The following is a 114,071-nucleotide window of genomic DNA, read 5'->3' as shown; positions in this document are numbered from 1 at the left end:
GACTGATTGGGTGTTGGGAAGAGTCAAGCAGGAAAGAGACAGGAATAATCAATAGATAGGGGTTCTTGAGGGCTGTTTTCTGCTCAGAGAGGAGGATGGGGGTGGTGGGAGGTGAGGTGGAGCTGAAGCAGAGTGAGATGGGTGGACACTGGGTGCAGAAAGACCGAGCTGGTGATATCTTTTCCCTTGGCAGGTTAGTGTTGCTGGGATGTTACAGCATCCTGTACAAGGGGAGGTAAAGCCATCTGCTTTAGAGTTTGAAAATAGCTCTGGGAGAGAGCTGTGAGTGACAAAACCCAGGCTACGGGTAGCACAGTTCACACAAACCACCAGCTGGGCGGGGATGGAGAAAGGGCTCTGGTTCAGTGTTTCAAGCAGAAATCTATCCCTGGAGTCATTCTACATATTTCACATCAGTCATTTCTTACTACATCTCAAAATTCTCCAGGGGATGGAGCATGGACTTTCTGTGTCTTAACATGGATTGATGGATTCCATCCTACCTTCAGGGTCTGAGCTATCTGCCATGGTGTTTGTGTTTTAAAGCCATCACCAGTGTTGAAAGCAAAGGACTGACTCAGTAATTCTGTTTGTTTGTGGAGACACAGTGTCCTTGGATCAGATAAAAGCACCTTCCCACTGCTGCTTTTATGCACCTCATTAATTGCAAGTGTTAATGGCTGTCTTGTCTTCTGCCACCCAGCAGAAGTGGCACACAAGTGACTTCATCTCCAAAATTACCTGCTGCAGGCTCCGTGCAGGACATCACAGCTCTGTGTGTGTTTGTGTCTCACTTGTTCCCTGAGACTGCTGCAACTGGCCTGGCCTGGAGGCTGGATCAAGGGACAGCTCCTGTGAGTGCCATGTGGGGGTGGAAAGGGGAGAGCCACGTGCCTCTGAACACTCAACTGCAACTGGCAGTGCCAACCCATGGAATATTATAAAAAAAAGGAGTTAGACATGCCTTAAGAGTCCAAGGTAAAAAGAAAGAAGGGGTGAAGCTAGAAGAGGCTGTGACCCACAATTTCAGGCCTTTTCCACCTTCTGAAGACCACTCTGTTCACAAAAGGAGGCAATCCTTGATGCCACTTGCTCTCAAGGTCTTGCTTGTCTTTGAGGTTTTGCCTCCCTCCCGAGTGAAGCAACAATCCCTGACAGTCCCTACAACCACACTGTGCCTTTCCTCAGCCCACCCATGGCTTGGGAAGGGTCAGATCCCACCCCTTGCCCTTCCCACTCCCCATTTCTGGTGGTCTCAGAGATGCAGAGTACCCAAAGCTGTGCTGCACTGTGACACTGCAAATGACCAACTAATTAGGCAAAGAGGAGTGAGTTGAATTTAGATTCTTCTTTAGGGCTCACAGACTATTTGTAATCTTGAATTTGTTAATTGAAAATTGCTTCCTTTGTTTGTTGTTGGCCTTTTTGTGGAGGGGGATATTTCCTGCTTTGGGACTGCGTCACTGGATCTATAATAATGCACTTTGTACATTAGTGCCAGGCACATTCGTAATTGGCCACCCTATTAAAGAACACTAATGATCTTACAAGTGTTCTCAAATAATGAATAGAATGCCCCCTCATTGAATTGAGCAATTTATTTGCTGACATACTTGCAGATCTGTTTTTCCCAGTATTTAACCCAGCTTTAGTTTTCTGCCTGCCTTGCAGAGATGGCTTCTCTTTCAGCCATGTGTTGGAGAGAATATGGGTCACAGGAAACGTTCTGTTCATAAAAAATGTAGGGCTGCTCCACGCTTGCTCTTCTCTCAATGTGCATGACAGGATTTGGGGAGTGAGAGGCAGCAGCTTTAATCTCAGTGCTCCTCTTATCCATTAGTTCTCACTGGGATCCTCCCGAGAAATTAGGAGAGGACCAGAAAGCCAGGACTTGGGAAGTGCACTCTGAAAAGTTATGTTGATTTTCTCATTTAAATATGAATTTCAGGAAAAGCTGGTTTTCCAATGAAACCCAATCCTGGGTGGCTCCTGCAGCCATAAAACTCGGGGCCACCATTTTGCTGCTTCCCTACTAACATTGTGTCTAGGTATTTATGATGAAAGGAGCAGTTTACCCGAGCTTGCAATTTAATTTACATACAAAAACCTTTGTCCTAAAGCCTTGTTTTACTTACAAAGAACATACAGAGGTTTACAGTTCACAGATCACCGGTGATTTTTTTGGGTTGTAAGGGATAGAAATGTCACTGGGAAGGAGTTGATGATTTGGGCTTGATTTTATTTGATTGCAGGTCTTCCCATTGCACTGCAAAGAACCCTTTCCATGGAGGATAATTATGAGGGGCAGGCATCTCTGTCCTACCTTCTGCAGTCTGCCTGTCTTCTCCTGAGTCCAGCGAAGGTGTGTCAGGAGGAAATACTCCTTGGGGCAGAATCCAGCCATGGTGTAAGAGGGGAAAATGCTACTGCTGCTATAAATAGTGGGGTGTTAAAGAGCTGGTTTGGGCCAGCACAGCTCGAGATGGACTTTCTGCTCTGGGAGTTTGGCTTCTGAACAGCTTGGTGTCCATGCCATGGTGCAGTTTCAGCATGAAAGCTGAGTTTGGGCTTCCAAGATGATAGCTCGGGCCTTTGGGAAGCGTGGAGGAAAGGAATGACTTTGCACCCTGGGATTCTTGGAGAGGTCGAGGAGCTCTGTTGCCGAGTGGGCTCCTGGAGGTGGGGCATGGGCTGGGTCCCTCCTGTGACACTTCTGCACCCGCAGCCAGGGGGACCGCGGGGATGGGCGCCCCAAGGCAGGGCACGGCCCAGCCCTTGCCGGGGGCGCAGAAGGAGCCCCCGCGGGGGTTCTGAGGGGGTGCCAGAGCCTGGTTTGGGGAGCAGACACTGGGTTGGGGGCAAGGGGAAGATGTTGCCTCTTGATCTGAGTGCGGGATGTCAGACCCTGCTTTAGGGGGGACCGACATTCGGGGCAACAACGCCAGACACTGCTTTCCTTGGGGGGAGGAGGCACGGCTGGAGCCGCTTTTTTAAAATTTTGAGGTGGGGGGCGTGAGGAATGTCAAACCCGGATTTTTGGGAGTGGGGGCAGTGCGAGAGGCTCCGCCGGCGGGGGATGCCAAGGGTTAAGGGGGCGGGCGGCGGCGGGGCGGCGCTGGCGGAGCCGATTGCAGCGGCTCCTGCGGCTTCGGCTGCGCCGGGCGCGGAGCAGCGGCGGGGAGCGCGGGCGGAGCCCCCGCCGGAGCCCCCGCCGCCCCCCGCCGCCCCCCGCCGCCACCATGGTGCAGAAATCCCGCAACGGAGGCGTCTACCCCGGGCCCGCCGCGGAGAAAAAGCTCAAGGTGGGCTTCGTGGGGCTGGACCCGGGCGCCCCGGACTCCAGCCGGGACGGAGCGCTCCTCATCGCCGGTTCCGAGAGCTCCAAGCGGGGCAGCATCCTCAGCAAGCCCCGCTCCGGGGTGTCGGGCAGCGGGAAGCCCCCCAAAAGGAATGCTTTTTACCGCAAGCTGCAGAATTTCCTCTACAATGTGCTGGAGAGACCGCGGGGATGGGCTTTCATTTACCACGCATACGTGTGAGTAAAAGGGTGGGGGGCAAACCTGATGGCGGAGACCCCCCCAGCTCGGGGTGCCCTCCTGCAGCCCCTCAGCGCCCCAAATGCGCCGGAGAGGAAGGATGCTCCAGCTGCAGAGCGGGTGCGGGGAGGGGATGCCGGGTGCCAGGGCTGGTTGGGGAGCCCCGGGGGATGCTGCGGGGGGCGGCGGCTGAGCCGCTCCCCCCCATCCTCTCCGAGAGCAGCCGGGCCGCCCGGCCGGGCCGGCGCTGCATCCCGCATCCCGCATCCCGCATCCCGCATCCCTCGCCCCAGCCCAGGCGGTGCCCGGGGACGGGGCGGTGATGGCCATCCGGGGAAGGGGGCGGGGGGGAAGGAGCAGCCCCTGCAGAGCTGGGGGGTGGCTCCCAGCAGAGGTGCGATGCACCGAGCCCCTGTCTCCCCCTGCCCGCTCCTGCTTGCGGGGGAAGGGGGCTGCTCATGCGGTCGGTGCAGGGGGCTGGAGCAGCGGGAGTGATGGGTAGCAACTGTTCCTCCGTCTTGCTTGAAATCACCATAGCAATGCTGTGAGCAGAGGAACAAAAAGCTCTGCTCAGGCACCGTCTCTCCTCCCCCCCACCCCCCAGCATCCTTCCCTCCCCGGCCCCATCTTTGCCTGCTGGGTGCCTGCAGTCGCTTTGGGGCCGGGCTTGGTTCTGGGGCTCTGCTCAGGGTTCTGGAGGTATTTCTTGTCCCCCGTGGGAAGCGTCTGAATGGGAGATGTGTCTAGAAGGAAATGCTAATCAGTGTCTGGGGCTCCCTGCCTGTACAGCCGAGCGGTAAACAAAGGAGCATCCCCGGGTGCACATCTCCCCCTGGTACCCGGGGTTTGGGCAGAAATGGCCCGGCTGAGCCGCGTTTGGCACAAGGATCCCCTGGATCTCTGAAGCGTTGCTGCATAGGAGCGCAGATGACTTCCCGTTGTTCCCAGGATTGCGAAGGGAGGGTCAAGATAAATCTCGGTGTTACTGCAACTCCCTTCCCTCTGGGACTTTCCACAGTCCCACCGGGCTCTTCCGCAGGCCTGGGCTCAGGCTGAGCTGTTCCTACCCTTGGTGCCAATGGTTTTGTTTTGTTTTCTTTGTATTTTTCGTCAAGGCCAGGACCTCTATCAGCCACGGCAAAAGGATTTTTGGGGCCTTTTCGGGTTTTTCCCCCTCTCTATCCTTTTGCTGTTATGCTGCTGTAAGATCAGGGATTGGGATGTGCTTTCTGCTCCTCAGCCATTTTGTACATTGAGGCCTTCCTTGGAGGTGTTGGTGGGACCGGTCGCAGAGGGGAGATCCTGGCTGAGGGGAGGGGGGGATTTGCCGAGCACTGCAGCAGGTTGGGGTCCTTGGGGAAGCTCATCTCCCCAGGGAAATGGGAGAGGAGAAGACAGAGCATCTGTGGAGCTCAGCTGCAGCTACCATGAGGAGTGTGAAGTCCAGCACTGGGCATCCTGAGCACCTTTTGTGCTCCTGTCCATCCTCTGGAGTTGTGGGTGGTTTGTGAATCTCCCAGAACCGTGTGGAGGGGCCAAGTGTTCACGCTGTGAGCTGGGTTATTGCCTGTGTGTGCGCTGAGGGAGGGGATGCTGTGAGCACTGTGGGCTCTTAAACACAGGTGAGACCCCAGCTGGGGGACACTGGGGTGACCGTGACAGAGATGGAAAGGGCTGAAAGCCAAATGACAAACAGCAGGGGTGGCTCTGGCTGTGAGGGCTTTACAAACACCTTTGGCTTCTTCAGCTGCTCTCTCTTAACTTCTGACCTGTTTGTCTCCCTGTGGTGGCATTTGCTTGGGCAGCCAGGAGTGCTGCCAGGGTCACCCCAGCGTGCCCCGTTCCTGTGCCAGGCTGTTCCCAGTGCCCCTTGGCTCTCACCACGGAGCTGCATCGCCCCCAGCCCCAGCAGCTGCGTTTGTTCTGGGCTTGTGACTCCACTTAGATCTGCTGTGGCACCACGGGGAGCCCTGCAGAACCAGCCTCTGCCCCCACCCCTCCTGCACCTGCTGGGAAATGGAGGCTGAATTCAGGGCTGAAGTGGTAATTGAACCAATGTCTGTGAAGAGTTGGTAATATCATTATTTTTTTAGGGTATTGGGAAGTTCTGTGGACTCTAGTTTTCTATACTACATGCATGATAGGTTTAGCCTTGGCAGTTCACTGTTACAGTGTTTGCAGAGCTGAAGGATGTGGGAATCTACCCACAAAGTTATCAGGGTCAGCTCATGCATCAGTTATCCCCCCTTTGCTGCCCGGGTGAGCCTGGAATGGCCTGTGCCAGGTCTGTGAGTGTTGGAATGGGTTCTGTAGCTGGGAGTCAGTAATGCAGACAGACAGGACAGATGAAAAGCTTATTCAAGGTGTGGGAGGATGACAAGACCGCCTCAAGGTCACAAAGTTTGTATGGAAGAGCTGGAGCCATTCCCATGTCCCGCAGGCCAGTGCAGTGCCCCACCTGTGCTGTCGGGGTCCCTTTGTCTCCTCGTGTCCCAAACCTCATTTTGTGCCAAAGCCTGGAGCACAAAAGCACTTTTAGGAACCTTTAGCACCTTTAGCACCCTTCCTGCATCCTGCAGGAATGGAAGTCCTGAAGTCTGTGGATGAGGATGCCCTGTCCTGCTGCTGTCCTGGGTTCAGTCAGCCCTCTCTGCTGCCAGCACCCCTATTTCCCTGCCCCTGCTGCTCACAGGGACTTTCTTGCAGGGAGATTTATTTCCAGTGTGAGTGAGTTTGTGATGCAAGGCTGGGTTTTATCTCGTAGAGCTGCTCACAGACCCAGCTGCCTTTCCAGGCACAGAGCTGCTCAGACAGCTCCCTGCACCCAAAGCCAAGACAAAAACTGTTGGGACTCTCCCAGCATGGAGATATTTTAATAAATATGAGAGGTGCCTCTGGGTAAGTACCTCTGCTAAATTCCTGCCTGCAGAGGCCCAGGCTGATTCTGCACGGGGCCACTGATGCTCTGCCTGTGCAGGTTGCATTTATTTCCAGTGCTGCATCCTAGATCCAATCCCTCTGATTTCATTCCCCACCTCTTCCTGCTGTCGATCACTCCCTTTCACAGCATTTCATGCATAAGAAATCAGGGAAATTCAAACCAGGGAATCTCTCACTCCCCCAGCCTGGTCTCATCTCAGATGTTGCCTCTCTAAAAGCGCCGCTACCTCTGTGAGCAGAAGCAGAGCTTTATATTTCTGTGTTATGATTCATTTTTGTATTTAATAGCTCTTCCTACACTGACACAACTGGGTGACCTGCTCTTGGGAGCTGTGTGTGTGATATATATGATATATTACATATGTTTTGCACAACCCCATGGACAGCTGAGCCTGCTGGGCCCCATTTTTAAGTGTAGCTAGAGATAATCTCTAGCTCCCAGAAGTCTGAGCCTCCTTTATCTCTCACCTTCTCCCAGTACTTCTCTCAACATCTTTCTTTTCTATTCCCACCCCCTTTTTTTAATTTTTTTTTTTTTTTTTTTTTGGCAGATCCTTAACAGTGCAGCACATGGCTTCATTCTGTTCAAAGCTGAGCTGAAACTGGAAAAGTTGAGCTGTGTCTAAATAGCAGGTCAGGCTTTTTGAGGGGTGCAGCAGCACTTAGATCTCAGTTCAGTTCTCTGTACAGGTGGGCAGTTGGCTTCCAAATTTTTTCCATTTTATTATTCTGAATTAATCTTTTTTTTTTTTCTTCTAGTCCTTTTGGCTTGGTTTCTGTAACCTGTCCTGTGCTCAGGAAGGGCTGTAACACTTGAAAGTGATTTTTTATCTGATTTTGGGAGGGATCACTGTGTTCTGTGCCAGCCTAAGCAAGGTGCTCGCACTGGGCACCCCCAAGGTCTGAGGTATCACATTTGCTGCTCCCTGAGTGACCTGCTCAGGTTTGGTCCCTGAGCTGAAGAAGGGGCTGCATTTGGAACAGTGGTAAGAAAACAGCCTGGATTCAGGCACTTTTAAAGCTGTGTGCTCAGGAACCAACATAATTCTTGCATTTCCTACTTAGAATTTACAACCCTAATGCATCTCTTTAACTGTGTTAAAAATAGTTTGGGTGCATTTTTCATCTGCATACTGTGCACCACACATTTAGTTAATTAAGCAAGTGCATGGACTTAAATTATAATAAGAAGGAACATTTCCTCCCTGCCTAATTCTATTAAAATTTCCTTGTACCATTCCCATCCCATTTGTTCTTCCCTTTCCACCCAGACAAGCCACCTCTCTCTCCAGTGTCCTGCCTGCACTGCATGGCTGTGCTGGCATGGGGGGAGCACAGAGAGTGGATGAGGGGCTTCCCTGGATTCCAGGGTTTCTCCTTGCAGAAGTGCCTCTTCTGTGACTCCTTTCACTCCTCAGAACTGAGGAAAGCAGGGTTATTTCACACAGATCCATTCCCAGATGATCTCTTACACCAGAATTTGGGGTAAATGTGGTCGGACAGTCTCGACTGTCCATCTCCAAACCCTGAGGAGTGGTGGTTCATGGCAAGCCCTCACCTTCACACAGGGTTGTTGTGGCAGGTGGGATGCCACCAAATCCTGCCCATCCACCAGAGACGTACAGGGACCTCTCCTGGACCCACGTTGAGTGGGGTGAAGGGGCCAGCACGGATCTCCCACAGGGGCTGAGCTCCTGCCCTCCTCTGTGGGGTGGTGTCCACCCCAGGGAGCAGGGGACCTTCCTGGTGGGATGCTCACGAGCTCCTCTCCAGCTGCTTAGTCAGAGCTTGGTGGGAGCAGCCTGATTTCTTTAATGTGTCACGTTCCAGCCGTCACACTCACCCCACACTGACATTAGGGAAATGAAAAACAAGCAGATCCCCGGGGTGACCTCCTTTTGGTGCTGCAACACACCTCAGCCAGATGAGTCTTGCTATGGTTCGATGTGTTAAAAAAGGAGCAGCCCAAAATGTGAGCCCCAAATCCTGTACTAAAGGGAAGACGGGCATAGCTCAAAGAGATATACTTATAAAAATCAGATTCCTTGATTTTTTTTCTTTTTTTTTTGCATTGCAGCAGAAGGAAGGGATGACAGGGTGAGGCACCGTGTCCAGGGTGAGCAGGGCACAGGGTTAGCCTGCCAGGCATCAGTGGTGCTCACAAGAATAAAAAAACATGTAAATTTAGTGTTCAGCTTCTGGGAGTTAAGTAGCAAACACATAGCCCTGCATAACCCTTTTTAAGGTAGCCCAAATGCTCACTGGTTTCCTAGTTCCTGAGGAACAGATTGTTCTTTAAATTGTGGTGACAGGGAGATGTGCCAGTCCCTTTTCTTGCCGTGTAATCTCCTGTGGAACAGATATGGTAGAGCTGAGAGAGGTGGAGAGTGGTTCCTGCAAAGGATTAATGGCCTGTCCCTGTTGGTGTGATGTCCCTGTACATCAAAGACAGGAGTGTCCAGCACTGAGATGCACATTTCTTTAGAATAATGCAATGATTTTTAGCCCCTGATGGTCCTAAAGGAACCACATTGCAAAACCAGATTGTTGTGGTGGTCTGGACTGAGTTTCATGCATGTATTTAGGATGCATTTAGAGCGTATTTAGATGTACTTGACTGGTGAACACATGATGGCAAAACCAGGTGGTGCAGAAGGGCAGTGGGTGCAGGGCCCTTCTCCACCATGTATTTAATTGGCTCCTAATCAGGTTGCAAGACAAAAAGATTTGGGCTCTTCTGGCAGCCTCCTGTGATGAAAGATGGTGCCACCAGGACTGCAAGAGTAGGTATTTCAATGCAAATTTTATTTTCCAGTAAAAGCAATCGGTGTGGTGAGCAGGCTGGGTGAACTTGCTCAGCTCCCTGAAGCTGTGGTGACCTCGGCTCCCCACGTGGCTCTGGTGGCCTTATCCTGGCTGAGCTGCAGGTGCAGCCTCCTGTGGCACTGACAGCAGAGGTGTGCATTTATTGTGAGGCTCTGAGGTAATTACTTGTGGTGTTTGTTGGGGAGTACCTTGCACAAGGCACGGGCTGGGATGGCAGGAGCTGCTCCGTGACAGCCTCGGGGCTTCTTGGCTGTGCAGCTGCCAATAAAGGAGGGAAAGCAGAGAGTTCCTGCAGAACTCTCTGGTCTCTCTTTGGCATCACTCCAGCCTTTTAATGTGCTTTTTAGATGTGTGGAAAAGTTTTGGTGTTGGTAAGCATCCATCCAGTGATTTTTTTTTAAGAGTGGATTGGATGTCAAAGAGCTGCCTCTTCCAAGAGGGGAAGCAGAAGACCTCTGGAATCTTGTCACCTCCTCTCTCTTGCTGCTGTAGGGAGGTGATTTAAAGCTACATCAGAGTCACTGGGGTTGCTGGGTGCAAGCCCTTGTGACTGAGCAGTCACTCGATTTGTCTTGGGACCTATAATATCCAGATGTTTAAGGTGCAGTGAGCTTTCATGGTGAATTTGGGGATGCTTGGATACGTGCAGGATTCCTCGTGGAAATCCCACAGCAGCCTCAGTGCAGGCTTAGGGCAGGCTTGCCTTCTGGAGGTGCCCATTTCTATCTCTTGGTGGCAGAGGGAGCCTAAATTCCCTTGCACATCTTAGTGAGAGCTGGGTGGGACCAGTCCAGGCAAGGAGACAGAGCCTGGCATGATTTCAAACTGGAAACCAGGAGTGAGTGGAGGCATCTCCCACCTCCTGCCACAGCCTGTGGGAACTGGGGTGTTCAAAGCCAGAACTGCACTGTGGACACCCCAGCAGGTGGAGGGGAGAGATGAGGCCGATCCACACTGAAATGGGATGACCTGGATCTGAGATCCACCTTTGAGAAGAGGTTTTGAGGAAGGAATCTTTGTGGCAAACCCTGATCAGCTCTTGCGATCTGCAAGGCAAGACTGGAAAAAGTCAGAAGCAGTCAAGCCTCCTTGATACTGGGTGTGATTCCTAAGCAGCTCCAGTTGTGTTTCAGAGTGAACTGCCCAGTTACCAGATTGTCCTTTTTTTACTGCCTCCCCCAGGAGGGTGGGACAAGGAAAAGAAACAAGAGGACAGGCAAAGGCAGAGGGAATGGCTGGGTTAGGAGGGAGCTGCTCTCCATCTGAGCTTCCTGGCAGTCCGTCGTGGCTGGTGCTTGGTCTCTTCAGGACAGGTTTTGCCTTCCGGAGGGTCTTTCCCAGGCATTCACAAATCCCTCATTTGTAAACAAACCCTGATCTGCCTGGCAGTCCTGCTCTCTCGTTTAGAGCTCTGCCAGCCCTGGGGAGGTGACAGTGTGGGAGCAAATTAGGGCTGGGGTGGCAGCAGAGCTGCTGTCACGCACTGCAAGGGATGAGCACGGCAGGGCAGGCACTCCTAATGCAGCTTCCACAGCGAGCCTGTCACTCTCCATGGAGTTATCATGATGCTCAGGAAAAAAAAATAAGCTATCAGCAATCCTGACTCAAGAGTGCCCTGTGTGCACCTCGTGTGTCTCCTGTGGGAGGGCAGTAGGTTTTGTCTGGGTACCTGCTGTGTCTGTTTCCTGCAGCTTTGGCTTGGTGTGGTGGAAAAAACTAATATGGGGTGCAAAGGAAAAAGAAAAAAAAATCAGTCAAAGAAAAGTTAAAATGAATAGAAAGGGGAAAATATTATTCTGTTAATATTATGGCAATGTGCAGGCATCCCTAATGGGAGTAGAAGTCTACAAGTTTCTGTTCTGCCCATCAAGTCAAAAAGAGCCAGTCCCTGCTGGAAGACTTGGTGCATTGAGCATTCAAGACACAGAAAAGGCATAAAATAGTTGTTGAGGCACTGCTCAATGTTGTCTTTGCTCCACTTTTCTATTTACTAGCATTTCCTGTCACCTGATTTGATTTTGGATTGGTGGTTTGGTTTCTGTCTGTGCTCCTTGGGTTTGCAAGGGCAGATGGGGTTGGCTTTGGCCAGCCTGGAGAACCTCAGCAGGGCAAAGGTTGGGCTGGGAGGATGAAGGTGGCATCTTCCCAGTGACATGGATCACCCACAGAGGGACAGTTTGCTGTGATCTCACTGTTCATTACAGATGCAGCACGTGGAGGGCTGTGAATGGGTCTTATTGACTCTCTCCTGTTGGAGTGTTATATGTGGCAGCGAAATGACAGCTCTGGGAGATGTTCTCCTGCATGTTTATGGGTTTGTGCTCAACTCAGAGTCTCAAAGTGGCCATTAATTGAGTTTATGCTTGCTGGGAGATTCGTTACCTGATCTGAAGAACATAATAAGGGATGTGAGAGCACTCTTTCACTCAAGAGGAAAGGAAAATAGGTAAATATAAATATCTGTATATTATTGCTGGACAAACAGGGAGTGAGGCTGTTTCCTCCTGCCACTTCAAGCCATATGGTGGTTAAGCCCGAGTGCTTCCAGGAGGGGCAGTGAAAAACAAAACCTCTCCCCTAGCAAGGACTACTCAATTGTCTTGAGGTAGGTAGACTGCAGGAAGGGCTTAGGCTGGTGTGACCATTGCCTCAATGTTGGACATTGTTATTTCTCAGTGGTTATTCATCCTTCCTCTTCCTTTATGCCTGGCAAAGCTGGAAATGCCAAGTCTTGCCCAGTTGACCTCTTGCTAGGCCTTCCTCCAAGCTTTCTGGGGTTTATTAGCAGTGATTTGTGCCTTAAGGACTAGTGAGATTCCTGAGTCATCCCCTTAGGCAGGGAGCTATTTATTTCAGTGTGTGTGTTACACTCCCTGGGAGTGGGTGTCTCTCTTCCGCTTTTGGATCCTGCCCTGACACTATATAAAGACTCCAGGCTTGAATGAGCAACAAAACCAACCCTCAAAGTGGCTCCATCCTTTGGAAGATGCGTGCTGCTGGTCCCATCTCTCGTGGCTGCAGGAGCATGGCTGTTTGGAGCATGGGTAGGAGCTTGCATGGGATGTTTGTCCATCTCGGGCTGTGGTGCTGCTGGCGCAGCTCGTGGGGACCTGAGCGTGCTGTGTGTCCTTGAGGAGCAGCTCTTGCTCTTCAGTGGCTCATGGCTGAGGGGGAGGTGGGATTTGTACCCTCTTTTACCCCCAGGGGTTGCTCTGCTGATCCTGTTGGGTTTTTGATTAGAGGGGTTTTAATTATTTAGAAGAGATGAGGCATTGAGTGGCTGTAAGTCCCCATTGGTGTCAGAGCAGGGACTGGAGGTGCCATGGGCAAACGTGGGTGGGCTCCTCTGAGACACTGCCAGTGGGGGAATTTTATTGTGTCCTTTTCCCCGGGATGAGCCTTTCCAGACACACCCCATGCCTGCAGAAGGCTGCCCTGCCATGAATTTGGGGGGTAAGGAGTAGCACCTCTCCGGGAGCTGCACAGAAGCCAGTGTGCTAATGGCAGTGTTCATCCAAAAGCTGGCTTCACACCCAATTAAGCATCACCCTGAGCCAGAGGGACAAGTCCTCATGTCATTATGTCTTGAACTCAATTGCTGGCACTTCATGAGGGCTGTGTCTCCATAGCCTGGGGGAACGGAGCATTTAATCCGTATCAGCACGAAAGGAACTTGGTTAATGTGATCTCTGGTTTGGTTCTTGTGGGTAGGGGATGCACATCTCTGTCATGCTCTTTTTCTTAGCTATGCCTATTCATGTAAGGAAGGGAAAAGACTTAGGAGTGAAGGAGAATTTCCTGAGCTCTTTGTCTGTAATTTACCAGAATTTTGAGTTGAATCTTTCTCCTCCACATTTTTGTCTTTTAACATCTAGATGTTTTTAATGCTATTCTTAATTAGCAGCTTCTCACTTATCGTGCCAGCTAATGAGGGATAGGAAGAATTTCTGCACTGACCTTTTGTAGCTGATGTTGTTTTTCTTTTCTGCAATAGAAAACAGATGTAATTTTAAACCTTCTCTGAGCTACCCCTCCAGACCCAGAGCCTGCACCCTCCCCCTCCCGATGCAGTTGTGGGTGGTGGGAGCACCTCAAGTCATATTAAATGACACAGAGAGAGCTGCTGAGGCTTGGTATGAGGATCAGTAGATAATTGGGATAAATAGAATTAGAGAATTACATGAGAGGATATCTTAAAGCTCATCTTGTTCCACCCCCCTGCCATGGGCAGGGACACCTTCCACTGTCCCAGGTTGCTCCAAGTCCTGTCCAGCCTGGCCTTGGACACTCCCAGGGAAGGGGCAGCCACAGCTTCTCTGGGCAGCCTGAGCCAGGGCCTCAGCACCCTCACAGGGAACAATTCCTTCCTAATATCCAACCTAATCCTGTTCTCTGTCAGTTTAGATAACATCGTGTAGGTATGAAACTTGGCTTTAAATTGGCAATGTTTTTAAACAATCTTAGTATGGGGAGAATGATTTGGGGTTGTAAGTACAGGAAAAGGTAATGGAAGTGTCTGAATAAGACGAATGAATAGGACTCTGAAGTTGTTTCTATCCTACTGTTTTTTACCAGGAGGTGGGGATGTAAACATCTGTAAGTAGGTGGGGCATATCCCAACCTCAGGTCTCCACCCAAGATTTGAAATAGCCAAACCTAGGACACCTACTGATAATTCAGGGCTTGATCCTGCCTGGGCTTGGCCTATCCATCTGCAAGAACTTGTGCACCTGGGCAGTACCTCGATCAAACCTGCCATTTTTGCTTCCCCTCTTTGCAGACAGCCTTCTGTGTGTGTGTGTTTGGTAGAGAGCACCTGCCCAAACCCCAGCCTGCTGTAGATAAACGGGCTGAACCTCCAAGAAGAGTTCAGTCCTCTCTGGCCATGCTCTTCCCCCCTTGGGAGCTGATGGCTACTGAAAATCACAGAGAAATTAATGAAGGTAATGAATTGCCTCCTCATCTGGTTCTGGGGAAGCCCATCTGTCCTGCAGCCACATCCCTGTGGGATGTGTTGGGAAGAGTGGCTGGAGTCAAGCCTGAGCTGCGATGGCATTCCCTGCTGGCTGCCGTGGCCTGGTGGGATGTACATCCCCTCTGGGAAACACACGGGCTGCTGGAGCCCAGAGCAGCAGCACAGGCCTTGCTCACTTATTTTCCATTTGCTAAAAGACAGCAGAAATTAAACAAAGATTAATTAAACTTTTTTTTTTTCCCTCTCTCCTTCCTGCTTCCTCTTGCTCTTTGCTGTTTCTAGGGAAGACTGGAAATATGTGCTGGAGAGGAAGCTCAGCTCTGAGCATCCTTTCAGAGCACAGCTCACGGCCCCCGTGGGACTGCAGAGAAAGGCCCTGTAATTATGGGGAAGGTCCTGCGAGGCCGGGTTACACAAGCAGGATGGGGCTGCTCCTGCTTTGGTTCAGCAGCAGGCTGAGGACTGGATTTGGATTCCTCCTTTGGTTCAGCAGCAGCCTGAGGATGCTGTGACTCCCCATACTCTGTGGCTGTTCTCCGTTCATTGCTCTGTGTCCCTGCCGGTGTCCGAGCGCGCACACGGCTCCGAGCCAGGCAGGCAGTGAAAGGAAATGCAGGAGCACAAAAGGGCCACTGGATACTGACAGTGCCCGCTGACACAATCCCCAGACAGCCCGAGCACATCTCGGGCCAGCTGCCAGGGTGATGTGGCTCTGGTGGCAGCAGTGAAGGTGACTCCTGCCCGGCTCCGGGGTGCCCCGGTGGGGGATCCGCGCTGCGGCGGCTGCTGGCGGGCTGCACTGCTGGAGCCAGGCCAGCCTCCAGGAGAGGCACTGAAGGCTGTTGCAAACACCTCCAGCTGTTACCTGGGGGTGGACCAACCCCTTGGCTGTGGTGCTGGGCATGGCCTGGGGTCGTGTGCTGGAGGATGTTTCTCCTGGGAGCTCCCGCGTGGCTTCGTGCTGTGGTTTAAGATGCTGTGTTGGCTCTGGTCCACGTGAGCCCTGGTTGCTGGTGTGCTTTGCAGTGGTTTTGTGCCAGGCTTTGTGCTACTCCAGAAGGACTTACTGCTTGCTGAGGGCCATGGACATGTCTTGAGCTAGACCTGGGCTTAACCTCAGCTGTGCCCCTGTGTGCTTGGGGGGAATCATCACCACGTTTTCCAGCTGGGAGCTGAGGTACAGAGGAATTCAGTGACACAGGATGCCTGCAGCATAAAAATCCATGCTCCCGAGGCTGTAACTCTAGCTTCTCCCTCCTCCAGCTTCAATAACCATTTCCCATACAGACTAGGAGCCTTCAGGATGTATCCTTGTCCCATCATGACTTCCTAGGTTTTGAATTATTAAATGTTGTCTGTGATCTCCATTATAAATGTTTTTAAGGCATAGTTACTTATCAGAATAGAAAATGTTTTGGCATCATCTGCTTGTGGGATTTACAATAAATGAGAACAGTTTGAAAAGAAGGGGCTGGAAGTGTCCTAGGCCAGGTTGGATAGGGCATGGAGCAACGAGGTCTAGTGGAAGATGTCCCTGCCCATGGCCAGAGGGTTGGAACAAGGTGATCTTGCAGGTCCCCTTCAACCTGAACCTGTAATTCTACTAAAAAAAAAAAATCATGAGAGGCTTCAGTGGCAGGTAAACACAGAGAAGTAAAATCTTTACCAAATGATGTCTAGTTCTGTTCCAGTGGGCACTGGTTTGTATCTTCTGTTTAAAACAAAATCCCATGCAAATTCATTTGTGTTAATAGGCTGAAGAGTGTTTGTTGCTGTGACTTCCACAGTGCCACGATATAAATTGTGCTCTGGAAGTGCTCCTTCCCACATCCCCATCACCTCCTCCTGCAGCTGCCAGTGACCCCAGCAAACCAGCCTGGCCCTGTTAGACCCAGGGCTGTACCTCTGGCTTAGAGGGAGCAAGGAGAAGGTGCAGATGCAGAGCAGGAGACCCAGGGCCAGCTGCAGATCCAGCTGAGCTCAGTGCTGGTTTCCTGTGGCTCCTGGAGCCTGCAGTGCTGGCTGTGGATTGCCGAAATTCCCAAGGTCAGATTTGTGCTGGCTGCCTGTGAGGAATGGGTGGTACCTGCAGCTCTGCAGGGGATGGTTTGAGCAGCACAAACCCAGCTGTGGTCCTGCTCTTGGTCCTTCCTTGCTGCAGCAGGGTCTTGCCCCACAGCTGGGCACATCTGTGTGTGTCTGTACCAGGCACCTGCAGCATCCCTGAGTGGAGCTGCTGGATGTGACCCAGGACAGGGATTCCCTGTTTTTCCAGAGGAATGAACCGTGGAAGCTGCCCTGGGAGTAAGCTGGGAATTTGATATGGGATCTCACTGCTGCCAGGCTGGCTCTGATTTCCTCTGGAGCCCAGGGGAGAAGCACCATCTCCTTCTGCTGTTCCCAGGCTAAGCTGCAGCAGCTCTCCCAGGCAGCAGTGCAGCGATGCCGCAGGGCTGGGGGAGCTGCTGGGGGACTTGGATCATGCCTGAGAAAAGGGGGTTAAAAGCAGGTTTTTGCAAGCCTTTGCCTGCCATTTTAAACGGGAAGGATGTTTCCCTGGCAACGAGATGGATGCTTCCCAGCAGAGCATATGGCTTCCATCGACTTTGATTTACCAGCGTGTTGAAATGGCAGCTAGATAATCTCTCTTCAGCATTACTGTGTCCATGCCCTGTGTCCCTGTTCCTTAGGAGTTTTTGTAGGGTCCAGCCCCTGCAGTGCTGCTTTTGCTCCTGTCCCAGGGCTGGGACTGCTGGGGCCTGTGCCAGGGGTGGGTTTGGGGACCTTTGCAAAGAGACACCTGCACAGAAGACCTGAGCATCACTCAGAGCAAGGAGCTGGAGGGTGGGAAGGAAAACTTTCCCTGCTTCTGCTGCATTTCCCCAGCCCAGCAGCTCCTCCTCCTCAGAGATTATAATCCACAGCCCTTTCTTCCTATTCTCCTCCTTGCTTTAAATCATTTTTAGATGTTTTCCACCTTTCACCACACAATCATCTGCCTCCTGCAGCTTGCTATTTATTGTTGTGTTTACTGGCACAGGGAAATAAGCAGAGGGAACAAACCTGTCATTTTCTGTGTGGGGGAACGTGGGGGAGCTGCTCTCTGGGAGCTCGTGGCTTTCCCAGGCTGGCTGCTGTGTGCCAGCCCCATGGAGCTCACGTGGCAGCCTCCTCTGGGAACAGAAACAGGGGAAGAGGTTCTTATCCTCACTGCTGCCCATCACTTTGGCAAACTTGGTGAAAATCAGCCAACAGATCCAAGTTTTAGGTAGAGACAGGGAGGCAGCCAGACAGGGCAGTCGTGTGAGGCTCATCCATTGCCTCAGGAGTCAGGAGATCCACAGAGGTTTGGTCACCACCTGGCTGGTGCTGTCTGAGCCTGATTTCCATCTGCCCATCTCTGAGTGGTCCACAGGAATGAGCAGCAGTGAGGGACAGGCGTGGGGTTTGGGAGCTGGCTGGGTGATGTAGCCTCAGCTGAAGAGGTTGTGCTGACCTGTGAACTGCTGCATTGCAGGGACTGCTGGGGAGGACATGCATTCCTCCCCTCTTCCACTGATGGGGGTTTTGGGGGAGCTTTGGGTGAGGTAATGTCACCTTTTTTGCAACTATCCAGGTGAGCACAAGAGCCCTGAGCAGAACGTGCTGGGTCTGAACCCCAGCCCTGCCCCCAAAGCTGCCCAGTTCAAACGAGGCTCCCTCATTAACTGAGGTTACCCTGATTTCCTGTGGCAGGGCCATGGCTTTCCTCCACTTTCTGCAGGGTTCTGCTCTCTGGGCAGCCTCTCCCTCTGTAAAAGGTTCTTGATGTGTGAGCTGTGCTCACCTGCTCCCATCCACACCTGGCCACCCACCTGCAGAATTTGGGTTATGCCAGGGAAGAAGTGAGAGGTGACAGCAGTGATTAATTGTCCTTTGGTGCTGGGGATTAACGTGTCAGGTGCAAAGAGAGGCTGTGCCCTGGCAGACCTGGCACTGTCCATGCAGGTGTCACGAGCTGGCCGTTCTCTGCCAAGGAGGTGACAGTGTGGGTGGTGGCAGGATGATGTCCCCATCGCTCCTGGGGAGCACAAATCTGGCTGCTGATGGAGAGGAGAAGGTGGAAAAAGACTTTTAAATTCAGAGCTGTGGCTCCTGAGAGACTCAAAATAGTTCTGTTAGTGGTGAAGTTAAGCAGGGATTGACTGGCAGCTGGTGTGATGTTGTCCCTTCCCTGCAGCATAACTGGGCTGGTTCAGCAGTTTTTTAGGGCTAAAGAGCACTGTCTTCTAAATGCTGAGCTCTCCAGAGATCTGAGTTTGTTTTGCATCCCTTCACCCTGGGCAGCTCCTCTGGGCTGCCTGTCTGCATGGCCCAGATGCTGCTCCTGCAAAAAGTGTTCCCATCCTGACAGGAGCAGCTCCACAGGCATGGAAAGCACCAGGGCCGTGCTCTGCCACCTCTGTTGTGGAGGATCATGATACCCTGCCAACGTGGGGAAGGATGCAGAGCTCCAGAACTGACCACTGGCCTTTTATTTCTGGTGCTGCACCTGATCTTGCATTTTCTCATGTGCCAAACTCAGGTGTCTCTCAGGTATTGCAGGGTTTGGACCCAGCTGAGCTGGAGCCTCTCCTGTGGCAGTGCAGCCCCCTTGGCTTCAGAGGATTATTCCTGATTTGTGCTGGAGTGGGTGAGAGGGAACATCAATCCTCATTATTGTGGCATTCCTGTTACTCCTCGGGTTACTTTTTTTTTTTTTTTTTTTTTTTTTTTTTTTTTTTTTTTTTTTTTTTTTTACCCAACTTGGGGATCATAATCTTTTGGAGACTGAAATCAAAAGGCTCTAAACCAATTCTTCTGCACCTTGGTTGTGAGATCCTGCTCACTACCTGGGACAAGAGAGGTAAAATTAAACAGGTACTGAAATTACCAACTCTCAGGCATATTACATGGGCAGTTTGAAAATGCCTCTTTATTTTCCCCAAGATTCTGTTTATTAAACGAATGAACAAATGAAATTAACAGGGCTTTGGTAATCCTTGCATTTTCCACTTTGGTGTTGTCCATTAGCCTCTGGTTCTTAGAAACCACATCCTTGTCTTCTAATTATCAAGCAATGAAGCTGGGGATGGACCCTAGAAGTGACTGGGGCATCTGAGTGCCTTCAAAATTGCCAATGTCTCATCCATCCTCCCTCACTCTTAGCTGGGAGGGAGCCCAAGAGCAGCAGTTCTGGGGTCCTGCTTTTACAGGAGCACAAGCCAAGGGCCTCACTCATGGGGAAACTGAGGTTTTGAAAGGCAGCACAAGGATTTTGAGGCATTTAGCTGCCTTCTGTGGCTGCTGGGAGCTGCCAAGCCCCTGTGGCATCAGCTCACTGAGGATGCTCTGAGCAAGGAATTTTGTTTCTGAGGTGCTGTAATTCGTGGTGCTACAGAACTCGTGCAAAGTCAGAGATGGGGAGGTGAAGCTAGGGGGGATGGAGCTTGTCCTTTGTGGGCAGGAAACCTCAGGCTGCAGCTGAATTGCTGCTTTTGGGACAGACCTTTGTAAAACCAGCAACTATTCCTGTCTGCCGCGGAAACCAGCCCTATTGGAGACAATCTTCCTATCTGCAATTAGACCAGAGCCTATTTTTGTATATCACATTCCCTCGAGGAATGTTTAGATGAGATGCAGCATCACATTTTATAGGGACAGCTTTCTTTTAACCCAGTTTTGGAGCTTGCTTAAGTCAGATCGAGTGACTTGCCCAGGTCAGTCAGAGGAGTTTGACCTCAGCAAGAGGGATTTTAATTCCTGCATGCTCCAACCATGCAGCATTTCCTCAGCTTGTAAAATTTATTTTTCTTGAGGTGTTGGAGAAAAGCAAGGCTTAAGAAACAGAAAGAACTTGATCTTCAAATAGGGATAAAGGTTGGATCAGGAAGGTTTGTATTCCTGTGCTCACTAGCAATGATTCCTCCAGGGTGGGGAGGAAGCAGAGGCTCTTTTGAGGGAATACCCTGTGGGATGAAAGAGAGGCAGTGCTCAGATTTCAATCTGAATAATACGGGTATTGCATGAGACAGCAACTTTCCCTCACATTAAAATCAATGAACATGATCTGAATAAATGCCTGCACAGACATTTTAAGAATTACTTAAATGTCCAATATTTTATACTCTTAATTTACCTCCCAATGCACTGTAATTGCACCGTGGGCTTTAGGATTCTCTCCCATGAACCATTTCTGCAGCTGCATGAATATATTGCTCCCCACCAAATTTTTTGAAAGGAAGCCTCAGCCCGGCAGAGCTGGATCCCAGCAGGAACAGACTCTTCTGGCAGGTGCACGGGCTTGATTAATACTTTGGGTTTTCCTCCAGACATCTGGCTCCTCTGAGGCTGCGTGTGCAGGGCGAGGAGAATACGCAGACAAGCATTTCCAAGTGATTCATTCTGGGTGAGGACAAAGCGGAACATTGGAGCTAGAACTTTGCATGCAGTCATTATTATTAATAAGGCTTTTATTCAGCCTAAGTTAAATGATTAGAGCCAGCCTGTAAAAAACCCAAGCAATTCCTTACTTTTAACTCCTTTTCCCACTGTAAGTGTTCAGGTCTTGATCTCCATTCCCTGGCATTTCCAGACGGCTTTTGTTCTTTGAGGCTTCAGTCCAGAAAAGCTCTTAAGCTCACTCTTGCTCCTAAGTGTGAAGATGCACAATCCTTTGCTGGACTAGGGACAAGGCATTTCATGGAAACCCAATTTCAGCTCAAATTCCTGCACTCCACGGGTTTGGATCAGGACTTTGGCACTCCTGTAAAAGCAAGGGCAAAAGGCTGGAGGAGCTTTTGGAGTAGAAACTGATTTCAGAAGTGGTAGATATTGAAGGAAATATTTCTGAAATCCTGCTTTTATTTCTAAGAAATAGAGAAATCTTCCTGAACAGAAGGCAGGCAGGGCAAGATGATTTGTGTTTTGTGACTTGGTTGTGCCACTTTGCTGTTCTCATACAGAGGAATTTCACAGATGTGTAGACGGGACACTTGGGGACAGGATTTAGTGGTGGCCTTGGCAGTGCTGGGGAAGGGATGGACTCAAAGATCCTGGAGAGTTTTTCCAACTTAAATTCTGTGATTTTCTTTCCCATCTCAGAGCCAGCCCTTTAGCATGGATCTCTAAGAACTATTTCCCTGTAGCCTGATGAATTCTCACCTCCCAGCACGCCATCCAAAGCCTCACTGTGTGCACCACAGCCTTCCCTGGAACGCTGCTTTGGTCCTCTGGAGATGCTCCAGTGGAAGGTGTCAGCCCCAAGGCAGGGGTTTGGAATTAGATGATCTTTAAGGTCCTTTTCAACCCAAACCATTCCACAGTTCACACCACAGTCCTCAGTGCTCTTTATGGCTTTGTACAAGGAAGGGGATTCTTATCAGGGCTGCTCAGGCCTCCCCTGAGTGCACTGAGCATGCACAGGAGCTGTAAATGTTGTCCCAGACAGGCCTTTGATAATGATTTATTAAAAAGTTTATAAACCATAACAATCCCTGCCTTGGAGCCAGCCAGTGTGCTCACCACAAACAATGGTTCCTACCCTCATGGATGCTCAGGGATCCTCCAGGCTCATCCAAAAAGAGCAAAGTCTCAGGATGGAGGATGGGGCTGGGCATGGCCAAACCTGAGGGGATTGAGATGCCATCAGGAGTTATTTTTGGGCAGGAGAGCATTCATTAAGGCACAGCACCAAAAGGCAGGGCTCTCCACTTCTATTTCCAGCTCTTCTAGTGACAGAATTTGCCTTGGGAGATGATTTTGGCTGAGACCAAGGGATGTGGGAACCCGGAGTGAGGTATTTAGGCTTCTATTCAGCCTTGGAAATGAGCAGCCAGGTTGCAAGTCACAGCAGGATTGCTTACATGAATAAAGATGATGGATGCTCCTGGCTAAGGGTAGGAGCCATACGACAAAGTCTTTATCCCTGGAAAAGTCACGGCTTTCTCAGCGTTTTGCTTCTGACTCAGTGGAGGTTTAAAGTGAGCTGCAAATACTCCCATTCTGATTTCGAGGCCCTCTGAGCACTAAAAGGGGTTTGCCAATCTCTGTTTCTCTTTGCTGTGGATGCTCTTTCACCTTCACTCACTGTCATCTCTGTATTTTCCTGGCCTTTGATTTACATCAAAGTTTTAGGTACTTGAACTGCAGCCTTTCACAGAGCCCTCAGCAAATGGATTTGCTGGGATTGCAGCTGGATTGCACATAAGCACGTCAGTTTTATCTGAGCAAAATTATCAATGCCCCCTTTACATCCCCAAAGTAATTTTCAAGTGTTTGAAATGTTTTAAGTTGCTTTTCATTGTGCAGCTCTTGAATGCCTGCAGTGAAATACTCCTTCCTTTCCAGCTTTGCCCCTTCTAATTAAACAAATCATTAATGGCCTTCCTCAATTCCAGGGAAAGCCATCAAAGTGGGCAGCAAGCACAGTGGCTTCTCTACAAGCTTCTGTCACCTCCTTGTGTTGTCTCCATCTCCATCACATCCAGTTGCTAATTAGTGGTGCTCCATCAGAGGAACCCCAACATTTCTGAATGTCAGTGAATGTTACTTGAATATGAGTATTTCAGGAATAAATTTAGAGGCCTTTTAAAATTGTTATGTAAATGGGCATGTGGATTCCAAGGGGGTTTCTTTTGGAAGGCAAATTAGATGATTAACCTGAGAAGCTTTATGATGATTCCATCATGTGCTTTCACTGAGGAACAAAAAAAAAAAAAGAGAAGGACAATCTTTCGTGTTTCGTGCCATTTAAAGTATTTTTATTTCCAAGGAGGAGTTCAGTCATTCCTTTTTCTGTTGCTAACCTGAAGCACAGTGGATATGAAATCTGGATATGCAGATTTTGTGCTGGGATTTAAAAATTGTAATAAGAAGCTTGCACGGGTGTTTTAAGTCAACATAACCTTTGGATGTACAGTCAGACTTTGGAGGTCTTTGGATTTACTGGTATTAGCAGCAGTCAGATTTGCACAGCTGAGTCTTGGCTGAGCTGAAAGGTCTCAGCAACAGGTGAGGGGGATGTCAGAGAAGCAGAAGGTGCTGGGGGCCTGCAGGGATAAGTGGGGGGTGGGAAAATGCAATGAGGTGTCTTTCTCCAACAGGCTGGAGCCAGATTTCTCTTTTCTATCAGTCTGGAGAGGAGTCAGCAGTCCCCAACCACTCTGAATCCTGCCCAGAGTTTTGGGGATGCTGGGTGCTGACTCCAGCCATGCATCAGGCAGGACCTGTCTGCTCAGGAGGAGGATATTGTCTTCTCCAATGTTCCAAGCAGAATTGGCATCTTTAATGTAAAAATCATTAGATGGGACCTGATTAATGTTCCTTATTGCACACGAACGTTTCCCAGAGTCAGGCTGCAGACATAATTTGCTTTCATTAGATATGTAGCTTTAAAAATTAGATTCATCCCAACTGCTGCACTATTTATTGGCTTGTTTCCCTTTCCTTAGCTATCCATTATTATCTGAAGCCCTTTCCTGATCTGTCTGGGTAGATTAGGTGGAATTAAAGCAGAGTCCAGCTTCCTGTTCCCCTCTGTGGCAGCTCAGAGGATCCATGCCCTGATGTGCACGTACCTCTTCCACTCCTCTGTCCAAAGGGGATCTGCAGATCCCTCAAAGCCTCCCAGGAGCCAGACAGACCTGGATCCCCCAAATGCAGTTTTCCATGCAGAAAGGTGCCATTCTCTGACTCTCCTTTCCCAGCTCCCTGAGGCTGTGGGCCCCACGGCCAGGCAGAGAAGCTGTGCATCCCCATGGAGCTGTTCTGGGATGTGTGTGCAGCTCCTCCTGTGCTGAGCCAGAGCCTGCATCCCTTGCTGGCAGCCTGCTCCTTACCTGGTGCCTGGGACAGGGAGATTCCTTACCTGTTGGGGCTGAGCCAGGGTAGGGTTTTGTCCCTGTGGGATTTGGCCATGGATCTCCTGCTCCGCTGGAGGAGCTGGTGCATTCCCTGCTGCCTCCCGTGCTCAGCAGAGCTGTAATTAATGCTGGCCCTGCCAGCCTGATCTGCATCAGGTCTCCCTGGCAATGGAAGCCCTGGGGAGCCCAGAGTGGAAATTGCAGCAGCTCTGAGCTGGCCCTGGGGAGCTGAGGAGCACGGGGAGGCCGGGGTGGGGCTGCAGGGATGTGCTGGAAGGGGGAGAAGCAGCACCCAGGTGTCCAACTGCTCCAGCAGCACCTGCAGCTGCCCCAGCTCTCCCCATAACCACAGCTTGCACAATCCATCCTTGAGATTTGAGGTGATAAAGCAATTTCTATTTATTTTTTCCCCCATCCCATCAATATCTGTCTAGTGACAACTTAACATACAGGAATTCTGTTTTTTTGTGGCATGTGTCCCTGCCAGGACTCATGAACTGATAGTGGCTTCATTCTGGATCCATCCAAGGTGATCATCTGAGCAAACACAGTGTGTGAGCCTGCTCTGATATTGGCACTTTGCTTTCAGCCCTTCCTCAGGCACTTTGCAATGATGTTTGGTCAGAAAGATAAATACAACTCACATTCTACTTCTTTAATCAGAAAATGTAGAATTCTCTTTTCCCTTGATCTCTTTCCATTATCTTTTTTTTTTGTCTGTTTTTTTTGTTTTGTTTTGTTTTGGTTTGGTTTTTTTCCCTTTCTTCTCTCATTGATTATTCATTTGTTTCTCACTTCAACATAGAAGCTTCCAGCAAAATCTGGGCCATTCCAGGAGTTCAGCAACCTAGCTGCAGCTCCTTCTCTGCTGGGTATGGGATCCTGCTCCCCCTGCCATGGTGTGGGCAGCAGTGGGGGCCCTTCTCCAGCTCCCAGGACATGGCCCCAGCAGTCTGGAGGATGTGGGGATGGATGGAGCCCATCTGCCTGCAGGGCAGGTGGTGGTGGGATTGTTTATGGCAAGGGTTTTAAAAGACCAGCTTGGGGAGAAAAGGTATTGAAGTGGGACCTGGACAAGATGTTGAGTGGCATCATGAGTGGGATTGCAGGTGAGGTTTTCTTACTCTCCTGAGGTTGTTTCAAGTGTCTGCACACCAAATCCAATGTGAGAAGGAGGAGTTTGCAGTGAAAAATCAGGCAATTTTCTGCTGGATGTTGGATTCATCTTGTGGCTGATAAAGCTCAGCCTTGGCTCAGATGGCTCTGAAGGTCCCTTACCTTCAGCACCACGTTTCAGCCTGTGGTTCGAATAAATACTGCAAATCTCCCTATTTTTACTTGTTACTGTGACATTAATGGTCACTACAAAGCCACAAGCACGACCTGGTGGTGTGAAACTCCTTTTCGTTATTCACCAAAAAGCAACAGCCCCCACCAGCAGAACCAAACCTTATAAATATTCACGATGCAGCTCGTAGGAATGTGAGACAAAGTCAGACAGATGAATTATTTAATGCTCCTAAAGAATGCAGCTTTTAGTTTCTCCTTGCGCTGGCCCACTTTATTGTATTAGTAAATCGATCCCGAGTAAATTAATTTCCCTGCTTTTGCTGGAGCAAGCAGTGGGCAGGGGAGGGAGCCTCCATCCTTGAGCAGATGCCAGGACACCTCGGCAGCTGCGGATTGAGGCGCTGAGTGTCACAAGAGAGTCGAGCTCCTGTCACTCATTCTGAGCCCTTGGATTTGCATCAGGACATCCAGCACTGGTGGGGGCAGGCAGTGAGTGACAGGCTGGGGGCTCTGCCCAGGCTGCTTTTGGGAGCCTGCCCGTGGATGTAGATGTCAGTGAGGTCTGGATGTGTGCTGGGGTTTGAGCATCTCCCCAGTTTTGTGGTAAATTAGAGGCTGGAAGGGTTGATATCAAGGTTGTATCCCCACAGCTTATGGCAGGATGAGGCTTCTTTTGTCCCCAAAAAGCTGGGACAGAGACTAGCCCAGCTCATTCCCCAGTGCCAACAGCACCAAAATCACATTCCCTTGGGCTGGATCAAACTCCTCTTCTGTCCCATGTCTGGCCACAGAAGAGCAGGGTAACAACCACCCACCTCCCAGTGATGCTCCAACAAGCCCAAAAAGTCAACAGTCTTTCCAGGCAGCGGGGAGTTAATGTGGAGTACCTGCCTGAGAAAGGAACATTAAATCCACCCAAAAATGTCCTACTCTGGCAAGAATTGCAGCACCACTTCTGTGTGAGCTTTTGTGGATGTAAATGTATAAGTAGAGCATGAGTGGAGCTCATGCTCAGCCCATGTTCCTGCTCCTCTGCCAGTCTGCTCCCCTCTTATCCCTGTTAGAAATATCCCTGCTCATTTGGATGCTTTTGGAGGCGTGCTGCTGAAAGAGCTGACACTTCCTTGGGGAAAAAATGTCAGAAGTGATCAGAGCTGCCAGCTGGAAAGGGAACTGGATTGGCACTGGCCAAACTGGGGATAGTCCATTGGGTCCATCCACACATAACCCTTCCAGTTAGCAAAACTGGGCACTTTACTTACCCTTTTTTACATGGTGATGTAGCAGCTGTGCAGTAAATACTCTGAGAGAAATATACCCAAAATTGCTCTCTGAGTTCATTGGATGAACATGAAAATTTACTGCCATTAAGACTGACCTTCTTTCTCTCTCTCTTCTTCTGTTCTTTAGTTTTCTACTAGTGTTCTCCTGCCTGGTGCTGTCTGTCTTTTCAACCATTGATGAGTACCAGAACAGCTCAGAAGGAGCCCTTTACATCCTGGTGAGTGGGGGCTGACAGTGAAGTATTAAAATAAAGTCAAAACCACACGGACCCCTGAGACTGGGGGTGTTTGAGGCAAGAATTTAAGCTGTGCCTTGTGAGAAGGGGACCACTCAGGCCTGTGGGTCAGAAAGGGGAAAAATTTTTTAAAAATCCAGGGCTGCTGGATTCTCCTGTTTCCTCTTCTTTTGTCTTTTTTCCCCATTCTTGCCCTACATCAAATCAAAAGGTGCTGCAGACTTAATTAGGGCTTTGCTGTGTTTGACACATGAGAAAGGTGAGACAAGATCTCAGAGGGGAGGGAGCATGCATGGGATACTCAGGTGGAGATGGAAAGAGCTGGAAAGAGCTCACGTGGCATCGAGGGATGGAGGATCTACAGCATGCCTGCACCAGATCTCCCAGCACACACAGGCAGCCAGGCCAGTTTCCTGGGGAAAAACCTGGAATCCTCTTTTGTCAACCTCTAGGATTATTCCTGCTCAGTGATTCCCATCTCTGCTCTTCCCTCAGCATTAACTGAGTTGAGTCCTGGAGACTGATGGCAGGGAGACACCGAGGTGCTGATCAGTCCTGTGATGGGGGAACAAGCACAATATGAGGAGGTGTAAAACTCCAGTTCATGACTGCAACGTGCAGCACCTCTCACCATGCTGGGGAGGGGGAGGGAAGACACAGCAGCAGAGATCTGATGATCTTTCCAGCCTGGGCTCTCTGCTCAGCGGTGCAAATGTATTTTCTGTATGCAGCTCAGCCATGTATTTTCTGAGGTGTGTTTTCCCAAGGTCGTGGGTTTGTCCTGGATTTGTCAGCGTGCTCTCCATCATCCTTGTCCCCCACTAATGGCACTGTCCTCCTCTCAGGAAATCGTCACCATCGTGGTGTTTGGGGTGGAGTACTTTGTGCGGATCTGGGCCGCCGGCTGCTGCTGCCGCTACCGGGGCTGGCGGGGGCGGTTGAAGTTTGCCCGCAAACCTTTCTGTGTCATCGGTAAGAGCTGAGCCCCTGCATGAGATTGCCCAATCCACGCCACTCCCAGCTCTTGCTGGCGTGGTGCTCCAGTGTCTTGCATGTGTTTTGGGGGTTAAACTTCAGCTGCTTCGTGGTCACCTTGAGAAAGGACAAAAAAGCCAAAGGCAGAAGTCCTAAACCATGGCCATGCTTTCTGTTATTCATCACAGGGCTCTGTGGGCCTGATATTTTTGGGTCTTGGAGATTTTAGCCTGCTGGTAGCTGCTAACTCCTTTCCCAAGGGAAAAGTTTCTTAGGAAAGCTTCTTCCCAAAAGAATCTTGGTAAAACAACTGTCCTTTCCCAAAACAATCTTTCTGGTTCTCAGAGAAAAACATTTTGGCTGTTTCTCTAGTTTGACCAGTGGGATTGGAGACGTATCAGTCCTGTTCACCAGTCGTGTTAAGTCTGTATTGGAACACCTTACAAAATTCGACAATTAAAGGTTTTTTATGCCTTTTGCCCTCTGAAATATTTGGAGTCTTTTGTCTTTTGTTTGTGTCCTGTAGTGACAGGGCTCTCCCTGTTTTCTGCTGACCTGGGAGCCATCCCAGTGCCCTGCACACTTCAAGAGTCACTGACAGCTGTCCACACCCACAGAAACAGGGTTTAGCCAGGAGAAAGTGAGCACAGGAACTGGAATCCTGCAATCCTGCGTCCAACCCCCACACCAAATTGTTCCCAAGTCATTGAGACTCCGTGTCTCACTTTGCCTTCCCTGGTGCTGCTGAGCTGCCCCACAAGGGAGCTGTGAGACTGAATTAATTATTGTTTGTAAAGCACTCAGTGACTCTCCTGTGAGAGGGGCCATCTGGGCACAGCAGTGATGTTTTCTGGGATTAGAAATGGGCAGAGTGGCCATGCCCTTTGCTATGGAGGCTGCCTTTGACTGTCTGGGGGCTGGCAGTGGTCATATGCAGGATTTCAGTTTATTCTGCAGAAAAATGGTCCTATAAAATTTGTGTAGCAAATCAGGGAAGGAGATTTATGGGACCTTTGGAATGTATTAAACAAGACTTTTTTTCTTGGCCTATTTCTTGGACTTTGTTTGTCCTTAAGCACCTTAGGATTACTATGGAGGATGTATAGATTTTCATTCCCAGTTGAGATGGGGAATTCCCTGCTCTGTGTAACAGGCAGCCATAGCTGATAAAAGAAGGCACCTTTGGCAAGGATTTAATCCGATATTAACACTGAATCAGACCAAAATTCAGGCTTTGCAGCATTCGACCCATTTCCTATGGGAACGAGGAGCGTGGAGAAAGAAACCAGGATGTCTCCACAAGGTGTGCAGCGAGCAGCTCCCTTCACCCACTCTCAGATCAGTGCTTTGTCCTTCCAGCAGGGGACACGAGTGTGGGAGCCCCGTGTCACGCACGGCCTGAGGCAGCGGCAGTGCCCTCCCTTTGGTGGGGTCTCAGGGCTCCCCCTCACCTCCCCCTGCCCTGTGTCCCCGCAGACATCATGGTGCTGATCGCGTCCATCGCCGTGCTGGCCGCGGGCTCCCAGGGGAACGTCTTTGCCACCTCTGCTCTACGGAGTCTGAGGTTCCTGCAGATCCTGCGCATGATCCGCATGGACCGGCGTGGCGGCACCTGGAAGCTCCTGGGCTCCGTGGTCTACGCGCACAGCAAGGTGAGCAAGGCCTGAGTGAGGATGTCGGGCTGCTCTTCGTGTTCTCCTCGCCTGGGACACTGCTTTGGTTCAGCTCTCCGTCACAAAGTTCTTCCAGGCACGGGGACATTGGAAGGACACCGTAGGTAACACAGGGGAGCAGCACAGACAGAGACACAAGGTCTCATGGAGTGCTCCACCAGTGCTCCACCAGTCCAGAAGGGAAGAGAGAGAGAGATTCCAGTCATGGAACCAATCCCTGGTGTACAGGGATCAGTTTGGGACGAGGGTGTTGTTAATTTTTTGTTTTCTGATGCTGTATTTATGATTTTAACATTTCTCCTGCATCCTTCACTTTCTTTTCCCCATAGAAGCTTAGCCAGCTTCTCCAGCACTGGACAGAAATGTAAAAAACAGGAAATTTGTGGGTCTCCTTTGTCCACACTTGCACTAACCTAATCCAAAAATAATCACTCCTGTGAGTTCCGAATTAACACTTTCCTGCAATTGGGGGATAGTCCATCCAGACCCCAAACTCACAGCTCCTCCTCCTTTAGGGGATTGGATTTGCCCTAAGTAGAATATCTAAAGATCTGGGCATTTCTATTCCAGTTTCAACTCCACTTCCCTGTGTTAACTGGGAAAATACCAGAGTTTTTAAAGTCTCAGTTCCAGTTCTTGCAATAATGGAGCTCTTAACACTCCCTTCTCCATTTGCTCTGTGGGTTTGGATAATTTGGTCTTCAGGCCTGGCAGAACCATGGCCCCATCTCAGAAAGTGCCATCGCTGATCTCCAGCCAAAGCCCCAAAACCTAAACAAGTGCAGGGAAAGTTCAGATCCAGCAGCAAGCAAGAAACTCAGCGTTTGGAGATGCACACCAGGACTGCAATTATTCTCTTCTTTCTTTTAATGATCTCGCAGGAGCTGATTACTGCCTGGTATATTGGCTTCCTGTGCCTCATCCTGGCCTCTTTCCTGGTGTACTTGGCCGAGAAGGGAGAAAATGAGCACTTTGATACATACGCAGATGCACTCTGGTGGGGTCTGGTAAGTAATTTCCATAGAGCAGCTGCTGGTTATTAAAATAAAATGTCCATTAACCCTCCATCTTCTATCACTTACGTGAGGTATCGACTTGGAGAGTGCTTAGTTAACATTTTTATTAAATGGCTTCGGGCTGCTCCATTTAGCTCTTTTTCTTACATAAACCTCATAGAAATTGTTAGGGGATCACATTTCTGAATTAGCTGGAGCTGCAGAGGAACCCAGAACTTGTCTGCTCCCAGTCATGGGATTGAGCTCTGTCGTGACAGAGTCAGAGAGATCCCTCACCATGGGGTGCTTTGATCATTGTTTTGACAAGCATTGCTGTCCTTTAATTATTTAAACTGCACTTGGGCAAGGCGCTGCTGAATGTGCTGGAATAAATTTTATAAAATTAATAGGGCTAAGTAACAGAGAGACTCCAGTGGGGCGAGCACTCCCTGTCACATCTCTGCTGAAAGGGCAATACTTGTGGTTTGCTGTGTGTGTGCATGTGAATTATTGGATTACTCGATTAACAAAGAGGGAATTAATGACGTTCTAATCTCCTTGCGTTATTGTTCTTCTGCTCCATCACTAGTTTGGCCTTGATTACAAAGCATGTAATGAAAATCCCCGATCTGATCAAATCCCAATAACAGGCTTGGGGAGGAATCGGCTGATCAAGCAGCTCCTCCATTCCAACAAAGGGAAAGAGGCAGTAAATTGCTTTTCAAGCCCCTTAGTTAGGAGAGAAAAATAAAAACAAAGCCCAATTTGACATAACGAGAAAATAAACAATGAGAGAAAAGTGACAGCCCAGATTAGAGCTCAGTCTGGGGAGGACCGTGGCCAGATTTATCCCTTCTGCTTCTGAGACTGTTTTGCCACTGAGAAGTTCAGAAAAAAATGAGCTTCATTAAAATAAACAGTTTTTGTCAGAGTCCAGCTCATGGGTCCAATATGGGCAGATGTTGAGAGATGGGATAAATCAAATTTCAGGTTCAGAAGCTCATCCCTTGGTTGATCTTAGTTGATCCAACACTTGCTGTCTATAGAATTTACAAAAATATTGCAAACCAGCTTTGCAATGATTATGGAGAGAGCCTTGCTCCAACTCTGTGTTTCAGTAAGGATTAGCCATGTGGATGCATTTTTTAACCACTTGGTCAAAATATCATCTAATTGATAAGGCTTTTAGTGGGCCCAATTAAAAGGCACTTTGGGATCCTACTTCCATTTGTGTAGAAGTGATTTTTTATTCTAAATGGAATGCGTGTTTCCAATGCCACACCAGCATGGTGTCAGCTCCCATCCCTGGGGCCAGCTCTGTCCGTGGAGGCCGTGTGACAGGGAAAGCCTTTGGGATCAGAACCTTTGGGATCAGAAGTCTCAAAGGTGTTTCTAATCTGACCATCCCTCTCTGCCTTGCCCTGCCAGTCCCAGGCTCTCCAAATCCTCTTGGAAGCCTTGGAGGAATAGCCAGCATTTTCCACTAGTGATGTCCAAGGAATGAAGTGGGAAAAAGTGATTTCCCCTGCAGCTGGAAATTCAGGGGACTCTGGTTCCAACAAAACTCTCAGGTCGTTCCCCAAATACAGACAGCAGCTTGCCAGCTCTCCCTTGGTGCATTGCAATAGCACAAAACCCATCCCTAAATGAGGTGGTGTGAAGGAGCCTTAATTCATCCTCTCAGCCTAACAGGCTGGTTTTAAATAGGGGAGTAGAGACCAGCTGATGGGCACTGCTGGGAAGATTGGGAATAAACAGCAGCAGATCTTTGTGCAATGCAAATAGCTTTCCTGAGCTGCCGAAAGGGAGCTGGGGGGAGCGGAGCCGGTTCGCTTCCCCTGCCGAAGGCACAGCCCCTCCTGGGGGAGGCTCCGAGCTGCCGCCAGCCTCTGCACCAGATGGCAGCTCTCTCTGTGACAGCAAAGGCACCAAAACGCTCCCAACGGGTGTCAAAGCCAGCAGGTGAGCAGGGCGGGTGTTGGGGTGTCCGTGCATCCCGTGGGGCTGCCCCTCCCTGCCGGTGCCCCGGGTCCCCGAGCTGCAGCTCAGGGCACGCGGTGACCCGGCTGCTCCATGTGCCACTCTGCTGCTGGGTGAGTTCTGGGTGGGTTGTTTCAGTGTTTAGGCTGTCTGACCAAGGGCTGGGCGCTGATCTCCTCCCTGCAGATCACTCTCACCACCATTGGCTACGGGGACAAGTATCCACAGACCTGGAACGGGCGGCTGCTGGCGGCGACCTTCACACTCATCGGCGTCTCCTTCTTCGCCCTTCCTGCTGTAAGTGTGGGGTGCTGAGCTCACCTGGACCTCGTCCCCAGCCCCTGGAGCTGGTGGCTCTCTAACAGCCACAACAGACACCTCCTGACTGGGATGCTTTGTGGCTTGTGAATCAAAAAAATGAGGGAGAAAAAGGGAAATCTGTTTGAATATCCACAACTTGGGCATCGTGTGCATGAGCAAATGGGATGGGAACTTTCAGTTTGGCTCTGCACAAATGTTTATGGAAGCAATAAAAATCGCCTTTTCCCCCAGAAGGTTGTTCCTTGGGGTAATTTAAGATGAAAGAGAGTTTAAAGTGGATATTAAGAAGAAATCCTTTCCTGTGATGGTGGTGAGGCCCTGGTACAGGTTGCCCAGAGAAGTTGTGGCTGCCCCATCCTTGGAAGTGCTCAAGGCTGGGTTGGACAGGGCTTGGAGCAGCCTGGGATAGTGGGAGGTGTCCCTGCCCATGGCAGAGGGTTGGAATGAGATGAGCTTTAAGGTCCCTTACAACCCAATTCAGTCTGTTGTTCTGCAATTACATCATTTCAGCAAATTCCTCATCCCTTTGGTAGTGCATTTCAATGTGTTGCAGGATCTGGATTCCTGTGGGGATAATCTGCTGAATGCCAGCATGATGGGGTTCTTTTGTATTTTATCAGTTGGCTGGAGGTAGTTTGGGAAAATTTGCAGTTCCAGTGAGTGTCAGCAAAGTCTGTTGCCCCTTGGAGAGTGTCAGCCATGGCTGCCGGGATGGAGGCTCCTTCATTCCTCTATGTTTGAATCAAAAAATGAGCCAGGAAAAAACCTTTGGAGGGAAAGCTGGCCACGATTTTTAAGTGGAAGCTTAACTAAACCCCTGCTAGTTGCAAACTGTTGTTCTCTTCCCCAGGGCATCTTGGGTTCGGGATTTGCTCTGAAGGTGCAAGAGCAGCATCGACAAAAACACTTTGAGAAGAGGCGAAACCCAGCAGCGGGCCTGATCCAGGTGAGGGTCACATCCAAGGAGCCTTGTGGTTACATCATCCTGGTTTTGGGGAGCTTCACAGACTTTTAGAAGATGGGGAGGAGACAAATGGAGCCGTGTGTGTAAGGTGTGAGACAGCAGCTGGTGACTGGTTTTGTCTGGGAATAAATGCCAGGAAATCAACCATGGGAAAACAACATATGTGGTAGGGTATCTAGAGAGAAAAGGGATGGAATTCAGCAAACAGCCAGCTCAGCAAGACAAATGCATTAGGACAGTCTGTTTTCACCCTTTTTTTCTCCCCAAGAAGAATATTTATCCTGATATAGAGGTACAGTTGGGAGCATTTTCTTCACGAGAACAGATGTCCGTGCAGAAGGCTGGCCTTGCTGTATGTCTTGGAGAATTGAAATTAGTCATTTTACATTCCCCTGCTCCTCTCTCTCCACATTTTTCACTTCTTAATGAGCAGCAACACCCATCCTGACCTCAGCCTGGCAGTGAGTGCCTGGGACCTGCAGCATTTTTAACTGGGCTCACATGTCAGGAGTGTCATGGTACCACCCCAAGTCTGTCTCCCACCAAATCAAGAAGGCAGAATGCTGGATCCATCCCATAGGACTCGGTGCTGGTTGAGGTTTATAAACCCAGGGGTGGTTCTGGCCGTGCCTGGGTGCACAATCTCACTGAGTTTTCTCCTGCACAGGCGGCTTGGAGATTTTATGCCACCAACCTGTCCCGGACAGACCTGCACTCCACCTGGCAGTACTACGAACGCACCGTCACCGTCCCCATGTACAGGTACCTCCTCCTCCAGCTTCCTCCTCCACTGCCTTCCTCGTGATGCCACTGTCTCCATAGTTATTTTTGTTATCTGAATATATAATTTTGCTTATTTATTTACTTTTTCTTTTTGTTGAAAGAGTTAATTTTGAGCTCCTAAGGGCTGGTATATGCATTTACTTTTGGAGGTTTTTTGCTTTGTATTTTTTCATTGTTTTTTCTTTTTTACTTGATTTTAATTTCCGTGTTGCTTTGTGTTTTTGTTTGTTTTTTTTCTTCCCATGTCTTTGTGTGTGTACATGCTCTTCTTTTCACCTTTATTTTTCCACGCCTGCTGGTAGTTGCATTGTGTTGTGACAGTTGCCGTGCCCAGGTGTGAAGACCTCCCTCCAAGCTGCCCTGGATCATAGGTAAACACCACCCTCACCCTACCTGCAGCTCCTCCTCCTCGTGCCCTCTCAGGCTCTCCTTGCTGGTCCAACTGGTCTCTAATGGTCCTTCTGCCTTTCAGCAAACTTCTCTCCCACCCTTGACCAGCCTGGCACTTTCCCAAGTGCATTTTCCCTGGGTCCTCCTTTCCTTTCTTTTCCTTTTTTATCTCTAAGAGGAGGAGAACTAACTCGGGATTCAGGGAGCGTTTTCCCATTTCTTGTATCTCATTTATCCATCCCAGGGTGTTGACACAAGCAGGGAATGACGTTGGAGCCGTGATGGATGAGGCTGCTGAACACCAGAGTGTTTTAGCAGCTCCCACCTGCCTTGCTCTACCTGCAGTAAAACCTGGCAGGTTTTTAAGGTGAAACCACACAGGTTAGAGCAGTGCTGTGGAAATTCACAGTGCCCTGGCGTTTGGAGCTTCATGGAGCTGGGGACAGAGTCCCTTGCCATGGCTCCCAGCCCTCCAGGACATGGGGAAGCACCACGTTCTTCATGTCCCCTTTGGGCCTGGTGGCTTCCTCAGAAGCTAAAATGCACAGTGTTCTATTAATTTCCACCCCACACCTCCCTGTATCCTGGGCAGGGCCCTGTGCCCCTTCCTGGTGTATTTTTAGAGGTTATCCATGACTCTCTGGGTTTGTAGAATGGTTGGATGTGTTTGTTAGATATTCCTGTAGCTCTATGGGGTTTTCTTGGGTGTGATGGGGCTCCCCTGTGCCCCATTTCCCCACTCCCATGCAGGGCTGTGGCCCAGCACTGGGCTGTGCCATTGCAGGAATAATCCCTTCCTGTTTTCCATATTACTGGTGCCTTCTAGCCCTCAGGCAGACAGCCTGGATGTATTTCCTGGGGTAAGCTTTAGCCTGTATTTCAAACACAGCAGCCAGCCTCTTAAGCCATCATAAAAACCTGTGGGAAGTCCCATTGTTGTGGTCAGTAAATTCTCATTGGATTCATTCCCAGTGTGTGTCTGATTGGTTGCTTTTTCCCTACAAATTTATGAACTGACTTGAAGATTTTGTCTAAAAAACCCAAAACATCAACAACAACCCAACAGAACAGAACAAAGCTGTTTCCCCATAGCATTAAACCCACCCATTGAAGCTCTCCCTCCCAGTACCTGACCCTCTGGCTGTACCTTTGCACCACGGCCTGGGGTCAGCTACTGGAGAGGATGAGGATGGAGCTTGGCCCAAAATCCACTGCAAAATGCAGGCACTCAGGGCTTGTTTTCAGTGGACTTTGCCAGATTTTACTGCTCTTTGAAATACTGAACTTACCATGCAGCCAGACACGCAGTGACACCCTTTTGATTACCTGCTACACAACCCCCTTGTTAAAACCTGCATTTCCACAGAGATAATATGCAGGAAGAAATCAGAGCTAAAGATCTCCAGAAAAGGCTAAATAGAAACTCTGGGGAGGAGGAAAAAAAAAAAAAAAGTAGTTTGGAGAGCCTGCTTATCTTGTGTAAAAAGCCAGGACAGATTTGTAGCAGGCCTGTAGCAGTTTTGCTGGCTGCTGCTGTGGGTGCTGCTCAGCCCCACACAGCAGTGTCACCCTGGGCTACCTTAGGAATGGATTTCTCTGGACTCTCAGCTTCTGCCTTAAATCCCAGCTCCTGTTTGTGCACAGATCAAGTGAACATCACCTGGGCGAATGAGCTGCGGGTGCACCAATGGATTCAGCCCTCAATTAATTCACTTTTTTTTTTCCAAAAACGCAGTGAACCCCTTCTGACTATATTTTGAATGCTGTCAAATAAATTAAGTAGATTTTTTTTTTTAAAAAAAGGGAGTAACTGTATGTTCTGGCTGCAGCTTGCATCACTCACACTGACCATCTCTCCTTGCCTCCCCACTTCTCCAAGCCAGCTGGCAGGCACTGGCAGCCCTGTGCTGCTGCTGGTGCTGCTGCAGCCATAGCAGCACGTCAAGCCCAGCATCCCTTAAGGCCATGGCTGCTGACATGTGGCTGCAATGCACAGTGTGGTTTGGAAGTGGGCTGGAGAACACAAAATCCCTCTCTCTGGTGCCCAGGGATGATCTGCAGTCACTACTACCTCGGCATCCTTTCTGCTCAACACTGAGCTGCTTATTCCTCATAGCAGGAGCCTGTGCCTTTAGCTCATCTCTCTTCCCAAGGCATCTCTGGAAAGGCTTGGCTGCTTGATATGAGAAAATTGTTACACATGCCTTGGAGGAGCTCACGTGGCTCCAGAGCATCACTCCAATCACTGCAGTAGAGCTACTCTGATTTGTTTGGGGGAAAATATGGGGGCCTCCGAGAGAATCCCAGATTTCATCTTTAAATCCAGAATGTGGCAGAACCAAATTCTGAAATACGCACAAGGCTTCTGTGTGTGCAGGTGTGGTTTGGGTTGTGATGCACGAGTTGGCTTGGTGCACCCAGACACCATAAATAACCTGTTCTGCATCAGCCACTGGATTTACTGGGAAAAAATCTGTTCTTATTGTCACTCATGAGAGCAGGGCCTTGATCTGAACTGCTGTCATATGTTGGTCTTCACTGAAAATCCAAACCCAGGGGCACGTCCTGCCCATTCAGCGTCCCAGCCCAGGGAATGCCTGGCTGGTGGGGCCGAGGGCTGTGGATGTCCCATGGAAAGTCTCTGGGAGGCCCCCACACTTTCCCTGCCCCGTGGTGCCCATTTGCTCTCGGAGCAAGGTGCCAGCTGCCTGTCCCCGAGGGTGACACGGGCGTGCCACAGCGGGAGCCAGCTCAGCCCACGCTCCTGTGCTCACCCGCGAGCCTGGCCACAGCATCTGCTCCCGGGGACACACCTCGTTCATATGCTAATTTTCTTTATTCTGTTTCTTTCCCCCTCTCCTCCACCCCAACTTCCCCCCTTGTTTTTCTTTCTCTTGCCCCTTTGGTTTTCTTTGGTGAAAACACTTGAAAAGCACGCAAACGCAAACGCAAACGTATGGTGCCTCCAGGTATGACGTGCATGTGACTCTGAAAGTGTGTGTCATGTCACTCCTTGTTCTTCATTTGGGATTGTAACATGCAAAGCCTTGAATTAAAAACAAAACAAAACAGACAAAAAAGACAGAAACCTTTGAAGATGAGTTTTTCCCAAGGAATGAGTGAAAGCCCAAAGCAGACGCGCCCTCCTGCTGCTACAGACTATCCCCCTGCACCTCCATGTACATTTTAGCTATTGGTACACACAAGTGTTGGGACACTGCCAAAAGATGATGTAAGGAAGGAGAATGGGAGCGTGCTTGATAAGCTTGCTTTGTTAAGGATGATTTCTTGATGGTCTTTCCAACCTCCCCCGATCCATGCAATGCTTAACGAGAAAACATCCCCATGCATCTTCCATTCCCCTCTGCCCTCACTCCCGTGTGTTCCCTCTCTCCAGCCCTCTTCTCCCGTCCTTCATTGTGTCATTTATCTGAGCTGCAGGAGTTGTGCCCACCTGGTAATGCTGGCTTTGAGTTTGCTGGTGCGGTGGCACCACAGGGCACATCAGTGGTAGCACAGGATAAAACCTCCAGAGCAGCTGTGCCTGCTTTGGAGGGTAAAACCTGGAGAAGAGAAAGGTCTGGGATTGATATGACCATTCATTTCTTCGAGTAATCCAATCTGATTTTTTGGTGAAAGAATGCTTCATCTCAGCAGGACTTTTCTATTTCAGTTTTTTGTTCCAAGACCCACCTAGAGCTAAGCAGTTATTAGCCACAGTTATTCAATCTGGGACTTAACCTTTTGGGATCATTCCAAATGCAAAGTCCTGGATATGGCTGTGTAAGATTTATGATAAATAATATTATCTCAGGTACTGCAGAAGGGAGTAGATTTGCAAATCACAGGCGTATTTTATATGAGATGGGTATCTGAAGGTGTAGTCAAGTTAATATTTTAGGATGGGGAATAAATGACTTGCATTTCAAGATTGCAGGCCAAGCTCTTTTCTTAGAGCTGTTTAAATCCTCACTAGATGCAGTAATGCCACTAGAGCTGATGTGATTTAGTGTCTGATTTCGAAACCCGGTTCCAGTTTTCACAGATGCAAGTTTTACAGCCTTAGTAAATCACACTTACTGCGCTCTGTGCTTAATTTATAGCAAATTGCATCAATGAACTGCAAGTATAATATTAAGAATATATTTTCCTGTTGTGCTGAACAACAGCCTGTTTTGAGAATCAGACATTTTTCTACTACTGGGAGAGGAATAAGAATGTGCCACTTCCATTCCATTTGTTGTAATGAAGTATTTTATAAGCTCCATAAATGTTCTCAGTCATGAAAAATAGCTTCAGTTGGAGACATAAAGTCATGGTTAGGGGAAAAATTGGCTGCTCATAGGAACTCCAGCACTGCATGGAGGCTCATTTAGATTCCCATCCCATTCCAGCACCCATCTCCTTGTCACTGTCTCCTTAATTGTTCATCCTGGGACTGTTCAAAAAAATCATCGTGGCGTGTCGTGGTGTGTCTGCACAGCTCCCAGTGTGTCGTGTGCTGCTGCCCTCCTCGTGTTGTGGGGTTCTGGTGGTGTCCTGGCCCCAGGCATGACCTCCCTCCTGTCCCCTAACGCTTGAGAAGTTGTCTGTGCTCCCAGGAACAGCGGATCCGCCTTTCCCTGTGGATATGGGAGCCAGCACCTGGAGTCAGCGTGGCCTTTCTCTGTGCTGTACTGGGAGGGGTGGTGGAGGCAGCTGGGGGGCCCTGCAGCAGCTCAGAAGCGTTGCTGTGGTGGGTGGCATGAGCTGTGTGTGTCCCGTGGTGTGCAGATCCCTCAGCCAGCCCCCCTTAACGCGCTTCCCTCGCTAACCAGTGACACACGGACCAGGAGGAGAGAGAGAAAACGTGAGGAGCCCCAGCCAGAGGTTCCTTCTGCACCTGGCATGGTGGCACCTGTGTCCCCTGTGCCCTGGGCACACAGCAGGGCAGGGTGCTGTGCATCCAGCATTCCACAGCAAAGCTCAGCTCAAGAGCTGTGCAGAGTTCTGCCTTTTTTTTTGTTTTTTAGGGTTCTGGAGAAATGGTGTGGTGCAGTAGCTGTTCCCCAAGCTGCCCTTGCAGTGACAGGTTAGGCTGAGCACTTAGTTGAGATTAAATTTCAGGTCAAGTATAGGTGTAAGTTTTCACCCATTTTTAATAATAATTATTTCAGTAAAATACTGGTTATTTCCACGTATGTTGTACCAGGCCCATGAACCAGCCACAGAAATGGTGAATCTCTGTGTTTGTTGTGTGTCTGTACTTCCAAATGGAAGCATCTGTGATGGCCCAAGAGGTGGCCACCTTCAGCACACTGCAGACCATGGGCTGATGCAAAAGAAATAATTCCTTTTGGAATCCTGAATCCTCCATTTTTTTGAGCTCCTCAGCTGAGACCAGCACCAGTGAGAGCCCAGGATTTGCAATCCCAGCTGGAGAAAGTGGGGAATTTTCCTCTGTTCTGCTGGGTCTGGACCTCCCTGAAGAGTTAATTCCCCAAAGAAGAGTTGTGCACCCTTCATTACCTGCTGAGTACACCCTGTGCTGGATTTTATGCACCACCTCTCCCAACCTGGAGTGCATCTCCAAACCCTACGGTGTGTTTGAAGGGAGGTGACAGCCCAGCACTCATGCACAGCTCCACTGCATCAAGGTCAGCTTCTTCCTGATGTCTGGAATGAAGAGGATCATTAATTCAGCAGATCAGGATGTGCTTTTCTCTGGATGGAAGCGACTGGGGAGTGGAGCCAAAATTTTTCAGGCCTATTTTTATTCTTTTCTCCATACTTAGAATTGGAAAATTTTCTGATTGCCTCAATCTTGTGAACACAAAATCTCTGCTGAACCACTGTGGTTTTGAGGATAAGTTTTGTGCCTGCAGAGAAGAGTCTTTTCCAGTTGAGTTGGTTTTTATTTTTAGTTAAAGTGTGAAACTATTGGTCTCATCATGGCTGAAAAAATGTGGGCATGAATATCTCTCCCTTTATTTTTTTAGAAGCTTCATTTCTTACAGTCTCCTCCTGACACCTCCAGCTTATGTTTCTCTTGGTTGAAAACCTGGCTGGGAATATCAATATCAAATATTTATGGAGCAAGCCCTGTTCTCCCAGGATCTCAGGGAAGAACCCAAAAAGTGCATGTGTAGCTGATTCCTTGGTTTTTAAGCACAAAACCAGGATAGGCCACAGGATATTTGTTCACTGAATTTTTAATTCTTACCAGAATTCCCCTTTTTTTTTTTTTTTTTTTTACTGGGAAGGGAAGGAAGGCCTGTGGTTTCTGGAAGGCAGTGACACAAGATCTTGTGTCATTTTGGGGCAAAACCTGACATGGAGAGTAGGGAATTGGTTAAACTTGACCCTGGAGCACAGTGCTGTTTCTCCTGGGATGCTCCCAACCCCAGGTCCTTGTTTTCTCTGCTCCACAAGCTGCTCTTTCCCATGCCTTCCCACATTCCCAAGAGCAGCAGGGTTGAGTTTTCCAATTTTCCCCCAAATCTGGAGTTTCTCACCATTGAGCAAAGCCAACCTGCCAGACTACAGCTCTGCCAAAACACCACCGGGCTGCCCAGGAACCCTGGCAGCTGCTTGGTTTTGGGGAGGTTCAAAATCCAGTGGTGCAGACAAGTTTCTCTCTCTCTCTTGCTGTCACTTTCTCTCTCTTACCCCAGTGCTCTGCCTTAGGACTCTGTTGGAAGTAGCAGCCAAACCCCTCTCCATCCTTCCTGAGCTGTCCCCCAGCTGCAGTTGGTGGCACAAAGCTGGTTCTGGTTGAAAGGATGGGGCAGCAGGGGAAGTTGCCGAGACAGGAGGCTCTGGGATCAGCTCTGTCTGCATATTAATGCTCTTTGTTTTCTCCCTCTAGACTCATCCCTCCTCTGAACCAGCTGGAGCTCCTGAGGAACCTGAAGAGCAAGTCGGGACTGACATTCAGGTTAGCAGCAGAGTTAAGAGAGTTTGGAACGCACACATTTTGCAATATTTTTCCTTTTTTTTTCTTCCTTTTTTCTTATTTCCTTCCTGCCTTTTGCATATGGACATCCTTGAAGATGAAAGAGGTTTGACAGCTGGTCCCACATGGGTCACTCAGTGACCTCCTCCCTGCCCCTGTCCCATGCTCTACATGAATTCCTTCAGCCTAACTTGGCTCTGGAGCAATGTCAAAGTGCTTGACTGACAACTCACAGTCTCAAAGGGGCTGATGGAGGCAGTGATCCCAGTTTTCCTCTGACCTTTCTGCTCCTCACCACACTCAGAGGACACTCAGGCCCATGATGTGTTAATCCATTCTCTGTTCCCTCCAGTGACAGCAGGCAAGGTTGCAGCAGTGAGACATTTTGCAGAATTGGCTGTGGCAAGGTTTACATAAATCCCCCAGAAGGGCAGGAGTCCTGCACCTTCACCCTGTGCTCAGGAGGGATAATTCTTGGGGTTTTTGAGTGGTCAGGGCTGCCCAGTTGGTGAATGGGAATGTGCAGGCCCTGGGAGGGATGGAGAGGTGCCAGTGGGCATCAGGGCCAGCTGGGAGGTGTTGGATGGGGTCTGCCCGGGGCTGTGTGTCTCCATAACGAATACACCCCTGGGGCAGCCTGAAAATAATAAAATGTGAGTATTTCAGCTAGTGACTGAGGCTGGGTGTCCAAGCTTTTCTGAGCAAGAAGCAGAGGGGGAAAAAGAGATTTTTATTAGTCTCTCCAGGCTGCTGCCTTCAGCTGAGGGAGAGGGCTCAGGCTCTGTGCAGGTCTCAGTGGTCACTGCTGAGCAGTGGCAGGGCCAGGGCTGGTGCAGCATCACACTCACAGGGCACTGTGTGAGGGGAGGCAGAGCTGTGTCTGCTGAGAAACACGCTCTGCTCCTCTCTGGGGGGCTGCAGGGGCAGGGCTGGGCGAGGCCCCCACTAAACACCATTCCCAGTGCAGGAGTTGTGAATCAGAGCAGCTGAAGGCAGAGCAGGTTTTCCTCATTGCTGGAGGGAAATACCACCACAACGCCTGATCAGTGAAGGTGAGGGGTATTTGTCAGTGTGGCCGTAGCATGGCTTGCAGTCCTGGCTGCCCTTTTGTAGGCATTCAGCTCACTTTGTCCTCAGTGGTTTTTTCAGGGCAGTCCAGTTTCTGATCTCAATATGAAACTGCAAATGCAGATTGTGGTGTCCCACTCCCTCCATGCCACCTTTGCCAACTGCTTTGTTAAAGTAGCTCCCAAAGGCTCTGGAGCCATAAACCCCAGCTGAGGTGTCAGGGTGCCAGGGAAGGTTTCCATGCTCCTTCCCACCCATGTCCAACCCCAGCACCTGGCATGAATCCATGCATTCAGAGATCTGACATGAGCTCTGTCCCAGTGGCCAGGGAGGAAAAGCGAATGCACCGAGGTCATGGGAGCCATTCAAACCCTTCCCCATGTGCAGAAACACGAGGGCAGTGCGTTTCCAAAGGAAGGGGGCCGCTCTCTGAGCCCACAGAAGTCCTCCTGTGCTCACACAAATCACACCACCCTCAGGTGTCTCGGTGGTGCACAGCCACAAGGACGGGTTGGGGTGAAATCTTCAACCCTGTGCGTTGTATGTGTCTTCTCTGAGGTTGTGTGAGTCTCCAGTGATCTTCTGTCCGGGCCAGAAACTCCAGGAATTAAGTGCTCCTTTCCCTTTCTTCTGTCCACAACTTCCACTTAGTTGTACTGTTTGGTATTGTCGTTTCGTTATGTTTTAACAGTGAAGCAGCAACATCTTTTGCCACCTGACACCATGCTAATGTACTATTGCTTCTGTTTAAAGGAAAGAGCAGCAGCCCGAACCATCGCCAAGGTCTGTATCACTGCCAACACGCCATGCCCATGCATTCCCTGTAGATTTCTGTGTGTGTGCGTGTGTGTACCATGTCGTGGCACCATCGAGGGAAGCATTCCTAGGTACTACCGTGCTTTTCCTGTGCTGTGCAGTCCGATGTACCTACGTGTATGCTGGACCTTAAATCATACCTTCCTTCCAGCCTGCCTCGGGCTGGAGCTGCAGGGTAGCCAGGCTCGGGGGGCACGGAGAGCGGTGGCAGCACAGGCAGAGCTGGCAGACACTCACGGGGGTGACAGCAGGGCTTTGGTTTATGCTTCTTTATTTTATTTCCTCGCTGGGGTGGTAGCTGAGTGACTCGGTGTAGGCTCAAGGCGTGCCCAGGGGCAGGTGACGCTTTGCCTGCGTCTCTGTCCCTCCTGCTGGGCAGAGGTGACGTGGGGAACACGAAGCCATGGCCACGTCACTGTGTCAGCAGCTTCTCCTGAGCTCTCCTGGCTGCGGGGCACGGCGTGCTGCTCCGTGGGACACAGGAGGGCTCCCTGGCACGGCACGAGGTGGCAGAGACACCCTCTGTCCGCCCCTTTCCCGGGGGAGGAAGCGCTTTCCCTGCTCCATCTTCCCTCCACGCCTCGAGCCCACGGTGCAGAGCCTGCTCTGGGTCGTGGCGAGCACCTTCCAAGGGCAGCTGTAAATCTCACCTGTGGCAGAGCTTTTCTCCCTTCACAGCTCCCAGGGAGAGCGACAGGGCTGGTGTTTGGGATCCTTCTGGGATGTTCTTCATCCACTTACAAGTATTTAATCCTGGGACTTATTTATTTATTTTTTGTCCTATATTTTCCAGTTCTTTTAAAAAACAGTTCTGGAACTGAGTCACTTTTTTTTTTTTTTCTTGGCTGATGAGACACAAACTCACTGGTGATCAGTGGAGATCATCTGCTTGGCTTTCAGATCTTCCATCTCATTCCTCAAAACACAGCTTACAGCCTAAATTTTGTAAACAATGAATACATTTTTCAGAAGTACAGAAAGAGCCTGGCATTCTGCAGATGTACCTCTCTGCCATGCCTCTTAGCTTATAAGAGGCCAGAAACTAATTTTTCCTTGGCATAAGAGCCAACCAAAGATATCTGGGTAGATATACTGCTGACTAAAGGGTGGAAAATTTCATCTTTCCTTCCTTCTTTCTCCCTCTCCCCCCACTTTTTTTTCCTGTCATTCATTTGAGCTTTACTTTGCAAGCAGAACCTTTGTAGCACTCCATCTATTTTCCTGCCAAATTACCCAAATCTCCAAGATCATGTTTCAACTATCCAGATTTTTTTTTTTTTTGCTTGAGGTCTTAAGTGTAGCTCGAGTGAAGGCAGCCTCCACCCAGCATTATTAAAGCAGGGAGTGTTACTTGGGAATGGCTCTCTGGGAGCAGACCAAGGCTGAAATCTTGCCCACCTGCCTGTGACATCAGGAGGGTCAGAATTTCATCCCGGGGTCTGGCTGCTCTGCCTCAGCCAACAATAAACTTTGGATGCATCAAAGGGTAAATCCACATTTCTTACAGTGGAATGAGAAAAAAAAAATCCCTGTTCATCCCCATCAGCTCCCAAGGAAATTTGATGTCTGACAGGCCCTTACAGGGTTACACCAGCCACCATCCCTCCAATCTAATAAGACTGGATTGTCTTATTTCTGAGTCACTAGCCTTATATCTAGTTTTGAATCTTGGTCCTGTCTTGCAGGGTTCATATTTATTTACTTGAAACCTGAAGTTGTGCACAATATTTCTTTGTAGAGGTTGCAGGTTTTTCCCTGATCATTTTCTACTTTCTCAACCTTATGTCACAGAAAGAAGTAAAAATAGTCTTTCCCTGTCCTTTTTCAGAGTATTTTTTACTATTTATAGGTGCTTCATCAGAGTCATTTCCAGGTGCTGTTTCCTGCTCCTGTGGTGCATCTGTCTCTTGTGACACTGATGGGTTTTGTTGCAAAACCCCAGCCCAAGGAGGGTTTAAGCTGAGGGTCTGCAGCTGCTGTGCAGAGCTTGAGAGTTTATTCCATATCGTTCATTTGTGCTGCCATGGCAGCACCAAAGCTCCTTCCTTCTGTTCTGTTAGGACAATACCAATTCTACCTGTTCCCACGTCCTTTTCCTTCCATCTGATAATGCCTCAGACCTCAGGAAGGAATTTTGCATTCGGGGGGGCCCCAAATTGCTTATTTTCCCCAATAAAATTTTCTGGGTCTTTTACATTCACATCCCAAATCTTCCACCCACTCGAATTTCCAGCAGCCTCCCGGTGATGCTCAGTGTGTCATCCTGCCCTCAGCAAAGAGAACTCATCCTGTTTCTCTGCCCACCTGACAGTTAATCACCCACTTGCTGGTGATGTTTCACTCAGGAAGCTCCTGGGGATGAATTGTCTCTCTTAGCAGACCTCAGCTCCACACTTTTACTGCTTCAGCTGGGAAAGGATTTTCCACTTTGCATTTCCACTGCTGTAAAGCAGTCTTACACCTGAAGACAGCTGGATCTTCCTCCTGTTTTACTGACGTGTAGGGAGTGGCTGATTTCCTGTATCCTTCTTTCCATAACTGATACATCACAAACCCCCTGCAGCAAATGGAACAGAGAGAGCTTTTTCATTATTTTTCACCTTATTATATTTCAGTCTAGAGGAGGGATGCTGGCATGGCACATGGGATTATGCTATGCAGGAAGTCATTGTCTTGTGAGGTCAGGGAGCATCCCAAGCATTCTGCCAGTGCACAGGGTGGCTGTTGGGGTCCTGCCCCCTGACCCCAGTGCTGCTGTGGCCATGCTGATTTGTGCCCACACAGCTCTGGGAGAGCTGCTGCCCGGGCTGGGAGGACATGAGGAGGTGATGGGGTCAGTGTGGCAGAGGCTCGGGGTCACCTGGAATTTCTCTTGGGTGGTTTTTGATTTAGTCTTGGCTTAAAATGGGACAGCTGATCTGAGAGACAGGTTACATCCTTTCTCTGTGGTTTCTGCTTTTTTTTTTCCACCAAGAGCTTGCCTGCATCCACATCCAAGTGCTGGGAATGCTCTGTGCTGACTTGCTTGGGGGCCAGGAGCTCACCTCCCCCAGAGGTGGAGCTTAGGCTGTGATGAGCAGAAGAGATGCTGGCCTTTTTCTATGTGCTATGTACCCCTTTCTCCCCTTTTTATTTTCCTCCCTTTAAAAAACAAACGCTTTCAGATCCTCCTGTTGCCCATCACTTTGGGTGTTGTGTCCCCCCTGCCCCTCCCCAGGCTGGCTGTGCTGCCAGGGCCCTGGGACCCATCTGTATTTCTGAGACCACACTGCTGCCACGCAGGGTCCAAGTCCACTCTCCCTCACATCCCCAGGGGATCTGCTCTGTGCTAGGGCTTTTCTCTCCCCTCCTGCTGCAGAAAGCCAGCAGATCAGAGTGGTAATGAGGGGTGATTAGTCTTCTGTTAATCGGGCTGAAAATTAGCTGTGGCATCTCGTTTCTGTTTGTTTTGCTTTGATTGTAATGTCAAAAAGACAGACACATGGTTCTCGGGGCTGTGGAGGCTCCTGTATGAAATGTGGGCTTCAGATGCTCTTGAACAGATGGTTTGAGAAGCATCTGAAGGCATCCACGACCACATTTCTTCCTCTTGCATTTTCCAAAGTACAATTGGGTGAAAAGCTAAAAATTAATGAACCAAATGATGGCAATAACACATTAATATCAGAGAAAAAGAAACAGAAGGATTCCAGGGAAGAGGGAAGCTAAAACTCAGATTACTTTGTCCAGCATGAGTTCAGTGCTGCAGGTAATGAGAGGAACCTCTTTGGAAGGTTGTTCTCAGCTGTGGTTTGTCCTTGACCCCAGGGAGCCCAGCAGGACCTTGGCTGTGTCCTGGGTGAATGCTGGGCTGGGTCCCTTGTACTGTGTGTGTATATCTGTGTGTATTCTCTCTCTCAGTGTGTGTATATGTCTGTCTGAGATACACACAACCCCAAGATCTCTCTTCAGGGGTGTGATTAAGCCTTTTGTACGCACTGGAGGATGCCTTTGGTTGACTCAGTGGGCCCCTGCTCATCCAGCCAAGGATGTCCAAGGTGTTCCAAACCTCTACTGCCCATGGAAACCAGACTCAGTCATGGGAACCCCATGGCCACATGAGCCTGGGCTGGTGTTTGGCCTTCTAACCAATTAAACTGGTGTCAGAGACTCATGCTGGGACTGACAGTAATCTGGAAATAATCAGTTGCCTTTAGGGGAGCGGATTATTTGCCCGGAAGGAACTGCATCTTTCTAGAGGGACTGCAGAGGAGACTGAGAGGACAGAAACCCACGCGTCTCCCCGAGGCTCTGCATGCTCCATATCCCCCTCCCACGCCAGCTCCAGGACAGCCCTGGGAGCACCACTGGCCCCTGGGGCTACCTGGGCACGCAGGGTCCCATGGTGAACACCTGAGGAGTCCCCAGGATGCCGAGGCTGGTGTCGGCTGAGCTTGCATGGGATGCTGTGCCCGTGAGCTCCTCTGATTACCCAAGTCAAATGTAAAATAAGATTAGGATTCGATGCCCTTCAGCCTTTCCAGTCTGCCCATGAATTTGGGAAGAGCTGCCTGCTGGTGGTTGGTGGCCTGGTGGGGTGATGGGGCCACGTCATTCCCCTTCCACAGGTAGAGGGCTGCTCCATGGCGTGGAGGACCCTGGTGCTGGTGGGGATCTCCTGGCAGGGCAGTGCCTGAGCAGCTGTTTTGGGATGGAGCTGTGGTGGTGCCTCCTCAAAGTCAGCAACTCCCCCGGAGTGGTAGGGCCTGTCTGAAAATCATTACGAAAACCAGATATGTGAACACAGATGTTCAACTCCCATCCCGTAAGGGACTGCACCACACCCTGTTTTTATCTATTTTTGGGTTTTTTTTCAATGCCAGGCTTAATATAATGGTATTTCCAATACAAAAAGTGCAGATAAGTCACAGATTAACTAGCTCACTTTTGAGTGGGTTTTTTTTCTGGGAAGAAAAAAAGAAGAAATTGGAGCTTTTTGGATATTATTTGACAAAACAAGTTAAAGTTTTGGCTTTCCATGGTTTACACAATTTGAAAAAACTTATGATTTTTTAATGTATTTAGAGGAAGAACATGTATTAGAGGAAGTATTTTTTTGTTTCCAATACAAATGAAAAATCTTCCTGCAGTTAATTGTAGATAAACTGACGCCACCAACTGAATGAGCAGAATGCCTCATGTCTATTAATTAAATTTACTGACCACAGCGAAACAAATTTCAGAAACCCTCTGGATTTTTGATTTGCTTTTTGGTTTTTTTCACTGAACACTTGAGCAGAACAATCCTGTCATGAACCCGGCCCTCAAAACACCTGTCTTTTAAACCTAGAGTCAGTAATCAAAGTTTCCTGTCTGGCATTTGCTTCCAGGTCTAATTTTTACTCTCCCCTCATTTCCAGTAAAAGCAAACCGTGCAGAGAGTCACTATGCGGATGCTGCTCAGGAAACTCTAGGTACCACGGGAAATGCGTCGCACGAAACTAATCAAAAGCTGCACGGCTCATTCTCCCTCTACCCTGCTACCACCCGTTCTGATTACTTCTCTGCTTAATAGAGGTACTAGATGAGTAAAAAACAAAACAAAAAAAGGTGGAAGAGCCTCCCCACTGCCCGCCCCGAAATTAGAGCCTTCCCTGGCTGCCAGTTGTGCAGAGCACATGAAGCGAAGGGATGAGGATGGGGAATTTGGGCTGGGCTAGCCAAGGCAGTGTCTGCTCAGCAAGGGAGGAGGCCAGGAAATGAAGTTTAACAAATAATGGAAAATGTAAAAAAAAAAAAGGAAAAAAAAAGGCAAAATGGAAAAATTTAATTTCTTTTTTAAAAAGACCCCTTCCTCCCTATCACTCCATCCCTCCTCAAGGTCCAGGGGATCCTTCCAAATTGACTTGCACTGTACAGAAATGTCCAGTTAGCAGCATGAGAAATACCAGCTTCCTGCCTCTGCTCAGCCACCATTCCTTTGGCTCTCTGACCGTGACAAATTGACCTTTCCTAGCCTGGTGGCCTTTGGAAGCCACAGCTTGCCTATCTAGCACCTCTACTACGCAGCTAGAGAAGGACTAATCTCAGCCTGTCCCGCCAGACTAGGGGACACGGGCGCCCCTGAGCGTTGACATTGGCCTTGTGAATGATTCTGTTTCTAGACCCCGAGGGGGACAGACAGCTTTAGCTCAGGGCTTTGTACCAGCAGGGTTTGCATCTTTTTCATCCAGCTGACAACTGCTAGGTGTTTTCAGGGACTTCCCAACGAGCATCCCTTAGCGCGCCCACGGCCACACACACAGACACACGGATCTTACCTTACCTGTGAGTGAATACTTCCACACCTGCACACTGGAAGGGTCTGTGCCCCCACCCCTGCTCCTCAGCAGCAAACAAACATGCACCTTCTTGATCTCCCACTGCCCGGAGTTTGCATGCTGTGAATGCTGGCAGGGGACCCCCAGCTCGCCGCCCCGCAGCCAGGCAGGTGGACAGCCCAGGAGTGGCAGGGCACTGAGTGATGCCGCATGTTTGTGAACTCGGATTTCTGCATGCTCTCTTTTTGGAGTCCGTTTGAATTCTCAAAATCACCAGTCTCTGTATCCCTCAGAAAGCCAACAAACTACAGCTCTGAAAGTGTAAAACTGCAGCTCTAACAGTATATGTATCTCTGATTTTCTTCATTAATTGTTTCAACCTGTATCTTTTCTTTTCTTGCTATTTTTTGACCTGCTGGCTCTTTTTATTCTCTGTCAGTCTAGAGGCTAGGACTCACGGCTGAGGTTTGCGTGTGCCAGGTGCTCAGAAGTAGAGTGGTAAATCCCATCTCTGAATGGGTAACAAAGAGGAAGGGGGCATGATCTAGGGTTCATAAAAAAGTTTCTCCATGGTAGGAATTCCTTTACATCTGGATAAATAGCCTGAACCTCTGAATCAGCCTCCTGCTACATATTTGGTGGTGGTGTGGCCTTCCTTGAAGGTTAGCCTTGAAAAATACTGGGTGATCATCAGTTCCGCAGGCAGCATTTCAAGATAAATGGCAAAGATTTGGTCAATATTCTAACTGAAAAAATGATCCCGACTTCTGTGGTGTTTCCATTTGCCAGGTGAGGTTGTTTTATGTGTGGAGGTGTAGTGTGAGCTGGGACTCCTCCCCAGAGGAAGCCTCCTCTCAGTTGCTTAACACTGAAGTTGTTTTTGGCAGAGATGAAAACGAGCAGTGCTATTTGTGATCTGTCCTCTCATCTGTTCATGTCTAGTTCTGTTTTCTGGAAAATCAGCCACTCTGATCTCAATATCTTCCTTGCATGTCTTCCTAGGCATGGATTTTGATTGCTAAAGCCAGTGTAATTTTTTTGTTTTCTGTTGAATTCCTTCCCACTGTGGTCCTCATTTCATCTCCCCCGTCTTGAGTTCTGCAAGGGAAAGGGAGGATGAAACAAAGTGTTACCTCAATGTCTTCTTAATCTATTGGAGAGTCTGAAAAGGAGGATGACAGACTGGTTCTTCCAGTCAAAAAGGAGCCTTGAACTTTGGAGTAGCTACAAGAGCATCTTTGTTCCCCTCATCCATCCTGAATGTGGTGTTATACACCCTGTGCTTTGGTAAAACTGTGGGTTAACTGCAAAGGGATGTAAAAATAATTCAGATGTCTTGTTTCTCTGGACCCTTGGGTGTCTGCCAGCAATCCCTACTGCACAAACTCTTGGGGCAGATGCCAGCACTTTGATGCAGCTGAGGCTGAGTGCTAAAAGCCTTCATCTAGGATGCACATAACAAAATAACAGCGCAGAATGAAGCAATCATGGAAAACTCAATGCAGGTAAATTAATAGGAAACTCCTTAGAAGCTGTGGTTTCTTAATGTACTAAACCAATGATCTTTAGTCAATAAATGCAATAACACATTCATTTTTAGACAGTAATGTAACTACACCAAGCCAGATTATCAGCTCTATCACATTCTGCTCTGTAAGAGACTTTCCCGGCACACTCAGAGATGAGGGCACCTCACAGTGGGAGGAGGTGGCAGCCAGGGCAGTGAAGGAAAGGTGTTTGCAGAGCACCTGACTGGCCTGTGGCTCTGGGTGGAGCAGGTTCCTTAAAGGCTGGTTTGGGAATGATCAGCCAGCTCGGAGGGGCTGCCTGGCTGCTTTGCTTCGCTCCCCAAATGCAGAACAGCCGGGCTGGAGAAGGGCAGGGTGTGGCTGATGTGGTGTCTGACAGCACTCAGCATCAGTCTGGGAGAAGAGGGCTGGGAATTAGGAAGAGATGGGTGATTCTAACAGGGTGCTGCAGGACAGCAAAGGTTACAGACAGGAGTTTGGCTGTGGCGTCCCTTCACTCCTGCGAGGCCCTGTGCTCGTGTGGTGGCTGCAGGGGTGGTGCAGCTCCAGCCTTTGCCATCACAGCAGCAGTGGCTCCCACCCAAGTCTGGCACCGTGGCTGTGGATGAGGAAAAGGAGAGGGATTACTCACCATGACACGATCACTGGCTGATGTTTCATTTCCCTTACACCCAGGTTTCTCTGCTTCTAGAAACTGCATCCTCTAGGCTGAATTCACCTTTTAGCAGTGTTGTTTTTGGAATCACTGGAGGCAAACCAGGCTTGAGCCGGGCCCTCTCTTGGTTTCTGTTTTAGTCATGCCAAATTTTGCCTGCACAGTTTTATTTTCCTTTCCTTCATGTCTCCAGTAATTGGTTTCTGCCTCTTACTCACACCAGCAAGCAGACAGGAGCCCAGTGACAGTCACAAAGGCCATCATTCACTCCTGGCACTCCTGCCTGGTTTTAATGAGTTGTTCTCATATGCCACGAGCTCAGCACAAACTCTTGATTTAAAGAAAGCCCCTCATTTACCAACAGGAGACAACCTTTTTCTCCTGGCCACAGCTTCTCAGAAGAATGAGCACTGATACTGGTTGAGTTTGGATGCAGAGATGGGTCTGAGTCTGTGCTAGTCCGACTCATTCTGGCTAGCTGAGAAGAAAATGAAGTAGTGGCTCAAGCAGAGTTTTAAAATCAATGACAAGACCTTACAACTGATACCTTTTATTGATCTAAAATTACTGCTAATGTAATGAGTCCACATTTTTTTTAAAGTGCTGACTTAATACTATAGAGAACTGGAATGAACCCCAAACCAGAGCTTTTCAAATAGGAGCTTAAACCCCTGGCATCCTAAGGAGGCTGATGGCAGCTCATTTTGAAGGTCAGTACTAGTGCATTTCTCTGCTGAGTGCTGGGCAGTTGTACTTAAACAAAATGCAAAGCCCACTGAAGCAGTGAACATCATCCAGTTTCTCCAGAATGGACTCATTTTTTGACTGGCAACAGAGAAACATCAGCTCAGTTTCTATCCTTTGTTAAATTCAAGTCAAAACCTGAATATTTATAAACTTTCCCCACAGTCAGCCTGGAAAGGTAATTTTTTCCCTCAAATCTGTTTTCATAGATACCACTTGGAGTGGTTATGAGGACCTAGAATTAGATCACACACTATGAGGCTGTTGTGGCTTCCCCTACCTGTGCCTCTGGTTGCAAATCCACATTTCCCTTTCCCTTCCTTCCCCTGGCACGAGCAGAGCTCCTGGCCCGTGCTTGTGCCTCTGTCACGACTGTGAGCGTCCATCTGTCCCTGCTGTCCTCACCTACATGTCACCAACACTCCCCACCCAACTGAGGCTCATTTACCATCCTGGAGTGACATCCAAGCACCCCCTCTCTGAGACACTCGGCGTCCCTCTGCATGACATTCTGGTTGAGTGAGAACATGATCTTGGATTAGCTGACAACATATGTCCCTATGTATGTCTGTGTTTCTTTGGGATTTTTTCCTCCCAGCTCCTGCAGACCCCAACAGCATCCTCCTCTGCAGGGATTGTACTTGCATGTGATTCCAGGTGTCGTTTCCAATGAGGGAATTGCATGGAAGAAGGAAAAATTCAATTAATTGTTCATGGTGTCTCGTGTCGTCTGTGTTAAAACAAAGAAGTTACATCAAGTGTTGGGTTTTTTTCCTTAGTGAGTACTTGGGAAGAAAACCCACCCAGATCTTATTTGTTCATCAGATTTCTGTGAGATTTTTTAATGTATTGCTCCTCATGCTCTCACACTTGAAACTCTTTGCTCGAATCCCTCACCAAGTTCAACCCTTTCTTTTTCACTTTTTGTGATTCCTGCAAACATTTGTAGCATGTTTATTGTGGAAATGGAAAAGGGGCTCCAAGGAAAAGGCCCTGCCATACTCAGTGAAAGGCAAGTGGGTTTGTGCTGGGATTGGTGATGGGAGAAACTCAGCAGAGGATAAGTCACAAAGAGATCACTTTGAATCCTGAAAATTGCTGTGTTGCTAAAGCATTTTTATAACACTTCTTTTTAAAAAGGTAATTCAAAGTAATACTACTACTAAAACACAGTGGATTCAAGAAATATTATTCTGTAAAATCAACAAAAATAAAGAAAAAAGATCCAGTTGGCCTATTTAGAATCAAATGACAAAATTTCAATCTGGTTTCTAATCCAAGAAACTCAGAGTGAGAATGTCTTTTAAATTTTAGGCTCATTATGTACAATGGTTTTGGTAGCATTAATAATGAAGGCTTACATCCAGAAAAGTGTTTAGGCACGTGCTTGTCCCCAGATTCCTGTGTGGATTTGTACCTCTGACCTGGATTTCAGCTCTGCTGATCCCATGGCTTTCAGACAGACCCTGCAGATGGTCAACACACACTGGAAATTCAATCCCCAGCACTTACCTGAATTAAAATTCATCTCTAATTGGAATAATTCTGCCTTTTTTTTTTTTAATTTGGTCATGAGCAAATTTTATTTTCTCCCTGATCTGTCTTTCAATGTGAAATTGCTGCTGAGCTTGTGGCCGCAGCCAACCCTTCCCTGCAGCCCAGGGGATGCCCTCCCCACACGACTCCGCAAAATGCTGCCTAAGCACCTTTCTCTCCCTGTAAATGTTTGTTGTCTCACAATGTAAAGTGACTTTGTAAAAATAGCACCTTCTTACTCGACAAATCTGCTCCCTGAGTGTCCTCGAGTCACATCTTCTTCCTTCGCTGGCCAGAGCTGGTGTCTGCTCCTGTCAGCAGGGAACCGCCGGCGGCTGGGAAAGGGGAGCAGCGCTTTGCTTTGCTTCAAAACCAGCAGCCAAGTTTTGAAGGCAAAGAAGGGCTGTGTGGCTCTGACTTTTCACTTGGTGTTGCTGAAAGACACACCAAAAAAAAAAAAAGAAAAGCAGGTCTTTGGTTGGTGATGTGGAAATTAAAATTTCTGAAGTGTTCTTCCCGCAAATTGCGGCAGAGAGTTGGCAGCGGAATGATGAGTGGCTGCTGCAAGGGTACAGAGTGTTGGGAATTAAACCCTGTCTTCACTCAGTTTTGATATACCTATTTATAAAATATTGGCTGTTTGTGCAAGTGTCTTGCACTGGTTTCCAACCTCTAATCAGTGAAGTTTAATCATTGATTGCTATTAAGAGAATATGAAATTATCCAAAACTATTTGCAGTCTGCTTTCCCCAGTGCTGTCTCTATAAAGCTTGTTGTTTCCTAAGAAATCTCTCTGTTCTTAAATTTTCACATGAAAATTCAACATCTTCATTTGGGTGAAGGGCTTTAAATGCAAATTTCAGAATTTGGAAACTAGTTAGAGCTGGGTGGTCACTGTTTCCCAGTGAGATCACCTCTGTTTCTGGAGAGACCTTCTTTTCCTACCATAATTGCAAGGATTTTAGTAGGAAAAAAGGCATTAATGTGCCATATTCTGGAGTTCTAAAACTTTGCTTTCCGTGTTTATGACACCCATAGGAGACCTCCAGGGAGATGGCAGATAGCTTTTAGATGGGATTTTTATAGGATACAAAGGAGTTGCACAGTGTTTGTATTTATGTGTTTCAATATGTAACTGGATAAAGAGGAACTCCTTGGAATATACAAAGGGGGTAGATCATGTTTTAAGAAGGAGGAAATACAGGAGCTGAAGAAAGGGAAAGGACATATCTGAGCACCAGAAGTGCAGTGTTTGCACAAGAGTTTTAAAATAATGGTTTGGACTTTTTTTTTAATTGGTGTTTTCTTATTAGCCATAGTGTTTTGGAAGGCAGTTGAGAAAGAAAAGCTTCCTAACTCGTGATCGGAGTCGATCAGTGATTTAAGGAATCATAACCTCATTGTTAATGTCATTCTGTCCCGCCAGCCCTGGCATCCCATGAGGGGCTTCTGTTTAAGTCCTCATTATTTTCTCTCTCTTACAAACCATTCCCATTTCACTCATGATGACGGAAACATTTCTACAATGCTTTCTTTAAAACAAAAATAAAAATAAAAAAATACATATTGGAAAAAAAAAAAAGAAAAGCCAACAGCAAAGCTACGTGTCACTGCTGCTTGGAAGTGCTCTTGGTTTCTAATGGCTGGTGGGGAAGGACTGCGTGGTTTCCAGAATGACTCCTCCTGCTGTCTCCTTTTTGTCTTTGTTTCAACGTGTTTCTCTGAACAGTCAGAAGGTCAGTTTGAAAGATCGTGTCTTCTCCAGTCCCCGCGGTGCTGGCACCAAAGGGAAAGGCTCTCCACAGGCTCAGGGCATCAGGAGGTCCCCCAGCGCTGACCAGAGCATCGAGGACAGCCCGAGCAAGGTGCCCAAGAGCTGGAGCTTCGGAGACCGCAGCCGGGCCCGGCAGGCGTTCCGCATCAAGGGAGCGGCGTCGCGGCAGAACTCGGAAGGTGAGGGCTCGGGGTGCTGGACCCCAAATTCCCAGCTGGCCCCAACATCCTCTCCTTCCCCACCTAAGATGGGCAGAGCCGCCAGCCAAGGTGTTGGGGCTCCTTCCCCTCCCAGTCTTTTAGCTTGGAGTAGCCTGAGCAGCCTGATCGAGTTGAAGATGTCCCTGCCTGTTGCAGGGGGTTGGGCTAGAGGGCCTTTAAAAGGTCCCTTCCAACCCAAACTTGTCAATAGTGATTAGAAGAGGCAAGGAAACCCCTTCTGATACCCATGATAATGTTTATATTTCTGTATATAAGGATGGGGAAAGGAGGAAGAGTCAGGCATTGGCACAAGAGGAAATGACCTCAAGGTGTGCTGGGGAGGGTTAGGTTGGATGTTAGAAAAAATTTCTTCACTGAAAGGGTGGTCAAGTCCTGGAACAGGCTGCACAGGGCAGTCGTGGAGTCACCTTCTTGGAGGGATTTAAAACACATCTAGATGTGGTATTTGTGGGACATGGTTTAGTGGTGGGCTTGGCCATGCTGGGGGAATGGTTGGACTCAATGATCTTACAGGGCTTTTCCAGCCCAAATGACACTGGGATTCACTGGTGTAGGGATGGGTGAGAGCTGCAGTTGGCACTGCTGAATGTCACCTAAGCACATCCTTGGAAACGCTCTCATCTGGATGCTCAGCAAAGGCTTCTCTGCTGCTTCCCCTGGGGCTGCTGTTTGTGATCTGCCTCATCTTTCCTTGTGCAGCACTGGCACAGGAAACAGTAACGTGCTGTGTTTCTCCTTCCCTGTCCCAAACCCAGAAGCAAGCCTCCCGGGAGAAGACATTCCTGATGAGAACAAAAGCTGCAACTGCGAGTTTGTGACAGAAGATTTGACCCCGGGGCTGAAAGTCAGCATCAGGGCAGTGTGGTAAGAGAGGGAGAGGGGGGGAAGGGTCCAAAAAATAAATTATAGAGAAAAACAAGAAGTGTAAAGCCCAAGAAGTGCTGGCAAATGCTGACGTGTGTGCTGCAGGCTGTTTTTCCCCTGGGTGGCCTGCCCTGCTTTACAGACAATTTTGCCAGGAAGGGCAATTTTTGCTTAGGGAAGGAATAAATGGAGAAACAGGAAAATCCCCCGCAGGGATGCATCCAAATGACGGTTCTCACCAGCTCTGAGATGTAATGCTGACATTTCTAAAAGTGGTGAAGAGACCAAATGCACAGATGACAGTCCAAAGGGCATCGGGGACCCCCTGGTGCAGACAGGGCTGCAGCCACCAACCCCCGCAATCCCCTTCCTCTCTCCTATCTCCCTCCTGCATCCTCTCCCAGGCCCACAGGGTTGGGATTTAATCCATTTTCCTTCCCTGCAGTGTTTTTTATCCGCCATGAAGCCGGTCAGGCCGCACCCAGGGGCTGTGCTGTGATTTTGCTCTCTGTCTCCTGCAGCATTATGAGGTTTCTGGTCTCCAAGCGCAAGTTCAAGGAGAGCCTTCGTCCCTATGACGTGATGGATGTCATCGAGCAGTACTCGGCTGGCCACCTGGACATGCTCTCCCGGATTAAAAACCTTCAGGCCAGGCAAGAGACCCCTCTCTTTGTTTCGTTTCCCACTGCTTTTTGTTCACTGTGGAGGTGTTGCCAGGACAGAGACACTTCCCTTTGCAGCTGCAGCTTATTTCTTTTCCTTTTCAAGACAAATCCCCAAGGAGGACATCAGTGCTTATGGCTGGAACCCCCAGGGATAAGCAGGACAGGGAATGCCCTAAAATTCCCTTACTGCCCATCTCAGGACATAAAAATATCATGGCTCATCCTCCTGCTTTATTTTGGGAGCTGTTGGCAGTATGGTATGTTCCATAGGATAGGCAGGTGGGTATCTCCATGATCCTCCTGGCAGGGTGCAGAGGTTTGGTGCCCCAGTGTTAAGGCTCATTTGGCACCTTACTGGGAGTGAAATAAGACAAAATTTGGTGTCCTGGCTGTGGCCCTGCTGCCACAGACACGGGGAGCAGTGAGGAGGCAGCAGCTCCCTCCCACCATTGGGATGCTGAGCCACTTGAGGAGGGATCCCTGCTCGGATGGCACAGTCTGCTGAAATTCCATGCAGATGGGAGTTTCTCATCCAAGCCCACCAACGTAGGTGGGGTTTAGCTGAGCTGCGTTTCAGCTTCTGTGCTCAGATTTTAGGGCGAGATGTGTTCATTTTAATAGGAGAGGGAGTGTGGAAAAGGAACAAATGGAACCGAGAAGGTTCCATGTTTTTCATGTTTCTCCTGGAAGAGAAAAAAAAAAAAAAACCAAAAAAGAACCAAAATAAACCCAAACACATACATTTGATTCATTGAACAGAGGACTGGAGTTTAATCTTTTAGTCTGACCACTCCTCCCTCAGCCCTGATGGGAAAAGAAGACCCCAGGCCTCCAACACCCCCCCTTGTGTTGGCTCAGCAGAAGTAGCTCCAGTTCTGTGGAGCTTCAAGGACACCCAGAACTGTGGCAGGGCTTGGCCATGGGCAATCTCCAGTCAGAAAAATACACCATTTGCTTTTACACTTGGAGAATGAAATTGTTTCCCTTGATGGCTGTGGCAGCCCAATTTCCCCTATAAGCCATTGAGGAAGTTTTCCTTTAATTTCAGACCCATCTAAGTCCCTGATAGAGTCAGCAAATGTGGAGAAAAAAGAAATGTTTGTGTATGCAAACAGCTGACATGAACCTCAGGAATGAAGTCGGAAAATGGTCTTGGGAAAAAGAGGAATCTCTGTTCTGCCATGAATCTCTCAGAGACCATTTTAACTCTGCTATTTCTGATGTTCAAGATGCAGAGGTAACTTTTTCAGCCCTGCTGCACACTGTGCTTTTCCCAGAAGGAACATTCTCCCTTGCAATGGAGACCAAAATATCCTGGAGAATTTCCTCTGTGTGAGCCTCTCACTCCTGTTCAGTACAGATTCAGTGATCATAGATCCAAGATGTGTAGCTGAATATAGAGGGGGAAGAGGAGGGGGAGTGGATTGAGATTTTCTAACTTTAGTAACCTGAAACAAGAGGCCTCAAGGCCACCTCCACAGTGGGTACTGGGCATCAGGGTTGTCACCTCTGCTGGCTCCAGGAGGGATGTGTGAGCCTCCAGCACCCTGAGGGCTGTGGCAGGTTGCCTCACCACCCATCCAGGTGTCCCAGTCCTTCAGGGCCATGTGCTGCTGAGACAAAGCAGTTTGTTTGTGTGCTTTTTGGGGGAGGTTGGGGTAAGGAATTGCAGCTTTCAAGGACCAAACTGGATCCTCCTCTTAGCTGTGGCTCTGGGACTATGAGCATGAGGATCTGGGGCTGGACAGGGCCACCACCCAGCCTCTCACAGGGAAGCCAGGAGGACCAGGAGCTGCTTCAAAAGCATGAAACACCTGGATTTGGGAGCCAAGACTACCAATGTCCCTCTCCTCCATCAGTCAAAGCCCCGTGTTCTGTCTGCCAGCTCAGCTCAGCAGGGCAGGCTCTGACCTCCCCTGGCCAGGGCTTTGGTGGATTAAAGCTGCATCCAAGCACATCTCTGGGGTGTTTACATGCACTTTCCTCTTTAACCAGTAAAGCCTCTGTCACTGTGTCTGCAATGTGCTCTTTTCAGTGTTGTGTTCACATTGTCTCGTGTTCCATCCTGACTCCTTGCCAACCATGGATGTCTCCCATTCATTGAGTTGTCCAGTCCTGCAGCGTTCCTCGCCGACTCCCAGCAGCTCATGCTTCCCTGAACTAGCTGAGGATGTGTTCTCTAGCACTGGAACTGAAAGGAGGATGAATATATGTTGTTTCATATCCAGCCACCACAATGGGATATTACCACACATATGCAAATATATTCCAGAGGGTAAAGCATGGTGCCTGTTATGTCTGGGGAGGGGGGAACTCCTGATGATGTTGCAGTGGTGCCTAAATCTCCAAATCTTACCCTGAGGTGGGTAAGACTGGTTTTTCACCAACAACCAGGTGGTAGGAGAGAGCCCTCTGTTTCCAGCGGAGTATATTTTCAAATTCTCTCTCTTTCTCTCCCTTTCATTCTGTTTGTCAGTTGTTTCTTTCTGCGACTTTTCTCTGACCAACTTTTCTCTGCCTGTTGCTTCATTATGCATTTTGCTGGTGTCTTTTTTCTTATTTACTTTGCCAGGATAGATATGATTGTGGGTCCCCCACCCCCTTCAACTCCCCGGCATAAGAAGTATCCAACCAAAGGACCCATGTATTCTTCCAAAGAGTCTCCCCAATACTCGCCTAGGTTAGGATTCACCAAAATGCCGCTTTCTACGGAATTTTTTTCATTTGCTTAATGTCAAACCCCCTTCATGCCAGTTATATGACGGCATTTCTCACTTAGCAGTGCAGCCTGCTGAATCGTGACTCACAAGGGTTTGCTGCTCTGGGTGTGCTCTGATTTGCCTTCAAGCCAGAGGGGAATAAAAAAGGGGATGTTCATTCAGTCATCAATAACCATCAGTTCCTTCAGCGAGCCTATTTCCTGTTTTCAGTCTTCTTCGAGGTGTTAGAAAGCTAAATTATATCTTTTGAAAAGATCTCATATTTTATCTGGCTGTCTTCAGACGTAAAAGGTGGAATATTTACCCACAAAGCCAATAAAAAGTGAACAATCCACTTCCTAAAGGATGACACTGTCCACACACAGGCAAAGGAGCCTCTGCAGCTCTTTGGACAATGAAGTGAGATTATTTCAGTGAGCAAAGTAAGAATGAAGTGTTTTGTAGCTGATGAACACAGTGGTCTCTATTTCTTCCTGCTGCCACTCATGGAGGAAAAAATTGTGTTAAAATACTACAACTGTGGGACTCATATTCCAAAAAATAATAAAATATCCTGATTTTCCAAGCAAAAGGAGCAGGAGTCAAACCCAGCCCTCAGTCACACAGTGAGATAGTTTTCATTAAGTTCTGTCCCTCAGTAAAACCGTATCTGAAACTCATGCAATGAGGAATATTTTTCCACAAAAATTCCCATTTTAGGGCATTTTGAGGTGTGGGCAGCAAGGCCATGAGTTGGGCTGCATTTTCTCCTTGCGCTGAGACCACCCAATATTGATAGCCAAGGCAGGTATAATTATTTGCCAGAAAGTCATTTTCCATGCAGAAATAGTTGGTGGTTTTTAAATGCAGTAAGCTTAGCTTCAAATATTTTTTTTCCTAAATATATTTGCCTCCCTAAGAGCTAATATGTGACAAATCTCTTGATTTTTATTTAAGCTGCTCTGAGTAATCTTCACTAGAGAGATGTAAGTAAAAGGAATATTGAAAGCTTACCTTTTCCCACTCAGCTAGCTCAAATACTAAAAAAATAGAATTTTCTAGAAGCCCAAAGCTTTATGCTTGAAAAAACATGCTTTCAGAAAAGTATTTTTCCCATTCCTCCTCCCTGCCAAAAAAAGTCTTTGAAAATGAAATAACTTTGTTATCTGCAGAAGCATTTATATTTAAAAATAAAAATACATATTCAAAGGGATTTTGTTGTATTTAACTTTTAAGATGATATGTCCAACAAGCCTTCACTAAAAGCAAGATTTTCATGTGGAAACTTGAAAGTTAACTTTAAAACTGATTTAGCCTGATTAGAAATAGGTGCAATTTCAGCTGTAGTTTTTAGACAACAACAACAAAATCTGTCCAGAGCAAGTTTTATTGCCAAATGAAGGGGTAAGTGGCCAGTCCTGTGACATGGATGAAGGGGGTTTGGCTTCAATGCCTGGATTGTTTACAAAAATTTATAAGATATAAAGAAACAAAAAAAGAAAAGACTTGACTATCTATTCCCAAACACTTCATTTTTATCTCATTTGAGCCTTTTGATGTCTGCTTCTGGCCCGAGGGTGATATATTACACCTCTCTGCATGCACTGTTAGCATGAAGCATAATGAAGCATGAGAAAACCTGCACTGTGGCTGATGCAAGAATATACTTTTTTTTTGTGTCATTAGAAAGAAGGAAAGACAGTAAAGTCCACTTTAAAGAGCAATCCCCTCTTCTCTCTCCCTCCCAAACTGAGGCCCAGCAGAGCCGACCAAGGACAGCAGATGGCACAGTTTGTCGTGCATCCCCAGAAATCTCTGAGTCCTCTTCTGCCAGGAAAGGAAGAGCATGGGGCTGGCTCTTCCACTGCTTCAGCTGAATTCTTCCCTGCACACGTGCATTTGGCACAGCAAAAATAAGTATTGAGGAGACACAAATCTCCCCATGGGCTGTAGTGTGGAAGTGGGATGGGCACCTCAGAAGATTCTTGGTCCTTTGTCATGCAGTAAGAACATAAATTATCCCCTTCTGCTTGCTAAAGTGGAATATGTTCCTTCTTCTTCATCTTCTGAACTTTGTTGCCCAGTTTGGACAAAATCTCAAAGTCTTGTAATGGCTAAAAGGAGCTCCTGCTCTTGATGGTCCCCAGCTAGGTGCAGGTGGGTTGGGAGCGCATAAGGAATTTCCTTTTTTTCTCTTGTATCAGATACAAATGAAATCTCTGTGCTTTGCTGAGGGTAGGAGCACTCTCCTGTGCTCCAGCTTGTGCCATGGGAAGCAAAGGGATGGAGACCTTGAGACTGGTTTCTCCCAAAAAGAGAAAAGGACTTAGTTCCCCTTCTCTCCCCACTCTGCACTGAAGCCAGAGGCCCAGAGCTGTCCCTCTGCACCATCCTTGGTGCTGCCCTGCTTCCAAGGAGAGATGTGGCTCTGCTTCCTCAGAGCTGTGGAAGACAACCTCCCCAGGAGTCAGGACTGCGTTCAGGTATAGACAGAAAGGGAATGAATCAAGCAGGAGCTGTGTCAGTTCCATAATGACAAAGGGCTTCTGAGTGCTTTTGGGGTGAGCTCTGTGAAGGGCTTCAGCCCTGCTCCTAAATCCCAGCAGGTCTAAAGGCAATTCGTGTCCTCAAAGGTGAACACAACTTAGTGCTCTTCTCGGTGATCCCTCCATCTGTGAAGTGCCAGCTGGCCCCTGAAATGGGCCATGTGAGGTTCACTCACTGGATAGCTCTTCTTTTCGAATATGAAAGACAGCAGAAGTCCTGCCTCAATTTCTGCAGGTTTAGAATTAGGGTACACAAGACTCTCTCTGTTATTACAGTGCAATGTTGGGTTCTCCTCTCTGTGTCACAGTCTGTCCTGCCTCCCTGCTCTACTCCACAGCTGCTGAGGGACATCTCATTTCCATTAGTGGACACATTTCAGTGTCAGTGTGGTACTGGATGGGACAGGAGGACGAAGCACCCTGATTGTTCTCAGCCTTCTGCAATATTCAATAACATTTAGACTTTGGGCCTCTTTAAACTCATGTTCATTGTTTTACCAGTCTACTTGCTTGTGCATACAGGAGAGGAGTTCATACAGTGGCTGTACCACGCCTTGACTTGTGATTCCCCACCAAGGTAGCCCGAGGTATCCAATTTAACAGCTCTTTGCTTTCATGGTAACAACATTGTCCTAGGATTTCTTGTGCTGTATGTCCTGTCAGTAATTGCATCCCTCGTGGGGAGTTCCTGTAAATGTCAGTGATTTCCTTCTCCCATTACAAGAGAGAAATAAGGCATGCATATTCCTCACCCTTGTAATTCCAGCACTTGGTGCTCCTTGTACTCCTGTGCTTATATTGCTAAGCAAAGGATCAAACACGGCTTTTAAAGCAGAACAGAATTCTGTCACATCCCTGCCCAAATCAAGTAGCTTCTGGGATCAAAGCTAAACTCTGAAACGATTGTTGGCTTATATTTTCTGTCTTTGGTGTGATGTGCTCATCCACTTCATCTCTTTGAGCCAGATCTGGTGCTGTGAAGTGCTGTTGCTCTAATATAAGCTAAGGGAGCCACGCTGGTCCATTCCCACTGGTACCTGTCCCTCAGTGTCAACAGCCAACGTCCGTATGAAGTCCCTGTCCAATGTGAAGAAAACAGATGGCTCTTGTGTTGGAAATAGCCTCGCATCTCATTCCTTTCCTTGGTTTCTGTTTGTTCATTTTCCCCTGTCTGTCTGTGTTCAGCTCCTTCCTTTTCCTCCTCCTGGTGCATGGACCCATGGCCCACACGGCAGAACTGCGTAAGAAGCATTTTGAGTTTTCGCTCAAGATACCTCAACTTGGTTTCAGTCAGATTAATTAACCCTTCTTTCCCCCTGCCACCCTTACGTTTGGTGCATTATGCAAGAGTAAAGTTTGCCCAGCACAGAATTAATCTGTAAACCTGGCTGCCATTAAGAAGTTATTCCAAAAATGAATTGCTCCCCAGACTGGAGGGATCAAGAAGCTCCAGTGTTTACTCTCCAGAAATTTATATTTGATGCCTCTAATAAAATTAAGTTCCATCTTCCAGGTTTTGCCCTCCTCCTTCCTCTGCATATGGAGCTGTTAATCAACCCAGGTGTTTGCATACTGGAAATAAGGAAGTGCAAATGTGATGTGTGTAAAGAAGTCAGTACCAAATTATGTGCCTGGTAACCCTTCCCAGCTGATTTGGCAGGAGCCTCCTCTGCTTCTCCCAGCTGGGAGCCCTGTTAATAAAAAACATCTAACAGTACAAGTGAGAACTGCATTGAGATGAAAACAATTTGGAAATGTTTGGTGAGTTCTGGCCAAATTCAGCCTTGATGTAATTCCACTAAAACAGTTATCACTGCACCTGTTTGTCTGGATCTTAGAACAAGCAGCTCATTTTCATGGACATGAGAATTACACATGGACATTTGCATTGAGGAGAGGAAACTGCTGCAAAGACTGAAAAAGATCCCACTGATATTTGCTAGACAGAAAACTTGATCTTCCCCCAAAATAATAATTTCTCAGTGCAAATAAGAAGTTAATCGATTTGGAAGAAAGCCAGTTAAAGAAATTCTTTGCAGTGGGTAAATTTACTGTGCATAATGTGCCAGGTTTTATCTGTATAAACAGAAATGGATAATTTCAAACTCTGCTAATACCGCTCTGAATTTTGCATCTGAATTAACACTTCAGTGCCACTGCGTGTCTGTGAGTAATTTGGAGTGTTAGTTGGGAGAGAGAGGCTGTTGCTTTGTCCCGTGGAGGCACAACAAGCAGTGCCCTCCTCACCTGCTGCCTCCAACTGACTCCAGGTCCTTTTCCGGGGGCGGGGGGATTTTCTGATCCCGGTAGAGTTGACCAGATCGTTGGGAGAGGATCCTCCATGACCGACAAGGACCGGACCAAGGGGCCCGCAGAAGGAGAGCTGCCTGAAGACCCCAGCATGATGGGCAGGCTTGGAAAAGTTGAAAAACAGGTATCTTGGGTCAGGAAGGGGTTCTACCCAGAGGGTGTTGCATGCATTGTGTTGGTTTTTCCTTGGCTTTTTCTCTCAGTGGAACATTGCCTTTTAGTGAAAAAAAAAAAAAGTGAGAGCCCAGAAAAAGAAGCAAGGTGGATGTTATGAAAGGGCACTAAATGCCTTGGAAGCCTAAGTGCTGCTTTCAAACCAGGCACTTTGAGTCTAGTTTGGTGAGTTTGTCAAAAGCCTGCATTATTTTTGAAAACAGTACTTTGGTTTCTTTGCCACCACGTTGGACATGTTTCAAATGAGTCCCTGAACCTGGCTGCTGGAGCTGCTGGCCTTACTGAGATTTAAAATCTTCCTAGGGCGTAAGGCTAAGAAATCCTGATGGCCGTCTGAGCCCAGAAAAGTGCAAAGTGCAGGAAGGAGCTGGAAGAAGCAAGTGTGCTCCAGCTTTTCTAGAACTTGGTGCCTGCCATAAAGATTAGAGGAGCATAAGGAAAATCCTGTAACGAGGGAAACTGTTAAAAGTTGGAGAATTAATACCTTCAGAACAGAATAATTAAATATTCACTAAAAGTAGGAGATGCTGTGGGTCTGTAGGCAGGGGTTATCTACGAAGCCCAGCCCACACTTGTGCCTCAATGGAAGCTGCTCATACTCAGGATGTCAATGTGCTTCAGCCTGCGTGTATTGCTGGAACTATGGTGTTTTTGCAGGTCCAGTCCATGGAGAAGAAGCTGGACTTCCTGGTGAACATTTACATGCAGCGCATGGGCATCCCACCAACGGAGACAGAGGCTTACTTTGGGTCCAAGGAGCCAGACCCAGCCCCTCCCTACCACAGCCCCGAAGACAGCAGGGAGCACATCGACAAGAACGGCTGCATCATCAAGATCATCCGCTCCACCAGCTCCATGGGCCAGAAGAACTTCTCCGCCCCGCCGGCCCCCAGCAACGCGTGCCCGCCCTCCACGTCGTGCCAGCGGCAGAGCCACGGCTCCTCTCCCGTGGGGGACCCCGGCTCGCTGGTGCGGATCCCGCCGCCGCCCTCCCACGAGCGCTCCCTGTCCGCCTACAGCGGCGGGCACCGCGCCAGCGCCGAGTACCTGAGGAACGAAGACGTTGCAACCAAACACCACGAGAGTGCCATGAGAGACAGCGACACGTCCATCTCCATCCCCTCGGTGGACCACGAGGAGCTGGAGCGCTCTTTCAGCGGCTTTAGCATCTCCCAGTCCAAAGAGAACTTGGACATCCTTAACAACGGTTGCTATGCAGCCGTGGCCAAAATCAGACCCTACATTGCAGAAGGGGAGTCAGACACCGACTCTGACCTCTGCACGCCCTGCGGTCCCCCCCCGAGGTCGGCCACGGGCGAGGGACCCTTCAGTGACATGGGCTGGTCAACCCCCCGGCAGTGAAGCCTCCCCGCAGCTGCCGAGCCCCGTCCGAGCGCTGGCAGCTGCCCGCTCCAGCTGTCCGCCTGTGGAACTTCTCAAGGAGATCGACAGCTAAGGTTTTCCTCTTTCTAGGACACCCTTAGCTGGCAGATACTTTCTTGCAGCTTACTCTGGGGGGGGAACGGGCAGGTCCGAGCCTGCATTTGTGGAAGAGGTCACGGTGATGAGCGAACTGGAGCCGTGAAGTCCAGATTTCTTTCATACTCTTTCTAAGATCATTAGGTGAAACTTCCATGGCGCAGAGTAGGCAATTTGCATTTCTTGGGAATCTTCAGAAGCGCGGGGCAGGAATAAATCACCCAGCCAGGGCTTTTGTAGATCACATTAACTGGTGGCTGACAAGTGTTAGGTGGGAATTGCTGTGTCATGGCAGGAGGTGGTCGCACCTTTAGGGGTTGTGGAGTCACAGACAGAACATGTTTCTGTTTCTGGCTTAGGTTTCAGGGCACGTGTAATAATGAGGGGTTGTTACTCCTCATTAGCTATCAGGAAGGTGACATAATTCCAATATAATACATGGAAAATCCCTGGAGGAGAGGGATGTTGGCTGGGATATTTGCACGAGCAGAAGTCGTGGCCTTAAGTGGGACTTGCTGGGGTACTGCTCGGAACCAGAGCAGTTTGGAAATGATCCCATCTTAGGAAAAACTCAGAAATAAGAGCTTGAGTGCAAGAAGAGGGACAATCAAGAGGGCAGAGAAATGAGACAGAGAAGGAGGACAGACATTACAGGGATGGAATTTTATATTTTAAACCATGTATTATATTTAATTATTTCTCCTTCTGCTGACCAGGGACCTGAGGGTGCTTTGAAAGCAAAGACAAACCAAAGGCAACCCCTCTGGAGGGCTGCCATGATCCCAAGCCATTCTGGTGGCCAACAGCCCTCTTGGGGAGGCACAGCCACCAGGCAAAGGGAGAGGGTGGACGTGCAGGATGCTGTGGTCCCTGCCTTGCTGCGAGTTAAGTGCTGAGCTCCATCCTCTGGAAGCCCTGTTGGTCAGAGTGGGCACTTTTCTTACAGTTTGCATTGTGCCTGAACACTTTTGCACATACTATGCCCGTGAAAATCTTTCCTTTCTTCTTCTGCCCTGCCAAGAATCTCACCCCCACATTCTCGGGACATCCTTTGGTTTGCTTGGATCCCTCAAGCTGAGTTAAGAGGCGCTGCTTTGTTTCTTCATGGTCTTTCAGAAGCCTCTTGCCCGTGCTTGCCCGCGAGTTGTGCCAATCCCAGTCTGCCCCGTTTCGTTGTTGTGGAAGCACTTCCTCTTGGAAAGGTCATCATGTCATTTCCAGGAACCTCAGCAGCTCCTTCAGCTGGGGGAAGGCGAGGGGAAAAGTGATGCTCAGAGTTCCTGTTGGGATCAAAACAAAGCCAGAAAGGGATCCTTCACATGGATAAGTTGGTGGGGGTTTTATTTGCAAAGGGGTGGATCAGGCGAAGTTTGGTTTGGGGTCTGTTTCCAGGGCTGGGACACCATGGTGGCTCTGAACCTTGCTGTGCATGCCCAGCCCAAATCCCACATGTGTTTTCTGCTGTGATTTCAAACCCTGTCTTTCCACATTTCCCCTGTGTCATATCAACAGCCCGTTAAGGATTTTTAGGTGACAACTTCATTTCGGTGTGGCCTTTGAGAGGCTGAACATTGATTTGCTTGGGGTGAAGGGAGACTCACAGCCTTTTTCTCTCTGCCTGTTTGCTTGACCAAACAGAACAACCAGGGGAGACCCAGGATAATTTTGGCCTTAGGGAAGATGTGGGTGCAGTCTGACACTTGCAGACAGTGAATAAAACCATCCTTTTGCTGGTGCCCAGGGCCAGCACACAGGAATGAGGAAGGAGGAAGTATTGCACAACCTTTCCTGCCATTTCTCACCATTCAGAAGGGGAAAACATTGTTCTTAGGGAGAAACTGGGCTTCCAGCCATGCTAGTTCCTTTCTTTCCCCTCTTGAGCCATGTTTTTGTTAACTTCTGCAGTTTTTTCCTCTCTGTTTGTGCTCCAAAACTCCTTCTGGCTCCGGATTTCTTTGTGCAGAGTTAACGCAGCGATGCCCTTGACTTCCACACAGAGACAGCTTTGAATGCCAAATGGCTGTAAATCGTGCAGATTTGCCTCTAGTGTGTTCCAAAATGAGATCCTTTCTGCTAGAACAAGAAGTGTCAGCAAGTCCTAAATCAAATGTAGTGGCCTGGGCTTTCTACCGACCACAAGAATGGAAATTGCATTTGGTGAGGCAAAAATCAACAGTGCTTCAGTCAGCTGCTCGCTGCAGATTTTGTCCAAGTCAGAGATAACAAAGATTTATTCTCTTATTTGTTTGCAAATGCTTTTCAAGGCCTGCTGGAGATTTGGCACAGAGGGTATGATACAGAGGCAGGAATGCCAGATGAGGATGAGGATAAGGATGATGTCGTGCAGTCCTATTGCAGCACAGGTACATGCCTGGTCTTTAGTAACAGAATCACAGAATCCTCTATTCACTGAACCACAGAACGGTTTGGGTGGAAAGGAACCTTGAAGCTCATCTTCAGGGGTTGCTGAAGGAAAAATTGAGATCTTTTGGCTTGTATCTTGAAAAGTTGTTGGATTTGTCCTGTAATCAGTGATTGCAGAAAACTGTTTTTATACACATTTCACATAGAATTTTTTTGAAGGTATGAGATACAATTTTCTGTGGCTTCATATCAAAGAAATTCTGACACACCTCCATGCACATCCATGCCATAAATCATCATTTCTGATTTATCCAGGCAAAATCCCATAGATTTTGGAGTTAATTTACACTAGAATTAGCTACAAATAACGCTCATAATTTCCATGAAATTATTTAACCCTGCATAAACAACGACAGGTCCTGCTTGTTGCTTATTGACATGAATAATTTCATTCTTCTCCTAAGTCATAGTCCAATATTCTCTAAAACTCTTCTCTTCTAATTGCTCAGCTCCCCTGTGTCTGTACCACCATTCTTATGGCAATCTCCCATAAGAAGTCTTAACCACCAGTGTACAAGAAAATAAACCAGTTTGGGGTTGTTGATTAGGCAGTCCTGATGAGAAGGACCTTTAAAAGGGTAGACAGGCAAAGTTTGTCCCTCTGCTGAGCCTCTCTTGGGCTGCTCTTTGCTCCCCTCTTCCTCCCAAATCTTATTCTATATTTTTTGGAGGACAGAAAGAAGTTCTAGGCAACGCCAAGTGTGGACAGAGGAGTTGAAAGAGAGCTGAAGATGTGAAGGCCAAATTTCCAGCAGACCATCTTGACCTGCTCCAGGGCTGCCCATGCCCACAGTCGGTTCTGTGCCCAGAGCCTGGCCCCAGGTGTGTCTGTGCTGAACGTGAAGCCAGGACCTGGAGGCTGAGCTCTGGGCTCCAAGAAACTTCTGGGCATTTTTTCCCCCAATATCTGGGTCTAGGTGTGGAAAGAAATCCTGCAGTTGGCCCACCCACAGGATAGAGCAACGCCTGGGGCTGGGACAGGAACCCACAATAAGTTTTTGGGTCCTTCAGGTCCAAGTGTGAGTTCAGGTGGTCAGAGGAGTTCTCAGAACAGGAGATGTGGCTGGAGATGTTGCAAGGTAGCCTTTCATAATGTGACCCTGAGACAGAGGAACAGCCACAAGTCAAATTTCCCAATATTTGGGAAGGGACTTCAATGTTACTCAAGTGCAGATTTTGTATGTGAATTTCCTTGTTGACCCATTTTTCTTAATAACAATTCTTAAAGCAAAAAATGTCAAGGAGCTTACCAAAACCAAACCTCTCATCCAGCTCAGAAAGCCATTCTATTTCTTTACATACACTATGTGATAGATCAGATTTTCTAAAAATGCATTTTGTTTCAAATGCTGCTTAATAGGTCTAAATAAACTTTGCAGGGTCATTGCTACTTATGGATAAATAGGTATATTTTTACATTTTTATTGATTTTTAAAATTTTAAATTATGTAAATTTTTAGAAAAAGTTTGTATAATCTACCTGAGAAGCCAGAGCATCACCTCAGATACAAATGCTCCCCTTCCAGATAATTGCCCAAATGAAAAGAAAAACACCTTCACTCATACTTTTCCCAAGAGGGACCTAGTGGAAACCTCATTTTCCTGATATCCTCAGACCACCGTGGTCACAGCAACATCATTGTTAAGACTAAAATTTAAGTATTAAAAGAGAAACTGAAATTCCTGAGGATTTTACCTAAAGTTGTCCCAAACAAAGACCCTTAGCATTGAGTATTTTATTTGGAATGTTAAAAAGCCCAGGAGCAGGATAAGGATTCTGCTTCTCCATCATGTGAACGCTCAGGGTGAGCGAGCCCTGAGCCTCCAGCCCTTTCTTCCCAACCCACAGCTGCACGTCTGCATCCTCTCCATCCTCTCTCCATCACAGATCAGCCTCTTCTGTTCTCATCAGCTTCCTTTCCCTGAGCCAGAAACAAGGAAATCAGATACAAAAGCTCCTTCAGCTGCAGGTAGCATTGAGGAGAAGGCTGTGGGGAGGGCTGAGGGCAGCAGCCCCTCCGAGCCCCACGGGGTCACTGCTGCTCAGAGGTGTAAAAGCAAATCCTTGCTTTTAGCACATAAACACCCCGACTTTTCTGCCTCACAGAGCAAAACCTGCTCAGAGCAGGGGTGTGGGATCACTGTTTGTTTTTTTTACAATAGGGTGGGTTTTTAATAATATGGATAATAACACTGCATAGGAATCTTCTTTAGTATAACTTAGTGTTTGATGCCCCAGTGACACAATACTGCTTGCCTTACCTTAGTGTCTAGAGGGAGAGGGATCACACACTTTTGATACACTATTAATCACGCTTTGAATTTAGGTAGGAGCGGGGTCCTTTTTAACTTATGAATGTGCTTTCTGGACTATCTCACTGACTGTACTCTCAATTTTGCCTGCTACTGCATGCAGCCTGAGATGAGTAGACAGCAATATGCTCCAGCTGTATCTGCACTCCCAGATTGCTGTAGTACCTGACAAGGTGACATTGCCAAAAGCATCACTCTGGGGTGAGAGGCAGCCCTGCCCTGAGGCACCTCTCAGGGTGCTGCGGTGCTTCTGTAGGTAACACTGATGTACCAAGTGTCTTTCATGCTGCAGCTGGTCATCCCTCCATCCCTCTGATGCGGCATGCACAGACTCCATTTCTACTGCTTGTGACTACGGGGTAGGAAAACCATGTTTGTACCTGTGGTTCCTTCAAACGTGTAAATGGGGAGGAAAAAAAATACGGATTGTGTTGGCTGTGTGTCACAACCTCCTTTCCATCAGGATGCCTTTGAAAAAGAGCATCTGTGGGTTTGGAGGAGCAGGCAGTGCCAAGGATGGAGGCCTGGTCTTCGTTTCAAAGATGCCATTTGAACCCACATGTGTGGGACCTGCCATGTGTCTGGTTTAATTCCCATAGGATTCTCTCACCTGCGTCCAGCCCTGGGGTGCCATGTGCTGTTGTGCCTGCAGCACAGCCCGAGGCTGTGACAGCCCGAGGGGGGAATGTGACTTCCAGACCTTGGGAACCACTCTTTGGGAGTTCACCCACCCTCCTCTCCAGCCTTGGTTGTCTCAGGCACCCTGCAGCTGTGCCATAACCATTACTCATGGAAGCATCTCTCACTCTCCTTACAGAGTGCCACTGAGCTACATTTTCATCTCCAGAAATATTTTGCCAGTGTTCTGCCACTGCAATACCAGGCTGTCATGGGGCCTCCAGGGTTTGCCCACCTTGCTGGTGTTTGCAGTCTCTCATGTCTCTTGGCACTGCTGCCATGACCTAGTTTGATCCCCATATCCTCCTCTTCCATGCCCAGACCATTTACCAGGGAAGCTGTAATGCCAGAACTCTGCTCTGAGACTTGGCCTGGCATCACCAGATGCACCAGAGAGCCTTTGTGTTTTGTTAGCATGACAGTTCTGCTTTTTATTGGCAATTTATTTGCTTCCTCATTGAGCCACCGTGGCCTCAGCACATCCCTGGCTTGTTCTGCTGGAGCTTTTCCATACAGGGATGGGGTCTGTGTTGTCTCTCTGTGCCCTATGAGGATTTGTCCCTGTGGCTTTAGCTGATTGAAGTGAAACAGGGATAAGGGTCTGGCTCAGGTTTTCTTGTCCAGGTGAACATCTCAGAGAAGAGCTCACAGGCTCCACCAGTGTAGATATTTTTGCTCCCTGAAGCAAGAGCTGTTTTCAAGACCCTCGTCCTCTTTTGGCAACCCACAAATGTGGCTGTGCATGCCAGGCCCCAGCTTGGTCGTGGAAAGCAGCTGGTCCAAGCTGTGCTGTTTCCAAAGCTGCCAGTGAGCCTGGAAGCATTTTGCCCTCTCCTGATTCCTGTAAATACAGCTGCAGGTGAATTGTTCAAGCAGCATCTGCTTGCCTGGTTCTGAGAAACCTGAGATCACCACAAAGCTTTCCAAAGCTCAGTGCCAAGCTCAGGCTGGATTTCACATGCAGCTATGCCTATAATTTTAGGGCAGGGTTAATGATTTCAGGTAGAAGCCATGCCAGAACCTCCAGTTTGGATGGTTCTGACCCCAAAACAAGGCTGAATGTCACGCTGCCAGCAAAGCCTCTGCTGGAATTCCAGCTCCATTTGACACTGATGACTGTGGACGTGAGGAGATGCTTTCTCCTTCCCACTCCACACAAGAAAAGGTCAGCACAAGCCTTGCAAGCCACAATGGGAAAATACCTCCTTAATTTAACATGCCATGGGCACCTCCCATCAAAGCAGAAGCAACATTTCACAGTAATCCCTTACCCTTGACCAACACAGTGGCCATGACCCCGGTGTTTTCCATATGCAGTGATGCTCATGAAAAGGATTGATCACAGATGTGGATGTGGAGGTCTCAGTTCTTCAGCATCTCCACAGACACCGTGTTCAGCCTTGCTGAGAACCTGAGGGCAAGTCATCAAGGCTGGGGACAGGTCTTTTCTGTCCTGCCTGGTTATTCACACTGGTCCAGCATCTTCCCTGGAGCTGGAGTCACCCCATGCTCCTGTCAGCAGGCAGGATGGAGACCTTTCTTTGTTGGTTACTCTGCCTTCCCCCCAAACCCTTAAAATTTCAAGTTTCTTCACTTTTTCTCAAAAAATTCACGCACAGTGTAGAGTACCTGAGACTTTCAGGAACACCAAGGCAAAACAAGATATAGTTGATAAATGACAGAGATTTTGTTATTTTAAATCAAGAGCAGATTTCAAACATAGTTGCAGTTGCTGCGTGGTGTATCAAATGCTTTAGGAGAGTCAGTAAATTATTCTTATAAATGTTTTATTCTTTTATCAGTAATTCATATAGGTGGGTGCCACTGTTCTTATACAGCAACAACACTCCACACACTGAAACTGTATTCCTGTTTCTCCAATATAGACACTGTATTTATGAAATTTATCTTGCTTGGTGTCACTTGGGCACATATTCCACATGTACTGCACACAGATTGCACATTACATGCCACGTGCTGATAGGTATCTCTACATGTAATCAACATATGTGCATTGAATGGACACCAAAGTGTCACTGCCTGGTTTGTGATGTGACTCAACATAACTGGGAAAAGGGAAAAAACATCCTGTTTTGTTAACAAATTCACTGCATTTGAATGCTTCTTTAAACAGATTTTTATCAGGAAGCTAAAACACGAGATTGCCTCTGTGATGTTAATTTAAAAAAAAACCTGAACAAAATGAACACACACAGCCCATAAATACTTAACAGCTACTGTATTCCTATATATTCTTCATTGCTATTCATCTGAACTGTAAATTCTGTACAGATTGAGTGAAGCTCACAGTTTATCTTTGTCATAAGCTGCAAGATAAAAGGACAACACAACTTTGGCTGCAGAAACGTGTGCATGTGGTTCAGGTACATGCACCCACGTGTGGCTGTATGTGCATGTGGGTATGAACACGTGTGCACACGTGTTCTTTATCAAAGCAGATAAAGCTGCATCTGAGATGCACAGGGGGAAGAAAAATTCTGTTTTGGAGGTGAGACAGTGGGTAAAATAAAACCAAATTACTTTTTCAGTAATTAGTTTAGTTCAAAAAGGAAGATTTGCAGGGGGGATTGGTGTGTGACTGCCACCCCAAGGAGAAATCCCACTTCTGAAGGCAGCACAGGCCATGCAGCAGAGCAATGCAGTTCTCTGAGTGATAATTTCTTTGGCTACCTTTCAAACAAACAAATGTAATAGAGTGGCCAGTGCCAACTTGAAGTCCAAAAAGCCCATTCCTAAAATGTGTGGCCAAGCAGTTGTCCTGTGCCTTTGGAGATCCAAGGGCGAAGTCTTTATGTGCTGTGCCAGGTTGTCCCACAGCAGTGGTGCTGCCTGGGGGCAGTGCCAGGGTCTCCCACAAACCCACTGCCCAAGCAGAGGACCCCAGTGCTCCATGGGTCTTACCTTTAAAAAAAACCCTAGGTAAGAGATATTTAAGAAAAGAAACATTAAAAGCCCATCTTTGATCTTAGAGTTATGGAAGAAAGGACCATATGATAACCAATAAATCTGATTTTTCAAGCAGGTCAGCCCACAGATTCCAATAGCCCCTATGCAGAGATTTCACCAGCCTCACCAAATGAACCATCCTCTAGGTTTGAACTTTGCCAATGTTTTCACAGATACAAGATTTCTATTGGCTAGAGCTTACCCTTCAGTGTTTAACCTAAACAAACAAAGGCATGAAGAGCTAACTTTTCTGGTTTAATACTGCCAGATGCCTCCAATAAATAGCAATCAATTTTTTTGCATTGGCCTGAAGTTCCTCTCTGGGTCCAAAGCTCTCAGCTGTGAGAGCTGCTTCAGCCCTAAGCAGGTTACTGAGCAGAGGGTACATCCACTGCCGGAGCGTGTTCCCAATTCCCTGAGATTCCTTGACACTCCTACAATGTCTGGCTCATTTGGCCTTGCCTGGGCTGGCCGTGGTTGGTGTTTCTGTCCTGGCACTGAGAGCTGAGGGGTGAATTTCCCACCGGGGTGGGCGTGGGACCGCGTCCCCCCTGCGGGAAGCTCCGGGGCTGGGCCCAGCCGGGAAGTTTGGTTGTCCTTTAGAAAGCAAAGACAGCTGCTGCTTTGCTTCCTTTCATTTGCTCTGTTGCCTTGGCTTTCTTGCACTTTCGTTTCATCTCCAAAGAATCTCTCATAATGCCTTTGGTACTTATGTACAATTTGAAAACGTTTTGTATGTATGGAATGAGACACACTTTTCTCTTGTAAAATAGCGATCGGATTTTCTTTTCTCTCTTTTTTGTTTTTCTTTTTCTTTTTTTTTTTTTTTTTCCTGTTGGTGAATGTGTAATTTCCTCTGTACATTTCAACCATGACTTTGTGCAATGTACATTTTATAGGGACAGGTGCCAAGGGAATGACCTGTATTTTTCCTAAGGGACTGGCTAGAAGCCGACAGACACAGTCATACATGGTTTTACATGAGCACCGTGGAAAAGCAACGTAGCCCAGACTTTCACACTGAAGCACTGAGCGTGGGTCAGCTTGTACCTTCACAGGAATGACTGTGGCAGCTGCAAAACTCTTTATGTGTGGTGTGAAAACCAACAGCGACGGTTGCAGCCGGAAGGGAAATGGAGGAAAAATTAAATAATCACAATCATTAATTTAAGCCTCGAAGCATCAGAATGGAAAATTTGCATTCAGTAAAAATACCAGAGATTTAACCTTCATGAGATGAAATACACATTTATTTTTCTTTGCACTTCTTCTGTTCTCTTTGTTTCTTTATTTCTGGGGATTTCTTGGTACTTTGGGGATGTATTTAATGGCTGATGAAGAGAAGAGAAATGGGGACCTGACTTCCTGACGTTAAACCTCCACACATTTTTATTTCCGATGTTAGAATATATTTTTCTTCCTGATGCATAAAATCAAGCTCATAAATCTCAAATGCCCTTAGTTACAAGGACACTGCCCCTTCAGAGTCCTTTAACAATATTGAATCTCTTAAGGTTCAACATCAACCACATCCTGACAGATAAAAGATGGTTACTGAAGCTTTTCACCCCCTGTGCCAGCTCCTGTTAAAATGGAGGTTGGTGGCATCGATGTGGGCTCAGAGCCAAGAACTGGCAAGGGAGTTGCCCGTGAGTTACTTTGCTTACCAGGCAAATCCAATCCTAAATTAGGCAAGCTGGATTTTAGAGCACTGTCAAGGAGTGAAGTGGATTGACGGACACTATTTCCTGTAGTGATCTTGTTTGGAGAAACAGCAGCTCCATTTTGTAAAAGAAAAAGTAAAATCCCTTCCTCCATGCTGGTATGTTTTCTTTCCAGAAAGATGTAGCATGAGAATGTGGATGATGCAGGGTCTGGGTTTTGCAAAGCCTGCCAGTCATTTGGGCAAGGCAGTGAGAGAGGCTTGGCAGGATGCACAGCAGCCCCTGCCTGTGCCAGAGCCTGCAGCAGCTCCATCCTCCCCAGAGCTGCTGGAGAACTCCAGGTGTGAGCATTTCCCAATGGATACAGCACATTCAGTAACACCATCATGTTTTATCTCATTAGGTTTCACACCAGTGAGATAAACAGGAGAATCCTCACTTTGCTGAGGCACGTTCCCCAGTGTCTGCACAGGATTAGGAGCTGCATCCAAGCCCTGTCCTGCTGCATCCCACAGGGATGCTGCTGGGGCCAGACGTGGCACCTGCTGTGCCAGAGCAGAGCTGCCAAGCAGGCCTGCAGCCTTTTCTCACACGTCTGCCAAGCCAAGAGAGGAGACCAGCAGGAGGAGGCATTGCTTTTCCTTGGGTATTGGCCTCCTGATAGTCTGGAAAAATCAGCAAGGCCCTTTCCCTGCATCAGAAGTAAATATTGGAGTCTTAGATAAAAATTTATATAAAAACAAACTATTTATATCCCTTAGGAGAGCAGTTGCTATCATAGGAACACACCTACCTGGTCTTCTCACAGATAAAGCTCCTCAAGGGGAACTGATTTTATCTGAACTCTTTGCCCTCAGTGCTGTTTAGCTCTTGGCCCATCAGGATGCCAGGAGCAGGGTCCCAGGGGGCTGTGATAACAACCTTCAATAACTCAGTCATGATCCCCTGCAAGTTCACACCCCCCTGCCTCTTAAATTTCAGAATTTAAGTAAAAGTGGTTTTCCCAAAATAGCCCAGTTATTTGGGATTGCACATGCAGTCTGAAGTTCTGCAGGAGGAACTCATTGCCAAAAATTCTTCTGTTCCTAAGCAGAATCCCAGTCTGGTTTTGTTTTGGTTTTTTTTGGTGTGTTTTTTTTTTTCCTTGCTGACTAATTAAACATTTACTCTCCTTGAAAATTAAAGGAACATTTCTTCCTTACTAGAGGAATAAGCAAGTGTTGCAAGATTAAGATGCAATTTGTAAAACCTCAGTCCTGCTTTTGGGCACTGTGTTCAAGACACCCAACGCTGTCTCTTCTCAGTCCAAGGTAAAAAACCCAACTTTTGCTGCTGATATCACCTGATTCCAGCATTTTGATTTCGAGCTCTGGGTGGGCAGAAACCTTTTCCTTTAAGAAGCTGTGCAATAACTCAGTGGCAGAACAGTGAATGAAATCTCTCTGGTCCATTAAATGCTACTCCAGCTCTGCTCTGGGGTGTAATTTACCCTTATTGCTTTCTTGGCAGCTGTTTCCTGTTTCCTGATGAAACCCTGTTTCCATCAATAGTAACTTAATGGTGGTTTGGGGCATAAAGTGTCTTTCTGGAAAGAGAAACCAATTCCAGCAAGGTGGTCACTCTCTTTATATAAGGAACTTAATAATACATAGTGAGAGAGAAAGGCAGACAAACTGAAGTGGAAGGAAGAGGGCATGGGACACACTTTAAAGGATTATGTAATTTGGCATGAATAAGTGATTCAGTGAATAATGGAACATGAGACTTTTCATACAAAACTCATGAGCAAATTTTTTTATCTCTTTGCCCTTGAAGAACTGTTAGCATGAGACGAGTCAGAGATGAAGAGAGGAGATTTTGGACACACCTAAAAAGCTGGTAAGATTACTCTTAACACCATGGTTGTTAAATAAAGCAAACAAATGTCCCTGAGCTCCTCTTTCCACTCTGGATTTCAGAGATTTCTTAGCTTCAGTTGAGCCATCCCCAGAAATTCCCCCATCACCAGACCTATAAATTACACATTTCTCAATGATTTATTGAACAAATGTTTTAAGATGCACTGACACACTTTATCTCCCCAACTTTCTAGTACCCAAAATCAGTGGAAATCCTTGCTGTTTCTTTTTCTCCCTCTGTCGCTACTCAGCACTGGTATGAGGGTTTTGTTATACTGGAATATCTTTATTTTTTGTAGCTTTCTGCTCAGTTCTTTTTTGAGCACAAAAGATTGGTCCCAGGACAGATGGACAGGGATTTGTCTATAACACAGGGCAGGGTCAGGGGAGAGATGGACAGCTGACCAAAGCTTCCAGGGACAGGCCAGGGGTAGGAGAGGTGGACAAAGAGGGGAACATGCCTGGGCAGCACCTGACCCTTCGAGCAGGGGAAACAGGGAGGAACCACTGAAATACAGAACTCCAAACAGCCTAACCAAAACCCACCACCACAATTCCTCCTTCCAAAACCAAAACCCACCACCACAATTCCTCTTTCCAAAACCCACCACCACAATTCCTCCTTCCAAAACCAAAACCCACCACCACAATTCCTCCTTCCAAAACCCACCGCCACAATTCCTCCTTCCAAAACCCACCGCCACAATTCCTCCTTCCAAAACCCACCACCACAATTCCTCCTTCCAAACCCCACCACCACAATTCCTCCTTCCAAAACCAAAACCCACCACCCCAATTCCTCCTTCCAAAGCCCATCACCACAATTCCTCCTTCCAAAACCAAAACCCACCACCCCAATTCCTCCTTCCAAAGCCCACCACCACAATTCCTCCTTCCAAAGCCCATCACCACAATTCCTCCTTCCAACACCCACCACCACAATTCCTCCTTCCAAAACCCACCACCACAATTCCTCCTTCCAAAGCCCACCACCACAATTCCTCCTTCCAAAGCCCATCACCACAATTCCTCCTTCCAAACCCCACCACCACAATTCCTCCTTCCAAAACCCACCACCACAATTCCTCCTTCCAAAACCCACCACCACAATTCCTCCTTCCAAAACCCACCACCACAATTCCTCCTTCCAAAACCAAAACCCACAGCCACAATTCCTCCTTCCAAAACCAAAACCCACCACCACAATTCCTCCTTCCAAAGCCCACTGCCACAATTCCTCCTTCCAAACCCCACCGCCACAATTCCTCCTTCCAAAGCCCACCGCCACAATTCCTCCTTCCAAAGCCCACTGCCACAATTCCTCCTTCCAAAACCCACAGCCACAATTCCTCCTTCCAAAGCCCACCACCACAATTCCTCCTTCCAAAACCAAAACCCACCACCACAATCCCTCCTTCCAAAACCAAAACCCACCACCACAATTCCTCCTTCCAAACCCCACCGCCACAATTCCTCCTTCCAAAACCCACCACCACAATTCCTCCTTCCAAAGCCCACCACCACAATTCCTCCTTCCAAACCCCACCGCCACAATTCCTCCTTCCAAAACCCACCACCACAATTCCTCCTTCCAAAGCACACCACCACAATTCCTCCTTCCAAAACCAAACCCCACCACCACAATTCCTCCTTCCAAACCCCACCGCCACAATTCCTCCTTCCAAAACCCACCACCACAATTCCTCCTTCCAAAACCAAACCCCACCACCACAATTCCTCCTTTCAAAACCCACCACCACAATTCCTCCTTCCAAACCCCACCACCACCACCAGCCCTCCACGGACCGGACCCTAGAGGGCAGAGCGAACTTGCTGCTGAGCTGGAAACCCGCCCGCGGCTGCTCAGCATCACCTCGATGGAAGGAGCACCCTCCTCCCCTCCCTGGTCCACCTGAACTCCTGCAGGAGTGCAGGAAAACACATTCCTGATCACAGCTAAGCACCAACCGGAAAAGCACAGTGAGGATTTCCAGGGAAGCATCACAGTCCTGGAGCTGTTTTTTCTGGGGAGGAGATTGCTCCCAGAACTGGGCATACACACAGGCTGTGCCCCGACCCACCTCGGTAGCTAAAAGCATCTGGATTTGATTTCTCCTAAATAAGGGGAGAAAGCAGAAAAATTTGGGGTCTTCTCTGATTTAACAAATCTCCCTTAGGATGTCTCGCCCTTGGTTTTTTCAGAGTGGAAACAACGCTGTTAGGAAAAATAAAGGCATTCAGTCAAACTGGGTTCCTAAATGGGGAAAAACATGTTTTCTTGAAAGGAATGGAGTATTCTGATCCTACTGTGTGGGAAGAACCAGAGACAGGAATATTAATGTTTTCTGGCCTCTTGCTCTTCAAGCTCAGGATGGGAGGAGAAGAAACATTATTTAGGTTTTATTACATGATTTATTGATAGCATTGAATATATTATTCAAGGCTTCCTTCTCATCTGAGGTCTGCAGGCTTCTTGTTCAGCATGGCAGGAAGGGCTGGGGTGGGTGGAGATCCTGTCTTGTTTTCCCCATCTCAGCCACATCCCTGCGACTATTTCCATGGTAAAATAAGGACTTTTAGATAAAACTCCTGTGAAAAAGCAGCATCCAAGCAGGACATCGGGCTGTGCAGACACGAGCCTCTCCCCAGCAGAGGGTGCAGGAGCTTTATTTCCAGAGTCGACGGCTCCTGCCGTGTTTAATTTGGGATATTTGCTAACCCAGTGCTGCTAAGCTGACTCTGAGTCCTTTCACCTGCAGGTGACAGAGACTGTGCTCCCCTCATCCACATCCAAAGGTTTGTCCCGTGAGAAAGGAAGGAGCTCCCACACAGGTTCAGGTGTGTTTCAGCTGGAGGGATAACTGCATTATTTCTCCCCATCTTGCACAATTGCAGGCTGTCCTGTGTGGAGCAGAGCTATTTAGCTAATGGACACACGGCTCTGGGAAGATGTATGGCCCTTTGTAAAGCCCTGCTATGATTACTCTGCATTCCTCATAAAAGGCAATGGTGCAATTCATCTTCCACCGCAGCCTGGAAGCCTTTGGGACCAGCTGAGGAGCTGATTTACTTCATCCTTTCCTAATGAAGAGAGGGCTGGGAGGCTGAAGTTGGCCTTTGAAGGAGGTGCTCTGTGATGGATATTGATAGGGAGGGTGTTTGATAGAGAAATGGGGTGGCTGAGAGGGGAATAAAGGCAGATTGTTCGCAAATCAAATTTCTGCAGCTTTAAAGTGTGTGAGGTGGTGGAACACAAAATGCAAAACAAAGCTGCTTCCATGGGCTGGAGTGTAGCAAATGTGGGACAAACACCACTAGTTCTGCAGGAATATGAGCTCCTCAGGAATCCCATTTCCCCACAGCATCCCAAATTGTTTGACAGAGCCACCTGTGTGCTCACCAGAAGCCTTTGGGACACAGAGGGACAGGGGGAAGTCTCCTGCTGCTGTCCAGTGGCTGAGGCTGAGCTCAGAGGAGGCACAAAAAACCCCAGTATCACCAACACAGAGTTCAGCAGCATGTGAGAATATTCTCTGCCACATTATGGGGTTGTGTAGGAGTAAATCTTAAATAGGCTTTTCACCACGTTGCCTTCAAAATGGGAATTTTGACCAAAGTGGTTGAATCTCAGAGCTGCACCTCAATTATCCCAGGTGAAAGAGGACCTGCAAAAACAAAAAAACAAGCAAGGAACTTTTCAATTTTTTTCAGTTTCCAAGATTTTCTGTACCCAGGAACCTCCAGTACCAATGAATGGGATGAAAGCTCAGTCCTGTGCTGTGCAAAGAGACAATTCTTTTAAACAGTCAGTGAATGGATGTGCCAGGTGCTGATCTTTATTCAGCATTCACCCTCTTGCTGTACAAGGAAGAAATGAGAGTCACTGAAAGGAAGGTTCCAGCTGAAGAATGAAAGAGAAGCCAACCTTGGCTCGCAGTGATAAATCCTGCTCCTAAATACAGCACTGCTGCAGAGCCTCTTGTTCTTGCCCTGCTTCCAAGCAGAAAAGGTTTGATTCCCAAAGCCTGTTTTCTCCTTCAGTCTTCACAGATATTGATCTGTATGAAAATGGATTTTAGAAGAAGGAGGGAGAAAACAGCCCCATGACCTCCACACTTATCCAGCAGTCAGAGTCACTTGAAAAATATCTTGATGATAGCTTGGCAATTTTCTCAGGCTGGGCAGCTGATGTAGGCAGGAGAGCAACACAGGCAGCAGAATTTGCCTCTGTACTCTGAATAAAGGCTTATTCCAGTGGGGATTGTGTCCAATTCAGCCCTTTTGAAGCAGAGTGCAGGTAAGTGGTTTTGTGAACACAGGTCTCCATTGGCTGCTGGTCAGTGGGTGCAGCTCCACTAGAGCTGTTTGCAATTAGGAGAGAGCTGGTGAGGGCCTCATCACCCCCAGCCAGATGTGCTCCTCTAATCCACATCCAGTGGGATCCCCAGCATCCTTCCAGGAGCCACACATCTGGGCTCCAGTGTCACATGGGACTTGTGGGACAGAAACAAGCACTGCTCACATCCCACTGATCAACCAGACACATCCTTCTGGGGCTGGGGGGCATGGAGGGAGTCACAGGGCAAGTGCTGGACCTTTAGCGGCTGTGACTGAGCATAAACAGAGTTTTGGATTCCTGCAGTGAAGGCATCTGATAAAGCCAGACCCTGCTGAAGGCAACACACACAGCTTTGCTCATGTGGTTTTGGGAAAAGTCTTAAAACTTTTCTGTTTATGGATGTTGTATTAATATGAGGTCAGAGAAGTTTCCAGGTATCTCATAGATGTGGTGGCAGATGGGATTGGTGCCTGATTTCTGGAAACCCTTGCTCTTGTGGGTCCTCGCACTGTAGTTTTCATTTTTGTGCAAAGTATGATTCAGGCTGAGAAAAATTAAAATAAAAAAGAGCAAATTCTACAGAGGAAAAGAGAGGTTCTCTTCTCTTGCCTTTGGCTAAAGTAGCTGCAGTAATGTTGGCAGAATAAAAGGAAAACCCAAATTTTGTTTTTCATGGGCATGTGGGCAGAAAGCCAGAGGGCTTGTGAAGAAAGCTCCAAACTGACCCTGACCTGTCCCTCCTGGGCAGAGATTTCCCCTTGCCTCGGGGTTGTTATGAGGATCTGCTCTCTTCTCAAGGACTTTTAAAAGCATTTAATGAGATCCCTGTTTGGAAATCAAAGGCCAATATAACAGCACCACAGTCTGCTCCTCAGCATCTCAGGGATACCACCTCCAGTGTTCTCTCCCTCTCTGGAGCAGTAAAGCCAGGCATAGACAAATAAATAAATATCTTAAATATTAGTTAGTCCCAAAACCTCCAGCCACCAGCTCTAGGCACAGTCAAGGCAGCTTTTCTAGGGGTCTACACAGGGACAACCACAAAAGAAATGCTCATTAATCCCCCATGGAGAGAGGACACAGAGAAGCTCTGAATGCTTCTTCAGATGTTGAGAGCTCCTGGTTTTTGCCTTCTGTAGAGCTGCAGATGCAGAGTCCTGGCCAATTCCTGTCATGCCACTATTTGCTGAGTGAATTTAAAGTCTGTGCTTATCATGGGCACACAAAACAAGTGTTATCTCTGTAATTAGACAGTTAAAACCACAGCACAAGCTACAATTTCTCATGATAATAAAATAGTTCATTAGCATAAGTCCATCAAGAGCAGATTTTAAAAATAATTGGTTTAGATTTTGAGCTAACATCTGCTTTGATTATTAGCTCTTGGACACTTTGGTTTTAATTGGACAATTTAAAGAAAATGTCATCCAGTGCCTCCGGTCTTCTTTCACTAGAACATTTCTTTTTCAAGAAGAGTTCTGTGAAAGTTTGCCTTTCTGTAAAGAAGTGTGTGTGGGTAAAACAGCCTCAATAGCAGCAGTTACTGCTATTCTTAACTGTAACAGTGGCCAGGGCACAAAATTAAAACAAAGTGAAACTGGGTACTATTTTGGAAAGGATTAATTCCCATCCTCAGTATCTAAGCACAGTGCCCTGGAGGAAGCAAGCATCTTGCAAATCACAGTTTCTTCAGGTGCTGGAGATGCTGTTCCACCTGGGGCTGTACATTTTAAAGTGACCCAGGGACATTTTTAGGGGGTTCCAGGAGGAGCTGTACAGCTGCCTGCCCTGATGGGCTGTGCTGGCAGAAAACCCTTTACAGTCTGCAGAGCCAGGGACACAGAGACAGAGTGAGCTGCTAGAAATGGCCCATGAAGTTTTCTGTCACAGAGAATGGATCACATGGACAGAACACCAATTTGGAGAGCTAGAAATACACAGCAGATGGAACAGACCTGTTTGTGCCAGAGCAGAACTTGGCAAGGGGTGGCTGAAGCTGTTGAGGTAGCATCAGCTTCTGTTTCCTTGGAAAGCTCTGTGAAATTTTCTTTTTAACCTGAAATCCTGTTGCAAAAAAAAAAAAAAAAAAAAACCAAAATTGTGAGCAAAACAGATTTTACAGCACATGAGGGAGAAGTATCAGGTCACAGGCTGAGACAAGACCCTTGAATCTTCCTCTTCCAAAACAATGTCAATCCTGGCTCACCCCTGGTTCTTCTTCTGTTTTCAAACTCCAGCCTTTGACACTGCCAGACATCTCCTGTTCTGCTACTGCTGTTCAGAAAGTTTGTGTCATGTTCTCAAATCATCCCCTGACTGTCTCCAGAAGCTTGGACCATCTTCTCCCCAGTTCTGCTGTTCCAACCCCACTTTGGGTCCCCCATCTTCCCAGGCTTCCCACAAAGGTCTCACAGGAGGTCAGAGCTCTCCCGGGTCCCTGCTCCCATGGAAATTATTAGGGAACCTGTCCAGACAACTTCTCCCTTTCCAGCTCAGATTTCTGGAAATAGCAGCCTGCCCACATTTGGACAACTTGCCTGTTACGAGGCAGACGAAGCCTCTAAAACTCTTCCCCTGACATTCAGAGCTGCTATTTTTTAATGCTAACTGTTGCCTTGGTATTTGCATTTGAAATGGGTTTGCATTTCCTCAACTCTGGTGCCACCCCCTCGGCAGCAGGAGAGACTCTGTGGTTTTACAGGAGCCTTTGAGGCACCAGGTTGTCCCTGAGACCTTTGCTGGTGTCCCCAAGATGTGCAGTCCTTGAAACACCTCACTGAAAGGATGCAGCCATCCCAAAAAGCAAATCCCAGTCCTCATAAACCAGTGGGAGAAGGACCAGTTCTGGCACATTCTGTATTCCAATTCTCTCTCTCTCTCTCTTTTTTTTTTTTTTTTCTTCATGATTTCATGACTTAGAAGCTCTAATCAAACCATTTTGTTTTGTCAAAGGCATTTTAGAACAGCTAGTCACTCAGCATGGATCACCTTCCATGGAGCATTTTATCCTACAGTAAGAATAAGATGTAGTGTGGATGATCAACCATTAAAAGCTCCTTTGCCTGGAAGCACAACGCCCTGAATATAAAGAGGAAATGAAAGATGATACGTTGGGTCTTCTTCATACCACGTTTTTCTGGAATTTTTAAAAATTTTAAATTCTAACTAAATTATTGACAGGTAAGGGAGGGTAGGTGCTACTGCCAGATAAAAATATATTTATGCTCAAAAACTCTCATAGTTTTTGGCAGTTGAGGTTAAGATTATTTAAAGTCTAGCTAGAAAAACATAGAGTCACACAGACTTCAGTGTGGGAATATCCTGGGCTGTGAAATTTTCAAAAGAGACAGCACAGCTCTGGAATTTTGTACACCAATTTCTTGAAAGCAGAATTCTGCTTAAATGTGGAAGGATTTCATTGCACAGAGCCTACCACGCTTGCTCTAATATGATGACAGATTAGAAGGATGGAAAGTTAAAAGGGTATTTCATCACTCCCTTTTTAAGGAGTGTTTACTGCAATCACTCATTCCAGCCATCAGATCTACAAACCTGCACAGAACCTCACAGAGGAAAAATGCTGGGATCAACCCCAAGTTTTCAGTGTGGGTGTTCAGTGCAGATTGAAAGAGAAGTGAACGGATTGAGAGCCAAGCTGAGCACATTTCTCAGGAGAATGAATCAATTCCAATACACTCCCGGTAAAGGAGGAATTTCATGCTTTGGTAACTTTTCCTGACACTGTAATTTATATGGGCCCTGCCTGTGTAAGTGCTGATCTGAGTGTTTTTCCTGAGGAAAACTCAGCTCATTTTCCCCCTGTGACACCATGAGGGGCTGTAAACTGGAGGAAGCCCTGGCTGCCTCTTGCTCCATCCCCATCCCCAAGCAGGGAGGACAACGCTGTTAGACCCAGCTTTGAAGTCAGACCCAGCTTTGAAGTCAGACCAGTCTGCTCAGGGTATTTGCAATCCATTTTTGAATGTCTCCAGGCATGGACACTTCACAGCCTCCACAGGAAACCTGCAGGGGAAGCCTGAAGCTGAACAGCAGAAAGGTTGACACCATTTTGACTCTCTGCTGATGACCCAGTGGTGGGCTGCTCTTATCAAAATAGAGTCCTTATCAAAATAGAGACAGCACTCAGTTATCTAAACTCAACAGACCCACAGACAAGTGCTACACTTGTACAGTTTCTCTGCCAAATCATGTAAGCACATAATCAAATGAAATCAAGTCATGGCATGACAAGTTTCAGCTCAGCAGAAGAGAGAAGAAAACCTTGTCCATGCTTTCATCCCTTTGGATGTGAAATGTGTTTGCTTAAGCTTCCTCATTAAATCAGTCTGACTTGGCCATATCACCTGGCACACTGGGCCAGTCCACGCTGATGTGGGTTCTGGAAACAAACTGGGGGACTCCCCTCTGTCCTTCCCTTTCCTCACTGCACAACTGAGTTGCCTCACAGGAGATCAAACACCAATCTTCCAATTCAGACATGAATCTCAGGGGACAAAAGTTTATTCACCCAACTTCTCTGTTTTAAAACTGGTGAAATTCAGCATGTGCTGACTTTATGAATAATCTCCAGATCATGGCAGTGTTGGCTGGAGAGTGCTCCTGGAAGCCTCTAATCCAACTTCCAGCCTGAAGCAGGACTAATGCCAGCACTAGATCAGGCCAGACATGGCTGGAAATCCCTGACCTTGTGGATTTTATCCCTGCCCTTCACACTGTCCTGTTTTTCCCTATTTTTCTCTCTCAGTTGGTATTTCTATTATTCTGTCTCCAAGAACCCCCAGCTGCCATCATGCACCACTGTGCACAGAGATGCACAGATACAAAATGGATGTGATTTGTCTGAAAACTGTCAAACTAAGCAAGAAACAGCAGAGTCCTCATTTTGCAGTTGGAGACACAGGGAGGTGCAGATCTGCCTTAGGGCATGTGAAGGGCAGAAGGGACACAAAGAAGAAGGAATATTGTGGCAAGGGAGGCCTGAGCTTGTCTCTCAGGGTGCAGACACAGACGTACTGGTGGGTGTGAGAGGTGAGGAGTGAGAACAGCTAAGTGTCAAGAACTCAGTAAACTGATGCCTGCAACAAATTGGCTTTTCAGAGGTCAAAATATGGCTGGGATTTGAAAGGATCTTAAAGCTAAGTCATTCCACCCCCTGCCATGGGCAGGGACAGCTTCCACTATCCCAGGCTACTCCAACCCCTGTCCAACCTGGCCTTGAACACTCCCAGGGATGCGCCATCCCAAGACTCATTTCTTGCTGTTTTTTATTTTCTAGACCCCAGCTCAGATTTTAATCCAAAGCAAGAAAATCCCATTTGCCTCCTAATCATTTCCCATCACCAGAGCATCCTCAGGAGAGGCAGTTCTTGCTGATCTTCAGAGTTCTGTCATCTTGCAGCAGCTCCTGATTTACTCCCCAAGAACACCTCACAATCAGAGGTTGCAGGACCTGGGCCTGTAATCTATTCTGGGAAAGGAATCCATCTTCATTAACTCTGGAAGCAGTCATGTGCATCCAAAGTCCTACATTAATAATAACTGGTCCCATACTTGATTAAAATGGGGGCACAAGCCCAACTCTCATTAAAAGCAAGGGCCCAAATCCCATAAACATTCCTGGTGCTTTAATTACAATGGAACAGAGAAAAGACAGCAGTTAGTCATGTACTTTCTGACAGGCACTTGCTGTTGCTCTGTATTACAAGGGCATAGGGAATAGAGATCTTATTGGAATGCATCGAGAAACAGCAGCCCTCAAAAGAGCCCAAAGAAAACGTCTACCATATTTTAATGATTTTTTTCCATCTAATTTTCCACTTAAACAAGGCAGCAGTATCAGTTTGCAATCAGCTGAGACACTGGCACTAGCTCCCAGTGCTTCCTTATCACATTTGCAACAGCTCTTCCACACAGCGTGGCTGGAATTAACATTCAGGACCAGCAGCAGGGCAGGCTCTCGAGCCAAGCACCTGTAGACGATGGAAATTAAAATCAGGAGCCAGAGCTGAAAGCCAGATCTCACACACAAGCAACCCAGGTCTCCAGAGATGTAGTAAAGACTGGAGGATTTCACGCTGCATTGAGCATGAATGGAGCCTGGTTTCTAGGACCAAATCTGTTCTTATTAAAAGGCACACAGAGCAAGGATAACACACGAGGTAGGGTTTGGGGTGGGGGGATCTGCTTTGCCACAGATTTATCTTGATCAATCACTTTGCTTCTCCATCCCTCATTTCCCTGTAAAATGAAAATGGCAGTCTCCTCATGCACCCTTCAGGCTGTGAGATGCTGAGACCTTCTGGGCAGGAGGGGGGGAAGTAAATAAGCAGCAGAGTTGCTTGAATAAACTGTTTAAATACCAAATGTTTATCTGAGTGGGGGGAAAAAAAATCCCACCAAGAAAAAAATTCAAAAGCACAGACACCCATTAAAATGCACACTTATGGAAGAGAAACCCTGCCTGCACTGAGGGCTTGGGGACAGACCCTGCTCTGTTCCTGACTGTGCTCTGAGTCACCTGAACACAAAGCCTCTGTGCTTATCCCCTCAGCCTTGTCTGCTCACGCAGCCCAACACAGCAGAACACTTATCTGGTGCAGGCAGGCAGCTCTGCACGGCTCCAGGGCTTTGTGCCTTCCCTCTCTCTTTGCAGGAGTGGTGCTGATGTCCCTCACCCAGCCTCTGGTCACTGATGTCCCTCACCCAGCCTCTGGTCACTGGCAGCTCCCATCAACAGCAGCTCCCAAATGAGGCTCCACCATCCCTGGCTCCAGCTGGAGCTGGTGCCTCTCCATCGTACAGTGCCACTCCTGTGCTGGCACCACCTGGAGCATTTTCTTTAAACACACACTGGAAACAAACAAACAAACAAACAAACAAACAAACAAACAAAGTGGGATTTTTGTTAATTCACAGCAATTTTCACAGTGCCATAGACCATGAGAAGGTAAAGATCACCATCACCTTGTAAACAGGTCCAAGGGCAAGGTGAAAGCCTGGCTGCCCTCTGTGCTGGCCCAGAGCAGCTCCCTCCCTCTCAGAGGCAGGAGCTCCCTTCTCCAGTGTCTGAGCTGGGGGAGGTGGAGTACACAGCTTTTCTCTGGGATAACTGAGCTGTGATTTGGTCTGTGCACAGAAAGGAGCTCAGAGGGCTCTGTCCAGACAATGCCTTCTGTTTGCTTTGCCTGCTCTCTTTCTAAGCTGAGGTTCCACACCATAATGGAGGTTTCCTGTTGACCCCCAGGTTCTGGGCAGCAGAGCCTGGCTGTGCAGATGTTCCTTTGTGGATTTGGGCTGTGCAGATGTTCCTTTGTGGATTTGGGCTGTACACCCCAGGTGCCTGTCACCACCTCAGGCACAGGCAGGGAGGATGGGGTGTGCCCCTTGCATCCAAGTCATGGCATGCAGGTCCTGACCACTCCAGCTGACCCAAAGGAAGCCTCTCCTGAGCTGGTGGAGTCAGACTTTCAGATATTCACAGCTTACAGGCACTCACTGAGGTCAAAGTGTTTTGTAGCACAAAGAACCAGACCCCATCTGGGAAAAGTGAGGCAGAACCCATTTTGGGGTGAAGGACAGACATATTAACCTTCTCCTCACACCTTCCCAAGCAGGACTGAAGTGTTTGTCTACCCTTAGCCTCTATGAGGCAGATGAGAGTCTGAAAAAACACGATTATATTCCCTGAGCACTTCAAAGAGAAGTGGCAACAGTTCCATGCAGCAAACCCAGCTCTGCCTTTCCTGTGCATCCAGGGGAGGGGACAGATGTGCCTCTACCAAAAGCAGCAAAGGGACTGTCCCCATCCCTGTGCCCACCCCTGTGTCCATCCCTGTCCCCGTCCCTGTCCCCATCCCTGTCCCCTCTCAGGACAGCCCTGCCCAGCCCTGCACGGCCATCCCTGCCATCTCTCCCTTGGCCTCTCCACAGGCACACCACAAGCACTGCAGCAGCTCTCTCCTTCAGAAATGCTAAATCCGTGCTCTGCTTCTCCCTGGAGCCGTCTTTCATTCCAGATGGCACGTGATTAGAGTCCTAATTAGTTATTAGCTTATCAGCAGCATCCCGAAGCACTGACCAGTAACAGCAGAAAGCAAAAGGGAATTAAGGAGCAGTGGATTGCCTTGTTTAGCTTATAAGGGTTTGCAGGAAGCAATTAACTGGAATCGTCTTGATTGGTATTTGTGGAGAAGGATGCTCTTATTGACACCTTGGAGGAAAAACTGTTATGGGAAGGAGAGTTAGAATGTGAAGGGAAAAGAAATAAAAAATTAATTGAGCTCATTCTTTTACCTTAAGCAGAGAAAACGGCAAAACTAACAAAAATTTAAAATGTTATTTGTGCCCAGGCACTATTCCCACCTCCACAGGCTCTGAGTCACTCTGACATGCACAATCCAGGGTGTACCAAAACCTCATTTGGCGCCTGCAAGATCTGTCAGTCACATCCAGAGGTTGCAAAAAAGCAGCTGAATTCCATGATTTTCACTGGAATCATACAAATTTGTATCCCCTCTGATGATCTGGCCCTACCTGTGCCAGAAATGACACAGAAAGGGGCTGGGAGAGTTGAGGTGATTAAAATAATGCCTTAAGAGAGTTGGAAAGTGGGTAAGACACCAAAATAAAATGGGAAGCTAGTGACACATTTAGGGAGGCAGAGAAGAGGAAGAGCATTTCATCCTGAAAGGCCATGAAGGAAGGAGATGAATTACAGAGCCAAATATAAATTTGTGATGTGATTCATTCAACAGGGGAAAACCCATTGCATTAAAGTAAAACACAGAAACTTGTTCCATGCTTGGAACAAGGGGAACCACTGACACTCGGTGTCTGACACCTTTGTGATGAGCAGGAGCTCTTCTCCCAAATGTGCCATTGAAATCAAATTCAGTGAGCTCTGAAGTAATGGCTTTGTGCTATGTTCATCTTGGGAAATGAAATGGAAAAAAATATTCCTCTTTTTCTTTTCTTTATTGGTTTGTCTGTTCTTCTCCACCCCACTCTTCTTTTGGAATAGTTCATGTTCCAGAGGTCACCAGATGTGTCCTCAGGTCCTGTGGACTTATCCCAGACCCTCCTGCTCCACTGACTGCTCCAGCAGTGCAGTGCTGGCTGTGGGAACAGGCAAGTTCTTTCTGGGGGCAACACTGTAAGGATAAACACTTCCCCTTACCAATTACTTCCTCCTCATTACAACTTGGAAATCTGTTTATTGCCCAATTGTCCGTCTTCAGCCAGGCTGCATTTGGAATCACTCTCTGCTGCCTTTTTCTAAATATAAAATCACTCCTGCTGTAGCTTGAAATTCATTTGATTTTTCCCATATTACAGGAACTAATCTAAAATTTGACACCATCTGAGAATTCTCCCTATCTGTCCCCTTGTTGGGTCTTGTTAAAATAAATAATAAAATTTAAAAAAGGAATGTAAGTCTAATTTAAGCTGCTTTTGAAAGTTTCAATTGATTGGTGTAGCCAGGTCCTTTGAAGCACCACAGGAAGCTCTTTATTAAACAGAGCTGGCTGGTTTCTCAGTGTGTCAGACAAGCTCTCCAGGTGGGATGAATGTATTCATGTGATATTTCATATTTCATATTCATGTATATTCACACCTGGCTGTGCTGAGGCAGAGCTGATACCACAGCCCTGCTCAGGGGGTGGGAGCTGGCACAGCTCACTTTGGGCCTCTCAGAGCTTTGCTCAGCCCCTCCTGGGCAGGCTCTGCCCTCAGCCCTGGCCAGGCAGGTTCACGTTTCATCTGTCACCAGAACAGTCTCTAAATAGGATCCTTGGCTCACCCCTGATGGCAGATCCTGGACTCTTTCCCAGCCTCTGACAAAACATCTCCAGGTCAGGAACTGGCAATGCTCTGTCCCTGAAGGATGTTGGGTCAGTTTAGCCAGGATGGAAAATTTAGGGTTGGAGTTATAAGATCTTCCACATTTTAGGCAGCCTGGGAAACTGGTCTCCTCACTCTAATCTATTTTTAGATGTGATTATATTTATAATGTTTTATTATTTGTATTTTAAAAGGGCAGCGAGGTTGCAAAGTGACTTCCATTCCACTGCCCAATGTCCCATGGTCCTTTCAAAGAACAATCTGACAAATCTTGCCACTCTGGCTTGGGTTATTTACCCCAAAACCAGCCTTTTGGCACTTGAAAGGAGGAGAAATCTGTGTCCTGTGAAAGGCTGAAGGCAGCTGAGAGACTGAGAAATTTGTCTCACTGTGTTCTCCTGCTGGAGACAGCATGAAGACTTGAACACAGGTTTTGAGTCTCCCTGGGACTTCCTCTGCCGAAATCAAGAGGAATTGTTATCACTGAATGGGAGCTTTTTGGGGGAAAGGATTGCCTGATTTTGAAAATCACATACGCTTTTTAAAAAATTATTTTTATTGTTATTTTAAATAAAGGTAGTGGGAGAACCCAGTGAGGAACTGGGCTGCTCAACAAGAAGGACACCAGGAGGGTGGGTGTGTTCTGCAGGGAGTGGTTGCTTGTTTGCTTTATTAAACCTCAGATGAAGGTCCATGTTTCACGTATTAGCAAATGCTGGATTTTCCATCTTGCAGCACGTATTTAGCTGTGACTAAATGAACCAAAACTTCACCAAACCTCCCCTTTTTCCAACTGTAACTTTGTGGTGAAATTCCACCCCGAGCCAACCCCCAGCTCAGAGAGTGCTTTGTATTGACATCCCCTGTTAGCAAAAGAAGGGAGGAAGGAAGGAGTAATCTGAACTGGAGCACTTTGTATGAGTCTATTAATGTTTGATTTCTGATGCCCAGAAAGAGGATGTTAATAATGCATTATTGCTGAAGGCTCTGCACAGCCTGGGGAGGAGGACAGCAGCGTGACAACGAAAGCAGTGAGGCACAAGTGTGAGCTCCACACAACCAGAAACCTCTCCCAGCACATTTCCATTGTGCCATTTGCTCTTCAAACCACAATAATGGCAGAGGTTGTGAAAATCTGTGGTACAGTTTAGTGTAGGTGCGATTACCTCTTCTATAAAGTACATTTCCTTTACAGAATATGGCATTTCTGGGGGTACCCAGAGATACATTGCCAACCCCATGACTACATTTAAATGTTAAAAGCAAATATCACATGAAAAGATGGTAAAATCTCCTTAATCCTCTCCAAAAAACCCTCTCAGAAGCTGGTTGTGTTTTTGGTATTGTTGAACAACTCAGCCCAGTTTGTAAATAGTTTCTCTTGATGTCTCAATGCTACACCAGGAGGGAGAAAAGTTGAATTTAGAGTTCCTACTCCTCTTTGAGGGTAAAGCCCATGAAGTTTCTTTAAAATATTCACTGTATTTAAGTGTGTTTAATAACTGCCTGTGAAACCTAGAGAAAAAGACAAAGAATCATTTTCTCTCCCTGGATAAAGCTAACAGAAAAAATAAGATGCATTTGCGTTATAGACTCTTAAATGAGAATCACCCAAGGAAAGGAATATGACCTTAAATTCAGAAATTTGTCTAATGAAAGCTGGTTTCTAAGAAGGGCATTATTACACTCTGTGAGAAACTGTGTTATCAGTGCATTCTTCTCCTCTCCAGCAAGACTGGCAGTGCCTCTGGTCAATGCCATTAGACTGAGGCTCCTGGAAGTCTTTGAAATGTTTTTTTTCCAGAATGAAAGGGAATGAGTCAGATCAAAGTTGAATAATGCAGGCTAAAAAGCCTCTCTTTTCCTCTTCCACTTCCTAATTAAGATGAGTGTGTAATCTCCATGAAGACAGAGGTTCAGCAAAACCAGGGAATGGAAGTGCTGCAAATACAGAGCCAGAACCTTTCTTCACTAATTGAACCTTTTCAAGTGGGCTCCACATGCCATGAATTGACAAATTACCCTCCAGGACCGGGTAAGTAGGAAGAGGGGTTTGCTAAAGACAAAAGCAGAAGGAAGAGAAAGGGGAAGAATATGCATTCTGAATCATATTTCTGAGTGAATTTCCAATTCCCTTTATCAGCCTGTACATGGCATCCAGCTCTGTGTGGCCTGAGATTGGTGACATCCTCCCTAATTATCATCCTGAAGGCCAAACCCAGCCATTCCCAGAGCGTGGCTTTAGAGCAGCCTTTGAAGGAAGTCACAGGCTCCTTTTGGGAGAGTTCAGGGGTTCTGAACATGAACATGATCATTTCTTGCAGAGCAGACTCAGTGCTGTTTACACTGAGTGGGTGAACAGGCAGAAGGTCTTAGCTGCTGCCTTTCTTTTTGCTGGTAAAACAGAGGCAGTGTTGGGTGCTGGGGACCTGCCTGGTTCTGCCTGAGGGGTTTTTGTGTTTGCTCTCCCCCTGCTTAGCAGAACAACTTGCCACAGCAAAGCAGAGCATCCCAGGGACTGCTCCAACCAGGGTCTGCCTGGCCTCTGCCTGGCTCAGGGCACAGACAAGCAACAAAAAAATATTGTTTGTGATCGTTTACTTAAGTATGGATTTAGTCCTTTTGTGCTGCTGTCTCAAATCGCTGACACCGAGTCACATCACATCCCCTGCACAAAAACTCACCCTGTCTCCTCTGCTCCAGGCATCTGGCCAGCATTAAACGGTGCCCAGTGGGAGTGAGGTGAGCCAAGAGGATAAATAATTATCCCTTGGTGTGGCGAGATGTGCTGGGGGAAGGGAGGAAGAGATTAAAATAATCTTTTTGGAAAATGGATCAAAAAGCTCTAAGCGGAGATTATCCACAACCCAAAGCCAGGCCCAACGCCATCCCTTCCATAAATAAAAAAAGAAAACACCCCAGCAAAATGAAAAGTCAGAAGATTGACATAAACCCTGTGGAAATGCGTGGCTATGTCCCTGTCTGGCTGTTTGGACCTAAAAGCAGCAGCAGAATGACAACAGGCAGCTCAGAGCCAGCAGAACCTGTTTCACTCATCACCTCCTCCCACGGGCTTATTATTATTATTATTATTATTATTATTATTATCATCATCATCATTATTATTATTATTATCTCGTGGGGGTAAAGTCAGTTTGGTCCCACTGTGTCCCTATTGAGGCAACCAAGAGGCCCTAGCAGGGCCTTTCCCTTTTTCCACTGATGATTAGAAGACGGCAAGCCATCTCTAAAGGATGCCAAGAGCTCGGAAAGTACACAAAGATAATCAGGAGTTTGTTTTGTGATTTTCAAATTGACCATAACAGTGGGTTCTGCTACTTCCTTTAGGATGAAAGAAGAAACCCATAGAGAAAGTGTGCAATGATCTGTGTGCAGAAGTGATGCAGGAAACCCCCAGGAAGGCGTGTGGGGACACAGAGCTGCACAGGGGGAATTTGTGGGGACAGGCAGAAGGTGAAAGGGATTTTGTGCTACTGAGACTCTCACAAAGTCTTGTGCCACAAAGAAATCCCAATATCTGTAAAGTGAGGCTGGTGATCACTCCTGAGTTCTCTCATCCCAGAGAGAGTGAATGGAGCAGTTTAGAGATGTGGAGGTGGAAGAGAAAAATCAAAAATGTTATATTTTGCCTCCAGTTTCAAGTTTCCCAAGAAAAAGGATAAATATTTCATGACTCCTTTTGCTTAAAATAAAATGCTGTGAGTCAGAGAGAAACTGGCAGCCAGATCAACTGGGCAGTGTTGAAAAGATGCAGCTGGTTGTGTTCAAGCTGAAATGCCCTGGCATGAAGGGACTGATAGAGGATGCTGGAGCTGGACTGACAAGTGACCATTCAAGAACACACGGCTGAAAGCTCAAAATGGAACACATAGCTGCAATTCCTGTTTATAATATGATTGTGTTTCAAGTTACACAAAGGGAATGGGTAAAACCCTGGGAAATCTTTGGATGCACTTGGTAGGTAAGAGCAAGAGAAGAGCTGCTTTTTGCCTGGCCTCTGGTCCACCCAGGCAGAGGGAAACAAAGCTAAAACTTAAATTTCATGTGGCTGGATAATTTCTCCTCCTTCTCATCTCGCTGCTTCACTGCTGTTTTGACTTGGAGGCATCCTCTTGGAGGCAGGGATTCGGTCCAGAGCCTGGGCAGCTCATCTGCATCCCTCTTTCCCGAGGAGCGCACACGCCCTGCTCCCGCGGCAGAGCTGAGTCACTATTTCGGCTCTCAGAGGGGCATCTTGCCGTGCTTTATCTCACACGGGGGCTGTACACACACGAGTGTAAACACAAAGGCAGCGACAGCCCCAGCAGGGGCCGAGAGCCGGCAGAACAAAAGCTCAGAGGTCAGGAAGGGTTTGGAGTGATGGGGAATGCGGGGAAGGACAGTGCGGGTGGGGAGAGGGGAGAGGGGAGAGGAGGAAGGCGAATGTCGGGAAAGGTGGAAATAAAAGAAAAGGGGGAGAAAGGGGGAGGGCAGCCAGACGAGAGACAAAGCGATTGCAAAGTGATTGAGCCGAGCAGGCAAAGGGCAGTGCTGGGAGGAGGGGGCAGGACACGGAGGTTCAGCAGGGACAGCCCAGCCAGCCCCGCTGGACGGGTCCGAGCCCCCCGAGGGTACCACCAGGGCTTAGGGATGTGCTGGGTTTGGGATGTGCTGGGTTTGGGATGTGCTGGGTTTAGGGATGTGCTGGGTTTAGGGATGTGCTGGGTTTAGGGATGTGCTGGGTTTGGGATGTGCTGGGTTTAGGGATGTGCTGGGTTTGGGATGTGCTGGGATTAGGATGTGCTGGGTTTAGGGATGTGCTGGGTTTAGGGATGTGCTGGGTTTGGGATGTGCTGGGTTTAGGGATGTGCTGGGTTTGGGATGTGCTGGGATTAGGATGTGCTGGGTTTAGGGATGTGCTGGGTTTAGGGGTGTGCTGGTTTAGGGATGTGCTGGTTTAGGGATGTGCTGGGTTTGGGATGTGCTGGGTTTAGGGATGTGCTGGGATTGGGATGTGCTGGTTTAGGAGGGGCTGGGTTTAGGAATGTGCTGGGTTTGGGATGTGCTGGGATTAGGAGGAGCTGTCTCAGGGCTCCACATTGGGATGCTGAGGCCAGAGTTCAGATCCCACCTTCTTCCAAAGCAGGGGTTCAGCAGGACAAGCTCCCTCTCCAGGCTTACAGCAGGGCTGGAAGGGAACCCTTGGGATGCTTGAGCCTCCCCTGCCCTCAGGAGTGTTAGGAGGTTCCTTTTGCAGAAAACACCTTTCCCCACCAAGCTTCCACTGCCCCTAGGACAGCAGAGCCCTGTCTCTCAGCTTCTGAGGCTAAGCTAGCAGAGGTGTTTCTCCCTCACCTGCATGTTCTCAAGTCCCTGCAATAGGCTCAGCCCATGTTACATTATGCAGCAGCATAAAACTCTTATTTTCTACTGAATTCAAATGAGGTTCCTGGATTATGCATGGAGAGATAACTCCAAGGTAAGAGCCTGGACAAAGAGCAGGGACAGGTTGTGTGCTGCTCACAGGGCGAGGTGTCGGACTCAAGGTCAGTAAATCAATCACCATCCAGGAGACAGGAAAGGAATTGGACAATGCAGAACCTCTCTGACATGCAGATCCTCAACACAGCCTCCTGGCATGGCTCCAGTGACAGAAATAAAGGGTTTCATCCCCTGTGGCACCATTGCTGCTGCTTCTTTCAGCACCTGGGCAATTCTTCTTCCCAGAGTGAGGACAGCTTTCATAATCCATTATTGCACTTGCTTGAACTCCTTGCCCATCCATCACACATGCCAGCACTCACGGCAATGTGGACCTCACACTTCACATCTCTCAGATGTGTCCTTCCCCTCACAGGGCTGACTTGCCCTCAGGTTTCTGTCCACAGAATGTCAGCTCCATAAATTATTATTTCCAAGTGAGAGCTTGGGGCTGCTGAGAGAGCCCAGCTCTCTCTTCCACCCTCTTCCCTCAGCAGGGTGTAAATCTAACTTTCACCTGACAACTGGAAAAATAATAACCCACCACTGCCTTTTGGTTTATACCAAGATTAGAGTTGAAATATTTTATCAGCATGAATTCTGTCTAACATCTGTATTTATTTTAAATCCCAGCCTGCCTGCCCTCTCCTAAGAATAGCTGCTGTCAACCCTTCTAATAGTATGTGCAAATGGATCCAAAAATCCCCCCCAAATATATAAAAATCTGTGTTTCTGGGGATCTGTGGAGCCATCCAGGTAAAGCAGGGGTTTATCACCTGAATGCATGTTACATAAAGCTGTGCAGCTCCTTCGTGCCTATGGGAATGTGATTCACAAAACTGTATCACTGCAGAGAGGCTCCAAGGTGTCACACAACTAAATGTGATTAACCATCCTCCCCGAGTCAATTCAATCATTTCAATGTATCTCTGCTGTTTTTCAGTGCGAGCGTTGAAAAAAAGAAAAACAAACAAGTTGTTTTAAGGAATGGCTGTCCACGGGGGAAGAGGGGAAAACATCTTTATTTGCTGTCAGAGCAGATTATCTGCCCAGCACACGGCCAGGGCTCAGCTGGGCACTGCTGCTCTCTGACACTGCAGAGGGACACAGCCTTCTCTCCAGCTGCTGGGACCGAGGGCTTCTTGTGCTCATGGAGAGGTGGAGAAGGCAATGCCAGCCTCTGGTCAGCAGGTGGAACAAAGACAAGGGGGTCCTGTTTGGGCCGTTCCAGGTTTTGGTTGAGTTTTACCGTCTCCACATCTCTCATTTTATTGCTTTTTTCTGTCCAAAGGAAGAGGGAAATTTGTTATCCTACTGACTAATGAGAAGTGCAAAGCTTTTGCCAGTCCAGGTGCCACAGGAAGAGTGTTGTTCCAGCAAGGCCCATGCTGGTTTGTGGCTTCAGGGTGAGATCCCCAAAAATGAAAACCTCAACTACATTTCCAGCTCAAACAGCACCTTGTTCTCCTTCCCTATTTTGTTTGCCCTTGCTAGAAGTCAAGCTCTTGTTAAGAGTTGACATGAGCGTCTGAGAGCTGCCACAGCTTTTACTTTCCATGGTGAATAAGAGTAAGTAATTAATATTTGACCAGGGGACAACTTTCTTTGCAGACTGAAGGGTTTTTTTAAGCTGTCAGTCAAAAAGCGTATTTGTAATGGGCTTAACAGTTCCTTCCTCTTCAATTCCAGGAGGGAAACCCTGGATGAATGTGCACTGAAAAAGTGACAGAAGAGTGGTATGAAAATAAAGATCCAGCAGTCCTCAGGGTGTGTGAGAAATCCTTGCTGTGCAGGAAAAGGGTTCCCTTCCCATGGGAGCTGATGCCTGTTCCCTGACACCAGCAAATGCTCAGGGGAACGCGGGGGAGCATCAGGGGATCCACACACTGTGGTGAAGAGCAGATTTGGGGTTGCTTCCCCACTCCTCATACTCCTCCTTCTCTTCTCCAAGTGACAGGATCTTGCTGTTTCCTGTTAGAAAGGTCTGGAAATAGCTGACTCTTTGCCCTCCCTCCTCCCCTCGTCCCCTCCTGCACATCTTGAGAGACAACACGGCACAAATTGCCAGAGAAAGTAGCTGGAGAGCAGGCGAGCCACATCTAATGACACCACTCAGCCCCTAAATGGTTGTCACTCCCATTAGGGAATTAGTCCTGACAAGGAGTCATTCTCCCTGCAGTAAACACAGGCAGGGAGTGCAGCAGCCTGCTCACAACTTTATTCCTTCGCTGGTGCTGCTGAAGCTGATGTTTGGCACCTCTGTGAGGTGCAGGAAAAGGGATGGAAATTTTCCATATGTGTTAAAGACCCCCAATACTCCCTTCCTGCTGAGCCACAAGAACAGGGGTCCAGACTGCTCTTTCCTGCCACAGAAAGGATGAAATTCACCCTTTTCTTTGAAATACACACCAAAAGGATAATAATTATCATCTTGGTTCACCTATCTTTTTTTCATGCATTCCTGGAAATCTAAGCGCTTTCTCCTGTCTCTCCTCTGAGGCTTCAGGTTCTTTTGACCCACCAGAACAGAGGCACCTGCATCTCTGTGAATCATCTTCTTCTTGTTTCATTTGTAACAAACAACCCAAAACATTTGGAAAGACAGTTTTTGGGGGAAAAAAAAGCTTCCAGGAAAGAAAAGAGAGAAGCCTCTGAGTGGGTACTATCAGTGAGGAACTTGGAATATCCAGTGTTAGGCTTTGTCTTTGCAGCTTTTTCCTGTCTTTGCTTCATGGCCTTAAAGCTGTTGTTCCCCATGAATTTTCCATTCTCCAGTCTTTTCCTTTCTCTCTTTTGTTGTGTCATCTTTCAACTGAGAAGAGAAAGAGAATAGAGCTGAGTTCATCAGGAAGCTCAGCTTGAACTTCTGCCTGACTCCAAACATGTGGAGAGGCGAGGAAAGGGTGGGAGCAGCTCATTGCGATGCTGTTGTTGCATGCCAGGGAATGCTGATGAATACATAAAATGGCCCATCCCCGCAGGGCAAGGTTATCTCCCTGCTGCTCGACCCTCAGCGAATTCCTCTGCTGGAGACAACCAGCTGCTCCACTGAGCAGGAGGAGGAATTAGGAATCCTCTTGTGCTCAGCCTGAGCAAACAGCTCAAATCCGAGGGTGGTCCTCACTCTGAAACACCCCAGGCCTTGCAAGCAAATGCAACGTGCAGAAATCACATTTCTCTGCTGCATGATGGTCCCAACCAACCAAGTATGAGAGTTACTACCCCTAAAAACTCCCCTCCATGCTCATCTCTCCATGCTAACAAAGCTTTGTTAACCCTATTAACGCAGACCTCACCATTTGCACAGACTCATTAATTCCTTCTTGTTAAAGCCTTTCTGTCTCCTGCCTCCTCTTTCAAGAGGTGGAGAGTTACCCTCGAACTCTATTCTGCAGCAGGTCCTGTGATCCTCTTGTGAGGAAGGTCTTGTGTTTCTCAAGACTTTAAATCCACTCCGGGCTAAGTGTGGATGTGGATTTATCCAGGCAGGGGCTGTCAAGTAACTCTGCTAATTGTTTCCATTATTTTTTAAGTGTTAGGTTTTGAATTTGTATCATGCTGCAAAATTCAGGTGGGTTGGTCCTGGGGCTGTGGAGTGAGACACCACCCGTGGCTGGGCCCTTGTGCCCATCCCACCATCCCTGTCCTGTCTGAGCATTTCTGGCTCCCAGCACTTGTATTTAAAAGTACCTAGATAAAAGATGTTTTTTCTCTATCATGTGGAGAGAGCTCATGGTGTCTGTTGAAAGCTGAAAAATGCTCTTTTTGCAGTCTTTTCCTGGTCATTTGCAATTTTAAATGTAATGAGGAAGGGAGCAGATGAACCAGTTTCCATCCATCATTTGCCAGGAATGTGTAACCAGCACCAAGTAGGAATCATTTATCTGACGTACAAGAACCAGATTTAACACAGCTCTGCAAGACCACATAGCATTGATTTCTTCTGGTCTGGGATGGTTCAAATCTGTCATTGACAGATTGGGCTTTGCAAAGCTGATCCACACAAACAAAACAAGGGATTGCATTGGCTTCTTGAGCTCCAGAGAAACCTCTGGAAGAATTGGACATGACTTTGAAGTTTGGTTCCACTTTGTTTGTCCTCAATCCCTTTTGGTACTTTTTGAAGTTCCCTCTCATTTTTCCTCATTCATCAATGACTGACAATAAAAAAGCAATATGTAAAAATATAAAATTATATATGGGGGGTTTGTATTTACTTATGTATTTATCTATATATTTGTGTATAAAATATATTTAGTGTGTATGTATAAACATATATGTGTGTATATAAATATATGGGTGTTTTAAGTGAGGATTTAAAGGGTTCCTACAGCCTGCCTAAAAATAAAAAGATGTTTAGGGAAAATGCAAAATTATAATTTCTTGTGACAGTAAAGTTATGTTTATTTAACCTATTTCTTGTGCTGGCTTTCAAGTCATATCCTGAAGAAAATGTTTTGCCAGTGCTTTATCATATTTTCACAACTTGGACTTTAAAGAAAATTATCATCCCTGAGCTATTTTTTTTCCCAGATCTTCAGAAACTTTAAATAGCATTTTCTGCCTTCACCACAAAACCAGTTAAGCACTATCTGACTAAATGCGTGAGCAGAAATATCTCATTTCGTTCAAGCTTTTAAACTCTCCTTGTCAACAAATGATTTGAGCATCTCTGCAGAGTGTACTGTCACTTCTCTGCCATCTGTCATCCATCACTTTCCCTCTCTTTTTCCCCAAGGAGAAATGTCAATCGCTGATTTATATTTCATGTTTTCCTTTACAAAAGAAAATCCTGTTAGGATACAAATGAATTTTGTAGCTCTTACTCAACTTCTCAGAGGCTATTAATTGTTCTCTTCCAGGCACTATGTAATTCCTTCCTACTGACATATTCTGGTTTTCTCCCTTTTTTGTAATTTTATTTTAGGAAGCTACACCTTCTGTTCATTTGAAAGTAAGGAAAGCATAAACAAATTTCAGCAAAAGTACTTGTTGTTTGTTGATACTGCTGGGAAGATGTGGAATCAAAGATCTGTGGATAATTCTAAATTAGAGGAGACAAATATTATTATAATTTCTCGTGTCTAGGACAGCCTCAGACTGACAAGATTTGCTTTTGGAAAATATATTTTAAACCACTTGTGGCAAACCATTTCCAATCAGCTCTCACACACTCTGGGATGAGAAATGGCACATGGGCAGGCCTGAACAGCTGATGTGTTCAGACACAGACAGAATTAAGATTCCCTTTTGATTTTAAATCTATGAAAGAAGGGAGGGAAGAGATGGTTTTACTGCAGTATATTTAAATTGATCCATTTACATCCATTTAAATCCACTGTCTGTCCAATCTCTTCGTGTAAGAGGAAGTAGGAAAATGCTGGTTTTCCACACATGGAAAACCATTGTTAATTGTGAACCAGAGGACCTCCTGTTTAGCAGTTTTTGGCTCAAAAAGTGTGGTGATGGTGTTTGACCTTCCCTTCTCCTCGGATGCCTGATGAGCTTCCCAATGTCTGTCTGGAGCCTTGTGGGACAATCAGGGACAGAGGAAAAGGCACCGCGGTGCCAGAGGGAAACACCACAGGGTGCTGGAGAGGCAGAGAGAGGCCAAGTTCAGAGGAAGGCTTGGAAACCTCTCTGAAACCCTCCATGTTTTACTGTCCTGGAATTGTGTGGGCAGTGGAGGAATCTCAGACGCAGGGAATGCTTTTCCAGCCACTGCAGTGACCATGGAGAAGGAATGCCAGGCTGGGGGTGGCTTGTAGTGCACTTTTCCCTTTCAGGGGTGTAGGGCAGAGCTTGGAAGCTGCCAGAAATTTTGGTCCAAGTTTAAACTATACTCTCAAAGGAAGATTTATGCTTCTGAGAGAAGAAAGTTTTGGACACAGCTGGTAAAGAACCCAATTGGAAAACTGTAATAGTTGCCATGTGTTTATTTCTTCTCCATCTGCTTTTGATCACTTCTCTCCAGCTCTGGAGAGTCTTCAGCTAATGGGTAGGATTTTCAGTTTAGCTTAGAAAAGCTGATGGTTTCAAGATTTAATTAAAAGTAGCACTTGTAATGATTTATGAAGTGGCCCCCATTGCACAGGGAGGCACCCACACCAAACTCCTGCTGTAGGGAAAATGGTGCTGCTCCAGCTTTGGGAAGGGCCCTGACTTGGATCAGCAGCTCTGGTTGTGGCTAAAAGGTGAAATGGACACCCAGGAGTGATTATTTACAGCCCCTCTCCCCTGCCTCATATTTCTACCTTTCCTGAAAAACACTGGTTTATCTTCTGTTTAAATGCCATAAAGAGAAGCTCAGGCCCTGGGGAAGCAAACCAGGAGCTCTGGTAGCCTCCAGCTGGATCCCCATGGTGGGGTTCACTGGGAAAGGGTCACCCAAGGCCCCGTGCCCCTCACAGCCCTTCCATGAGCCTTTTCCCATCAAACCAGGATCACTGGGGTGAATTGTGCAATTGGATTTTTCGAGCCGAGCATCCTCAGCCGAAACACGCGCAAGGCGAAGCTCAATAACAGATGAATAATTTCAAATGTAACACAGAAAAATGTAACACGTTGCCCAGAGGGGCCTGGTGATGTCACTTACCTCATTTCCCCTGTGCCTGAGAGGTTGTGCTGCTTCCAGCAAGAGGTGGAAGTCTGCTCACCCCTCCGCATCCCTGCACACTGCAAATGAGATCCAGATGAAGCTGACTTTGATTTAAACACCCTTGCAGGAGGAACATCGGCGAGCTAATTAAACTTGCAGCAGTTCACCTTTGCGAGAGCTTAATTAGCTGAGATACTGCCTCCTCTATATTTATCTTGTGTGTCTTGCAGAGATGTGTGCTGGGAGGGGGGTGGATTTGTGGGTTGTGTAACCACGAGTGTGCATGAGCTCCTCAGTTCATCTCCCTGCCTGGGTGTGGGGTGGTGGAGGGTCAGTGGTTAATTTTTTTTTTTTTTTTTTCACATGGAGCCTGAATATTCAAGGTCCCTGAGTGTTTTCAGTGTCATAATTTGAAACTGAATCCCACCATGAGATGTGTCAATCACTCCCAGTGTTTGAATTGTTGGTGCACGGCCAGAGCCTTGTGTGTCACCCCTGCTGGTGTTTGGATCAGAACACAAACTCCCACTTTGATAAATGGCCTTTGCTTCTAAGGCACTTCCATTATATCTAAAATAAAGTAAAAAAGCCACTGGAATCCCACCTCAGCCCTCTGCACAGCACATGCCTTGCAGCAATTTTCCTTCTTGAATGGATTTCTCAGGTTGTTAAACTTCTCCTTCTCTCCTTCTCACATGGGGATGTGGTTGCTGGTTTTCAGTGCAGATGGGGCAGGTGCTGCTTTCACTGGGGGCAACGTGATGCTGTGTGGGAGAGGGACAAATTGCTTGTGCATAGCACCTTTTCTCCAAACCAATGTGTCTGTTCAATGAAAATCTCAAGAAAAAGCTTAAAATCATGAGGTTTTAAAGATGATTTGTTTTCGAGTTTGGTTTGTTTGTGAATTACTAATTTCCTTTCTCGATTCAGCTGCAAATATAAGATTTACAAAGCCACATTTAAAATAATACAAAATGTAGGATATTTCACGGCTCCACAATTTGTAGTTTAAAAGGAAAGGCATTCACAAACCAGATTTCTGAGGGTTGGATTTAGTGGCTTTTGCTCATGTGTAAATTTTTTCAGGCGGGTATCACTAAAATCCTCCAAAATCCTGCCTTGGTACCCCATGCTAAACCCAGCAACTCAGCTTTACCTTCTGTCCTTGAATGGTTTGAGGGCTCACATCCCAAACAGGTGGAGATCATTCAGTCTGCAGCTGCTGTGACTGTGTCACTGCTGGACTTTTGCTCTCTGTCCCCAGAAACCTTCCCCTCCTCCTGAGAGCCTGGTGTGACCAGCAGCTCCACCGGCAATGGCTCACACAGCTCAGGGTGCAAACAACATCTCAATTCATCAGTATAACTCCAAATAGTGTGGAAATAACAGATTTCCATTAAGGTCAGCTCACCTTTCATACATATCCTGAGAAAAGTCATTGTGGTCCCATGTGATATTTTTAAAAAGTATGTAAAAGTCATGTAAGCTGCACAGAGCAGTGCAATTCTGGAAAAGAATCGCTTTAAAAGTACTTATATCATTGCCTTCCCCCAAAACAATCAGTGCTCTTGGAGAGTACCTGGAGCACTCCATAATAGAGCAATAAATATTCATCAGGGCTTTGCTGGATGGCTTTGGAGGACTTCTAATTACCTCTAATTAGGCTCACAAAGCCTCCCTCGTGCACATTTAGCTAGTTCAGACTTTTCTGTTGTCAGTTCTTTCCTCCCCTGAAGGGCAGCTCCGGGCTCTGCTCACACCTGGCATCCTCACACACAGCCAGAGGGGGATCCAGGGAAAGGAGGTGGGAAATAAAAACGGGATCCTGCGGGGAGGAGCGGGGCCACTGCCAGCTCTGGGAAATGCAGGGAAATGCAGCTTCTTCCACAGAGTGGCTGGCACCTCCTGGGTGCAGGGCACAGCCTGAGAACACGGATTCTTGTGGAAATCCTCACTCTGCTTGGGACAATATCATGTTTTCCCAGGCACTAAGTGTCTCAGGAGTGATGGTTGCCGCTATCTGATGTGTGAGTGGTGATTTGGTGGCAGCAGCTCCCCAGGAGGTGCTGTCAGCCCAACTTTCCCCAGGGTCCTGCCCTCACCCACCCTGCCAGGGATGCCCGAAGCCATCAAGGGCCATCTCCAGCCTTGGCTGCCTTAAACACTCTGCATCTTCATGGGAGATGGGGTATAAATTTAAATTTAAATTCTTGGTGCTCTTTTTCCCTTAAATGTGGCATCTGAGAGGCAAGGTGAGCCTTGGCAGGGCTGGACAATGAGATGTGGATGAAGTAAAAGGATGTGCATGGCTCTGAGCTCCCACCTTGGGACCAGCACTGCTGACCCCCTTGGATTCCACCACACAGAAATTCTTGCAGGGACCATTTTGCAGACATCCACTTTCCCTTTTAATCGATTTTCATGGCTGACAGCTGGATTATTTGGGTAAAGATGCTTACATCTTGGATAATCACCAAGAAATTGAAGTGCTGACTAGAGAGAACCATCCCCTCAAACGTTTGGGGAATTGCTTGTAATCAGTTGCTGCTTTGACTCTGGACACATTTCCCTGTATCCTAGCAATGATTGTCTCTGTCTGAAGCTTTGGCTGCTACATTTGGGATCCTAATGGAAATACTCTGTCAGCTCCCTGCCTGCTCTTGTGCCATCTCTTTCACCTCTGATCTCCTGCCCTGCTCCACAAAGCTGGTGACTTGCCTCAGGCAACATCATTCCTCATAACACAGCAATTTACACCTTGCTGAAATGATTGGGGTATTGGAATAGAATCACTTCTGCGTGGGACCTGACAGGATTTTAAATAAACCCTGGTGTGATCAGAGCTGACTGAGTGGCCAGCCACATCGGAGAGGAGCCACTCCAAACCACTGTCAGTGAATTTCTCCTCAAAAGCCTCATTGATTTCCGTCTGCATAATTTATACATTTGTGTTTTCCTTCTGTGAATAGAGGCCCAAACAATGGCAGTGCACTGAAGCAAATATCCCTCAATGAAACACTTCCACGAATTCCAACTCCCTTTCACTTGCAGGAGGAAAAAACAACAAACCCCAGCTATAAAAATACATTACTGTTGTGTGGGTTGTCAAATCCAGAAAGTTTTCCACACTTTCAGAAAAAGAGCATATTCCAGAGGAGAGCAGGCCATGATGAGATGGGGCCAGAGGTTTGGCTTTCTCAGCTTTTTTCCCCCTGGAATTCTGCAGCAGAGTCACTGGCAGAGGCTGAACACTGCTGCCAGGGGAAGGACTGAGGTTCAGGACTGCCAGGTCCTGGGGTTACACCCCTGGGTTTGTGATGTCTCACCAACAGCCTCAGTCACTGGAAGGAAATAAATATCTGACAACCTCTGTTTTATTTTTCCTTCTTATAGCTGTAAAATCTTAGTCAGGAAGTGAAGTGTATGGTCTCTGTAGGATGGGGGTAGTAAGGATTGCAAACAACCTCATACACGTTTATTCCTACGATTTTAAAGAAAACCTCCTGCTTTTTGGACTATGACTCATGTTTGTGGGCGCTTTTTTATGTTAAGTGGTCAGCACTTTCTTCCTTGAACAAAGCAAGGCTCAGCTCAATGATTTGAGTGTTCATTAAGGACTGAGATGAGAAATCTCTCTCCATCAGAGAAGAGATGCCTCACAGGAGCCTCTTCTGCTGCAGGTGTTTGAATACATGGAGCAAAATGGCTCTTCAGCCCTGCAGCACAGCCTTTGTATTTGCTATTATAGTTGATTGATTTTTCACTCTGTGCTGTGTGGAGCTGTCTGTCTGATTTCCATTTACAATCTCCATTGCTCAAGGAATTTATGGGCTACAGGACACGTGCTGTATATTATATGATATATATCCCAAGCCATAGGATCAAACTCAACTGCTGCCACATAGGAACAGCTCTTTATCCACCAAAATTTTCATCCCACAAAACAGACATAATCGCTGACTTCAGTCTTGTCCTGTTCCAAGAACCTGGCTTGATTCCCCTGCCAGTAACAGGATCATGACTGAGAATATTTGAGGACTGCAAATATTCTATTATGAGCACTTTCTGGATAGGCAGAGGGAATAATTTTTCCATGCCCATCTCTTCTTCCTTTACACAAATTTAACTTCCTGCTGCAACCCACAAATTAGTCAGCACCTCTCTGACTGCAGTAAAATGCTTTCATCAGGTTTACAAGAAAAAATAATGTTACCACCAGCCTTGCTGCTAACATAGGGGTTTGTTATTTTCTGCTCATTTATCCACACCTGTTTTTGTGTGAAATGGTCTGGGGAGTCCTTTTTAATTTCTCTCGTATTCCATGATGGCAAATTTGAAAGAACAGATTACTTTTACTCCTGATGGTGAGGATAGTCCAGAGGACTTCAAGGAAAGTAAGTTGAGAAACATTGTGGTTTTGTAGATGTGTTAGAAAAAGAAATACCCAGTGTCCATGTTTCCAAACTTCTATCCCCAGGCCATTCTGTACATTTTGGTTGCATTTCCATCCTCACAGATGAAAGGAGGTGGCTGATCTTGTTCTTTGGGTGTACCTTGGGTGTGGGTAATCCCACACAAGAGTTTTGAACCCGTGGAGCAGGAGGCTGGTCAGACCAAGAGTTGTGTTCTTCAGGGAAGAAGACATTTGATTTCTAAACCCAGAGGCCAGAGCTGGGAATGGGTTTTTATTCCTCCAAGTTCCTTTCAGACTGAATGTGTGATCTGAAGCCCATTTCCAGTTGGAAACATGCTACAGGAGATCAAAAGAGGAATATTTCACCCCCTCAGAGAATAAACTTTTATATGTATTGCTCAGTGTATAAAATGTCTTCTTCCTGTTGAACAGTGAAATAAAAATGACATGACTGTTTCCATTTGCCAAGAGCATTTTCAGCCTGAGCCAGCCCAAAGGCACAACTTGGTATTTTCAAGTGTCAATCAAAGATGCTTTTCCTTCAGCTGGTGCAGGGTCCAACAATGGGACATATGGGACACCAGCCCGTGCCAAAAGAAGAAGAATAGAATCAGGAATAAAATATGTCAAAGTATCTTCATGCTAATTCCAAGCTCTACAGTCATCATGATGGGAGTTGCTGTAGCCTTGCCAGGCCAATCATCTTGCTTGGCAAAATTAGAAACAGTCCAGGTATAAATATCCCTGAACTTTTGGATGTTTGGAGTGGCAGGATGAGGCCTGAAGACATCATGATAAATTGGTTTTGTAGGAAAGAGGAAAAAAATAACTGAGTTCCTGAATAGCATGAGACTGCTGTGGTTTTCTGACAATGCTTTGGTGGGCATGGTCCAAATTTCCAAAGATATCCAGGCACTTGAATTCAAGTGTTTGTGTTCCTCCACTCTGACTGAACAGTGAGTAGTGCTGTAAATAACTGCTGTGCAAATACAAGTGTAGTACATGGGTCTGAAGTAAAGGCCAGTGTGTTGTTAACGTGAGGGACAAGAAGCTGTAATTTTAGACAAAGACGCTATATTTTTTGGGAAATCAGTGGGAAATGGGTGCTTTTTGGGAAAAAAACCTTCCTCCTTAATCAACAACACTCTTGTGATCCAGAAAACCGTGGGAGTAACAGATGGCTGATGTTTCTTTTTGTGTGGGCCCGTCAGCAGGAAAATAATAGAAGCCTGTGTCTTAATGAGCAGAGAGAAGATGTGAGCCTGAAGGTACCAGAAACGTGGGAGGAGGGTGCAGACAAATCAGGCTCTGCCTTCCTGGTTATCCAAAGGCTTTTTCATCTGTTGTACAAATAGAGATGTGGAGGGGTTCTTTGGCCCTAATCCAGACTTAGGACAGCTTTTTCTGGAGCTCCTGAATGGTCCCTCCTTCCCAGGTGCACAGTGGGGAGAGGCAGCACCCCCAGCACATACCAGAAGGGTGAGAGTGGCCACAGCTTGTCTGCAGCCATAAAAGATGGTGCTCTGAATCCTCTTTACTGTTTTTTTTTAAACTCTGAACATAGACTTTATAGTAGATGTGAAAGGTATCTCAACAGGCTTGACCATAGCTAAACTACCAGACAGGATGGTAGCATCTCAGCAACTTCCAGTTCCAAAGATTCACTACAAAACACCACCTTTCCTTCCCTGTTCATGCAGCACTTCTGAAAATTCACATCCTGAGACAGTCTGTGAGCTATACATGAATGAATCCACCAAACAAAGAAATTGATGGAGAAATAAAAAGCTGGAAAAGAGCTGCCACTACAATATCTACTGCAGGAAGCTTTTGGACAGAGCTTAAGGAAGTCTAAACATGAAGTTTTTTTCACCCCAGCTCTTTCTAAATTAGGAAAGAAAACCAACGCTGTTGAACTCTGGAAATCAGGAATCAGAGTTTCAGGGTTGCTTCCAAAGCTATGGGAAAGCTGCCCTTATTTGCCACACAAGCAAGGCAGGACCCCGGTGCCAAAGAGTGTGAGCCAGTTACTACTCAACTATAATTGAGATTTAAGAGCTATCATTTCCTATTGGTTAACCAAGGAAATATTTATGGCCAAAGCTTTGTGCCAAGCACAATATTTATGACCAAGTTTTTAGCACTGGCTGCATTTTTTTAATGCTGATTTTTGCACAGAGGACACAGATCACATTCACACTGATGTGGGCATGAGAATGAAGGCTGAAGTCATTGAGACAGAGCCTGGAGTAGGGCCTGTCTCTGGCAAAGCCCAGAGATCTTCACAGCAGCCTTGGTGAGGGCACTTGAGGTATTTCAGGCTCAGATCACTCTTCTCTCCATGCCTGGCTAAAATATCCTCTGTTCAGGCAGGTGTGGGAGTTGTTCTAGGTCATGTCTGTGAAGTGGCATCAAGAGTTTCAAATCAGGGAGCTCCTGAGCTCCGGTGCTGCAAACAGGGGTGGCTGGAGAAGCTCCTGCTCTCCAGAAGGAGGGACAGGTCCTGCCCCTGACCTTCATAGCCCAGGCTGTTCACAGGTCTGTGACACTTCCCATCACCAGGCCAGGAGCTCAGGGAGGGTTGTAACTTACTCAGTCACCTCATCCAGGTAATTACACCCTGTTCTCGTGGGCTCTGGCTTTGCCTGTAGCCTGCAGCACCCTCAGACAGGTTTGCACTGGCTGGGAAGTTGTGATCTGCTGCTGGAGCTGATGGGGGAGAGGAAAGGATTTGTCAGTCACTCAATTCCAGATTTCTTCACTGAGTAAATTAGGCAGTGTTTGCCCTCTGGTGAGGAAGGACAAGAGCCTAATTTAGATCCACAAAGCTGAGCAGTGAAACCAAAGCTATCCTTGGAGAACAAACTTGTCTGGAGAAACATGCTTCAGTTCTCTAATTTAAAAATCCATCTTTGTGGATCTTAAGAGAAGTGAAAGCTGCCTCCTTGCTCTTTGTGGGTTCTTTACAATGGAGTCTGGCATTTACAAATAAAATGTAGAGGTTCATCTGATTTGTGACACAAGCTCTTTAATAGTTGTAGAGCTGGAAGTCTTAATGAGGCCATGACTTTCTGCTTTGCTTCATTTCCTCTTTCAATGCTTGGCTCGCTTTGTTTGTTGCTTTGTTTAAGCACAGCCAGAACCACAAATCCTCCTGTTGCTTCATTAATAAAGAGCCTTATTCAGAAATTCCCAGGATATGCCTGAGTGAGCAACAGGAAGAAGAGAAATCCAGAGAGGAAGAAATGTGTGGATTATTGTGTTTTGCAGGCACAATGAGTCATTGGTCAGAGAAAAAGAGAATCAATGTGTTGCTGTGGAGGACAGAGGTGGGAACAAGTCTGGAGACAGAAGGAATGAGAGAATTCCCCCTGCTCTCATCAGCACAGGCTGTTCAGAGATAAATACAACTGTATTCTCCCCAGAGCTTTGTTATGGAGTTAATCCTGCAAGGTTCTGAGCTCCCTTAACTCCCAGCCCTGCAATGTGTGAGAATTCCAAGGCAACACAAAAGGTTAATGCACCAGGGCTCAAATCCTAATGAGCACCCAGAGGGCAGGGGGAGATGCTGCCTTAGGCACCCTGCCCTGCTGTGGAGTGTGCATGTCCCTGCTCCAGGCCCCTCTGAGCATCTCCTCACGGATGGAGCCGTGGGGCTGCCCTGGCTCAGCACTGGGAGGATGAGGGATGGGTTGATGCCTTGGAGTGGCTACCTAGAACAGAGGCTAGACTGGATTAGGAGAGTAAAAGCAGGGATTTATTAAAGGCCTTCAATAGGTACCTTGGGCAGTCAAAAGCCTCCAAGAGGGGCTACACCCAAGGTGGACATTGGTCACGAGTTTTTCACACAATTATAAGTCTGGTCCGTTTACATTTCGGGGGTTACTCCTCCAATTGCAGCTTCAGGTAATGAAGTCATTTACCCCCCGTTAGCACCTCCTCAACTTACTTTTTGTTTATACTTTTCAGGGCCTGCGACAATAGGGTGTCCTTAAGTTTCAGGCCCAGAGAGGAATCATTTTGTCTGAATAAAATGGGAAGGCAGTAACTAACAGGCTGTGGGGCTTTAGCAT

At 47.5% G+C, this 114,071-nt stretch overlaps 1 protein-coding gene across 3 annotated transcripts; it reads left to right on the top strand.

Annotated features, from left to right (window-relative positions):
- The first annotated feature begins 3,223 nt into the window (after positions 1–3,223).
- On the top strand, positions 3,224–77,007 carry KCNQ2 (potassium voltage-gated channel subfamily Q member 2). 3 transcript variants are annotated; one of them, XM_063404329.1, is made up of 17 exons: positions 3,224–3,535; positions 26,859–26,949; positions 27,813–27,939; positions 29,419–29,594; positions 30,497–30,622; positions 32,777–32,887; positions 33,762–33,857; positions 34,543–34,637; positions 37,982–38,017; positions 41,896–41,964; positions 43,804–43,833; positions 56,359–56,582; positions 57,380–57,488; positions 58,010–58,141; positions 60,726–60,833; positions 65,709–65,832; positions 66,540–77,007. In XM_063404329.1, exons 1-17 carry the CDS (start codon positions 3,240–3,242, stop codon positions 67,242–67,244), a joined length of 2,655 nt encoding a protein of 884 aa, XP_063260399.1. In that variant the 5' UTR covers positions 3,224–3,239; the 3' UTR covers positions 67,245–77,007. The 3 variants fall into 3 exon arrangements, 1 of the variants encoding a protein (XP_063260399.1); XR_010081189.1 differs by lacking the exons at positions 37,982–38,017; positions 43,804–43,833; positions 56,359–56,582; ... (3 more) ...; positions 65,709–65,832; positions 66,540–77,007 and adding an exon at positions 34,961–35,029 and having other exon boundaries at positions 41,896–43,180; XR_010081188.1 differs by lacking the exons at positions 37,982–38,017; positions 43,804–43,833; positions 56,359–56,582; ... (3 more) ...; positions 65,709–65,832; positions 66,540–77,007 and having other exon boundaries at positions 34,543–35,029; positions 41,896–43,180.
- The last annotated feature ends 37,064 nt before the right edge of the window (positions 77,008–114,071 follow it).

This window comes from Prinia subflava, chromosome 8 (genome assembly GCF_021018805.1).
Source record: "Prinia subflava isolate CZ2003 ecotype Zambia chromosome 8, Cam_Psub_1.2, whole genome shotgun sequence".
Taxonomy (NCBI): domain Eukaryota; kingdom Metazoa; phylum Chordata; class Aves; order Passeriformes; family Cisticolidae; genus Prinia; species Prinia subflava.
The sequence above is the reverse complement of the archived record's forward strand: the minus strand, read 5'-3'. Positions and strand labels throughout refer to the sequence as shown.

Coding starts and splice junctions, on each gene's coding strand:
- KCNQ2 (XM_063404329.1), top strand. CDS start 3,240: ATGGTGCAGAAATCCCGCAACGGAGGCGTCTACCCCGGGCCCGCCGCG. Junction 29,595..30,496: donor TGGTCTACGCGCACAGCAAG/GTGAGCAAGGCC, acceptor ATGATCTCGCAG/GAGCTGATTACTGCCTGGTA. Junction 65,833..66,539: donor TTGGAAAAGTTGAAAAACAG/GTATCTTGGGTC, acceptor GTGTTTTTGCAG/GTCCAGTCCATGGAGAAGAA.